The sequence below is a fragment of the Coloeus monedula genome (assembly GCF_965178545.1).
Source record: "Coloeus monedula genome assembly, chromosome: Z".
In the NCBI taxonomy this organism is placed as follows: Eukaryota; Metazoa; Chordata; class Aves; order Passeriformes; family Corvidae; genus Coloeus; species Coloeus monedula.
Window position 1 is genome coordinate 741,565 of NC_138822.1, and position 102,351 is coordinate 843,915.

Below are 102,351 nucleotides of genomic sequence, written 5' to 3' on the forward strand. Positions count from 1 at the left end.
GGAAAATCAGTTTTCCTGTGTATATGTATGATACATTTAGCCTTTCTTTTACTTAAATCTACAGGAAACTACATGGTAGCAGCCTTCCTATTTAGCAGAGATCTTTCTTTTGTGGTTCAGGAAATTTTCGCATTGGACTTCTGCCAAATTTTGTTATATGCCTTAAATATATGAAATATTTGGAATGGCCACCTGTAATAGAAGTAAGCAAGTATATACTGGCAATGAATGACTTCCCAGGCAGTTAGTCACACAAAGTCCAGTGATTTTTTGACTGCATTGCTACCTGAGCTAGAATTACAGAACTCAGGAAAAGGGCTTGAGGTCACCTGGAGGCTGAGGATGGTGTCCATGGGAATAGGGCACTGGTTATGGGAAGTAGGGAACAGCTTTTGGGACTGCACAGGAGCAGGGTTGACTACAGGAGGAACCTAAGGCAGGCAAAGAGATGAGCACACACGGAAAAATAATCGAACAAGCTAATTAAGGGAACCAGTCTGGCCTGTACATCTGCCTGCCCCTTTATGTGATCACCACAGTGTGTCCTGTTGTTGCCCTGAGCTCCAAGGTCCAGGACATTGATCAGCCCTGAGCAGCACAACATTGAGGTATTGATCAGAAACCAAAAGGTGCTTCATTATGATAGCTTGTAGTGAGCCCTCAAACTGGTGGCAATGGCCGCTGGGGACTGCTGAAGCTGGTATGTGGGGATGCAAAAAAAAGCATTTGGCAAGGTCTGAGGAGGAAAACGGCTATGAATATCTCTTTCAAAGCGTATCTGAATTGCACAAATCACGGGAAAACTCTTTCCTGTGTCACTGCAGTGCTGAACCCCACGTTGAGCTGTGGCGTGGGGGTGATGCTGTGCCACAAAGAGTTCCTGCCCTCGGTGCTGTGTGCCCAGTCCTGCTCTGACAATGGCATCACATCGCGGCAGCAGCGCGAGCCCAGCCCTCAGGTCTCACTCGTGCATCTCAGCACAGGGGCAGCAAAGCCCTTTTCTGAGGGGAGTAACGAGAAACCTGGGCAGTGTGGAGCCATGGTGGTTGAAAGTGTAAGATACTTTAGTAGCCTTCTCAGGACCAGATTGTTTTTGTTGTTGTTTCAATTACTTGCTGTAAGAAGTTTATGCTCTGCTCACCCGAAATGAGCTCTTTTCCACCCTGCCTTTGGTGTGAGGGTGGAGAGAGAAGGTTTTGCCCCATCAGCATTACACACTGTGCCTGTGGCCCATAAACAGTTTTTGTGTTCTTGAATTGTGGGAAGTTCCCACATTATATTAAAAATAAATTCCTAATACTTTTTGTGTCTACAAAAATCTTAAAAAATAGATACTAATTTTTTTTCCGACCCTTTGATATTTTTTATGAGTCTGCCTAATAGATAGCATTTAGTATTTATTTCCTTTAATATTCAAGGATGGAAAAGAATTAGGATAGCAGAGAGGAGATACATTTCTATTCTTTAAGGTACCTGCATCATAATGGTAACATGTTTGTTGATCTGTGTTTGCATCTGGTTTATGCTTTGTGTTTTTTTTTTTTTTTCCCCAGAGGTGATAGATAAAAACTTTAGTACATTGTAATAATGTGTTTTCTCTTCTTTGCACTGAATAAATAATGGCTGGTAAGTTTTGGTTGTCTATTTTGAGTTTTTGCAAGTGAGCAGATAATGTGGACTGCTGCTCCTCACACCTGCACGCAGGAGATTGTCAACTCTGTGAGGTGTGGGCAGTGAACAGTGTGGGTGGAACACAGGAGGGGCTGAGCAGAAAGAACCACTATTTTGTGTGTCAGGACCTTCAGCATGTGGTGTATTTTTAATGTCTAAAAACTTGTTTGGGAGATGGTGCAGGAGGGAAGAGTGCTGAGGATAGTGGTTGATGCAGATTGGAATTGCACCATTTTAACCTCAGTGAAATGAGTGTCAGACATGAAGGCCCCAGAGTCCTCTGCATTTGGGTGAAGCTTTGCCATTTATTTCAGTGATTATAAATTTTCAGCATGGTGGTCCTAATTCAGCCATCTAAATAAGAGGACACACTGCTGGGAGTTCCACACCCACTATCCTTAATTATTGTAGTGCTGTCAGATGAGTGGTTTACAGAGGCACATTGAAAATCTTCATCCCAACTCTCCATCCAGCAGTTTAAATAGCTGTATTTGGATTACTGACCTTCTTAGCATGGTGTTTTTCCTGTACAGAAGCCCCAAATTATACTGGGACATCTGTCACTTTGTTATGCTGCAGGATCGCCTGCAGCTGGTTTTATTAGGACTCTGCTTTGTAACTCCTTTAGCTGAATGACATTATCACTGCACTGCTGTGTACTTCAGAAGAATTGTGTGTAAGTTGCTCTTCAGTGTTTCACATTTAAATGGTAGTTATTTAGCTGGAGCAATGGCATAGATAAGCACTTGTGGAAATTTAAGGAATTACCTGATATAAATATTTACAAGAGATGGGTTTCCCTGGTAACTTGAAATATCTAAAAGGCAAACCTTAAAAAATGTAGAGAGCTGTGACACGTCTCTTAGTGTTAAGGTTTGTTCAACTTTTCAAGCTGCTGTTGTACTAGAAAACCATTATGTTTTAAATGACTGAGAAGTAAACTTGGTTAGTTGTACTGCAAGGAAAAATTAGGTTCGTATCTCTTAAGAAAAGAATAATCTCCTTGCAGCACTGGTAGTGCAAGTAAAGCATTTGCCTACTGTGTTTTGTGATAGCACATGCCTTCATTTAAAAATTACTAGAGAGTAACTCCAGCATCTCAATCAAAGAGTAGCCACAGAAAGCAGCCACTAGAAGTTGTGTTTTCATGATTTTGTGGCCCGTTTTTGGGAACACTCTGCTCTTCCCCCATTCTCTGGATCATTTGAAGACTATCAAGTAGCTGTGGCCACAGAGAGGATGACAGGTGGCTAATTTGAGCCAGGATAGCAAGACTTGTAACCACAGCTTGTGGCTACCTGTCACGCCCATGTGCTGTATTCTGTTTGTACACAAATTATTTTATGACACTGTTATCTATGTGGTTTTACTCAGAGTTCTTGAGAGACAACTGTAAGCTTGTGTTCATAGAGCCAACAACGTTCTGTTGTAAAGAAAAGGTGTGGGAGGAGAAAAAGAAAACGATCCCATGGGTCTTGTCAACTGAGTTTAAAGTGGTTTTCATGCTTTTTGATTGCATTCGGAGTTCCTTTGAGGTGGAGGATCAGAAAGAAGCCCTCACACGTCGCAGTTACACTGGAGCTGTTTGCTTAGAGCACCTCATTCCCAGGGTCGCACAAGACTTGGGGCCACTGTGCCTGCACCCAGAGTTTGGGTTGAAGATTGCGTTTGATCATTTTGTAGGTCTCTTCCAGCCCTGCTGGTTCTGTGGTTCTCTGTGCATCCCCCTGCCTCCTCCACAGCAGCCACAAACTGATGCATAACTAAAGGTTTAATTCCCAAAATCAGAGCAGCACCTTTACTTTGGGTCTGTTCTTTGTGGCTGGATCCCACAGAACCTCCCCACAAACTTCATGATGGGAATTTGTCTGCATGTGATGATAGTGATGGGAATGTCACTTTGCAGCTAGAACTTAGTTGAACAGTATTCTCCCTCTTCTCATTTTTCTCCCTTATTGTATCTGGCTGCATCAGTTGTGTTTTTACAGCAGGCAGGTCAATTCTTGTGCTTTCTACGCCTTTCTTTTCTACATGGGAATACAAAACTGGGATGTTACAAGACAGTGTGTTTCCCTAGCTGTGTTCAAAATGTCAACTTTGAAACTTCTTTCTTTAGTTATCAAAAGCACTTTTGCATTGTTTTGTTTTGGAAAAGATGATTTTAAGGGCTTGACAGAGATTGCTTTGTGAGTTTCTTTTTCCTCTCTAAGAAACCTGAACAAGGTTATCTTTCTGACACCATGTCAGGCAGTAGGATGGCAATCTCCATAATTACTACAACTCCTGCAGTAGTAGTAGTATCCCATTTTATGCAACTGATAGAACAAAGAGGTTTATTAATGTTTTACATTACAAAAGTTAGAGAGGAGGTGTCAGAAGTCTAAGAATGAAGGCAAGAAGGGGGGGAATCCAGGGAGTGTATCCTTGCTTGCTGCTCTTCACTTTTTTGTTAGAATTATTCTGCCTGGAAAAAGTACTTTAAAAAGACCTGAAAAAAAAAGTCATTGAATCCACGACATTTTTTTCCATGTGTGGTTGAGTACTAGGTGTGACGTAGTAAATCAAATTATCTACTGCCTGAGTCTGGCTTTGAACTGGACTGCATTATGAGTCACTGGTCTGTGTGCTGTGGGGGCTCAGAGAACTCAGATGTGCTGCTTCTCACCTCCTCTTGCATGTCTTGGCTGCTTGGTGCTCCTGCCCGTCACAGAGCCTTACCTGGGGTGAGGACACCTGGTGAGGGCAGGAGCTGCATCAGAGTCACTCCGAGGCATATACGGGTCCTTGTTGGACAGGTTGATCCATCACAATTGGTTCAATAACACAAAGTGTTTTTTTTTTTTTTTTTCTTTGATTTTATGTTTCTAAGCAATTCTTGATATGAAGAAGTACTTAAATTTCCTTTAGGAAAGAAAGGTGTAGGGTTTTTAACCTGTTACCACCCCCCGCCCCTCCCTTGCTCAACACTGGTGTAAATCAAAGCAGAAGATTTCAGTAGTATTTGCCTCTTGTTATAAATATTCCTCAAGAAAAGATGACTTATCGAATATTTTATCTGTTGCTGCAGAAAAAAATACGTTTTCAGCAAGAAAGTGATCAAGGCTTTTAACTGACCTGAAAGCTGTAGCTGAATTCCTACTGCATTTTTTACATTATGCCCTGTATGCCTGCTAATGCAGAAAATGATATTCTTTATGGTTTCCTTTTTTTGTTATCAGCAGCAAAACTGGATGGCTTTTCCATCCTTGCACACTGCTGTGTGTTTCTCTGCCTTTGAAAAGGGTAATATTCATGTGGGCTACAAAGCTCTGAAAAATGAGAGGATTTTGAGAAGAGAAATTGAATTTCTGACATAGTCTTCCCACAGTACATTCCAGTGAGTTAAGAACAAAAAACAACAGAAACTGTTTGTATTTAGATGCAGCTCTGAGTGATAAAGTGCTTCTTAGACATTTTGATGGAAACTGATAGCTTAAAGATGGGGTGTTTTTCTGTATTTAAGGGGGAAAAAAAGATCAGTTTTGGTTAAAATTAAAAGAAAAAAGAGGCAATGTACTTTGCTTGACAGGAAGAGGGATTTCAGTTAATACCAAGACTTTTATGTGCAAATGGAAGAAAGAAATGTGAAGCAAATTGAATTTCGACGTTTGCTGTGTGAATACTTCTTTGATCATTCATGCTTTGCTATTACATGACATAAAATATGTGAATCTTTAATACAGTTCATCAAAACTCCGGTAGAAGGGCAGAAATCACAACTCCTGAAACTTGGTATTGGCAGCACTAAAAGAAAGTGCAGTAACATCCCCCAAAATAATTGTGTTTGTATCCGAACTGAACCTGATTTTGCCACTCTGCTTCATTTCCTGTTCTAGATTTTTCAGCAATTTGTTACAAAAAGCACTGTGAAACAAACACTGTGCAAAGCAGAGCTTGACTTAAAAGTTTCCTTGATTGATTGGCAAGTTCAAGACTTAATGAACTGCAGCTATCAAACTCAACTGTCAAACTGGCAAGAAATAGTAAATTTGGCCTTTTTCCTGCCACAAAGGAGAGATGAGGATGCTGTTGTGCACTTCTCAAGCCAGGGCTTCACGGGATTTATTGTGGAAGAGCAACAATGGGAAGGCTTTCCTGCTCAAAGATGATGTCCCTCGGGAGCCCAAAATCTCTGTATTTATTCAGGTTAGCTTGAGAAGGCTCTTGCTGCTGGGAATGTGTATTGACATAGAAAGCAAAATTTGCGGTTGCATAAGAAGGAGGAACATAAAATATTCTCTTTGTGGAAAATGAACAGAAAACCCCATTGTTCTGCATACAATTTACTCTCTTCTGGGAGAGTGAAAGTGATGCCTGTGCTTCTCTGCCCCCACTTCCTCAACCCTCCTGTAACTCTGTCCTCTCCAGAGTGGTGCTGCCTGCTTAGGATTGCTGTTGGTTGCCACTGTCACCTGTTCCTTGCAGGGAGGTGACCTCTGACCAGTGTGGGCATGCTTAGAGAGTCTCTTGTCCGCTGTGTGTGCACAGCAGGGTCAGGCTCTGCTCTGCCCAGGACAGCCTGACAGGAGAGTGGCCGGTGAGGAGCACGATCACCAAGCCTGGGGACACCCAGGCCCCTTGGACAAAGAGCTCTGCTTTGCTCTGGTCAGCTTGGTAGTGGATTTGCACTGGATGTGGCTGACACATTGCAGAAAGCGATTCAGAGAATCTGTGAAAGCAAATGGCATTAAATAATACCAATCAAACAGCATTATTTAAATGCATGTAATACGAAGTGTGCCAGTGAGCTGCACTGTTGAGAGAGTCAAACAATGCTGCACTCACCTGGTCCTCAGTGACAGAGCACAGCATGACCTCAGAAGAACTGGGAATGATGAGTGCTGGGAGCTCAAATACTGTCACACAGGAGCTGTGGAACATCTGGAAACCTCTGTTATCAGAAAGGTGCTTCCAGAGATCAGGATTAATTAACAGTGCCAGAATATGCTTGTCTGATGGAAAGGAAGCTCATGCCTAACATCAATAGAGAGGTTCCTCAACTTTTCTATCATAAATCCTTCTGTAAATTGTGTGCAAAAAAAGAGCACCTCTTTGCTCAACACCCAGAATTGCCATAGCTCTGGGGGGAAAGAGCTGATGGAAGTGTCTCCTCAGTTACTGGGTGTTTGAATGTAGCTCAGCAATGGAGCTGGGAAGGGGCTGGAGCCCCAGGAGCTGGGAAAGGGGCTCAGCCTGGAGCAAAGGAGGCTCAGGGGGGACCTTGTGGCTCTGCACAAGTCCCTGGCAGGAGGGGACACCCGGGGGTCGGGCTCTGCTCCCAGGGAACAGGGACAGGAGGAGAGGGAACGGCCTCAGGCTGAGCCAGGGCAGGCTCAGGGTGGATATTGGGGAAATTCCTTCACAGAAAGGGCTCTCCAGCCCTGGCACAGCTGCCCAGGGCAGCGGTGGAGTTCCCATCCCTGGAGGGGTTTCAGAGCTGTGTGGATGTGGCACCTGGGGACACGGGGCAGTGCTGGCCTTGGCCGTGCTGGGCAAGGGTTGGACTCTGAGGGCTTTTCCGACCTAAACAGTTCCATGATTCTGTGACTGTGATTCTGTAACTCCGTCTGGTCTATTTGGTTTAAACCCCTTTGCCTCAACACTCGGGGGTTCAGTGAAGGTATTTGGATGGGTGGGAGGTTCCGCCACTGTGTGTGAACAGTGTTCCAGCAAAATGTGTGCAATGAGTGAGAAAAGGATTCTATTTTCTACCCCGAGTAAATGACTTCTTGTACAAACTTTGCTGTTTGATTAAGAGTGTTGGGATGACAAGTGTGGTTAAAACCAGAGCATTCACAACCACTTCATAGGGGAACAGAAATCCAGGCGTTTTCTAAAAGATGTGCAATGTTTCTATCCTGTTATCAGAGTATATGAGTAATTGTTGAATTGCTTAAAAAGGAAACTTCAACATGTCCTTTGCTATATCATGACACTAATTTGGGTGAATATTAGGTATGTTGTCTCTGTGTTTAAAGTACTTCACACTGAAAAAACTTCAAACTGAATAAACTCCAAAATCTCTTGGATTTGGAGGAATTAATCTGTTGAGTAACTAATCTATTGAGTGTAGCACAGTTAACATGATTTGGGATATATTAGTAAAAATGTGAAAAGAAAACATGTGCTGTAGTTCCAGTTGGGTAAATTGTTGAAACCTAAATGTATGCTTAAGTGGGTCTTTGATAGTAAATATTATAAAATGTGGATTCTGTCTCTAATGCTATTGGTTTTACAGCCTGAAGATAATTTTATTTGATATAAAGCCTGAACTCATTTCAGCAATCTCCAGCCAATTTTTGAAAATTTAATTTTCAGCTCACAATTAGTGTAGTGCAATTCAGTTCTTACCCTTCGTAAAAATGTTGGTGGCTGTGACCCTTGTCAGTGTGAGATTTTTTTTTATATTTGCAAGGTAGAGTTATTGGAGTATCTTCAGTCACTGTTACAGCATGTTCAACAGTTCAGGAAATTTCAGAGAATCCTTGTAGAAACCCAGGGTTTGAAAGTGGACAGTCAGAAGTCCTGGGGCTTGGGGAAGGCTTGTCATATGATGGAATCATTGTAATTGTTGCTTGGCTAAGGTGAGGTGCATTGGTTTCTGTTTGTTTGGGGTTTTTTGGTTTTGGTTTTTGGTTTTGGTTTTTGGTTGGTTTTTCTGTTTGGTTGGTTTGGGTTTTTTGTGTGTGTCTGTTAGTTTTTGTTGTTTGTTTTTTAATTGAAAACTTGGAGAATTCAAAGGACAGTAGATTCAAGAATGTGTGCAGGGATGTAATGGAAATTTCATCCAAATTTCTTGGTGGGTGAGACAGGACAGGACTCAGTCACTGGGTGTTTGATGTCCTGAGGCGAGGTCAGTGCTTTATCCCCCTGTGCATCTGAGTGAACCCCATCTACCCGGGGTTTGGTACAGCAGTCCTGACCATGGCCTGGGGCTCTGGAATGTCCAAATGTGCTGAGAGAGGCAGTTACAGGTTCCCTTAATGGGAACTTTTCTATCACCGTCCTTAAGGGCGGGGTTGGGAAATGTGATTTTAATGAAGAACCTGTTTCTCTGTGAGTTATGGGTAGAGCAGCTCTGTGTTCAGCTCCGTGTTCCTGGAATGTCATTCCCTGCCCTCCTGAGCGTGGTGCAGGTGGGCAGAGCAGCCAGTGCTCCTTTGGTGGACTGTGAGTAAATGGAAGGTGGAGGTCAAGGCTTCTGGTGTTGCAATAACCTTCTCTTGTTATAAACCAGAGTCTGTCACTTTTCCTGCCAATTTTTTTACAAGGTTATAATGAGGCTCCCACCCCTCAGGGCTACTTAACCACAGACTGTGGCTGTCAGAGAGGATGGTGCCAAGAAAAGGATGTTTTCCCATGCCATAAAATCATTCAGGTTTCATAAAAATGTTGTATTTGGCTCTTTGCAGTGGTCTTTGACTTTCCATCAGAGCCCTGCCAGTCTCTGGTGCTGGTGTGTGACTGTACCAGTCTTGTCCCTCATCTCACAGAAAACTGCAGTTGGTTGAAATTTCAAGTGTTTGGATTTTTTCTGAAAATGTTTATAGATAGAAATTATTATATATAACAGGGATGTAACAAGGTCTAAGATGTGCTGACTTCTTATTCTTGCCTCCCTATCGTGTATTGGCTCACTTCAGGCAGAGAAGCTCTGTTTATAGCAATCTTGAGTTGAACTCTTTTACAGCAGATCTATATTTGGGCATCTTTGCACATATCCTTGTGTCTAAAATGGGCACCATAATTCTTACCTTGTAGAGGAATTCGAAGATTAGTTACTGTCTTTTAAGTGCTTTGAAAATGTCAAATCCTGTGTTTGCATATTTTCAGAATATAATTAGAAGGCAGTCAATTAATCAGCTTCCTGTAAATTAATACTTCAAAATTACTTGCTCTATAGAAATTGTTTGTGTCAATGCTTTGAGGTAGATTTATCTTTTTCCCTTTTTATTTTTGGTGCATATGAGATGGTGTTTGCTGAGGATCCCAGGCTTCACTCCCGCAGTGCACAGTGTCGGGATGCAATCGCCAAAAACCAGGCTCTTCATATAATTTCTTTATTTACCTGCCTGCTCATTCTTTAAAATGAAGCTGCATGTTTTTTCAGCAGCGAGGGTAATTTATTACCTAGAAGAATTTAACTTGGGCTCAGGAGGGTTTTTCATTACTTTCCAGGTTAGGATTGATGAAAGAGGGTCTGTGTCTCATCTTGATCCTGTATGTTTGATGCAGGAGCTCTCTAGAGAGATTTTTCTGGTCCATATTACATAAGTAATCAGAATAGAAGGTTATAAATGGTCCTTCTGGCCTTTAAAGTCTGATCTTTTAATTAAAATACAGGGATGTCTTCTGCAGGGCAAACCAAATGCTGAGGTTTATGTCAGAATTGGTGTGGAGGAGCTGTGAAGCACAGTTAGGTTTCAGACGAGAAGGCTGGAGAGCTCTGGCTGCTGTTTGGACAAGGAGGGGAAGGCTGTCAGTACATGGAGAAAGGCTAAGGTTGTGACAACTGTGAACAAATGAGACAGGGTAAAAAAAGAGAGCAAAACACAGAAAGTTTTCAGTCCTGAAAAATGTTTTAACGCTGCTGCTGATTCCACTACTCCCTTTGATCTCTTTCTGTCTGTTTCCCCATCTGTCCTTTCTGTGTCAGTTTGAACATCACATTTTTCTACTGGTACAGCTGTGCTCCTATTGATATAGCTGTACTTCTACTAATTGTGGTACTTCTACTAATTTAGTTGTATCGTGCTTAGTTATGTGGGAGGGCTGTGGTCTTGGCTCACTTCAGCTGTGCCATGCTCGAGGAGGGACCAAACGTTGGACTGCCTTGACTGTTCATTCTGTCCAGTGTGGCCCAAATGGAGGCTTCTGAAATGGGGACAGGGACAAGGAGTGAAGGGCTGTGCCCCCAGCCTGCCTGCTGGGTTAGGTCATCAGTAGGGAAAAATGGGATTTCTGTGCTCCTTTCCCATCGTTTGCACTGCAAACATTTCACTGCCATGGTCCCCACACGTACCTGCCCACTTGTTGAGCTCTCCACATGAATGGCTGTGTCCTGAAAGTGTCTCAAATTGCCACTAAAACCAGCCCTTTCCAAGGAAGTAATTTTTCTTTTGCCAGCATAAGGAATACTGAAAACTGGGAGGGATCAGCAGCAACAAGTGGTAGCTAAAATTCAGGTGTTTTATTGTTAAGTGTGCACTGCAGCTCTGAGTGTTATGTCCTTTTTCCAGTGCTTGGGAAGTCAGAATCCTGGGAATGGGGCTGAGGGCGTGTCTGGTGAGCACAGGGGTAGCTGTGTACACCATCAGGTCCTTGGAGCAGTTCTGTCTGTCTCTGGGCTTGGGCAGGTTGGATTTGGCTGTGGTTTGTAGGAATTACTCTTCAGGAATTCAGTCTGTAGAAGTATCCTGAGGGCACAGCTACTGCATCAGTCACCTGGGGAAATGAGATGCAGAGATGTATCAGTGCCAGTCCCAGGAGCCCTGGTTCACGTGGGAGGAGAGGCTGAGGGTGTGCGGGGAGGCACACAGCAGTGCTGGCAGTGCTGTGAATGTTTACTAGTGACTGTGCTATCATTGCAAGGCAACTCTCAGGTCCCTAGGAAGCAAGGGGCTTGTGGTTTCTGGCAGGAAATTCCCACTGGACTGTGTCAAATGCACTTTTAGATGAAGGTACCCGTGTTCAGTTTATTATTAGTGAATAATTTAGCTGCACTTATTTGTTGTATCCATTCCTGGAGGTTTGACTTGTCAAAATTTCCTTTTATGTGGCAGAATTTTTCCCTGTTGATAAACTGCTGCTGAAGTACAAATGGTCTGCATTGAAAATAGAGCAGATGGGGCCATATTAGCCTCATTCTCTCATCCATGAAAACAAATGCTATAACCATTGTAATTTGGTGTAATTTCGATGCAAGTCAACAGAGTTGCAGGAGAATAGAGGTCCTCAGTGACCTTTGTGTGTTCCTTGACTTGTGTTTTGCATGCAAGTTGGGTACGGTATTTTTCAATTGACAGAGTAAGAGTTTATAACACAGGGTGGTGCATTTATGTGTAATCTCCTTAATCTGAAAACTGTTGATTGCATAATTAAATACAATTACCTCAGTTGTTCTTGGCCAGGCAATATTTGCAGGGTGGCTCAGGAAGGCAGTTCACTGTCAGATGTCAGAATACATTTTATGGAGCAGGTTGGCACTCTATTAATTCAGTATTGGCTGAACAAAGGAGACATCAAGCCATCTCACCCCCCACCCAGTACAAGGTAGTTTGTATTCATCCAGTGTGAAGCTAAACCCAGAGCAGATACTACAGCCCATCTCTGAATGTCCTCAGTGTGGGAGATCCAAATCAGTATCTTCTAACATGCTCTTGGCAGATAAAAGCCCTATTCTCATTCACCCCTAGAATTTTTTTCTCTGTAGTTGTGTTCAATATCAGATTTCTACCTATCAGGGATGATGAAGTAACACTAAAATGCTAAAGAAACCCCTTAATCCCTAGGTGTCATCAGAAGGAAACACAGAACCTGGAATACTTCAGTGTCTCTCTACCAGGTTTGCAAAGTACTTCTTTATTTTTTTAGAGAATCAAAATCAAACCCAAAATCTGCAAGAAAAACCCCAGAAAATTTTTAAGAGCCAGCACTTCATGAAGGTACCAGTGCCTCTTGTTTATAATCAGGTGCAAAGCAATCTGAAGGCTTTAGAGGACTCACATGCCACCATGGGAAGTTTTAATTAGCTCCTGTACAACTATGAGAAAGGCTTAATTTGGGTGGACCAAAGATCCAACTGCTCTAATTACCTGTCCCACATGGTGGCCATGAGGACATGCTGGGGAAGGCATCTATTTAATACTTATTTTACTTTCCCCTTCCCTCTTCTCTAAAAGGACTTTCCAGTCACTTTCAGCTTCAGGACTGTTTGCATTTGAAACATGTGAATTCTGTGTGTTTGCTAGCCCAGAAATTCTGTACAGTGAGCTCTTTGCTCTCCCTGCACATCCCTGCCACTGCATTTACCACTTCCTTTGTCACAGAGCAACCCCAGACTATCACCAGTTCTGTGAAGAGCCACTTTCTTCTGTTTGTTTTGAAGCTGTTTTCTCTGACCTTCGTTTAATAGATTTTTTTACTTTTTAATTGGAAAAGAAATAGACCTGTGTAGCCCTATTCATCCACTTCATACACCTCCCAGTTCTGCAGACTCCTGTTGAATCCCCAGAGTTGTTCCTTCCATAGAATTACAGAACAGTTTGGTTGAAAGGGACCTTTTAAGGGTTTCCTGGTCCAACCCTCCCTGCAAAGATCTGTGGCATCTTCGCCTTGATCAGGTGGGTCAGAGCCCTGTCCAGCCTGACCTTGAATGTCTCCAGGGATGAGGCATGCACCTCCTCCTGGGCAGCCTGTGCCTCACCATCCTCATGATAAAATACTCCTTCCTGATATCCAGTCTGAATTGGCTCCTTTGGTTTAAAACCATCACCCCTTGTCCTTTCTTTGTGCTGAAGAGTCCCAGACTGAGTTTTTGCTTATCCAGTTGGGACATACTCAAGCCTTTCCACACCACTTCTACCTTTTTCTGAACCTTTCCCAATTTATGTTGCCCTTTCTGTGTGAGAAGTCCAAAAGTACCCACAGTATTCAGGATGTGTAACAGCCTTGTTCACTTTGTTCTGTTTCTTTCCCAGTCATTCCAGTGCTCTGATTTGCTTCTTCTGGCATTGCTGAGCATTGGGATGGTGTTTTCATGGAACTTTTCCTAGGATCTTGTCCCTGAGTGGTGGTACCAAGCACAAAGCCCATCTTTCCACATGTGAAGCTTGGAATGTTTTTCCTCATGTGTCACTTTGCATTTGTGCACAGTTAATTACGTCTGCCATCTTGCTGTCCCGTGACTCAGGCCTGTTGAAGTTCTTAATAATAGATTCTCATCATTACTATCCTAAATAATTTACAAACTTTGCCATCCGTTGTAATGCCTGTCGCAGTCCTCAACAGAGTTCCCTGAGGAAGTACTTTGATGACTTTTTTCCATTGTAAGAACTGACAGATGGTCCAATATTACAGCTCTCTTTCCTAGCTTTTGATCAGATTTTTTGTTTCCTTTTTATTTTTTTTTCATCTGCGGAGTGACGTTTTTCTTTTAAGTCCTAGATGCTTAAGCATTTCCCCAAATATCTCTCAGAATCATTTTGAAAACCTTTTTGTTGCAATCCAAACACTCGTTGACCCTTCTGAGAGCTCCCCTGGGTTTACAGGAGATGCCATCCTTGTACAAAAACCATCTGACTTTTCCTGAGTACATCGTATTAATTCTGATGTCCACTAATCCTGTTCTCATTATAGCTTCTACTAATTGGTGTGATACAAGCATGAAATGCGTTGGCTCAGTCGATCTCCCTGGAAACTTTAAAATGAATTCTCAGTCCTGTCATTATTCCATTCTCATGCTAATTTAACAACAGTGGGCTGCGGATTTCCTGCCAGTAGTGGTGGCACAGCAAGTCCCAAGATGGGGGAATCTTCCCTGGCAGAAGGGGAGCACTCCCTTCCCACCAGCATGCTGGTGACAGAACTATGGAATAACAGAACAGTTTGGGTGGGAAGGACCTTGAATCCCACCCAGTGCCACCCCTGCCATGGCCAGGGACACCTCCCACTGTCCCAGGCTGCTCCAAGCCCCAGTGTCCAGCCTGGCCTTGGGCACTGCCAGGGATCCAGGGGCAGCCCCAGCTGCTCTGGGCACCCTGTGCCAGGGCCTGCCCACCCTGCCAGGGAACAATTCCTTCCCAAGATCTCATCTAAACTTCCTCTCGTTGAAACCATTCCCCCCTATCCTGACACTTCACATTGTTGTGATTAGTCTCTGTGAGGGATTGCTGCCTTCTCCCCCAGACATTTCCCTCACCTCGATACCTTCATCCTTGTCCACTTGTTCCCTTCTAGAGATGCTGCCTTCCTCCCAACATTTTCCCTTCTTTTCCTTCCCTTTCCCCAGGATCTAAGAAATACAGAATACACATTTTGTTTTTGAGAAGCTGTGCAAAATACTATCAGTAAAACACATCTGAAAACTTCATGAATTAATGTGTCCTTGAATAGCATAAGCTGCTTTGATTTAGACTGCAGTTTGCTGCTTTTCCTTCTGGGATTACTGAGTTTTCATTTGCTGCAGTGATTGTTCTCTTTTGCTCAGTCATTTACTTGCATTTCAGGTTGCACACAGGCTCCCAGATTCTGAAACGAAAATGTCTTTAGAAGTCAAGAACAAGAAATATTTTTAGCTTGTCATGTTAGATTTTAATTAATCACCTCTGCTACCTTTTTCAGCATCAAAGGTTTGCTACATGCTCTTGCTAACATCAGGTAGTGAATATAAGCCTTAAATACACAACAAATGATTAAGCTTCCTCCTGCCTCACATTGAACACAGGCTTTTGTTAAGGCTCTTAGTGTTTTGGTAGCAATCTTGGTACAGAGACAAATTTTTCACTGTTTTTCATCTCTGGTTTCCATTCTGATCAATATTGACCCCTGGAATTTTCTTTTTAACTTACTCTCATTGTCCTGGCTTGAATAGTTAAACCAAGACTGCAATAAATTGGTGAAAAATAGGAGATAGCGCCTAGCAAGATCATGGCAAAACTAAGTTTTAAAATTATAATTTTACAGTATATTATTATAAATTAGTTTTATGTTTAGTAAGGAAAGCTTAGGGAAGAGCAGATCACGGGCAGGTTATCCGCTGCCACCACACACACCATTTGCAAGCCCGCAGTACAACACAATTTGGTGTCACCCTGGTGTCCCTTGGAGCATAATTTACATGTTAACTCGCCCTGCTGATGGGAGGGTGGGATATCAAAAGCACTGTTGACACTTGCGTCATTATCCCAGTGTGAGCTTTGTCTCCTGGACAAAGCTGACCAAATTTACGAGGAGCTGAAGGCAGGAGCTCGCAGTGGAATTGCCAAGTGACATTCCCTGGAGTAGCAGTTCCTCTGTCTGTGACAGGTACCAGCCCATCTGTGGGAATCCTTGTTCCTCTGGGTCCCTCAGTCACGGGGCTGTTTGAGCCATCACCACTAACTGACCTAAAAGTAGTGTTAGTTAGGTGGTCCTAAAAGTAGTGTTTCTGTTACAGGGCATGTATCATTTGGGTTGATTTTTTTTGGTATGGGGTCTTTTGGGGTTGGTTTTTGGATTTTGGTTTCTGTGGGGTTGTTTTGTGTATGTGGTTTTTGTTTGTTTGTTTGGTTGATTTTTTTTGTGATCAGAACAATGTCTTTTTCCCCTCTGAAGGGGAAATGTTGGCAACTGTGGAGGTTTTGCTGCCTTGTTTTGAGCACTGCCATCCCTTGGGCAGTTTTATAAGGGTAGAGTTGTGTTGTGAGCTGCTGTGAGCTCTGGTGCAGGGCTTCTTCACCCAGAACCTGAGTCTGGCTTCAGTCTCGTCTCTGCAGCAGCTCCTTGTCTCCTTCTGATTCCTCTTTTCACTGCAGGGAGAAACTATGGTTAGCCCCAGGTACGAGTCAGAGCAGTGACACACAACAGTGCTTTTGATACACTTGAATTCTTTCCTTGGCTGTCAGTCATGCCTTCATACCTGGGCAAGGTACCTGAAGCTTTCCCTCCTCTTTTTTCTCAAGCTTTACCTTGAAGAACTCTGCCAAAGGTGTTTTTATTCAAATAAATCCTTGCCATTTCACTTGTGTGCACCTGAATACTGAAAAGACACCTTGAAATGAAATTACTGAATTTGTTTTATGTCAAAATACAGATTGTTCGTATTACCTCCTGTGAGTCCAGGGATTTTCAGAGTAAGGATAAACAACAAAATTGTCCAGTCGAACTTGAAACACAAATGCCTTCCTGCTGTCCAACAGACATGATGATGAAGGTGATAAGGGTAGTTGATGTAAATATGTGCTACAGTGCTTAAATATTTACTGTTTTCCCTTCAGGAAGCTGATAGTGTGTATGCAGAAGGGTGGTTTTTACCTGTACTGTGCTGCAGTGATGTAGGAGCTGAACTGTTTAGCATTGAATGGCAGTGTTAAAATTATATTGTCTCTGTGTAATTATATATACAGGCCCACTCACATACAGCATTTACTGGAGAATGTAATAGTGCATCACAGATACCATCTTATTTTCTTGTAGGAAATTAGTTTTTTTAAGTAAGCAACATTTATTTTGAAAAGAGAATTCAAAGATTACTTCGAGATTCTTTTTAGAGGCATGTTATGATATTTTTCTTGCACTTTTCTTGCTTTAGAGTTGACTATTTCTGGATAAATGAAGTGAGAGTTGATACTGATGCTTGAGTGCAACATGCCTGTTTGAGGGGGTGACAGATGTAGGTGATTTCAAAACAAATGTCTTCTATAATTTAGCTTTATTTGCCATTGGGTCCAGACCTACTGTTGTTGCCTCCTAAGTTAGTTTAAATGTATGCATTTTCTGGGTCTAACTGTGTGTTTCCAGCGTGCCTGTCACCATGGTAACTGCACACCTCTGAGTTTAAATTCTGCGACATGAGATCACTGGAAGTCTTGCTCTGAAGAGGTCTGAGTTGCTGCACTTCAAAAGTAGGGAGGACTGTGATATTGTCTCTCCCTTTAACTTGAATCCCCACACAATGGGATTAAATCCAGTGCTTGTCTGCACTTGTGTCTTTATTCTAATTTTATATGTAACAGCTTTATGAAACACAAATAACTTGTTACATAATATGCAGTGCTGAACAGTGTGATTTATCTTTAAATATGCTTTTTAAAATAGACTATTCCACTCTATAAACAGAGCACATTTGTGTGTAATCTTGCTACACTTTTCACTGTGCTGTAGGTTATTTTCAACTGCACTGTATTGTTCTAAAAGTTTTTATCTTTCACTGCTGTGGAGAATCCTATGGACCTGAGTAAATGTTTTTTTCTATTCATGGCATTCAGGTTTAAATTATATGCTCTGTTGATGCCCCTCAGGTTATAAGATTGTTCTTCTACTCATATATTAATCTTCCTTTGGGCTCTGGAGCTGTTTTATTTCTGAAACTTAACAGATCTGAGCCTGAACTTCCCTTAGTTAAAGCCTGTTAAATGTGAATGCTGCTTCTGATTTGGCCTCATTTCTGTTGTGTTTGTCTGCAATCCTGCAGTTCTGGTGGTCTTCTGCATGAGAAGTGTTTTGTATATGTGTAATGATGTTTAGCAAATTAATACAGTGCACAAGTGAATAATTTCTCCTTTGGAATTCCTTTTTTGTACTCATGTTACCCAAAAGGAGGTCAAATGTATGAGTGCTCAAGTTTGTCTGTTAGATCCCAGATGGGAATTTCTGTTCCCTGTGCACAGGTTTGGAGGTGAAGAGGGGTAGGGTAGTTCTGGGCAATGAAGTGATCCAGAGAAGTTCAGGTAGAAGTACTCCTGGATGACCTCAGACCCAAACCCAGATGTTTTTATGTTTGGCCAGGCCCCTCACTGGTCCTGCTGCCTGTGAAACGTCTGGATTTCTAAAGGGTGCATTTAAGGCAACTGTGGAAATTAAAGGTGTGTGTTTAGGTAGAATATTTTCTGACCTGTTTTCCTCTGAGGTGGAAGAATTCTGTGGGCTCCCTGGCTGTAAGTTAGTACACAAACTATTCAAAACAGGGTTGTAAATAACCGTCCCTGTGAAATGGGAGCTAACGTAGATAACTGGTGGCTGTCCCCTCCCCACTAGATAATACTGAGAGTAGCAAATAATTCTGAGAGTAGCAAAAACTTCCCTGAAAGTTCTGTGGAACACACCTGGGCAATGCCCTTCATGCAAGAAATGCCAACGAGAATATGACAGTTTTTGTGTGAATAGCATTTTCTTGTGAAAAAAAAGGTTGCTGCCATACAGTTATGGCTGAGGCTTCTTGAGAGAGGGGCAAAAATGTTTTGGGAGTGTGATGAATGAGAAGAGTCCCTGTTCTTTGGGGAAGGTGGGGAATAAGCTGGAGCCAGTGCTCAGTCTGCATTTTCTGGAGGAGGAGGTGGTGGTTCCAGGCTTGGTGCCCCATGCTGGCTTGTGAGGACAGTTTTAGTTGAAAAAATGCAAGAGAGAAGATCTACAGACACCCCACTGCATTTCTGTTATTGTACTTGGCTGTAGGAGCTCTTTAGGGAATTGTATTTTGTAGTCTTGTTTGTGGAAGTTTAAGAACAATAACTTAACAGTAACTACATGAAAGCTATTACCTTGATTCACAGGGGAATATTTTCAGGGTAGTTTCAACTCCAATCCATGTTTCAAGACTAAAACTTAAAACACATCTTCCTTGGGCTGACAGCACTTTGGGCTGAGTATAGAAAGTCTTTTAGTGGTTTTTTTTTTGCTGGGTGGGATGTTTTTTCTGTTTTGTATTATTTGTTTGGTTGGTTTTTTGTTTGTTTTTTAATTTTATATATCTTTTTCATTTAGGAGTTTCTGAACCTTTTTTTCTTTGTTCTGATTTGCAGCATTACTTTACTGTTCTCTTTGGCCATGAGGGGCAGAAGCCACTGGAGCTGCGTTGTGAGGATGAGGTTGATGGAGATGAGTGGGTAGAAGCTATTCACCAAGCGAGGTATGGAACTCGATTTGTGACCCTCTGATCTGTTTTGTTACAGATAAATGGATAATACATCAAAACCCACCTTCCAAACAGAAATGTTAACATGTATTAGTTGTGTGTTGTTTGCAATTCATGAGTATGTTTTGGGAAAAAAACCACGTTTAACATTCAGTGCTTATTTTCCTGTCTTTTGTCTTTCATAAGCAATTGTGCTGCAGTTGAAATTACTTCAGGAAGAACATGATTTTTATTAGAAACAAGCTCTAGGATTAATCCTCTGTTAGAGACAAGTGTGTCATAAGAATGAGGAAATTAATGATATGACAGATGAATAAATGAGTTTTTCCTTAAAAACTCATACAGAGAAGTAAATGTAAGAAAGAGGAGGTCAAACCATTAAGATGATAAAGTGTGACAAATAAAATTTTGACTTTGAAACTGAAGTTCTGAATCACCTGAACCCCAGTTTTGCGAAAAGAGATGTGGTAGGACCTTCAGCCACGCAGCAGTCTTTGCCTGAGGGGAGGTCTGTGTGGCGAGTGGACACGGTTTAGGTGTAATCTAATGAAAATTGTCTCCCTGAAGGCTCATGGAATGGTGTGCGGAGGCAAAGCCGCTGCTGAAATGCACTTTCTGCAGCCTCCTCCCATCCACACTCACCTCAGCTAATCTGCAGTGCCATGGTAACGCACAAGGAGCCAGGCAGCTCCCAAATTGCTTAGGACATGAGCCATGTAAACACAAGTGATTCTGCTTTAGAACTAAAATTGAACACGAGCAGCTAGTAGTTTTTAATTTCAAGCTTGTGAAATGAGGCCCTGGGACTGCAGGTTTTGTGCTGCCTGGACATCCAGCCTTGGGATCTGCATCCTCTTCTTGCTGCTGGTATGTGCTGAGCCGGGCCCTGTCCTCTCCCAGGAGAGCCCCTTCTGGGTGGGCAGTTGTGAAGCACTTTTTGCCTGGTACCCTCTGGGTGAGCACATTATTCCGTGCCTTGGGGGTCCCTGGGGCTCGGAGCTCAGCCTGTGCCCCGTGTGTGACAGCCACAGCTCTGTGCTGCTGCGGGGCAGCAGAGCAGGGACAGCCTCCTTGTCAGTGGCCTGGCACAGCTTCTTCTGTGGAGTACGACCGACAGGGAGTGAAGGAAGGAGCCGGGCTTTTGCCTCGTGGTAATGGCATTCAGGGACAGCAGCATCCTGGGGTTCCCTCTTTGCAGCATGAGTTCAGTTTTGCCACAACCTTTCCCTGGCAGGAGGGGGCAGCCGGGGGGGAAATCAGGCTCTGCTCGCAGGGAACAGGGACAGGAGGAGAGGGAACGGCCTCAGGCTGGGCCAGGGCAGGCTCAGGGTGGACAGCAGCAGGAATTTCCCCATGGAAAGGGCACTCAGGCCTTGGCAGGGGCTGCCCAGGAAGCTTTGGAGTGCCCATCCCTGGAGGTGTCCCAGGAAGGGCTGGAGGTGGCACTCTGGGCTGGGGGCAAGGTGGGCATCAGGCACAGCTTGGACTTGATGGTCTGGGAGGGCTTTTCCAACCTCAGTGATTGTGGGATTCTGGTCCACTGTCTGGTGTAAAAGGCATGTAAGCAAGAAGAGGTTCGTAACACAAGCTAAACCACTTCTGTTAGTTCATTCTGTAAATGTGTCACACGTGAATTTTCAGGGTAGAAACTGACACAAAATGAAGCCAGTGATAGACAATACACAGCTGAAAATACTGAGAACTTGCAAAGAAGTTGGTTGTGACATTCAGGGTCGGGGTGGTTGACTTTTACCTCCACCAGGAAGTTGTCACTGTGGCCTTTAGAGGACAGCTGGGTCTCTGAGGTAACTGAGACCAGGTTTTTTTATCTCCATCCCTTTTGCTATTCGACTGTTTCCCCTTTATTTGGGCCTACCTCCTGGTGATGTTGAAGTGTGGACACCTTTGTGAGGGACGGTCTCATAGTCCTATGTCATTTGGGGGATTTTCTATTCACCTTCTCTGCACACGTATCTAAATTTCTTGGGGAAGTTTTCCAGGGATATGGACATGGCTTTCTTGTGTTTTCTTGAACAGAATTCCAACAAATGACCAAAAAAAAAAAAAAAAAATCTAGAATTTAGTTGGTAAGCATGGAGTTCTCTTCCTTTTTGTGCTTACCTTCTTGTTCTAATGGTTTTCTACTTCACTGGAAGCTGCTTTTGTTTGTTTTACATTGTGTTGAGCAGAACAACTTGAAGTTTCTAATTTGTTACTAAACCACTGGGTCTTTTGCTGAAGATATAAAAAGAAGCTAAAGTAGTAGTATTAGACTATTGTGTAAGATTTTTCTTGCCAACTTAATTAAACAAAATAGCACAGATTTTCTTTAGGGATTGAATTTTGCCTGTGTCATGATCTAGACCTTCTCCTTTGAGTTCATCTGTACTTTTGACAAATGGGAGAAATTTTGGCAACTTCTTCAGTGTCACTGTTCATTTGAGTCTAACTTAAGACATCTCTGACCCTTCTCTCAGGTTTCTGTTATGCATTGCTGAATGACATTTTATCTAGCACTTTAAACATACTGTTTTGTACTATCTCAGGTGTCTTATTTACAAATTTCAGGAGACACTGAGAAGATTTCTACTACTCTTAAACTGAAAACAGACCTGGGAACATCTTGTTCTGTGTGAATATACTGGCATTTGAGAAAGGGAATTATTGAATTGCTTTCCAGAGGGTTTTATCCTCACGAGAAGCTGTGGTAATCCATGTGTTAGCTGAGGCAATGCAATCGAGCTAGCTGAGGTTTTATGTTTTCTTAGAGTGGCATATAGAAAATCTAATTAATCTGATTTTGGACTGCTTTTCATGTTTTTGTTTTTTTTTTTTTTTTTTGCCACGTACATGTTTGTAGCTGTCAAAATTTCTTCCATGTTTATTTACTTTGTAAGTTGTAAACAAAGTATTGAAAAAAGGATGCTCCAATCTCAGTGCATCCCATGGCCCACTCTGAGTAAATAAGTAATTTATTTGAATGCCAGTACATAAATAAAGGATTTTTTCTGCTGTGACATTGTCCTTTGTTTCTGTCCGTAGTGCCCTCTCCTCATGTGGGGGTTTATTTGGCTTTTGAGCTGGAACTGGGATGTTTAATCCAGTATATTTTAATAGGACCTCATTATCAGTTCCACATCTGTACTTACTCTTCTTCTCCTTCCATTTTACTTGAATTTTCAGTATTTTGGTTTCTCAGTAATATCCAGGGTGGCAGAGTGTGGTGTGCTTCTTCTGAGCTACATTTTTGAGCAGGAGGATTTATTCCTGGCAAATCCTAATTCTTCTGTCAGTGACTGCATCTGGAAGTCCTGTTTTTGGCTTTGTTCCAGAACTTGTTCTCTTTTGAAAAAATCTGTTTCAACCTCAATACACTGAGGTATATTTATCACCTTCTCTTACAAATTCTTCTGTATTTCAAGGGTTTTACTTGCCTTTTGCTCAAAAACTTCTATGCTTTTTTTTTTTCTTTCATATGGATGCAGTATTAATAAAATTTACTGGACTTCTCTACTTTAACTTAATCCAAAGTCTTAAATTTACCAGGTGTGGGAATGAAAACCCTTCTTTCATGCAGGCACAAGTGTGAACTTATTTGGTAAACTGATTTGAAAAGGAATTATACTATCTTTATTTATTGCCAGCTTAGTTTTAATCCATCTCATTCCTCCAGTCTGTTCACTGCACAGGTGATGTGGGAGAGCAGCAGGGAGGAAAATGGGAATGCTTCTTTTATCTGGGTCACTGTTTAAGGTGTACGAGGAACTACTGCCCTCTAACTGGCAATTTAAAATTAAAAACAAACAAGCAAAAAGGCTTTCTCTCAGATTCGTAGCCACGCCTTGCTGTGTATTCTACACAGTATTTTGCAGAGCGTTGTAAGCTCGGTGTGGCAGCTCAGAGCTGCCTTGTACTAATGCCTTGCTCGGTGAAGCTTTATTAGCTGAGGCCTGGTGCTTTAATAACCATGATTTTGTGTTTTCTGGTGGGCTGGCAGCGAGGCAGAGAGGTACACTCGGTACACGCACACAGGATGGGCCCCCCAGGAAATAACTGAGCTGTGCAGCTGCCCAGGAGCTGCTCCTGGACCCTCCATCTGCAGCTGCTGCAGGTGCCCGTGCTGCTCTCGGCTTTCGCTGGGCACACACAGGTCTGCAAAGTCATTTCTCAGCCAGCTGCCCAACCTCGTGGTGTTCCCAGAAGCTGGGTTGTGTCTCTGGTGCCCTCCAGCAGCCAAATTGGGGTCTCTGTTGATCCAGCCTGGCCTTGGTGCATCCCCAGCGCTTGGCTCGCCTGGCTTGGCCATGGCTGGTGGTCACACACCCGGGCCAGGCCCACACCTCCCACCTCTCCAGTTTGGTGCTGGCACTGCAGGGACCTGTGGCTTCTTGGTCCCAGCTGCACAAAGTGGCACTGAGAGCTCCATGGATGCACAAGGAAAGGAGTGAGAAGTGGGGTTTGATGGGAAGGCAGGATGGGTAGTGGTGGTGATGTGTGGATCATGGCCAGACAAGTGTATTGATCAGTCTGGTTACATGTGATCATTTATCCCCTTGTATCTATCCCCTTACCTCTGTGTTTCCAAAAGCTACTCCTCAAACCTCTTCCATGCCCTGTTTCCCTGCCTTTGGTTCCTGCACTTCATTAACAAGCCTTGTACAATCCCCAAATGCTCTTGCCTGTATCTCATAAATACTTTCACACCCCTGTGGTTGGTGGCTCTTCTCAGCCTGAGAGGAGATGTGGAGAGCCTTTCCACAGACTCTGGGCAGACCTCATGGCTGCCTTTTGTGAGCTTTTAAAGGGGGCTTAAGAAAAAGAGGGAGAATGATGTTTTTACATAGACAGATAGCAAGAGGATGAGAGGCAATGGTATTAAACTAAAAGAGGGAGTTAAAATTTATACAAGAAAGGAATTGTTCCCTGGGAGGGTGGGCAGGCCCTGGCACAGGGTGCCCAGAGCAGCTGGGGCTGCCCCTGGATCCCTGGCAGTGCCCAAGGCCAGGCTGGACATTGGGGCTGGGAGCAGCCTGGGACAGTGGGAGGTGTCCCTGCCATGGCAGGGGTGGGGCTGGGTGATCTTTAATGTCCCTTCAACCCAGCCCATGAAGTGATTCTGTAATTCATGGCTGGTTATGCTTTGAGTTCTGTCTCAGTTTTGCACAGTGGTGTGAGGTGTCATTCTCCTCCAGTTTGTTTGCGGATAAATTCCTATGCTCAGATTTTCCTGGCTGAAGTGCCAGGACCATGGGAACAACTGGTTTTGGTGTGAGCTGTGAGTCTGATGGGTGACACACTGGCTGATGAGAGGCGCTTTCAGCACCATCTCCATCCTACATGAGAGGGTAGTGTTCCCTCCCCGCACACCCATGCTCCTGTCATGGTTTAGCATAGTTTGGGTTTTTAGTTCAAGAGGCCTCCATCAGCCACGGAAGTGATTCTTTGCAAAGAGGTGCTTACAGCTTCCTCTAGACCCAACAGAACCAATCACCTGGCTGCTTTGAATATTGGCAGCTCTCTTTGAAGCCACTTAAGAAGCTTGGCACGCCTCTGTGATCCACATTTAGGGGAGAACAAACCCTGGGAAGGCTCTCCTGCCTCTGGCTTTCGGGCAGGTGATGGGGGCTGCAGGCGGCCCAGCGGGGCCGGGCCCTGCTCGGCGGGGCTGGGCTGGGAGCTCAGCTGCTTCTGCTCGCTGGACCCCGGCAGGAGCTGGGTGACCAACATCGAGAGCCGAATTCCAGCCGAATTCCAGCTGCTGGCCGGGTGAGATTAACCCTTTCAGTGCCGTAAGGTTCTCCAGAACACATGAAGCCTGCAGACATCAATCTTCTCCCCGGTCACAGGAAAGGGAAAGGTGAAGGCAAGTGATGAAAACACCATAAAGACACCAAAGTCAGTGAAGAAGGAAGAGCGGAAACCCTGAGGGAGGAGAAAGAGGAGATGCTTCAAGCTTAGAAGCTGAAATTCTGTTGTAAAGCCATGGTGATGGACTATGAGACATCAGAGTACCTGTTGTAATTTCATGAAGCATGGGGGGGGGGGGGGTAGAGCTTTCAAATTGCAATCGTGAGCAAAAGGACCTGTGCTGAAATGAGCAAATGTTGAAGTAGCTGTGATTTGATGAGAATCTTGAACAGAGAGAAATGAAAGTGATGAGGACCCTTGCTCCCAGGGAAGAAGACCTCTGTTCCTAGAGGTGAAGATGCTCCCAGAGATATGTGAAGAGAACCTTTCCTTCTGAACAGCTCGTCCTTAAAATGGTACCCCAGTAGCTCAAGATTGGACCCTTGAAAACAGTTTTGGGGAAAGCTGTAAGACGAGGGAAGGGACTTTCACATGTGACACATGCCAACCCAGGCAGCTGTCTTGCTGTGACACTGAAGCCATGACAGAACTGTTTCTTGTGGAGATGTCTCCCTAGCATGAGCAAGAGAGACTCCTCTCCCTAAGTGAACTGAAAAAGATTATTATAGAGGTGGTAAACAGACTGAAAATCTCAAGGGTTGTCTTTTTACATTGTCAGTGGGAGAAGGGAGAAAGGTGGGGGGAGGAAAGTGTTCTGAAGGTTTAGTCTGACTTTTTTCCTTTCTTTTAGGTCTGTTAATAAACTTCTTTATATTCTTTTAAGTTTTGTGCCTGCTTTGCTTTTCTCCTGATTCTTATCTCACAGAAGGAAAATAAGTAAGTAATGGATATTTTGAACCAAACCACTACACTTAATTGGTGTTTCTGCCCCGTTTACCAACTGAACCTGCTACAGCTGCTGAGTGAGCCATTCCCCACAGACATGGTTTGGGTGCTCTGGTTGTTGGGTCCACCCTTCCAAAGGCTTTCATGCCGGTTGGTATTTCCCCCTCTCAGTTAAAAGGGTCGTGTAGTAAAACCTGTTTGGGGTGTGGAGTTCTCATGGTGCCCTGTGGTTCTGGCAGCCATCCGATCCCTTGGAACCCTGGATCTCACAGGAGGTCATTAAAGGCAGTGGTTTCTGTGCACTCGTGTTCTCCCGAGGCACCTTGCTTAGAGTCGCAGGGAAGGATTGGTTACATTCTACTGCAGCTTTTCCTGTTCCCACCCCTGCTGTGGCTGTGACTGTGCCATCAGGCTTTAAAACCTGTCTGGAGGCTGTTCCTCCTCTATTAAGAAGTCCTACAGCTGCTCAAGGTGGGTGTGGAGACAGATGCAGGCAATTTCTTCTGCCTTCCAGACGGCCAGAGCCTGGTTTTCATAATGAGTGAATTAGGTTGTGCCTTCTCCTTTTCAAGAAGGTGATTTGATGTGGCCAGACCCAGTGCCTGGTTCTTCCAGCAGCCTGAGCAGCTTTAGTGCAATTAGCATGGAGTGCTCCAATGAACCATAACTCTGCTCTCAGTTCAGGATAAAACTCAAATAATTGGCTGGTAGCACTAGCGGAACTTCTATCCTGGCTTGTTGCCAGAGCAAGGAGGCTTTAATAATAAGGCTATGGTTAAACTTTCTCCAGTTTTCCTACATTTTCTGAGCATGTCAGCCTAAATGGTGCAACAGTTTTTCTCAGGACTTGATTAATTTCCTCCTCTCTCCATGTGGTAGGTGGTGGTCCATCAGAGCTGCTTGAAATACCTGGTCTGAGCCCTGTCTCTACAGATGGTGGTAGTAGATGGGTTCAGCCTCAGCTTTCAGGATGTTTTATCTATACTACACATTACAGAATTGCTTCTCTCAATAAAGTATTAATGCAAATTCATGTAAGCTGTGGCTTGTAGCAGTTGTTTCTTTGTGTTAAATGAGACCCGAGAACCAGATCGAGGCTGGCTGCTTGCATGTTGTTTTATGTATTTTGGTACAATTTTCTTTGAGAAGGATTTTTTATACATGTGTGTGTCAGTATGGAACTCCTGTCCTCTTGTAAGGCTCCTGGGATTACTCTGGATATGCAGGTTAACACATTTGGACATTGTGATCTCTACTCAGGCATGCAGAGAGATGGATGGAAAGGGCTGTTGGAAGTACGTGAAGTTTATGCCAAAAGCCTCTGATTTTTCCTTTCCCAGCAGTAGTTTTGAGAAGAAAAATGGATTTTGCCTATTCTAAGTTAGTGTAGGTGTACACAGACTTTTAAAATTAACTCTTTATACTGCTAATTATGGGAGTGAAGGACATGTTTGGTTTCAGGGTGAGCCTGACATTTTAGACAGCGAAAGCCACCCTGGTGAATTGCTCTAAGGACATCTCAAAGGAACAAAGCTTCAGTCCTCCAGAGCAAAGTTTCTTGTTCCCCAGTAAAACAAAGCTGTGGAAGTCCAGCTTAATGCCTTTAAAGGAACTGAAAAATATATATTAAGTTTCTTCCCTTAAAGGAGGAAACAAAGAAGTGAAAGAAAAGCACGGTAGGTAACAATATCTTGGGTCCCGTGTCAGCAGTTCATCCTTTGTGAGACTGTGTCCTGCTGTTTTCCTACTATTTTCTTCAGTTTGAATAAAACCAAGGTGAAACCCGTCAAATTCTGTATTGGAAACAATCGGTAGCAAAACTTTAAGAACATTTTGAAAAGGATAAATAGAAAAAGAGGGCATTTCACCTGTCTGGATTTGGTTTTAGGTAGGAAAGACTATTTATATTAACTTGAAATCAAATAAAGATTTTTGTTACATGTGTTACAAATATTTTTATCTTCATAAAATTGTATAACAATTAGTGCTAACTGTATTTTTAACTCAGACACTTCTTAGAATGTACAAATGCCTTTTTAGGGTGCAAAGAGATGAAGTACTCTGGTCTCTGGAAAAAACCCCAGAATTCTTGCAACACAAAACAAATTATTATTGAAAACTTTCAAAGAACAAATCTCATACTTCACTGCTGTTACTGCACAGCTAAGTGACAAGTGGAGTGCTTCATGACAAATTTATCTATGTATGTTTTTTACTTCTTGGAAGAGGTGCCCTGACCTTTCTTTTTCCAATGTATTGTTTACTTCTGCAGTAGTCAAAATATAACAGCAAATGTAATAGAATTGAATTTACTTCTTATTGTTTTTATAATCTGTACAAGGAGGAGAAACTTTTACTTTATGATAGCTGTGGGAACTTACTCTAATTATTTTAAATCTAAGCTTGTTTTCCAGGTTAGGTGTTGAATTCAATAGCTGTGCTTAATATTGGCCCCCTCCAGTGCATAAGTGCACTAACACTGATTGAAATACAAGTAAATATTTACAGAAAAACCACACTATGGAGGATGCACATTACTGCAATTTTAAAAGCCTCACAGTATTTAATAGCAAATGTTCATTGTTTTATGAGTGCTATAACAAGTGGGAAGAAATTTAGAAGGAAGAGATTTGCAGTCCAAAAATTCCTTCTGTTCAATCCGTTGCTCAAACTCCACAGTGAAAAAAGATGTGATATAAAATAGTGTGGGATCCCTTGTCAAAGATTTAGGGCCTCCATTCTGCTGTGTTTTGTTTGGTCTTTGCCTTGTAAAGTTACGCAACTCTCAGAGGAAGAACCTTCCTGAAACCTGGGGTAAGAGGCAGAAAAGTATTTTGATTTTGTTGCTTCAGGGTCAGACTGGTGAAGAGACTGCATAGGGAGAAACTGATTTCTCCTATTCCTGAAGCTGAGAAGCATTTCTGACATGGTGCTCTGACTGTGGCATCTAGTTGCACTAGGGATATTGTCCCTTTTCAGGAAAGAGCTGCCCAAGAGCTAAAAGAGACACTGATACCATAGTTCCTGATACTGACTGGATTAAAGGCATTTCCATCAGTAATCCTAAAATGGCCTAAACAATAAAATGTGTTAGCACGCTAGAATGACAGTTTTGATGGGAATTCTTTCATAAAGAGATCTGGCAGATGGAGAGCATTAGTTCTGATGAAGTGCTACATGCTCCCCCAAGTCCTCCCAAAAGATGGGAAAAAGACCTTAAAATGCATACACCAAATTGGATTTATAGAATTCTTGGGCTTAGCATGAGAATTAGAAGCTCATAAAAAGTGCAGTTGCGTTGCTCTCAGTAATTGGACACTGTGAAACTGGGCACTGTAGCACCTGTGTCTAAAAAGGATATTAAACTCTCTCAGTTTGGGTGATTTGGTGGTTATGATTTGGGTGGCTTATGGTTTACATTACAGCTTAAGCCAAACAAACACGGCTTTGCAGCCTTCTTGTCGTTGGGGCCGTGTTTATCTGTCCATGTCTCATAAGGGGGGATGAAGACTGATATCTGGCTGTTTTTACTGACCTAAGCTTTCCCTGCCAGCTACTCAGACATCCTGATTGAGCGGGAGGTGCTGATGCAGAAGTACATCCACCTGGTGCAGATTGTGGAGACCGAGAAGGTTGCAGCCAACCAGCTCCGGCACCAGCTGGAGGACCAGGACACGGAGATCGAGAGGCTGAAGTCGGAGGTGTGTTCCAGACCCACCAGGCAATCACTGGATTGTAGCATTTGGCTGTGTGCATTGCAGTGGTATTCAGTATTTCTGTAGTACTTTGTGAAAATGGCAGAACCCAGTGAGGTTAATAGGTAATGGTCTCCCAGTGACTCCGTGGATAAATAATTTTCTTAGAAATATTGGGGCCTGTTAAGCTGATTGGATTACTTTTCTTGTCAGAGGGTTTAGGATAACACATTGCTTTGCAGAATGGCTGCCACTGATGGCATAATTTCCTCCCTGCCTTCAGGTTTGAGTTTGATCCCAGCACGGGGCCTTTGGTTGTGATGGTGTTAAGAACTGTTCCAGACTGCTCTGATTCACAGGGTGTTGTTAAAAACCTTGTTGCAGTCCTGAGCTGATGAAGCACAAAGGGCATAGTTGTTTTTGGGGGGAGAACCTGCTCATTCCTGGTCCCCCTTCCAGCTGGACAGAGATCTGTAATGGCCTGAGGAGAAGTGCTCCAGTCCCTGTCACCAAACGTGTGCTTGTCATTCTGTGCCCCTTCCACAGGCTGGGGGAAGGGGAAATTACTGTTCCATTAGTTCTCCAGATAAGGCTTTCATTAACTCGAGGAAGACTTTCATAAATGTTTGCTTTTGTCAGATTGTAGCGCTGAATAAAACAAAGGAAAAAATGCGACCTTATCAAGGCAACCAGGAAGATGAAGATCCAGATATTAAAAAAATTAAGAAGGTAAACATGAAGGAATTCTTTTGTGCTTAAAGGGAGAAGGGTGGCATAAGGGGTGTACTTCTCTATTTTACTCTGTCTAGTTCTATTTATTTTTTTAAAGTACAGTCAAATAGCAAGTCTTGCTTTCCCCAGCCCCTACTTAAACCTCTTTAATTATATATATATATTAGTGCCACATTTTATCCCATTATGTATTTGCCTAAAATCCATTATGGAATGTGCCTAGTTTCTCTCTTTTTCTGGGGTGTGCAGTCTGAGCCAGGGTCAGCACTGAGCTGGTAGCTTGGTGTGAGTTTTCCTTTAATCATTGTCACAGAAGCTGGAAATGCCCCTTTTAGGAGCAAGAGAGCTTTAGATCTGTGTGTAAATCACTGCATTCTTCACCTTGGTCATTTTGGCAGTTGAGGCCCTTTTTTTTCCAAGGTGTTTTTTCAGAGTAAACTGATACCAGTGAAATTTTGCACTTCCCTTTCAAGATGAATGATCTTCCCATCAAGATCAGGACGCAGACACAATGAAATTTCCTGTGACCAGATGTAGACCTCTTCTGTAATCTTTAATCCACTTGCAAGTTTAATAGATATTGTGCTTATTTAGATATTCCCATGACATAGAGGTGCTTTTTAAGAATGCCAAAAATCTGTCATTTTGAATAACGTGTTTGTTGCCTTGGTGTCTGATACCAAGCATTATATTGATACATAGCTTTAAATACACATGCCAAGTGTTATCTGTTCAAAATGGAAAGCAAACTGAGTTTAAGAAATTATTTAGGAATTCTGCCAATAATGGTATTGAATCTGTGTTGGAAGGTGTTACCTGGAAGTATTGCAGGATACGTTTGCAGTGTAAGAGAAATGTGTAAGGGGAGGAAGAAGGACCTGCACGCCCTTGTTGTGCTGATGGGAAGGGGACAACACTCGAGCTTGCAGGGAAAGATTCCGTTATATGTATGCCATGTCTTTACAGTCTGTTTCCTGGCAACAATTATGACCCTTAACAAATAGAAATGTAAAAAAAAAATTAATTACAGAACAATTATATATCAATAAGTGAACATTTTTATTCTTAAGCACAGACTTTTAATTTTGAGGGTTATTTCTACAGTGAAGAGCTTATGATAAGTCATGTAATTTGGTTTTTTTTCTTATTTTCTTTTTCTGCTTGCTCCCTTTATAGGTTCAGAGCTTTATGCGGGGCTGGTTATGCAGGAGAAAATGGAAAACTATTGTCCAAGATTACATTTGTTCTCCTCATGCAGAGAGCATGAGGAAGAGGAACCAGATAGTTTTCAACATGGTGGAGGCTGAGTCTGAGTACGTGCACCAACTTTATGTCCTGGTGAACTGTTTTCTGCGGCCCCTGAGGATGGCAGCAAGCTCCAAGAAGCCGCCCATCAGTCACGACGACGTCAGTAGCATTTTCCTCAACAGGTATGGGGGTTTAATTTGGGGTTTCTTTTTTGGTTTGAGACTTCGTTGTGGCTTTTTATTTGGGTTTTTTTTGTGGATTTCCCTGACTGCTCCTCCCCATTCTGGTTCAGCTGACAGTAGAGAGGCCTGGCCCTTGTTTTGGCTGTGGTGCAGGTGGTGTCACTGAGCCAGACCACGTTTCCAGGGGTGAAAGGCAAAGGTGCTGCAGGTGATGCTGTTTGAAACCAGCATGACTTCTTTACCTTCCTACATTCTGTGTCTTCCTCTGCCAGAGGAAAAAAAGGACAGATGGTGCCTCGTGTGGCAGTTCTCTTAATTTTCTCTCACCTTTCCTGTTTCTTTTTTCTCTTAAGAGAGCAAAACTGGACTTAGTGGCATCATATCCTGATAAGATCCTGATAAGACCCTGAGGATGAGTGTGTCAAAGCTTCTGTTTTCTGTTGTCCTGCCTAAGGAGTCTCCTTCCCTCTCACTTGTCTTTTCATATCCTGCAAAAAAAGAATTGTTCTTCAATTAGGCATCCAAGTGCTGTTGTAATGAGCTTGTTCAAGTAACCCAGGAGGCATTTAACTTCAGATACAGGATTGGGATTGCATCCAAGTCTGCTCCAAACTTCTAAGAAATAGAATATGTTCTTTAGTCATGAGACAGGTTTCCTTTTCCTTGTTAGAATATGAATACAATGTTAGAATCTTTCTACACCAAATATTATGGTTTTTTTAGAAGCACTGAGCCAGTATTTTTAAACAATGCAATGAAAGGAAGCACTTATTTACATAACAATAACTGTCTTCTGGTTTTTTTTCTAGCAAAGTGCAAAAGAGATATTTCTCTGTGAATTATTAATCAGAAAATAAAACCAGAATTGTCTTGTTGTTTGTTTAAATACTTGTTTTTCAGTGAAACAATCATGTTTCTTCATGAGATATTTCACCAGGGCTTAAAAGCAAGAATAGCTAACTGGCCTACCTTAATTCTAGGTAAGTTACTTTATTTTCTATAGGGGTATAAGTTTCATATTTGTTTTTGAAAATTCAGTAGAGATTTTTTTTTTTTTTTGTTAAAGACACGACTTCTTAAAAGTCCTTTTTGAAGGGAATGAGTTTGCAGAGTTAAAACCACAAGATCAGGTATAGTGGGAATCCCATGTGAGCAGTAATGGTCTGTATATGAGAATTGCTCTGTCCTAAGCATTGATTGGACTTACATTTTTGGTAATACTGTCTGACTATAAGATAATCAGAACAACCATCACTGGGGAGGTGAACGAGCTATGTTTAATGTTTCTAAATTGTCAGTATATTGGAAACAGAACTGATTACAGCAATTCACTTCCAGAGAAAACACTACTTTCTTTAAAAATGTATTTCAGTAGATGGGTAGCTGGGGAAAAAACAGTAATTTCTCTGCCTTTTCTAGCTGACTTATTTGACATTCTGTTGCCAATGCTGAACATATACCAAGAATTTGTTCGGAATCATCAGTATAGCCTACAAGTACTGGCAAACTGTAAGCAAAACAGAGATTTTGACAAACTCTTGAAGCAATATGAAGCCAACCCAGCATGTGAAGGCCGAATGCTGGAAACTTTCCTTACCTACCCCATGTTTCAGGTAGTCCCTGTGTATTTCTTGTGTATATTTGGTTTTAATTTTCATTTTATGTTACTGATATTATAATCAATTGAAGGCTCTTCTTGCTTAACTGGAAATACTCTCCTGCAAATTAGTTTAGTTTAATTTATTTTGTTGTTACACCAAAACTCTGCCTGTGGAGATCTCTTCCCCAGCTATGCTGGCTCATTTTTGTTCAGAGTCTTACAGATGTTGAAGGGGAGTGTGGGATGAGGATAGCACCAAGGAAAATTGCCAAGGACCAATTCCTTGACTTAGGACCTCTGATTATAAAGTCCAGGGAGAGGTGACATACAGCAACTTGGAGCAGCCATAAGCATCTCACTAGGAATACATTTTGTATCTTTCTCCCCTCTTCGTTCCCAAGTGACTTACTCTTTAGAAAATGAAAAGTGAACTGCGAAAGTTTTGAAAACTGTACTTACCCTCCTGGTATTTTACTGTCATCTGCCTGGATTAGACATTTGGAGCTGTTTTAAGATGTCTGTGAAGCAGTGGCCTGATAATTTTGTGTCTTTTTCGTTTAACCTGACATTTTACTCAACAGAGGAATACTGGAACCCCTCAGTTTGCTCAGTTATTGGCAACCCAGATAGAGAAAAAAAACTTTAAAAGGGGCATCAGTGACACCTATGTTACTGCTAGTTATTCATATTAGCCCAAGGAGCCATTAGCACCTGCAACAATACTTTTTTAATTTTTGAGGTGCTATATTTTAAAGTTTTTATGTATGTGGGGGGTTTTTGGGTTGAGTTGAAACCAGGTCAAGGGAAGAGATGCTCCTGTTCCTGTGTGATGAGGAGTGTTATTATGCCATTGCTGATGACTTTCCACTTGAGCATAATGTTGCCTCTCCTCCTACATAATTCTTGTTGTGTCAGACAAGTTGTGCTGCACCATCACTTGGTTCTGGTTAAAAGCTCTGAAGGGTCCTTCTTACTGTGGTTAAAAGCTCTGAAGGGTCCTTGTTACCCTGTAGCCAAATCCTGGACATTCTTCTACCTCCTTTTGTGCAATGTGAATTTTAGCTGAATGCGGACAGGTCACCTGGTATTTTCAATGTCAAAAGAAATTTGCATGCTCATAATCTATTAAAATTGAGGGAGGATATATATGGATTTACTGATATTATACCGTATTGGTTTCAAGATTCCCAGATACATTATAACACTTCATGAACTTTTGGCTCACACACCACATGAACACGTTGAGAGAAAAAGCCTTGAATTTGCTAAATCTAAACTAGAAGAACTTTCAAGGTAAGATTTTTCTATGTTATGATCTGATAATTTTGAATTAAAAGTTTTGAAAAGAAAAACCTGTTTTTCTTTATTTGGTTTTGCTCCTTTAAAAAAGATACATATTTTAAAGAAAAGGATGAAACCTAAAACAGAAGATAATGAAAAATAACAAAAATATCCCAGTGTAGTATTTTGTCTCTTCTATTTATTCTTTTTTTTTGCAAACCTAAATCTACAAGTGTCTTCTTGTATTGTGGTTAGGTGAGAATTGAAATCACTATAGAAACTAGTTACTCCTGGGTTATGGACAGAGCAGTTTTCTTTACATAGAGAAATATGTTTTTTGTTCTTAGCTTAAAGAGAGAAGGGCATTTTAAATAATCAGGGTCTTGAAAAGTACTTAGTTCTCTATCTGTGTTATAGTTTTTGCATGCTGATGTGAAAACCGACTTTCATATATGCTTCAAATAGTAAGATAAGCAGGAACTTAAGATATATTCTGAGAACTGATGCTCCCTGTGGAAACCTGTAGAATGAAGCTCTTCCCTGAACCCCCAGACCTTTCTCAGATGTTCCTCTCATCAGCCCAGTGGGAAATGTGGTTCTCCTCTCTGGGAAACTGAGTTTTCTGCTGTGAACAAAGGGACCATGAGTGAACTCCAGGATATAAATATTCAGTGTCTGGAGTATTCACTAAAGATGGGCTTGGAAAATAGTTAGTTGTAAAAGATCTGCACAAGTAGATAAATCAGCTTTGGATTGGCTTCATCTCGTAAGTCGGAGTTCATTGCTGATCCAACTGATTCATCACTGAACATTCAGAATTGGAGTCTGAGACTGATCCTCTCTGCTCATAAAGTCAGTATAGAGCATAAATATAGAATAAAGTGACTCATTTCCATCCCTTTAATGTAGTTCTGAGGGAGGAGGAGATTCCAGAAAGTGTAGTCCAGTTCCAATTTAGGAAAATATCACTACAAGATCATGTAAACTCCTGGGTTCGTTTCAGCATTGAAAAAAGCAATCTCTATTTTTCTCTGTAACGGGAGGGATGCGTATAAAAAAACCCCAAACAATCAGAGAAAGTAAATGTTGAAGTATCAAGGATGTGGTTGTTGAGGGAGAGAAAAAAAAAGGAAAGGGAAAAAGGGAGGGGGGAAGGGAAGGAAAGGGAAGGGAAGAGAACCCAAAAATAGAGGAAGAAATAAGAGAGAGAAAGCAATAAGAGGAAGGGAGGAAGGGATTGATACATTGAGATGTAAAGATGAAGCAGGAACAGAGTGGGACCCTATAAAGCCATGGAGAGAAAATCTACAGTGTGCCCTACACAATTCTAGGCAAGACTTCCCTGTTTGTGGCAGCCCAGTCCATTAAGGATCAAGTTCTCTTCTATCAGCTGTGAAGTGTTTGTAGCTCGGTGGCATCTGTCACATGTGTTCAGGAATAGTCCCTAAACAAGTCTGGCAAAATTGGCTCCACTGCTGAAAAATCGAAATGATCACAAGAATTGTTTGAGAAGAAGAGAAAAAAGGCAAGAGACTTGCTCTGGAGTGATGAGGCACTGGGTGGGTAGATCTGTTCTGCAGCAGGTGGTGAAGGGCATGCACTGTGTCTGCGCTCTGTAAGTGAAAACAGACACAGCAGGTGTGAGGCACGTTTTGGGGAGATAAAGTGCATTTTGCTTTGTCTCCAACAGAGTGATGCACGACGAGGTGAGTGACACAGAAAACATCCGTAAGAACCTGGCCATAGAAAGGACCATAGTGGAGGGCTGTGACATACTGCTAGATACCAGCCAAACCTTTATACGTCAAGGTAAGACATTGCTCTGCAAAACTGCCCGTGTAATTATGCAAAACTGCACTAAAGGCAGCAGGGGTCACACTGCCATCGCCAGGCTGGGCACTGTCAGCATCCTGAGCCTGCCCCAGGTCCCTGCAGGGTGAGTCACAGAATCCCCCGAAAACAGGTAATTTTGGGCTGCGGTTGGTCCTCAGTTCTGAACGGTTCTCTTCAGGAACCATGAAAATCAGCAGCAGTGAGTGGCAAAGCCCCCATGGGACAGTCATTCACATTCTGCCTGGACTGTGGTCCCAAGGGGATGGAGCAGGGGAAGAGCAGTACTCTTTCCCTTTCTGTCTTTTGATGGTAGCTTTGGAAACTTTTTCTGCTGAAAATCAGTTATAGCAGGGGTGGAATTTGTTGTTAAGTTCCAAAAAAACTGTGCTAGAATAACTTTTCCATTTTAAATAAGGGACAGTTTTTGCCAGGAACTGCAATTTGGTTACAATTCCTACTTGGTGGTGTTTGCTTTAAGTGCTTATTTTTCCCCCATTTATATAATATTTTAATTCTGGATCTCGTAAAGCAAGTTATTGGGTTTGTACACGGTAACTACAGATCTGTAGTGTAGGATTTTGACTGATTTTGCTTCTTTGTGCTGAAAAGCATTAAATATACTCAGGAAATGGTAGGAGTATAATTTAGCTGCATCCCTTCATGAAACCTTTTCCAGATAACCTCAGCAGAACATCTGGTATTTAATAGGGCCATATCACAGCTGGTAATTAATACACTTTCTATACATTTTGAAATGCATTTTGTGCTGTTTCTGTATTAACTATTAAATTTTCTTTAATAACTTCCAATACTGTTTTTACAATAGCTGCTATTAAATTACCTGATTCTTCATTAAATATATGCATTTGTTATCTCTGAGGTGTTCTAAGAGTTATTAATATGGCTTTAACAAAAAAACCAAGTTGTTTTGCATGCACAGCCAAACAATTATAAGGCTGTGATTATCCTAGGTTGACTTGTACCATGAAATTTAATTAAATTTTAGAATTTTTTCCCCAGATTATTACAATATGTAATAAAAATATGTGTTTATATATATATGGGGGTTTTTCCCTTAAGACTGGCTGGTAATATTTTGTCTGTGTACCCAGTGTTTCTTCAGTAAAACTTAGAATTTTTTCTGTGGGAATCAGTCTGAACAATTGCTGTTGGAGTGTTAGACCCAGGCCAAACGCTGTAAATAAATTCCATTCCGATTTACTTCTAGGCGCACAGTCAGAAGGTGGTGGACAAGAGTGTGTGTTACAGAAGGTTGTATCAGTTTACCTGGTGGAACATCCACTGGCTGTGATTCTGTGCAAGGGCAGAAATCTGAATAACGCAGATGAAGTAATGGAGCCCATTTCCCTTTTACATCTGACCGTGGGGTCACGTCGGCAGTGATGTCCATCTCCTCTAATTTCAGCTGGGCTTCTGTTTGTTGTGTTGATTAGTGTAGATGGGTACAGGAACCTCTTTTTCAGCTTAAAGCAGGAGAGAAGGTGCCATTACCTTTGTTTGGGCTTTTCCTGTGGTTGTTAATTACAACTTTGTGTTATAGACTTTACTTTTTAAAGAAGAGATTGATTCTGTTAAGTTGCACATGTTGAGACCACAGGAACTGTCCCTGGCAGTGTTTTGCAATGCAGATTGTGAATTCTTCAAGTTTCTTGGGGTCTGATTTTCCCTGGCTCTTACTTAGGGACAGTTTTTATAGTCAGGCACACAAACAAATGAGGAGCATTTTCTTTGTGAGGCTAAAGGACATGCAGGGAGTCTCAAATCTGTTGATATCCAAACAAGTGGGCGTCTCGAGCCCCTCGAGTGCCTTCACACACTCTGATGTTTCTGCCATCAGCTGCTGTGAGTTTACCTCTGCTGATAAAGATATCATAACCACAGAATCATGCAATGGCTGAAACTGGAAGGGACTTGTGGAAATGATCCATTCCAGTCTCAAAGCAGCACCAGCTGGAGGAGGTTGCTTTCTGCCATTTCTAGTCAGGATTTGGTTGTTTCTAAGGACAGAGACTCCACAACCCCCCTGAATGAGTGACCTCTTCCAGTGTTTAACCCTCTGCACAGTAAAAAAAAACAAGAAAAGGGTAACAAGCCCCAAAACCTTCAGCATAGGGAAAGCCAGACTGAGTTGGTAAATCAGAACAGTTCAGTGTAGAGTTTTAAATGTTTGGGTTTGTTTATAAACACAGCCTTTTATATTCCTTAGTTTGAACAAAGGCTGAGAGAGTGACTGTTGAAGCACTGAAGTGCTGAAAGTGCTTAGGTCTGTGGCTGGATAAAAATTCCTGGGATTACACTATTGTCCAAACTATACTGTTAGTGAATGTTCTAAAATTAGCTTCACTTGCTCATTGCATCTGTACATTGGCCAGTTGTGACCATTTTTTTCCTTAAGAGGAAATCTGTGGTAGAGCCAATGCCCAGTTTTGTTAACCACTAAAGCCTGCTGAGAATGCCCAAGGTCCTTGCTTGGTGTCAGCCATGCAGTTTGTGTAGGAGATGTGTTCCTCTCTATAAATGTGGCAGAGAGAAAATGCAGACTCTGTTTTCTGCTCTTAAAAAGAGGTTTGCTCTGTTTTACCTTATTAAACAGTATTTCAGCTCCATGCAACAACATTGTTTAAGCTTCAGCCCATTATGGCAGAACAGAGTATGTTCATCCTGTAAGCTTGCTAATGAAAATAAAACTAACTAACTAACTAAAGTTACCTGTAAACTTACATCTGTAAGCATATAATATATATAGACACTATTACTCTAATAAGCAAAGCAGAAACAAAGTGTACAGATTGAATATTGCTACCCTAAATGTGTGGATGGAATTTTAGGACTAAGAGTACCCTGGGAATTTTGTCTGGGAATTGTTTTGAACATGCTGGCCTTGCAACGTGGCTTGAGGGACAGTCAGTGTAACGTGGAAAAGTCACTGTTCCAACACATGGAAATGATGTCCTCCCTGTCTCTCACAGCTGAGGCAGGTTGGCTGTTTGTCATGGGGAAATGCACAACAGCCTATAAATATTTATGTGTTTGGGTCAGAATGTAAGTGAACTTGAAATGTTCCAAATTCCTTTGCAAAATTCTAGAGCACAACTTCACTCCACTGTTCTGTTTAGGTGGCACAAGTCATGTTACACACATTCCTCTAAATGTGAAATGTCTGTCAGAGAACACTGTTCTCTGGCAAATTTTTCTGCTGTGTATTTTCCCCTGTCAGTAGAAGTTTACATATTAATAACTTAAGGCTAATTAAACATATAGAGAGAGCTAAGTGTAGAAAAAATGAAGATAAATATCAGCTTTCTCAGTTACTATAATTTCTCTGATACTTTAAGTCTGCATATGCAACCTTGTAATTCTTTTGACGACATAGAGTAAGAATTGCTAATTTAATATTTAATGGATAATTCTGTCAGGCTGGCATTGTGTCAGGATGCTGCCACTACTTTGAGTTTTGATGCAGCTGTGCTAGTTGGTATCTGGAAGAGACAGGTCAAAGCCTTCTCCTCCTGCTTGTTCTGCTATGTAGCTCCCTTTGCATCATCAGTTTTTTGGTGCTTTTTGGACCTTGCTCCTATCAGGGAGCTAAGTCAGCTGCCTCTTCCTAGAATTAGTTTCCTGCTGGTTAGGCTGTATTAGTACCTGGTGCTGGAACCAGACATGAGCCAGTGTAGAGGTAATAGTGAGGAGCGATGTGTGGGAATGAGACGAGGAGGTCTCCTGGCTGCCCTGTCTGCTAACAGAAGTTGTATGGTAGAAGTCTTTCTGTTTAATATACAGAGGAGTTGCACTTCACCACCAAATTTAACTCCTGCTCCTAATTTGGAGGTGATACACATGGTGGTATCAATGTGGAAAAGTTGGCCAGAGACTAAGACGTGAAACAGCAGAGAAGTAGAGCTGTCCCCAGCCTGGAGCTCTGCAAAGCACAAATTCAGGCTTATGTAAGCAGGTTCAATTTAGTTCGGGAGTGTTTTACTGGTAACACATTTCAGATGAGCTGTGGAGCACTGACAGTTATGCAGTACAAGATAAGAAGAAGAAATGTGCTTCATTTCCATCTCTCTTGCACACAGGCACACACACATACACAAACTTTTTTCCTTCAAAACATGTTCCCATTCTCTGTCTCTGTGGCTTGGAAGTGCCTTGTCTTTTGCAAGTGTCATGGCTGTTGAAGTGTTGTTTGCTGTTCAGCTACATTTTCTGATCAGTGTCCTCTTAGTGTGTTTAATTGTCTAATCAGCCCTAGATCTAATCCTGCCATGTACACAAGTGTTAGTCTAGACTGTACTTGTTTGAGTCTATTTATGATAAGAAACAAAGGGAACTTGTGCAATGCAAGAGTGATTAACTTGTGCCTAAAAGAGACACTGATAATACACTGATACTGGAATGAAGGGTTGCATTAATTAATGTAATAGTATTCAATGAATTAACAACCTGAGCACTGCCTACTAAATATTACTCTAACATAATAAACTTTGCACCTTCCTTACCAGGTTCCCTTATCCAGGTCCCCTCAGTTGAGAGGGGAAAGCTTAGTAAAGTTCGCCTAGGCTCGTTGTCTTTGAAGAAAGAAGGAGAAAGACAATGCTTCTTGTTTACAAAACACTTTTTAATTTGTACAAGAAGCTCAGGAGGAAAACTCCATCTTCTTAAGGTATGGACTTTTATATTATGATTTAATTTGCAAAATGAAAGCACGTCTTTGGTGGACTTTCAACCCTTTACTGTTTTATGGCTTTAACATGAGCTTTGTGTTAGTGGTTATAAACAAAAAGTGGAGTGGTGCACAGTATTTAACTGCTTTGTCTTTTCATTGCAAATAACAGAATTCAGCCAATTTTCATTTTTTAGACCAGTTACTTCTAGTAAACTGGGGATTAGAAACAAGGCATTGATGTATCTATTTGCTTGGAGTAGTGAATAAATTCAGTGTATGTAGCACTGAATTTAAGTCAGTTTTCAGTGCATAAATCAGCCAGTACAACCCTGCAGAATTGCCAAAGAACATTTTCCAGAGCTCTAATAAAATTAATTTTCAAAGTCAATTCTGTTTTCCTGAACAGCATGTTCTCTTAAACTAAAATGTCATCTAAGAACAATCTTGTTATATTTGTTGAGAATCAGACGTTCGTAGTGCTGGCTTGTGGATAAAGAGATGTTGGTAGTTCACAGAGTGGATTATGTTGAATAGAATTTTAGTTTGACATACCAAGAGCTTATTAAGGTTCATATGCTTTCTCACTTTACACCTCTTAAATAGTTCAAGTACTTCTGCAAAATAAATAGAGAATTTTAAAAATCCTGTGCATATTTCACTTAAATTCAGAAGATGAAATTCCTGTTAACTTTTTGGGAACTTGTGAACAAGTCTGTGTGTGACATAAGTTAGAGTGTGGTAAAAGTGAAAGAAGTTTTGTACATTGTACTATTCATCTGTTGGATTAAGAAAAATTATATTTAATCTGTCTGGGTTTAGTTCTTTAAGGAAAAAATGTTTATCATGGAATTGATATATCTTCGTTAGAGCTCTGAGTAATGTAAATGTTAGAGTAAGGTGTGTCAGCGTTTAAAAAACCTTGTGACAAATGGGAATAAATAACATTTGTGTGAATTGTGCTCTGTTTCCACAGACAGGAGGTGTTCTGTCTCTAATGGAGTGCACACTGGTCGAGGAGACAGAAGCGAGTGATGATGATTGTAAGTTAAATTCAGCTGTCAGTAGTAAGTACAGTTTCTAGTTTCCTATAATTAGTACCCTTTTTTTTTTTAATAAGAGCAAATAGATATGTTTTTAAGAAACGAGTAGAATACAGTGTAAAACTGATTTGGTGGAATGGGGGATTGTTACACTGTATTTTTTCTTGCTGTTGACATCCTTTATTGGATTTTCAAGAGGGCTGGCTGGAGAAATGTGACAAATTCTTTGCTGACTTTTCTATACAAGTTTGAGCAGAGCATCTTGTAAAATAAAATTTCAAAAAAACCAGCCAAAAAAAAAAACCCCAAGCCCCCCAAAAAACCAACTTAAAAGCAGCAGATAATCAGCTTTCTGAAATACACGGGGGTTGAGCGAGTCGGTTTTGTCTTGGGCTCCCCACAAATTTGGACTGTGAACTTCTTCAAATGGAATAACAAAACATGGTCTCAAGCTGATTTTTTTGTTAACCCTTTTGTCTTCCATCCTGCACTTTGTCAAGTTTTACACTTGATTTGTGAAAGTAGTTTCATTAATTTGAGTGATACTTCTGGTATGGTGATGGTATATTAGCATGCAAGTGTTAGAAGAAACTGTAAGAGCAAATCCCAGTATTTTTGTACTTGGCATATGTGAACAGCAAAATGACTTGTTGGATACCTAATTGGATTTGCTCTTTATACAGAAGATGTTTTAAAGCAATTTTCATTTTAAATGAAACCACTGTTTTCTTTGTCTTACACTCTGAAGTTTCACGTGGTGACTTTTTCTCTCCCGCTCTGGCTGTAAAGCAAAAGGTTCTGGGCAGGTGTTTGGACACCTGGATTTCAAGCTCGTAGTGGAGCCTACAGATGCTCCTCCTTTCACGGTTGTCCTTTTAGCTCCGTCACGGCAGGAGAAAGCTGCATGGACAAGTGACATCAGTCAGGTACCTCGGTGCTTTCCTCACCTGGTTTGTGTTGAGGTCTTCGTTCACTCTGTGCTTCTGAAAACCAGCCTGAGACAGGGGTGCTGAATGTCTTTGATTTGCTGTGCTCTGCATGAGAAGCCCTTAGTGCTGCCTGTGCTCCCCAAAATTCTGTCATTGCATTTGAGTCACCAGGGAAGTGTGTTTCTCAATAACAGTATAAATTTCAAAATTGTCCGTGGACAAACATGAAGCTAATGGTAATAATTTCTATGTCTAAGGATAGCTCATCCAGATACATATTTTGGTTTAAGAAGGAGGATAGTACTGTTTTTCTCATGATTTGCATACAGATCAAAAATCACCTGAAAGTCCTAGTGTGAAACTGATACCATACCTTATCAATAATGAAGTAAGAAAACGGGATAAACTTTTTTTTCCACCAAAAAGTACTAGCAAACCATTATAAATAATTGCTGAGTGGTCTGACAGTGAGCAGGAGCTATCTGTGTTGTGAATGAAGGAAAAGGGTATTTAAAATTTTTAAATTGTCAGGGATAAGTTGTTGTTTTGTTTTTTTTAAATAGCTTTTAGTTAAAAACATAATAGACAAACCTCATAATAATGTATTTGTGGAAAGAAGTTGAATGCATTCAAAAAAATCTGAACTTCCAGCTCACCAGAGCTAAATCAAGGCTATTTGTGTTTTGTTTATGTACACAAACAAGAACATATTTCTCTTATAGTTCTGAATTCAGGTCCTATCCTCTATTAATTTAGAGAGAAATAGCTGATTAGAGAAATATCATCATGGAATGTCATGCATTTCCAAAGTTGCTATCATTGCCGGCAACATCTCCAGATGAATCATCATCATAATGAGTAGAAATTGCTTAAAAAGAAGTATTTTGAGTTACTTTGTGCTGGATTAACATTTTTGAAAGAACAAAAATAGGAAATTAAAAATCTCAAAAAACAGCATGAGCTGCAACTTGCTGTCCTACAGACAGACCTGGTTGAAGAATTTTTTTACAAAACCAATTTTCAGTGAATTACGTTGTTCCACTGACATATAAAATTACTGGAGTTATTTGCTGGTGTGGAAAGAGTGTTTAAGAACACGAGTAAGTCCATTCTTAGCCTAAATTATAATATGTTAAAAAGTCATCTGATACCATGATTGGTGCTAAGGGCTTCTTTGAAACATTTCAAGTTCAAATAGGGAAAATACATGTATTTCTATTAGATGTGTTTGTCACTGCTTATAAGTAATGATTTGAGAAAATCATACTGTGAATTATTGCAGCTGCACTTTCCAAATAATTTAAAAAACCTGAACTGAAAACCATATACAGCTACATAGATGATACTTTAAATTTATAGCTATAGATGTAATCTAAACCTGAAGAGGCCTCTGATTATCAGGTTTGAGCAATCCAATATCAATCATTGCTCTGCTATGAAATGTTTCAAAGCCTGAATCCTATATGTATTCTTGAAGTCAAGATAAATGTATGTGATAATTTTTGAAACTCCTTTTTACTGATGTAAGGAGATTGTATTTATATATATACATACACACACACACATACATATATATATATATATATATGTATGTATGTATGATATTTAATGAATAGAAGTAGAAAGTATTATAAAGACAAGAGCCCTGTAGGGTTTGGTAGCAGGTTCTTGTTGCAGACCATATAAATCTGATGCTCTGTGAGATTTGTTGAGTTTCAGGGGCAAGGCTTGTAGTGCTGAGTTTTCTCAGAACCCCAGGATCACTGAGGCTGGAAAATCCCTCCCAGACCATCAAGTCCAAGCTGTGCCTGATCCCCACCCTGTCCCCAGCCCAGAGTGCCACCTCCAGCCCTTCCTGGGACACCTCCAGGGATGGGCACTCCAAACCTCCCTGGGCAGCCCCTGCCAAGGCCTGAGCTCCCTTTCCATGGGGAAATTCCTGCTGCTGTCCACCCTGAGCCTGCCCTGGCCCAGCCTGAGGCCGTTCCCTCTCCTCCTGTCCCTGTTCCCTGCGAGCAGAGCCCGACCCCCCCGGCTGCCCCCTCCTGTCAGGGACTTGTGCAGAGCCACAAGGTCCCCCCTGAGCCTCCTTTGCTCCAGGCTGAGCCCCTTTCCAGCTCCCTCAGCCGCTCCTGGGACTCCAGAGCCTTCCCAGCTCTGTTCCCTGCCCTGGACACATCTGAACTACATAAAACTGCATATGAAAGTCCCTCCTAATTCCCAGCCCAAAACAAGAGTTTGCAGGGAACAGTTGGATAGCTTCCTCACAGCTGTGTTTCACAAGGAGCACGACTTGAATTTGTTTTTACAAGTGTGTTTCTGGAAGCTTTTTATATTCCCTTCTGGTTTTTTGCACAGAGTAAAGGTTAAGGTATTACCGTACCCCTTGGAGTATAAAGCATTGTGACTTTCTTGTGGTCTTGATGTTTCAAGCTTACACTCATTCAGAAAATACTACAAGTAATGAGTTCTGTTCCCTTTCAAAGGAGCTTCAAAGGAAATATCACTTGCAACTCAAAATACTTAATCATGTGGAAAGAAAAGGTTGCTGAACTGAATACCCTGAGAGGCAAAGGCTAGAGAAGCATGTCGACTCTAATTCTTGCATCACTGCTTTTCATCTGAGAAAATACCTTGTCTTAATCAGCCCATGACCTGCAAAAGCTATGCTTCAAGCTTCTAGGGATATGACAAGTGTGGGAATAAGTCCCCTTACCCTGTGTTTTGATTTTAACAGTTTTCAATGTTTATTTTCACAGTGCATTGATAATATAAGGTGCAATGGATTAATGACAATAGTGTTTGAAGAAAACTCCAAAGTCACAGTGCCACATATGATCAAGTAAGTGCAACAGTGAACAAAATAGATTGTTGTGTTTCTTCAACAAAATTTTAACAAAATGTGTTTAGAAAACGCAAACTTCTATTTTTCTTCTATTTTGGTTAAATGGAATTGATCCTATATCCCAAAACATATCTTTTCAAATCCCTTTCTTGGTATTGTAGGGACCACTCAGAGTGGTGAACTCTTAATTCACAGTGTTGGATCACAGCTCAGGTTTTTCTGGGTTTTGACTAGTTGGCTGCAGTTATGCCTCAGATGAATGATTTTGTCCTTGGGTGGCTCCTCCCTGTAATCTCATAATTTTATTGGAGATCTTCTAAAATGTCCTCAGAATTTATGTGACTGCAGACAAGTACCATTTTTAAAGGTATTTTGTTATATTACCCAAAGTTTCTGTTCTCTATATTTACTTCTGTTAAAAAATTATTTTCTCTCATAATTTTAACTGATCACATCAAAGTAGCATCATTGTTTATAAGCCTGCTTCCCTTACCTTTGGAGTCTCCCAGTTATTTATTATAGTAAGTAGTTTTTTTTTCTAGTGAGACATTTTCAGTATGTGGTTCCAAATTTTCAACACAACTTGGATCTTCTACATACCTCAATTTACATGAGTTTTACTTACTACTATCCAATATAAATATAAGTGAATGAAACATAGGGATAGACATAAAACTATTTCCTTTCTTAGTGTTACCTGTCACATCTCTTCGTTTCTCCAATGCCTCTTTTGTAGTTGTTCCCTCTCCTCTTTTTGCACTTTAAAATGGGAGAGAGAAAACATCTGGGAATGCACTGTTAGGGCACATACCCTGGAAATAAGGCATTTATTGTCTTCAGCATTATTCCAGGAACACTCTGTCACCTGCTGAGTGTTAAAAGTACATTTGTCCCCTTTCAAAGTATAGCAGGACCTTAGTCCCAGTGTCAACAGAAAGGAATATTAATTCTAAAGAACATACAGGATCTTAACAACAGACACAAATTTGGTGTACTCTTTCTTAAATTTTACTCGTCTAATTTGCAGCACACTTTGACTTTCAGAGTCAGATGTCATTGGATGATATAAACAAAAAATTGCCACTTTTCCAAGGGCCCAGCTGAAGAAACAAGAATTTTTTTGTTGTTTCTTTTATGTAATACAGTGTAGAAGTGTGTGGAATATCCTAATCTTTATTCTGAGAGAATCCAGTAATTTTTAATGAAAGGATTGGGTTATTGAAAGATGCTTTACTTAGTATTCATCCTGTTTATTTACAAACTAAGCCTTCAACTAGATAAAATTAAGCAAAACAGAATTTGATGGGAAAAAAAATCATTATGGGTAGAGTTACATAAATGACTTTTATTTTGATGTCCAAGCAAAAACTGGTCGGGTTTTGTTTTTTTCATTGAAACAAAAATTCTCCTTAGTTTCTGCTTTGAAATTTGAGATGTTTTGTGCTGTTTCCTCTTTCCTTTTTTAAAACAAAAAGTAATTCTTGGAGCCTGAAGGCAGATGTGAATTTGCAGGTGAGCCTTAAACTTAGCTGGGGGGCCAATTTTGCTGGGTTTTGTTAGGGTCCATTACTCTATTTTAGATAAAACTTGATCCCAGCAGAAAAAATTGCAATCAATTATTCTATACTGAGATTTTAGTAATGTTGAACTACAGTCCACAGCAGCCTGAAAGAGACAACAGGAGACAATTCTGCCTCCTGTTCCATTTCAGAAATTTAAGCATCATTAACAGTTTCTTAGGCTTTGAAGTGTAAAACATTTGCCAAACATAAAATTTAGGTTCCCTTAGTTATGGAAGCAGGTATCACCACAGATTAAGAGTTTTCTTGCATTGATGAAACACAATAGTGCATAAATATTTGCTGCTATTATGTTGCCAGGAACAGCTAAAGGGATACCACTCCTGAGCCATAATCACTCATTGGTAAAGTGTTTTAAATTTGTCTTTTGTGTAGATCTGACGCCCGTCTTCACAGAGATGACATTGATATTTGCTTCAGCAAAACGCTGAACTCCTGCAAAGTCCCCCAAATCCGCTACGCTAGCGTCGAACGCCTCTTGGAGCGGCTCACGGACCTGCGGTTCCTGAGCATCGACTTCCTGAACACCTTCCTGCACACCTACCGCATCTTCACCACCGCGGCCGTGGTGCTGGAGAAGCTGTCCGACATCTACAGGCGGCCCTTCACCTCCATTCCTGTCAGGTGCGTGTGCGGCTCTTCGCTTCCTGTCACGGATTTCTCAGAGAGGTACCGTGGCCTCATGCGCTGTTCATTTTGTGGGCGTTTTGCCCGCTATTTGCTGCTTATAAATAATCTAAGAAGAAGGTTCTTAGTGTGTAGGATGTCACTTTTTAAGGAGAGTCTGTCTCAGCTATCTGCCCAAGCTTTGAGGACTAAGTGTCACACAGATTTTGCAGTGCCGTGCAGACTTGCACAAAATTTAAGCGTTTTCACTTAAACCTGTTCAGTGTTTGCTACTGTGTTGCTCTTTTTGTGTTTCTTACTCTCAGGTCTTTGGAGTTGTTCTTCGCCACCAGTCAGAACAACAGAGGGGAGTACCTAGCTGACGGGAAGTCGCCACATCTCTGCCGCAAGTTCTCCTCTCCTCCTCCCCTGTCACTCTCCAGGACCTCCTCACCCGCCAGGACACGGAAACTGTCACTGACGTCCCCTCTGAACTCCAGGATCGGTGCCCTCGACCTCTCTGCCTCGTCTGTGGCCAGCAGTCCTACCTCAAACTACAGCCCAGCCACATCCCCGCCGCCCACGGGCAGCAAGGCGCCGCTGGACCTGAGCCGGGGGCTGTCATCCCCCGAGCAGAGCCCGGGCTCAGCTGAGGACAGCCTGGAGAACCCACGCCTGGACCTCTGCAACAAGCTGAGGAGGAGCATCCGCAGAGGTATTCCATACCCACAGAACATGGAAACCGGGCATGCTGCTCCCTGCTGCTCCTCTGGTCGAGGCTGTGATATGCTCTGTGTTCCCACCGCTTTGCTGCTTCTTCCTAGCAACAGCAGCATGGCAAAGTCATAGAATCACAGAATGGTCTGGGTAGGAAGGGAGCTTAAAGCTCATCTTGTTCCAACCCACACCACCTTGTCTGTTTTCACTTCAGTGCTGTGTTAAGGAGAAAGGCATAAGAGAATATTTGATGCCAGCTGTGTTTGCTGAGGTGAGAGATTTTTGAGTTGTACCATTTTCTACAGGAAGTAAAATATTAAGTTAAAAAGAAAGACCTAACAGCTTTAAGATGTTTGCTTAGAGGGCTGGTTTTCCGAGAAGATTCCATCACTAATCCAAATAAATAATGCATGTGATGTCCTCAGCACACTGGTGACATTCGTAGCAGGTGGTGTGAATGTCACCTGGTTATCCCTCCGGAAGGTACAAGTCTAAAACAGATTAATTGCTCCTGAGCAAATACCTGTTTACTCTGTGGATTCTGTAAGGCACCTTGGAATAGGTTTTACTTCCACAGGGCTGAAGTTGGTTGATGTAAACCTCAGGGAGGGCATCTAGGGTGGGGTCATTGTAATTATAGATGGCAAAGTAAGGAAGTAGCTCCAGTCTCGCAGGAAAAAGACGTGGGCATTATTTCTCCTTTGGGGACAGAGGAGTGGTCCCCAAAGGGTCTTCTTAATTGGAACAGAAGTTTGCAGTTATTTTTTTCTATTGCTGTTACACTAAACAGAAAATGATGCAATTTAAAAATGCTTTTTGTATTCCTAAAATGAATATTTTAAAATGGTTTTACATGGCCTGGCTGACAGTCTCAGGAACTTGATCTATAAATCTGAGCAAAATGTAGCTCAATTTTCGTTGGTAGTACTGTAATAACAAAAACTAATGAGAGGAAAGAAGAAAAGGATTACGCAATACAAAGTAAGACAAATAGGTTTGAGAAGTCATGTCTGCTCCCTACTGATGAATTACCACTGCCCTGCTAATAAATTAGATGTTTCATTATGCAGAGGGATTGTTTTTACAGAATGTAGCCTATTGTTTAACAAAAACGCCTTTTTAACAGGCAAGTTAGCCACTGTAGCATTCCAGGAGTCTGTCTATCAAGGGCAGAGGCTGGTTTTGTCAGAATAATGTTGGTTTTTTGACCATAGGATGTCTGTTCAACACGTGGTCTTCTGACACCTGATGGGATGCACCTTCAGAGGGGAAAAAGGTTTCTAGCATAGGAACTAGGAGGACTTGTTGATAGAGCTTTAAACTAGTTTGGAAGGGGGAAAGGGACAAAACTGGGCTGGGTAGTGAGAGGCAGTGCGGTGATGCACCTAAACTTGAGGAACTGAGTGCTGGTGGGAGGTGTTGGCTACAACAAACCACACCTGAAGTGTTTCTCTTCCAACACACACAGCATGAGGAAGAAACAAGAGGAGCTTGGATCCTTGGCCCAGTCCAGGTGATTTGACATCACTGGCATAAGTAAAACCTTACTGGGATGAGTCCTGTGATTGAAGTGCCCTATTGAACAATTACAGACTCTTTAAGAAGAACAGGCAGGGCAGATGAGGCTGAGGGAGGCATTGTATGTAAGAGAAGGGTTAGAATGTAGGGAGGCCTCAACTGGCAGTGGCACAGTTGAGAGCCTCTGGGTAAGAATCAAGGGGCAGTCAAATGATTCAGATGTCTCTAAGGGAGTCTACTGTAGATCTCCCGGCCCAGACAATTACACCAATGGAACTGAGGGATGCATCCCTTTTTTGAGGAACTAAGGGATGCGTCCAAGTGAACTGTCCTTGTACTTCAATCTGTCAGAAATCAACTGGGAGCATCACACAGCTGGTACAATCCAGGCCAGAAGATTACTAAAACACCTGGATGACAACTTCATATACAAGTACTAGGAGAGCTGACTAGGAAAGATGCCCTCCTTGATCTGTTGCTTGTTTACAGAGAGGGTTGCATGAATGACATGATTGGTGGCCATCTTTGCTACAGCAGCCACAAAGTGATTGAGTTTAAAATCTCTGTTGCTAGGAGGAAAAGCGCCAGAAAAATTTCACCCTTGGACATGAGGAGAGCAGACTTTAGGCTGCTCAGGGAAATAGTGAGCAAGATCCCTGGGAAAATTCTTCCAAAGGTGCTGGGGTCCATTACTATGGGTCACATTTTAGGCATCACCTCCTAACAGCACAGGAAGAGGCAATTCCAGAATGCTGAAAGTCAAGCAGATGAGACAGAAGGCTGGCTTGGCTGAGCAGGGATCTTCTTTTGGAGATAAAGCAGAAAAGGAAGGTGTATGCCCAGCAGGAGAAGGTTGGGTGATGTGGCAGGAACACGGAGATGCTGCTCTGCAGGGAGAAAATTTTTGCAGCCAAAGCTTAACTGGAGTTGCAACTTGCCAGAACTGTGGGGGATGATAAAAAGAGGGTTTTTAAATACATCAGCAAAAAGCAGTGCAGAAATTACATTGGCCCATTCCAGAATGAGGATGGTCACCTCACAGACAGGGAGTTTGACAAGACAGGGATATTTAATGTTTTCCTTACATCTCTTCAGCATGGGCTAAGGGAGTCCCAGTGCCCTGAGCTGAATGACCATGATTTGAGAATGATAAACTCACAGTTGATCCTGAAGTCGTAGGGATCTGCTGCACCAGCTGGATCCCTATAAATCTATGGGGCCTGATGGGGTTCATCTGAGAATACTCAAAGAGCTGGCTGATGTCATTGTGAGGCTTCTCTCAATATTTGAACAATCTTGGAAGTCTGGGGAGGTCCCAGTTGAGTGGAAGCTGGTTAACATTGTCCCAGTTTTCAAAAAGTGCAGGAAGGGTGATCCTGGAAACTGCAGGCCCATCAGTCTCACTTCAGTACCTGGTAAGGTGATGGAAAAGATTATTCTGTGAGGTATTGAAAAACACCTGGAGGACACCACAGGCATTGTGTTACTGAAAAATGGACAAAACCTCCCTAGCAGCAGTGCAGCATTAAGAAGCAGCCGTTCTTCATTCAGCTGCAGGAGTCAGGGGATGTCTCCTCTGCAATACCGTGTGTGCTGAGCACACAGAAGCTCCTGTTCATAGGCTGTACATCACATGCATGCTCACAGCTCTTCCCAGAAGAAACACGCATGTGGGAACCATTCCCCCAAAGTCATCAACGTATGTTCCTTCCCTTTTCACTTGAGTTTGTCTGTCTCAGGGGTCTCTGCAGTGGTCTCTGGTGGTTGTCAGCCCTGAAGTTACACTTGACCACCCCATGAATTTGGTGTTACTTTCTCAAACCCGGAGCTAAGTTGGCACAACTAATGTAATTAATTATTTTGCAGATGAAAACATATTCTCCTGCTCCTCTTTTTGGTTGATGTTTAACATGGTCCCCATTATGCAGTCCCACAGGCCAGTGATTTTACAAAATAATCATTGTCTTTTCCCTACCAGCTGAGCAAACAGGTATTCATCTGGCAACAATAGGTCAGCACAGCTTCATGAAGGGAAGGTCCTGCTTGTCGCACCTGGGCTCCTTCTGTGACAGGGTGACACACCTGGTTGACCCAGGAGAGGCAGTCATGCGATCTTTTTGGACTCCATCAAAGCTTTTGATACAGTCTCTCCCAGGATCCATCTGGACAAGCTGTCCAGCCCGCAGGTGGATATAAACACTGTGGGCAACGGGCTCACGAGTCAGGCACAGAGGGTGGCAGTGACTGGGGTGACACCAGGCTGGCACTGGTCACTGCTGGGATTCCAGGGTTCCATCCTCAGCCCTGTGCTCTTCAACATCTTCATTAGCAACCTGGACACAGGACTGTAAGGAATACTAAGTAAGTGTGCTGATGACACTAAATTGGGAGGAGCTGTTGACTCCCTTGAGGGCAGAGAGGCCCTGCAGAGACAGCTCAGAAAATGAGAGGTGGGAAATCACCAACTCTGTGGGGTTTAACAAGGGGTTCTGCACCTGGGATGGGCACCCCTGGCTGTGTGGATGGACAGGGGAACGAGGGGCTGGAGAGCAGATACGGGACAGGACCTGGGCGTCCTGGTCCATGTCCAGTTTGACCTGAGTCAGCAGTGCCCTGGAGCCAGCAGGGACATCCTGTCCTGGGGGACACCAGGCCCAGCAGCACCTGGTGCAGCCTCACCTCGAGACATGGGGACAGTTTTGGGCACCATAATATCAGAAAGAGCTAAAACGCTTGGACAGTGTCCAAAAGAGGGACATGGGGATGGTAAAGGGCCTGGAGAGCTGGAGCTGTGCCAGGGCAGGCTCAGGCTGAGATCAGGAAAGGCTCTTCCCCCAGAGGGTGCTGGCACTGCCCAGGCTCCCCAGGGAATGGGCACGGCCCCGAGGCTGCCAGAGCTCCAGGAGCGTTTGGACAGCGCTGCCAGGGATGCCCAGGGTGGGGTTGTTGGGGGGTCTGGGCAGAGCCAGGAGCTGGGCTGGGTGATCCCTGTGGGTCCCTTCCTGCTCAGGATATTCTGTGATCTTTGCTCATGCTTTATGCTTTCAAAAAGTACTGGTTAGCTGTTGTGCATAATCATGGATATTATATATCCAGTATGCTGGATGTTTTTACATTAATTGCATAACAGACTATTTATATATATATAAAATAGAGTTATTCCTATGCAAAGTCGAGCAAATTCTTCTCGTGCACTACTGTAGCCACATTCTAACTAATGTGATGATAGCACAGCATGTCCCAAAATACAGACTGTCTGTTAAAAGTAATCACAGACAGGTAGCTGTTGTCTTAGGTGTAGCATATTTTCTACATATTTTAAGGTGAACTGGTAAAGAGCAGGTTGTTCTGCCCTTGTGTAAGCACTGGGCATTGTTGGAGGGTTATTCACATTTCACACTGTGGTCTGTCAAAGCTGGAAGTGTTACCTGGACAGTACAGGGAACACTTGGAAATGGCCAGAAACCCATAAAAATGCTAAATTTCTGTCAGTGCAGTGTCCCCCACCCCTTTGGGGAGGTTCTCCTGCTGAACAGCTTGCACTCAGTCTGGAGGAATTTGCAGGTAGAGAGCTCTGTGCTGCAGTAGAGGGTCCTTTTGCCACTCAGCTGCATGCAGCATGTTGAGGAAGATGACTAAGTTTAAAAAGAAATCTCATAAAGGGGATAGAAATGGGTGGTACTGTTGCTCTGGTACTGCCAGAGTTCCAAAAAACCAGCTCTGGCTTACTCTAAATCCAATACAACTGCACGAAATCTGTTCTGGTGATTGTTGTTCTCTATGACTGTTCATTTACATTCTGGAATTTTCACCTTCTTTGCCTACTTTCAAGGTTGTTTGCTTTCAGAGTTTTTATTTCCCAAACTTTTTGTTTATATTTATCTTTATAGATATAATGCTTATGCTGCAGGCAGAGCTCTTACTCACATCAAATGCAGGATGTATTTTATCAGTTTATTTTCCCTCATTTTAGAAGTAGTATTTCTCCCATTCCTTTTTTTTTATTCTTCTGATAGAAGAACTCTACAGTGTACTAGTTTGCTCTCCAGTGCTGTTGGCAATTTTATTGGACAGATTTTGACTACGCTTTGTTATTCAACAAGGATTACTTTCCCTAGCTCATAGAAAACCTATGAGTTCAAGTACCCTTACTATGCGTGCATGTCACTGCATATTCTCCTGATTGAAAGTGCAGTTTTATCCAACATACTTTAAAACTGACAACTTGCTGGTTTTCACCAAGCTCTTTATTTATGAGCTTTTGTGTCACTGGTACAAGACTTTCCCACTCCTTTAACTCCTTCCAGAGGATAATTATTGCTGAGTTAATGGCAAAATCTCATGGCAAGTTCCAGAGGTGGTACTGTTCGAAAGAACTATTAACCAAATTATGCATGGTCATCAGTATTGACATTTATTCTCTTTTAAAGCAGCAGTTCTCGAATCTGTGTCAGTGGACAGGACTATTCCTGAAAGCACCTCAGTGGTGGACACCACAGAGCTGTCCCCGTGCAGGTCCCCTTCGACACCGCGTCACCTCCGCTATTGGCAGCCAGGAGGTGAGAGACTGACACGGCCTGGCTCTGCCAGCCACTCTGAAGAGAGTTTAATCACTGTACCTGTCGTCTGTGCTGGGCAGTAGAAAGCAGTAAATAATGTTTGAAGCATCTGGTTTGCTTGTGTTTTTCATATTTCTCAGGTGTTAAAAATAAAAAAGCGATTAAAATGTGAAGTGTGCCTGTTAAATTTGAGTAGCAATAATGAGACGTGGAAGCATGTTGAGACTTCAGTATGATTCAGTGTTCTGAAATAGCTCGAGCAGGATGTGCCCAAGTTCAAGACTAATATTGAATCAGTCCTGTTCTCACAGAACTCTCAAGACTTTGACATATTTTTTTCAGCTGATGAGGGGACATATTTTGGGCACCATCTGTAATCATGAAATACACAACACCCATTGTTGTCAATGGGGAGTGACTGTGTCTGTTTCTTTGTGTAACACTGAACATTTACAGATGGTGTCACATTATTCATTCCAAAATTTGAATAAGCTGCTCAATTGAAGAAGAAAAAGAGAGCTTGAGCTCCTCAAATAGCTCTCACGTGTCTCTTTGAAGTCATTAGCAGGGCTGTGAGCTGTGTCCATGAACACCTAAAATGCTGCCAGCTCCTGCAGACCAGATTTCTGGGCAGGTGTTTCATACCTGGAACTAAAACAGAAGCAGAGCAGAGTCTTCTCACCTGGATAATATGTTGCTAGGACACTTTAGATTTAAACCAATAGTAATTTTCTATGACTGGGCACATTTGTGGCAAGAAGGCAAGATTTGGGAGCTGGAAACTGTGGGCAGTGTCATATTATCTGAGTCCTAGTCAGAGAAAATGTTCACAGCAGTCCCTGAAGAGAAAGTTTGATAAAATCTGCATAACTGTGCTCATCCTGGGCAGTGACCAGGGAAAACATGTAAATCCAGTTATGGTGAATATGCTTAATTCTCTGACAGAATTTTTTGTTTAGGTTGATTTTCTATGCCATTGTTTTTCACTTTGTCTCTCTTTTTTTTTTCCCCATCCTGTTTGGTTAATATCTTGTTCCTCACCTTGGCAGTGTCTTAGATGTTTTTTCTGTTGCAACATTAATTATACTGACCTGGAAATACAAAACACAAATATGATGATGATACTTTCATTGTCTTCAACAGAAAATCATCTGACAGTGTTAATAAATAAAATACTCACAAAGTTACAAACATTACTGAAGATTCTAAATCCTGTTGTTGGTTAATGAAAAGTTTGTTGAAGCTAATTTTTTTCCTGTCTCTTCCCTTTACAGTGCAGACTGCTGACAACAGCCACTGCTCGGTGTCTCCTGCTTCTGCTTTTGCCATTGCCACAGCTGCAGCCGGGCACGGCAGCCCGCCAGGTGAGGGGCTGTGCTGTGCAGGGAGGGGTGGCAGTGGCACACGCAGGTTCTCAAGAGATAAACATTTCTCAGAACAGACCTCTGTGTTCTTACGAGCACATGCTCAGCTCAGATGGCACTTGGAGCAGCCTGGTCTAGTGGAAAGTGTCCCTGCCCATGGCAGGGTTGGAACTGGGTATTTTTAAGGCCTTTTCCAACCCTGTTAGTTGATTCTTAATATTTCTAATCCAGCCTATTACTGAAAGATTAATCTTTGACAAGTATGTGATCTGCTAAGCATCCAGATAATATCTTGTTTGGTTTTTACTCACAATTTAAGATCTTATTTTTTTAAATGAAGTTCTCTATGTCCAAAGGTGGCATACAGTTTTACTTATTGCAAGTGTGTACTGTATATTCCTTGGAAAGCAGCTACTGACTCAAGATATTTAGTGCAACATAAAATACTTGATTTAAGTTTTGAATGCGCTGCTCATCTTGCTATGTACCCTTTGACATATTAGTATCTTCCACTAACAGAGTCCTCTCATAGGTCATGTTGCAAATAAACCCCATTTTTTTTAAAGTCTACAAAATCAACTACCCTTTGGCTTGACATGCTCAATCCCATGGTTCATTTTGATGATGTGTAACAAAGCACAATCCAGCTGTAAACCCACACTTACCTCTTTCCCATTGGAATGTCAAGAAACTAGTAGGAAGACCCCAGTCTCAAAATCATCCATGAAATTCTGTGTAAGACAGTAAATCATCTCCGTGAATCTCTGGATTTTGTATCCACTTTGTCTAAAGCTGTGGTCATTGATTGATGGGTGAGAAGACATCAGAAGAAAATAATTTCTGCCTGAGCATGGATCAGTGCTCCTCTTAGTCTTGTGTGCTTCCTATGATCTTTAGATTACAAGACAGTGATGTTCAGTGTTAGGAACTTTATCAGAGAACCATTTGCGTTGGAAAATCCCTCTCAAACCATCAGGTCCGGCCTGTGCCTGATCCCCACCCTGTCCCCAGCCCAGAGTGCCACCTCCAGCCCTTCCTGGGACACCTCCAGGGATGGGCACTCCAAAGCTCCCTGGGCAGCCCCTGCCAAGGCCTGAGCTCCCTTTCCATGGGGAAATTCCTGCTGATGTCCACCCTGAGCCTGCCCTGGCCCAGCCTGAGGCCGTTCCCTCTCCTCCTGTCCCTGTTCCCTGGCAGCAGAGCCCGACCCCCCTGGCTGCCCCCTCCTGTCAGGGACTTGTGCAGAGCCACAAGGTCCCCCCTGAGCCTCCTTTGCTCCAGGCTGAGCCCCTTTCCAGCTCCCTCAGCCGCTCCTGGGGCTCCAGCCCCTTCCCAGCTCTGTTCCCTGCCCTTCCCTGGACACGCTGCAGCCCCTCAGGGTCCTGCCTGGATTGAGGGGCCCAGAACTGGGCACAGCCCTCGAGATGGAGCCTCACCAGTGCCCAGCACAGAGGGACAATCACTGCCCTGCTCCTGCTGGCCACACTATTCCTGACACAGCCCAGGTGCCACTGGCCTCTTGCCCACTTCAGCACCCCTGGGCTGATGTCCAGCTGCTGTCACCAGCACCCCATGGCCTTTCCCAGGTTTCCAACCCCTCTGCCCCAGCCAGGATTGCAGGGGGTTGTTGAGGGCAAACTGCAGGACCCAGCACTTGCCCTTGTTGACCCTCACACTCCTTGGTCCATGGATCCAGCCTGTCCATATCCCCCTGCAGAGCCCTCTGGCAGATCCACAGTCCCACCCAGCTGAGTGTCATCCACTGCCAGGCCATCACGAAAGGTGTTGAACAGGGCTGGCCCAGCGCTGCTCTCTGCGACACTGCCGGTGACCGGGCACTGCTGGGTGCAGCCACCGGCCAGTCCTTATCCCAGGGAGATGCTCCTCTCTGAGCCCTGGCATGCAGCTTTTCCCAGGGGAGATGCTTGGGAGTCCAGGTGACACATCCTCACCTTCCCCTCATCGGCCAGGTGTGTCACCTGGTCACAGGAGGAGACCAGGCTGGACCTGCCTTTCCTACACCCCTGCTGGCTGGGTCTGGCTCCCTGCTTGTCCTGTATGTGCTGTGTGATCACACTGTGTGATGAGCCTGTCACAAACTTCTATTTAGCAATTTTTGTTTGAATGATGAATAGTCTCTGCCTTTGGAATCAGACACTGCATGAAATCACTGACGCAATTTGCTTTATGAATTAATTTCAGTTTGCTTTATGAGTTAATCCAGTATGTTTACAAATTGTTTAGAAAGCAAAGGAAGAATAAAAAATACTGGGTTTTCCCACTAGGAACTAATTAAATTTAAAAATACTGCTTTCGTATTGCTAAAATCACTGGTTTTCAACATTCATAGTACTGAAGTATGAGAGAAAATACAATCTTCAATTATGCAGTCTTTTGAAGGAGCATCAAAGCTTGGAAATGTTGAAAGGGAAAAACAACATTCCTAAAATTTATAAGTTCTCTTTTGTGTTGCTGTTTAAGCTAGCTCTTCATTAAAGGTCATTCTCCTGAGTGATGTAAAAAACCAGAAGGTTGTGCAGTAGATTTGACAAGAAAATGTGTGGTTTTGAGTCTCAGGAGACTAAGTTAAAGTAATCCAGTGTAATACCTGTAATGAGAATAAAAACTGAAGGTTACAAACCAGACCTTACACCATGGAATCACCTGTTTTGTAACTTGGTGCAATTATTCATGGTAGAGATAGTAACGAAGTTGCAGAGTAATGAAGTTAAAATTTGGCTAAATCAAATAATTTTATTTCCCGTGTGCGATTGTGAGATTTTTTTAAAGTAATGCCTTTGTTTCTCCCAGCAGTCTCCTGTCTCGTTCATTTTGTAGGATGGGCATGACCAACCAGTGAATCAGTTCTGGGCTGGAATGAGATTGGTGGGGATTTTTGTTTTTGTTCAGTCTTTGCTTGGCTTCCCTGCTGCAGACACTGTGACGTGTGTCATTTACAATACTCCTACGTGGAACATGAGCAGAGTGGCAGATGAAATCCAGTGTTGATTAATACCAAGTGGTGTACACGAAGCAAAAACAGTCTGAGCTCTGCACCTGCAAGGATTGGCTCAGGACTGAGGATGAGAAAAGGTCATTTCCTGAAATGATCGTGGTGCTCAGCAGGAGCCAGAAAGGTAAAGGAAGCATCAGGAATTATATGGAAAGGAACAGGGAAGACTATGATGGTACCACAGTACAAATGCAGAATTTGCACACATATTGAAGGGTATGTACACTCCTGATGGAGGTGAGAGAGTGAGAGCTGGAAAGGGTTGAAAGTTTGCAATCAAGGATGAGGTGAGGTATGAAATGGCTTCTGTGCATGTGACGTTTAGGGAAGAGAGGGCTGGAGGGTTGATGAGAACATTCCGTAAAAGGATGGATGCCAGGGAGGGGTAACAGCAGTGGTGAACACAGTGGTGTGGGTAAAGGCTTGGACTCAGTGCACTGAGAGGTCCTTTCCTACCCTAACAATTCTATAATTCTATGATTTCCTGCCTTTTCTAATGCAAGGTGTAGGGCATGTCAGATGGTTTTCATGGAGCCAAGTCTCAAAATGAGCAGGAGTTTGTGACTGTGCAATCAGTAGAAGTTCAGTGAGGTTCTGCTGAGGGACACTCTGAAGGGAGCAGACTTACCTGGGTTGCAGAGTGGAAAGTCACCTGGAAGCAGGGCTCGTTTGAGGTTACTAGGCAGGCAAAGTAGAACAGGACCAGCAGCTGAAATCAGCTGGAGGTTGTGGGGGAATATTAGGAGGCACAAGTCACCTGTGTGTCTTACGTCCTCACTGTTCCCTGAAGCCTTCTGGCCGTCTTGTGTTTTGGTCTTGTTTTTAAAATTTTATTTATTAATTTATTTAGTTATTTATTTTATTTTGGGGATCTTCTGGGTGTTTACTGCTGGTTGTTTTCTTTTGTTTTCCCGTGGTACAATGCCTTAGCTCTTCTCCACTTCCCACCTCCCAGTTCTGACTGGGATGCACTGAGACAGGCTGGGTATCAGACTCACAGCAAGGGTCTGTGCTCACACACTCTCTCAGAACCATCCATGAAGGACGTGCAATTATCTTCTGCAGAGAGTTCTGGCCATAGCATTTTAGCATTGCTGTCCCCATGCAATGGTAACTTTATCAACTGATAAGCATGCAAAGCCCTGGATGGCTCTCACGTGGTGTACATTGGCTTTGCCTCTCTTTAGATAAGCACCCCAGGGAAGCACTGCCTGTGGTGGTCCTGCACTGTGAATGAAACCTTTCTCTAAATCAGGATGGTTCAGGTTCTCATGCACTTCATGAGGCATTTTTTAACTTACCGATTTTATTGCTGTTATTTCCACTTAATTTACAGTTAGCTGCTTTGCTGATGCCAAGCTGTTTCACTTTTCCTATTGCTTAATTAATCTGCTTGGTTAAATATTAATCTCTACCTATCTTAAACATATTTTTTCTGTTCTCTTCCAGAAAATTTGCATATTAGTTGTTTATTTTAACAGCATGATAAAAAGAAACATGAAGTGAAAGTACAGAAGGTTAAATAAGGCACCCCAGGTGCACAGCTTGGAGCCTGTATGGATGATAATACTCACAGTAGGGATGAATAGAGCAGGTTCTGTCTTTTACATGTCACTTTTCTTGTGAGGGATGTGAGGGATGGCTCATGGCTTGCTGCAGCTGAAGTGCTCTGTCACCATTAACTGGCTGTTGCACACCTTATTCCTTTCCCAATTTATAAAAATAGTATAACAATACTAACAGATTCTAACATAGGAATGGACCTCAGCAGTTTCTTCTCCCTCTCTTTATACACCTTCATAAAACTGGTTCTTGATTTTTTCCTTAATCAGTGACTAAATCCACACAGAAGTTCTTTAGATCTGCTCCCATGTCTGCCTTATAATATGGAAAAGTCCCTACAACAATTTGAATGTGAATGGTCTCATCCTACCAGGTATCCTGCTAATCCCTTGTTTTAGCTTTGCCATGAATAGTCCTGGGGTGGAGCTGCAGCTGCAGCAAGCCCCATCTCCTTAGGAGTGAATTCCTCCTCTCTCCAAGTCTGTCACACAGCCAGTGTCAAAACAAGCAGTGAGACTGGAAACGTGGGAGAGGAACCTCCTGCCAAAATACTCACCAATCATCTGTAGTCTTGCTGCAGAAATCCTACAGATGTTACAGGAGTTAAGCAACAGCAGTGTAATCTATGCAGCACCCACACAAAGCCTGGCAGTAGATAAAAACAATTTACATGGAGAATTATTTCTTCCACCTGTGGCTTCTAGAACTTGCGAATTTCCCTCATTTATTTTTGTACAATTCTTTGAAACGTGCTGTTGCTTTTTTTTTTTCCTTCTTAACTTATTATTTACATCTGTTCTGCGCAGAATCAGTGCACAGAGCCAGGATTAGTAAGATATCATGCACTGATCTTTAAAGCAAAAACACCTTTTGGTGTTCACTTACCGAAACTGCTCTCTCTGCAGGCCCTTATACTTGTTAACACTCACAGGTATGAAGGTGCTCTCTGTGACTTCAAGAGATCCGAGTTTTACTTGAAATCTCTTAATACTTGTATGGATGAAGCCAACTTAGCAAAATAATGCCATTTCTGTTAAGAATTAATAAAGTAGAAAGTACTTACATAAGCATAGCAAACACAGATTTCTTCTCTCCTAAGAATGTCTAACGCAACTTGAAGAAAAGTAGTTGATTCTAAAATCAGTCATTTTATTTTGACACTGTTCTACTGAACATGGGCTTTCAAGGAGATTGCTTTGACAAAAACTTGAATTCAAGATCTAAACTGATCTTGGGTATTTTTTCTTTAATATTTGTACCAGATAGGTTAAAAGAACTTTGAGAAGCTTATGTCTTCCTCAGCTGAAGCAGGAGAGTAAAGATCTCCCAACACAGACAATTAATATTAGACAAGAAGCGAATGCTTCCACCCAAACAAACGAGCTGTTCCCTAATGAACACAGCAGCTTTGTTTCAACAGCTCTGTCATCCAATTTTAGCTGGTACATTGTATTTCCAGCATGCTTCAAAGCTGCCTTCCTCTTCCTCCTCCTCCTCATCCTCCTCCTCCTCCTCCATCCTGCCGACCATGCTGCGGAGAGTGTCCCATTTCTCACCAGAACAAGGTGACATTATGGGAGAGGATGGGAGTGGGATGGGAGCTGTGGTTGGCAGGAGGGCCTGGCTTCCTTAGTACAAGCATTTGTTTTTTAAAGCACATGTGAGAGGGAGAGGAGAGGGTGAGAAAGAAGCAGGGAAAAAAAAGAGTCTTTGGGGGAGTATCTCTGACAAATAATGATCTACACATAGGAAAATCTGCCCTGTGCTAGCAAGAAGGACAGATAGGTTTAATCTGTCTAATTTTAGTGATTTAAAGGAGCGATTAAAATGACAGCTTGAAGCTGCTACACAAAAATGTATTGCATATATATGATCCCTTTCCATTAACTGACTGCACACAGCTCTGGTGCTAAATTACCTTTGGCTTGAGTTACTTACCTCCTTCTCTTTTCACAGAGAAGAAATCTTAATCTAAACTGCCCTCAGTTTTAGGCTAGCAAAACTAATCTGGCTGTTGACCAGACCATTTTTGGCATCCTCTGCTTTTGCATAACTCCCACAGTCTGCTTGCAGAAGCGACCAGACCTTTGTAGCTGCAGCAGATTCTCACTGAAGTCAGTGCAGAACCTGCTCTGTTCATTTGCTGCCGGTGCTAAATGCAAGTGGTATCATCCTTCAGAGCAATTCAATATGCCTGGACACTCAAAAGTACCTCCTGGTGCTGCTGCCAGGGGCTCCCACTGCCTGTTTTGCCCTTTTGACAAGGCCTTTATTGCAGCCTGTGGGTTCTGGATTGATGGACCTGCCTTCATGTCACTGTCTATGGAGGAATCGAGTTCCTTTCTGAATCTAAAACTTCATAAAAAAGTCAGGTACACGCTACATTCCACTGATTTTTAGTGCATTAGCTACGTGCATAACCTGTGCATTAGTGAAAGAAGAGATGTACAAAGGGAAGTGTGTAATCCTTTTGCACTGTAAATGTCTGATTTTTTGAGCTGGCTATTACTGTATTCTTGATCACTGCCTGGGGTGAAGTGTTGTAGCCCCTTTCAATACTTTCTGGGATGTGGAGCTGCCAAACCTCAATCTGAGAGCAGCCAAATGCGGTTGAAGATAATCAGTGTGGAAATAATTTTGTGAAAGGGTCAACTTCGGTAGCCACTGGAATGAGTATGGAAAGTTCTCATCTCCTCAGAGGTGCTGTAGGAGTTGATCAGCTGTAACATAACCCAACTCTAACAGCAACAGCAAGTAGAAATGGACCTTGTGAATTACAGCTGTGGTTTCCAGAATGACAAATCTCTAGAAAGCTCTACGAGCACTGAAGTTGAGCCAGATGAGTCCGGTGAGCTCTCAGCCTGACACACTTTAGCCCTGCTTGATTACTCGCACGATGTTAGAGGGATGAAAATTAGCTGAAAGTAGTAATTCATGTTTCATAGAGATCCACAGTGGGTCTTGGTGTCGGTCTTTCCATACTGATAAACCAGGCACAGCCTGATTAAGGTTGTTTAATTTTAATCAAAATTACCATGAGAAAGTTTCACAAAAGTTTTCAGGGAGAGCTGCTTGGCTTATATTGGGTTGTGACCAGTGGAGCTGTTCTGCAGTCATTTGAACAACTTGCCAGCTCCCAGTGCGACAATATTTTTGTTTTGTTTGTTCTGGCAGAAGCACTAATTGGAGTAATGGAACGACAGAGCTGGTGCCAAGTGATGGCAGGGAGCTCAGGCCCTGTGTGTGTTGGAGGGTCTGTGTGCGGCGCTTCTGGGAGGGGACTTCTGGCTGCTCCTGCTGCTGCCAGGTGCACTCAGCCTTCAGCTCAGTGATGTGACTTGGAGGGGCACCACGCAGAGCAATGCAGGCAGACACTCCCAGCGGGATCCTGCTGGGCCCTGAGATGGAAAACTGTGTACAAACACACATTATGCTTTAAACAGATGCGGAATTTCCTTGGCTGTCGCTGTCTTGCACACAGAGACATATACATAGTTCTGCTTTCAAGGGTGTCAGCTGTCCTGCTCAGGGAGAATTGCCCTGATTCTGAACACAGGAATAATAAAGTGGCATTACACCATTATATTTCCTGAGATGGAGATTCTGGTGTAGGCAGCTGAGTTGGTAGGGGATTTGGCAAAGATTAGAATTAAGTGAGACTTGTAAGGGAAATATTTGCTTTCTTTTTTCCATTGTGAGAGGACAAGGCAGAGAGAGATTTCCTTGCTGTGTTACATGAAAGGCAAGCAAACAATATATGATGTGATTTTGATCTGGATTCTGCATTATGTGGCTGGCTGGGTAATCCACTCCTGCGCTGTGCTAAATGCCTCAAATTGCATCAGTGGCTACACGCTGACCTTTGGAAAGGTGTATATTTCTTCCTGAATTTGTATGAAAGGTTCAATGTCTGAAGCAAAACCAGAAAATGTGTAGGTGATTTTCAGCGTGATGCCATAAACATTGCAGTTTATAATAGTAATTCTGCACTCTAGTAATTTCCTGGGCTATAACATCTCATTCCTGTACTGGGAAAGATTTGTGGAACCTCCTCCTTCTGACACCAGACATGAAAGAAAAAAATTTGATGGTGATATCCCAATTAAAGATTAACATGAGACTTTATCTAAGCAGTTGGTAGAAGATGGTAATTTTATCTGTTCTTGCCCAGGTCATGGATTTCCATGTGAAACTCCAGCTCTGAGTTTGGGGGCACCTAATCTGCTGTCAGAGAGACAGGACGCCATCAAATTGTGTCCTGCTTATCAGTCCTGCTCGAATTCTGAGTCTGCCAGTGCCCTCTTTCTGTCGGGGATTTAAGATGTTTACTTCCAAGAAAAGAAAGATATAGGATTTGTTAACCTCCCCATGTCCTTTACACAGGACAGCCAAGTTTTTTTCCTTGTCATTTTTGTGTAACTAATGGCTCTAGCCAGGAACTGGGGAGGGGAGCACTTGTTCCCTCTTGGGGACACATTTTAATGAGATTCCCAGACCCATTTCTGCAGGTTCATGGAGGTTTGAGAAGCACTGAGGCCTGCACATTGTACTTTCTTGAAGTTCCCATCTCAGTTAAAAAACTCCGTGTGGGAAATGTTCACTGAGTTACTCCACAGCTGACACTGTTCTCCACCGAAAATGGTTATGTGACAAAAAAATGACGGTGTAGACCCCAGCAGTGTCCCTTTCTGAGGCTGCAGGGTTGTCAAAACCTGCTCAGGGGTTGTCACCAAAGCAGAGTCACCAGGGCTGTGCCTGGCATAGGGTCTCTGAGGGCTGGGGTCATCGGGGGCTGATGGCCATGGCCTGGCAGGGGGCAAATGGGATTCCTGTTCCAGGCTGCTCATTCACAAATTTTAACAAAAATTGTTGCTTGTCAATTTCAGATACTTGGCTAAACAGTTGAATCTTATTTGCAATTTTCTTAGACAATGGCTTGAAAATGGAAGTTTTGCTTTCAAGTGATCCCTGCTCTGGGAGTTAAGAAATGGGAGAAAATGATGATTTTTTTTCCTCCAGTTTAACAGACATTTAGGATCTCCTGCTTTTACTTCTATATTCCCTTATTTTTAATTAATACCTTATTCTAGTTTGCTGGAGGAGCTGGCTACTCAGGAAAAAAGTATTTTCACTGGACGTTTCCTGAGTTACAGAGCTGTGAAGCATTTGTGTCCCGAGCTATTGAAGTAAGTCCTGAGCAGCTGCAGTGGTGTGGGGAGAGAAATTTGGGGAGCACTTTTATGCCTTTTTTCTTTCATTTTATTCCCCCTGCGCCCAAGTGTTGTTTGCATAATGAATATTTGTTTAAGCTTCCATTATGACCCAGTCCTAAACGGTCTGGAAACTGCTTGTGAGATGGACATTTTGTTCAGAGATTTTTTGGTGATGGGTGTGCATCCTGCCAGTTTTTGTTTTTCATGACAGTCAACTCTCCGTTCACAGATGGTCTGAAAAATGATACATTTGGCTCCTTGCAATTGTCGCCTCCTTTCCATTTAACCTTTGTTCCTATTGACATTATAAAAAGATGAATAATCTCACAAACTCCTTCCTTTAAGTTTAATGAACTGAAGGTAAAAATTCCAAAAGCCATTTAATGTGATTTTCTCTTTTTATCTGTACATTGTCACAGACTGTATTTTAACTTTGTGATAGGGCACACTGAGCATTTTAAGTGTCTGAAAGCTTTCTTTGAATAGGTCTTGAAAAGACTGTGAACATTATGCAATAAATATCTGCTATACTCCTCTTCATATTGATGATAGAGCAAGTTATGAGTGTAGATGAAGTGTCATTAAGGAAATGAAGAGCTAGGGATCATTTGGAATGCAGGAAAACATCAATAGGTAAAAGTTGCTTATCTCCTCCCTGAAAGATAAGAGACATAGCAGGAGCACAGGCAAATGTATAAATGCAAAGATATATCAGCTGCAGTATTGCCATTCTTGTCACTGTTCATAGCAGACAATTCAAGCATTATTGCAGTGAAAAAAAAGAAGTCTAAGGTGTACTAAAGATTTGCCAATATAATTGCTAAGGATTGTTCAGAAAGGCTTTTCTTCTTCGTCAGTTGTTCCCTATAGTTTTTTATGTAAGTCATAGGAAAAAAAAGCTGCTGTCACACTGCACATTTGTCATGGTATTCTGAAATCTGAGAACACAATTGGCAGCAACAGCCTATGAAATTCGGGATCTGTTCCTTCCTAGAGTTACATATATAAACAAAGGCACAAGGTTTAGATGGTTTTGTCTAAGACTTCACCAGAAGAAGTGGACTTGTGAGTTTATCCATGGATGCACACACAAACACTTCTTGTGTGCAAACAGATGCGATTTTGAAGATGTATATAGCTGTACCAAAATTCAGAACTGGGTTTTGGTTATGACATTGACCCCTTGTTGTCTCTCTTTGCTGGTGCTGAAAGAAGACAAGGACAGGATGTTCTTGCATTGCTGCTGAATTTTAGCTTTAAAAATGCACACTATGTGGTTATTTTACTCTAAGATGAGTTATTGATTTTTAGTAGTAAGTTGTGTAACTTGTAACTGCAAGTATGTTCTCAGTGTTTAGCCATTTTTAAAGATTTCCTTTTCAACAGTGAGACTGATGTGCTCTCCTGAGACAATATTTCTATTAACAACCCCAGAAATCTCAAGAGTGTGTGCTAATTATAGGTTTAGCAGCAGCCCTGTTTTTAAGGACTTTTGAAGGACAAATCTTAAAATTTGAATATTTCTTTGATCTGAAGTGAATATTTTCATTCTTTGTGGTATACATGTTTTAAGCATATAATCTCATAGATTATGATAATTCTCAGAGCAACCTTAGTGTTGTTGAGAGGAGATAAAATAGTATCTTGATCTTGATGGTATTCTTTAGCCACTTACCTTTCTATCCCATCCATTAAACTAAAATTATTTTGCTGGACTGATGTATTTTTAGACTTTTGGATTTAGTCCAAGTTTACTGCATAATCTTGACACAACTGCTTTATCTCTATGCTGTGTTCTTTAAATTTCTCTGATTAGAAAAAGCTTTTCTAAATCAAGGGTCATTTAAAAATAGTTTACCAACCTTTCCCTTAAATATTTTGCAGAAATTAAATGCAGTCACTAGGTCTCTATCTGTGTTACACTATTGTACATCAGCTGGTCCATGTGAATCCCTGGGATTTACCTTACTAAGACCATAATCCCTTGACTTGATTTGATAGTTAGATTGTATGTATGGCAGAGGCTTTAGGCAGAAGAATCAGATACATACTTGGAATTATTTCTGACGTGGGTGGTTACAACAGGGATTTTCAGTGGCATATTTCTTAGAACAAAATGATTTCATATGTCCCAAAGACCAGTGAAAGTGAAATTAAATGCCTGAAATGTGTTAGGCTCTGGATTGCTCCTGGCTTTTAACAGTCAGTTTTGATGCTGAATTAGTTTGTAGCCCTTTCTGAAACAAACTCAAAGCCTGGCATAGTGAATGATTAAATATTCCTCTCACATAAACTGAGGTAGCCTAAAGACTGTGGCTAAATGTTACAGCTACTGCTCTGAGGCATCACACTGCTCATGGAGAAACCCACATAATGGTTTTAAGATCATTCGATAGTAACTGAAAAAAAAAGGAAGGACTGTATTATTGAGCAAATATGCTGTACTTTGCACAGTGAATGGGATCTCATCATCTTCATCCTTCTTTTCATCACAGTTCGTTTTCTTTTCCAGCTCTGCCGTTCTTCAGCTGGCTAATGTATGACAGCCCAATATCATAAAAAAAGAAATGGAGGAGGCCAGAATCACTGGCAGTTTAGATTTCTTACCACACTAAAATACTCACCCTCTGACACATTTCTGTGAAAATGTGTGAGACCCAATTACTGGCTTGAGAATGTATGACCAGTAAGGATGGGAATCTATAAACACTCATCCAAACTTTTGTAGGTAGGTTCAGGTAAAAAAAAAATATAATCCCTTTTTTGGGGCTTCTTGTTTATTGGGAAGGCTTTTCTTTTGTGCTGCATATATTGGAGAGGCTTTTCCAGTTTTAATCTGTGGATGAAAACTGCTGTGCCCCACGCCTGGGGTTTGTATCTGTTCTTTATCCAGGTCAGAAAGCAGCACTGGTGTTTGCTAAGCCAAAGCTGTCAGGATTCAAGCCAGCCTGAGTGGTGAAGCTGGCCTACAACTCTCGGGTGTATCCATCAGTTTTGGTTATTTGTCATCTACCTGGTGGGCCCTGAATGTTCTCCTTCCACCTCTGGGACTCTGTGGGACTCGCTGGGATTTCCCCAAAGGCTGGAGTGCAATTTTCTCCCATTGCTGGGTGCTAACACACCTTCAGTGTGTGATTCCAGGGTAGTTCATTGAAACTGGCACATCAAGTCAGCTTCTGATTGGAAGATTTTTGCTGAGAAAGACACCAGAAACTTCATGACTCTGAACAACTTACACTAGTTCTTGTGAACGGATTTCTCTTTGTGTAGATAAACCCTTAAAAGTGGATATTATTATTATACCATCAAAACTTCAGACAAGTTAATTGCTATGGTCAAGAATCATGTGCTGTTGTATTAATCTCAGACTAATCTTAGAATAGTTTGGCTTGGAAGGAACCCCAAAGACATCTTGTTCCAGCCCCCTGCCATGGGCAGGGACACCTTCTATTGGATGCAGAAATACAAAATGCAGAGAATACAGCTGCTGTAGCTGGAGTGAGAGTTTTTGACATCTCAACTGAAATAGAAAAGAAAATAAAATGTTTAATTTCTTTAAAGTACAGGGTGCAGACTTTGCCATGATACAAATGTTCCTCTGGGGTGAGGTGGATTTTAAAGGTGCAATGCTGTAAATTGCTGATAGAGTCAGTTTAGCCCTGAAGAACCAGGTAAAGCAGGACAGGATTTTGCTAAAGGCAGCTGTTATTAGCTTTTGAGGAGAGGGTCTGCTCTGTGTCTCACACTGACATGGATGGGATCTGGCCCTGAGTGCAGCACTTGCAGAGGTGAATCACTGACACCTTCCAGCTGCAGCCATCGATTTCCTGGGGATTTATGAATAGAATAGGCAATGATACCTCCCTCTGAGACCTGCTCTGGCCTTCCACGTAACAAGAGCTATGTACAAAGTACTGTTATAATTTAATCTGCAGATTTATCTGTCTATCCAGCACATACTTTTTTAAATCTTTAGTGATAGTGCAAGCTATACAAATATTAACTTTTTATTAAAGTGTTTAATGTGGAGATTTATGTCTATTAAGCACCTGTATTTTTCATCTTTGGTGATAAAGGAAGCTACAAAAATATCAGGTTTTTATTGAAGTGCACAAAAGAAAACATGTGAAGGTGAGACTGGATTTTTTGCATAACAATCTGAAGACAAGTACCTGAACAGAGTGATTAAACAGTATTGAAAGAAGTAACTCAGTGAAACTAGCAATGCTGTCAGGTTAACTTTGTGTTTGACAGCCTGTGGTAAAAGTTCTGCATCACCATTATGTGAAGATACTATTTGTGGAATCAGTACATATTCATTTCAACAGATAATGGTGAAAAACATTACTTGAAAGTAGCACTCACTGAGGCACCTGCCCACTGAGATGATTACTGATTAGAAATACTGCTGGTATTTCTAAAGTGGAAAGATTGCTTCCTTCAGGAGAGGAGAGGATATTTACCATGCAGTGTTTCAGGTTATTTCACCATCGGGTCTGGACGTGGGCAGGTCCATCCAGAGTCCTAATTAAATTACTTGTTATTGTCAGTGTGCACATTCAGATTTATAAAGGTGTGGAGGGCGCTGGGTGGGGCTCAGCCTGGAGAAAAGGAGGCCTGGGGGGCCTTCTGGCTCTGCACAGCTCCCTGACATTTGGGGCCATCTGTGTTCATCTCAGTTCTTCTCTTACACAACTGGAGCTCTCCATTTATTGCTTCAACACATCGACATTAAGTACGGAGAACATGGATCTGGGTGAACAAGTGTTGCTCATTCTTGGCAACAAGCTAATTACTGCTTAAAAATTGATGAAATTCTGAGGGCCATACCGGTTTGCTGAAGTGATCTCTGGAGGCTTTAATTTTTTCGTTCCCTCTTTTTATTCTTCTATTGTAGTTCACTCAAAACTGTCTCTGTAGGCTTCTCTCTCTTTTCCTTACAGCTTACTGAAACTTGTTTTCCTTAATGTTACCCTGGTAAAGACGTTGCTGCTTAAATATATAATTTTCATTGTGACTTTCATTGCTGCAATTAAGTGGCTAATTGAACAGTTTATAATGTGTATTCCTAATTGCTTCTGCAATAGGTTAACTGTGAAAGGCATAGAAGATTAACACACAAAATGTTGCCTGTGTTACCTTTTGCTGAGAAAAGCCTCAGAGATTTTCTTTATTTTTCTCTTTATGGGGAATGAAACTGCTTAAAATGCTTCAGTATTAAACTTCCTTTGATATTGAATCTTAGATGCCATCTACAGTGTAACTTGCCATAGTTTAAAAATGCCCATGAAATGTAAGTGTGGATAAAAAATACATTTGGGGGTTGGGGTCTAACATGCAGTAAAAGATGTGAGTCTGCAGTTCAATGCTTCCTGACTTGCTTATCTTGCCAAAAATACAGAGCAGCAATTTGGACTTTCTGGATTGCCTGTTAAAAGAATAGAAAAAAATAATACAAGCCTCTAGAATACCTCCAATGGGTTTATCACAGAATAAATAGAAGTTTAATCTGCCTGTGCTATTTATAATAAAACATGGGATTTCGAGCAGCTTTTATACCAAAAAAATGGTAAAGTACTGGTCATGTGGGAGGGTGTTCACAGCTGTTCCTGGGCTCTGCACCGAGTGGAAGGGAGAGCAGCACAGTGCAAGAGCAAATCAAATCTAACAGAAACATAGAAAAATGCACTCTTCTCAAGTATATCTTCAGAGTTACCATTTTTTAAAAGACATTCAGGGGTTTAGTGTAACAGTTTCATTATTATTAAAATAATGTAATCATCATTTTAGTGCACAGATTTTATTTTTGATAAAGCTACAGCAGAATGAAAAGAGAAGCAATAATACTAATGTAGGAAGACAGTTGCTTGCTAATAAAACTATTTATTTATAAGTAAATATTGCTGACCAAAAAAAACCCAAACCTGTCCATAAAAGATGGATGGGATCTGGCCCTGAGTGCAGCACTTGCAGAGGTGAATCACTGACACCTTCCAGCTGCAGCCATCGATTTCCTGGGGATTTATGAATAGAATAGGCAATGATACCTCCCTCTGAGACCTGCTCTGGCCTTCCACGTAACAAGAGCTATGTACAAAGTACTGTTATAATTTAATCTGCAGATTTATCTGTCTATCCAGCACATACTTTTTTAAATCTTTAGTGATAGTGCAAGCTATACAAATATTAACTTTTTATTAAAGTGTTTAATGTGGAGATTTATGTCTATTAAGCACCTGGAAATTGCATCTGGAAAATTGTAGTTTTCAGGCAGCTGGGTCTGTAAATGTGTTTTCCATATATCTTCCCATTTTTGTCATCCCAGTGGTAAAAAACCCAAACAACTTACTTGAACAGTGTTGATTAGTAGAGTCTGTACAATACTGCCCTTGTGAAGGAAGATTTCTCATGCTGACCTTGTCCTCCTCTGTGTTTAAACTACTCCCCTCCCCTTGTTCTTTACTAGTTCTGAAATTTACCTGTTCCCCTTTTCTAAACCATTTTGACTTTTCAAATCTGCTTGATTACAGGCCTAGCTCTGGTCTGGTCCTTTTCCTTGCTGTAAATTTCTTCCATACTGGAAAAAAAAAAAAAAGAAAAAAAAAAGAAAAAAAAAAAAATCTTTGTCTTCAGTTTGCTTTGATTCACTTTATTTCTTTATACACCTAATTTTATTTCTTCCATGCTGAAGGGAGGCCTTGAAATTTAATTACACAGGCAATTATTCTTCACCTTTCTAAAGCTGAGTGCTGACCCCAGGAGCTGTCTGTGTTATGATGGGCAAGGCTGTGTTCCAGAGGTGCTGCAGAATTTCTTTGGTCCAGACATTCACATTTCACCACCTGTCCGGCGCCTTTCCTTTTATTGCACAGAAATATTCTACAGACCTTCCATTTCCCGAAATCTCTCCTATTGTATTTTCATTTTCCCCAGCCCCATTCACCCCAGTGTGGGTTTGTTTCTGTGCAGGGTTCAACAACTCGGAGCGCACGTGTGACAAGGAGTTCATCATCCGCAGGGCCGCCACCAACCGCGTCCTCAACGTCCTGCGGCACTGGGTCTCCAAACACTCACAGGTATCCCCTCCTCAAACACACAGGGATCAACAGTTCACACTGCTCGTGCTACAGGCAGCCTGCCTCAACTGCTCTGGCTGTGTTAAAATACTCGTGTTGTCATGCAGAAATTTATTCATTTATTTGTGGTGAATTGCGCACGGAAAGCACGTGCCAGTCCCTCCACAGGCCTGGCAGGACTGTGATTGTAAAGTGGTGTTGGCAGAGAAGGGAGGGGAAGAAATCCGACTGGTTTGTGGAATATCATAGATAGAAGTATCCTGTAAGCTGACAGGTGGGAAAAATGCTGGGAGATTCTGACATGGATGTAGAAGACTTTTGAAAAGGGTGGATGGATGGATGGATGGATGGACAGGGGGAGGAGGGAGGGAGGAAAGAAGGAAGGAAGAAAAAAAAGAGGGCTCTTTGGAAGCAAATGAGAGATTTTTGTACACCTTGTGCAGCTGGTGCTTCACGGCACTTACAGACTGCTTTGTCACTACGTGCTGCTAATAAAGGATACTTCATCTCCAAAGCTAATTCCAGCAATGTCAAACTCTCTAATGCAAAATCAATTCCCTTTTTCCCATGTAAAGGGTTTAATTTTCATTGAGGTTAAGTTTGCTAGAGAATTAACTCAGTAAGAGATGTGTTAGTGGAAAAATCAGTTATGTTTGGAAAGCTGAGCAGCCCAGAAGAGATTACTAAAACCTCTCTTGGTATCATGGGAGTGATTAATCATTTCAAGTTACTGGAAGCAGCCTATGAACTTCAGGTTTTGACTCCCTGTTAAATTAAAGTCAGAATCAAGCAAATCTTGAGCTGTAACAGAAGTGGCAGCAGACTTATTACAGTTTTGTGTTACTCTAGGTGCTTATTTCATTCCAGTTCATATCTTCTATGACATGAGTTGATCCTCTTTGCTAATTAAAATTTATGTGATCATGGAAATGTGGAAACTTTTATCTACATTAAGCAAATCTACAAGTAGTTTCACTGATTACTTTTGCATTTGCTTTTGCATCATGTTTAAAATTGGAATTCTTTTAAAAATATGAAGAGGACAAAGATAATGAGTAACACATTGTGCATTTTCTAAGTGTAAGCTGTTACCTGCACTCCCTGGTCTCTCACTGCCTTTTATTTTTTCCATGGCAAAGGTGTCAGATTTTAGTTCTTTAGCTCTCCTTGTCCATTATTATTCCAATATAGCACATATTTTAAAATGCAAGGGCTTTGGCATGAGAAATAAGAAATGCTACATCAGCAGAGCATGTAATCAGCTTTTTGTGTTGTTTACTTGTGAGACTAGGGAGAGAGAAAGGACAGACATAAGCAAACTAGTCAGAAAAGACTGACCAGTTGCTGGCAAAAAATATGGGACAGGACTAGTTTAAGGAGGACAAGTGAAGAATTACTGTCTGGCCAAACAATGTGAAATGTTGGCAGTAAAGATGTAGAGTCCTGGGAGAGCAGTAGCTCCAAGCTTATTTTACAGTAACAACACAAACTGCAGATCCTGAGCCACCAATGTCTGGTGAGGAAATGCTTACTCAATTTCCAAAATGACACAACAATATAAGCATTGAAATTTTTTAAGAACAACAGACCTGCCAAAAACTTTTATATGTTTTAAGGTATTTGTGTTGTTCTCTGGATACTCATCAACCTTGGCTGAGACATCCTTCATCCTCATGAGCAACCAAGAGCAGGTTTGATTCTCAAAAAAAAGGGCAGGTTTTATTCTAAAAAAACCTGAACAAACAAAAACCCCCAACTTACAACATAACTGAAAATAAGTGGATGTTTGCAAAGATAAACATGCAATTTTGATATTGTTTTCCCTCTTACCTGCCTTTGAATTTGCTTTTACTGCAAAAACTCCCAGCACCAAATGGGCAATTTCTCTCTGTCCAGAGACTGTTCTTTTGCAATGTCCCAAGATCTTCATGGTCATCAACAGCCCCACACCACTACTAAAGGTGACCAACCATGCAGAGTTTTTTCTGGCAAAACACCATTTCCTCATCACTGGATGCAAAGAGAATCAAACACAGTAGAGGTGTAACGAGTGTCTTTATTTCTCTGCCAGGTGTGAGATGGTGTTACAGACATGCTTTAGTGCTGCAGCTCGTGAATAATTCTGCAGCATAACCAAGTCTGTCTTGGTGCTCTCTGATTCACCAGTGGTAGGTCTGCCTAAGTTGTTGTCCTGATGTCTTGTGCACTGGTGCAAGACTCACACACAGCCATCTGTTCGAGGGCTCTGACATGCATCATCCCACTTCACTATTCCCTACCCTCCATGCCTCCCTCTGGAACCCTTTGGCTCGCTCAGCCTCTGCTCTCTTGCGTGTAAGAACATGGGTAAGGGTTAGTACATGAATTGAGGGATGCAGGAATTATCCAAACAGATGGTTCAGAGCCTTGTGTTTGCTCACTTTGCTCTAGAAAATCCTTGACTGGGGTTTGGAACATCTGTGCTGGGGTGTGGAATCAATTAGCTTCCACTGTCTTGCAGCTGTGTCAAAACCACACTTAGGGATGGTTTAGCTTTGCTCTGTTTTTACTTTTTTTTAAATCTATATGACCATGGACAGCATTTAATACGTAAAATTGTCTGTGACCAGAAAAGAGAATCATTAAAATTAATGAATCAGCCTATTCAGTGAGGACGGGCTTTCATAAAGTGGTTTTGTTTTCTTGAAATCATGCTAAACAATGCTTTAAAGAAATTGATTGTTCTTAAAACTTGAGTCATACACTGTAGAAGCCTCACTTAAATTTCAAGTAAATGTACACATGGTACTGCCAGATCTGCAGCCCTTTGTGGAGGGCACAAGGAACTAATGAATGTCCCTAGGACCTCTCAAGGCACAGATAAAAGTGTGGGAACAAACCATCCCCAGGGGAAGTGACACATACATCCCTGTTTTTACCACCCTGAGCAAGAGTAGTCAAACCTGTTCTGCTCATCAGCCAAAACCAGCACAGTATGAAAGGCAGCTTTAGATATTCCAGATTGTTTTGTTTACATTTTTCTTCTTTCTATTCCATGTCCCTCCTCTTTTTTTGATTCAGACACCTGCAAGCCAGCAAAGCTTTCTTCTTGCCCTAAGTAACAGCAGAATGTTTGTTTACATTTTGTTTTTGAAATGTGGTTGAGAGGAGCAGAGCAGGATTCTCCTGTTGTAAACAATGAGCACACAAATGACAGGGCAGAGGATCACTGGGAGCAGGAGCCTTGGAGCATAACCACTGGCTCCTGCAGAGGTAGAAAAATAGGAAGGCAAAAGGGGGCCAGGGCAGAAAGTCTCAGTATGACTTTCATTATCTGAGTGAGGTCCTGTAGCCTTGTTTTATTTAAAAATACTTCCTTGCCTTTTATCTATCTTCACTTGTGCTGCAAGTGAAGCTTTTTCTGCTCCAAAATGGCAAGCAGATTGCAGTGGAACTTGTCCAAGGCTTTCACATCTGGCCTCTCTGAGTGACAATTGAGGGCTTGTTCCCACTGGCTTCTTTGAAGATCTCAGCTGGAACGGTTCTCTCACAAACTCTCTGGCTGCCAGATGGTGTCAGTGACTTACAGAGTTACCACAAGGCCTGGGGAGAGGACCATGGCTTTGATTTTGAAAATACAGGTCATGATCTGTGCCCAATGCCTGCCTGGCTCCAGCTGTGACATTATGTAATGCAGCTCATGCTCGTGGTCATACCCACAGAGCTGTGGTGGGTTTTCAACAGGAGGATTGCTAGAGGGAGTTACTGATAGCACTTGGGGACTGGGGAGAACACCTGGATACATAGGATTGTCCAGGAAAAGATGATTGCAGTTAGTTAAAAACAGTGTTAGCTCACATGAATTGGCCAATTTCATTTCTTTCTATTTCATTGGAATAAAAGTAGAGAGAAAATCCTTTATATGAACCCCACTAAGCTCATATTAAATGGCATAAAGTAATGAATAAGGTATCTGGTGAGTTTATAGTAAGTATATTGTAGAAATATGAATGAATTACACTGAAGCCACACTTAGCAAGATACACTGTATTTTAACTACATTGCAAATTGACCTCTAGGACCTGCGGCCCCTGCCTTGAAACAGCAAAGACATTTCTGGTGTTCTTTGTGAAATGAGCAGCCGTCGTGATCCAGATGGCGAGGAGCCAGGGGGGCTGCCCAGAGACAGCCTCGAGCGTGCTCTTGGCCACTTGGTGAGGAGACCCAGCCCTGGATAACAATGCCCTGAGCTGCTGCTGTGCCGCGTCCCAGGCTGGCAGGAGCCAGGTGTTATAAACGGAGCCTGGACTTTTTGGGTGAGATAAAAGTCTGCTCGTTTATTTAAAAAGAAAAACCAGGAGCGGAGACTCGAGGTAAGCCCGAGTCCCACTTGGCAACCCAGAAAAGAACAACAGTGCGACACACAGGGCGTTCCTTCGGACTCGGGTTCCTCAGGAAAACCCTGTGAGGGGCTGAGCCCCGGGGCAGTTTTATAGTCCCTCTGATGTTATGATTGGTGGAGCTCCGATCCTCCCTCTGGTGGCTCGTTGCCAGGGTCCTCATTGGCACCCAGCTCCATCAATCTCTGGGGCGTCGAGTGATTGGTTTGCCCTCTAACCAATAATTCCTCAAGATGTTCACGTCATAAACCATTAAGTCATCTTAAGAACATTCCAGAACGTTCCCCTCTTTTCTATAGACCCACCACTCTTCCCCCATTGGTGTCACCATCTAGCGATCACATAGCAGCAACTATTAACTTATTAACTGTATATAACAACTAACTACTAACTTCTTTTTAACCAAAAAAACCCTTTTAACCATTTATTACACAGGGGTTTGCTAGGCATGGCCCTGCAGGGCACAGGAGTCAGCCAGAGGGGAGCCAGGCCTGCGGGCAGCCACAGGGCCAGCGGGGCTCTGCGCCCGCTGCTGCTGGAGCCCGACGGCTCCGTGCTCCCCAGGCCCTTGGTGAGCGTGTGGCACCCAGCACGCAGGGCAGGGCTGTCACATCCCCTGCGTGGCCCCTGCCCCTGTTCCTCGGGTCTGTGTTCTGTGCTGGGAGCTGCTGCTCGTGCTGCTGGCGGCTCTGGCCCGAGGGAGCCCAGCAGCAGTGACAGCAGACACCGATTCTGTGCAGTCAGGCCTGACACTCCTCACAAACCCCCCATCTCTGCTCTTGAAACCGACTGGAGGACGATGCTGTTGTCCTTTGCTTGTTTCTTGAAGTAAACCAGCCTTAGTTCAAGCTCAGGGATGAGTTTTCCTGAAAGCCAGTTACAATTTCATTCATCTCTGCCTTCTACCTGTGTCAATGTTTTGTTGCATATGAATTTGTACAGATTTTGCTCAACACAACTGTGTGTGGTAGGTGAAGTGTGGTTTTTTGCTTCAAAATTGAATACTGTAGTAGAGGACTGCAGCAGTGGAGTAACTTCACTTAATTATGAGTGTTTGATCTGCTGTGCACAAGATTAAGACTCACTAATCTGCTGCCACTGAAATAACTGCCTGTTTTCTTTTTGGCATGTGAACAAATACATGAAAATAAGACAATCTCCATCTACTTAAAAATATTCCAAATTCCTTGCAAACAGTCTTCAAGCAGATCTCTCTCCCCTCCTGCCTCTTTCTTCCCTTCCTCCTGTCCTTTTGTAGCCCTTCTCACTGGCCTACTCAAACATAAATCAGGTCCCCATGTTTTAGCTCGATTTCACTTGTCTGGATTATTCATTGCTCCCTACATTTTTTAGAGGCAGAATGTTTCCTCTCACTGAGGAGCATTTAAAGAAAGGGGAGAGGAAACGCTTCTGGGGTTTCACTGAGCTCATGTCAAATCTTGAAAATATATTCTCTGTATAAGCCACTGACAGTAGATCTACTTTTTCTAGTGTAAAAAGGCACCTTAGCACAGCTAAGTTTTTTTCCTTGCTTTCTGCTGCCTCTGCTACACTCTCGTTTCTTCTAGCCAGTGATTCTGAATCTGAGTAATACCCACACTTCATTAGGCTACTGTAGACTCTGAAATATATTAGAGGTATGTGACCCTCTCATGAAGAACTAAACCACTGTCAGATTGAAATGTGCCTGCTGGAAAATTGTATGACTCTTGTCTGACCAACTGTATTCCTTCTCTGATATGTAAATTTCAACTAGAAGTCAAAAATTGGTGTAAAATTATGTAGAGAGATGTGATACACATGTATCTAGAGCCATAAATAGCTACCTGTGGATCTAAGTGTTCTGTAATATAAACAGATAAATATTCATCTATGACACCCGTAATATGCATAGATATAATCTGCATGTATTTAGAGTTATTTAGTTACTTTTAAATTATACATAGAATTGGTTGCTAAGTATTTTGGTGTTTGTATCATTCTTTCGTTAACCTTTCTCCACAAAAGTTAAGTACATGTACATGTTTAAATGCAGTATTATTATTTCCCTATTTTTTTAATATATCGGTCATCATGCTGGAATCTCAGTACCACTCAGATAATGACCTTCACTACAAAAAGAGATTAGTTCTTAATTTTTCTTCTGATTCTCACCTTTTTTCATAGGTTTTTTTTTTTTTTTTACTCATCACACTATAAGAAACAGATAACATTGCTTTAAAAAAGAAACCTGTAAATTTGAGTTTCTCCAGCAATTCCAGCACTACTATCTTGTGGAGATTACTCAGTAAAACAAGTTTTACTGGTAATGACCCATGTATTAATTCTCATTATTATAAGAATTAGCGTGTAAGCATGCAAAAACTGGAAATGCTTTGGTTTGGCCGGATCTGATAAATTATAGGTGAAGCTTCCCCATCCTATTTGCAAATGAAAGAACTTTTAAAATTCTAGACTTTTTTGGCCATAGGTTTGGTTTCAACAAAGGAAAACATCTTGAGAGAAAATACTTTGTGATGAAAAGAATCAACCAGTTGTGGTTTGAAAGCTGTGCTTGGAAATAAAATCGTGACCACAATGATGTGATCTGCCCAAGGATTTTACCCAGCAGTGCTGAATGAGGATGATGGATGTGTCACCTCCTGGACACCTGCTCTGCTCATTTGGGATATTTTTGTAGCCCAGGTTGCAGAGATACCCATCCTCTTTTATACAGTGTCTGCCATTGAGCTACAGGACAAGCACTGACATTAATTACACTGATCGCTTAGGCTTGTGCAGACTCAAGGTTTCTCCTTTAACTAAATTTTGATAGTTTTATATTTCACATTATTTTCTTCTTGAAGTCACTGGAGTGAACAGTACTGTCATGTAGTTTAGTTGCATTCCTCATGTTTTCAGTAATTAGCCCCATTTCCATACCCTAAATATATGAAAAGATTCTCCTGTCTTCTCTTGCAAACAGGCTAAAACAGCTCCTAAGGGAGGCATTTCAGAGCATGGCTATACAAAATGTGTTTTAGAAAACAAACACAGTGCAGTGCCCAGAAATAATTTTTGCTTGGCTTTGAGCTGAATGTTCGATACCCCCTCCAAAGCTTAATGTTGCAGCTTCCTATTCTTCTACACCCTCAAATATGGGTAAACATTTCCAAAAAAATAAAACACAGATATTAATTGGTTCCAGACTATTAATTAGCTGAGGCCCAGGTGAGGACACTCTTGAAGAGTGAAGAGGGGATGCTGTAGCAGGAGGGAAATGCCCAGGGCGGGTGATTTCTGAGCGCTGACATTGGAGCAATAACCCCTCTCAAAAGTGCTGTGAGGCTGGCTGTGGCTGCTCCTGTCACGAGCACCCATTCCCCTCCTGGTCTGAGCTGTTCCCTCCCATTTCCAGTGAGGCTCCACTGGCCTCTGTGGCTGTGGCAGTGCTCTGATGCCCACCACAGCTGGCTCTGCTGCTCCCAGAGGCACACATCTACAGAGCCCTTCACCACGGGAGGGGCTGTGGGGGTTCTTTGGAAATGAAATACAATGCTCCTGTGCCGAGATGCCAAATATTCCCCATTTTCAGTAACTTCGTGCCTGCTGTTCCCATGGAAACAAGAGGGAGCTCTGCACACACATGGTCCTGCTTGCAAGTAGCTGTGGATTGTCAAGGAAGATCTGTGGTGCACCAGGCAGCTGAAGGGTTTGGGTTTAATTTTCCTATGAAAATGCTAGCTTTGAGCTGAATACAAGAATTTTTGGACTGTACCCCAAGTCTTGCCTGTAACTTCCCACCTTAAAGCTTGTACATTCTATAATTTGCGAATGTCTAATACTCTGTTCTCATGATTTTTCCAAATTCAGAGATCACCATAAATAGCTGTTGCATGTCCCTGAATCACAGTCCTGTGTCAGGTATCAGTCTGCCCTAGAGGTAATGAAAATCCTGAAGCTCTTCAGTGCAGGGCTGGCTCATTTAGTTTAGAACTCACTTGTTTGAGTATTCCACAAAAAGCAGACCTTTCCGACAGAGTGGGTATGAGATAAGAAATAGCAGAGCAGGATGAACAGAGAAACTCAAGAAAGCAGTGAGAGGAAGCCCAGTGTCCTGCCTTGCTGGGCAGTGGTGCCAGAACTGCAGGTAAACACAGAGGAGAAGAGAGGATGTGGGTCGTGGTCAGATGCAGGTGATAATTCAGAAAAGAAAGGTAAACTGATCAGCCCATCTCCACACAGAAGACAGAGGTCAGAAAGGAGAAAAATTACAGGCTTTGGAAGATCCTACTTTTGTGGCCAGTTGGCTATTGCATCTTTCTCTAAATATTTTCAAACATAGTAAAAAACAGAAAGCAAACAAACCAACAAACTGCAAATCTAATTGGAAAAAGAAGGCAAACCCATTAAAGTATACCCTTTTGGTTGTTTGATCAATACTGTTAAGACTAAAGGAAGTAAAAGTTCTTTCCTTTTTAGGATTTTGAGCTGAACAACGAGCTGAAAATGAATGTGTTAAATTTGCTGGAGGAAGTTTTGAGAGACCCTGACCTTCTCCCCCAAGAAAGGAAAGCTACTGCAAACATACTGAGGTAAATGCATTTCTAATTATTTCCCATGTTAACTGCAGCACAGAGTGAGATAGCTGGGGGACTGGCTATCCTAGAATTCACAGGGTTGGGTTTTCCTCCAGAGTATTGAGTTTTGAATGATTGCTCGGTGTTTTGTGAGCCATAAAACAGAGCCTGTTTTAAGTTTCATTCATAAAAAATACCTGTATTGGAAAACTTTGCTGCAGAACAGCTGACAGCCATGAGTTCAGCCTTCAAGTATGAGTGAAAACAGCCGTGTCTACAAAGTGTGAATATTTTATAGCCACTGATTTTCATGTAAATCATTCTACATTACTGAGGAGCAGTAAAAATTTAAAGACTAAGGACTGATTAAATGAATTAGTTGAAACGTTTGAAGACTGAAGAGTGATTAAAGTAAAACATCAGGAAAACATAGATAAATCTATGGTGTGCTTTGTTAACATTTCAGTAAGTATTCTGCAGGTAAGCCAATAAGGGTGCAATAGTGTATGCCTGCATTTTCTAAGACCATTTGACAGATTTACCAACAGATATGTGGAAAAAAAAGTGGCTGAAAAGTTGTTCACTTGTGAGGACAAGCATCAAACATAAGAAACACAGATAAGTTCTGATTAAAAGCACCTTTCTTTTTACATAAATAAAAATAGTTCTCCTTTTAATAATACTGTGTGTGTTGCTATTGCAAGTGAAAATATTAAGTTTGTTTTATGTGTTTCTTTGGAAGAAACAGCAAGTCAAGAGAGCAAGAAGGATGAGGATGATATGGGTGTTGATAATATGTGTGACAGCAAAGGTTCTACTCACAGTGGGAAAAATTACCTTAAAACTTTCAGCTTCTTAAGAAAATGTTTGAAAACAAGCCTGGGTTGGCTGTTCCTGGCAGAGTACAGGGATGGATTTATAGGCCTTTACCATACAAGTTGGTCAACAATTTCCTGTACCCAGTTGCAAAATAGCCAATTTCCACTAGCAGTTGCATCAAAAAATGGACCTTTGTATTTATGTGTAGACTATGAATTGTCTCTGTTTGTATCCTTTCACTGCTGTTCTAGGAAATGGTTGTTATTGTTTATCCTCTCTTCCCTCCTAGAACTGATTACTGAGTACCTGAGCACACTGTCTGATACACCAGTGAATACAGTTCATCACATACTTCCATTTTTCCGAATTTTTTCAAAAATTCAGACTGCATTTTTGACCATTCTCTGAAATTTCATGCTCTATTTCTTTTGCAAAGAAAAAAATGGAAAAAAAGCTTTTTCTTTTAGCCTTGGCTAAAAAATACTTTATTGCTTTTCAAACTGGCAGTGCTGCTAAATATACATGGATGCTGGACAACTTGATGTGAAATATTTCAATCCTACTTCAATGTGAATTAAATTTCAATACCATTATTCCCCTTTCACTTGGAAGGGGGAGGTGTTCAGATCACCTCAGGGAAATGTCTGGTAATTAAGAGTGATTTCCAGAGTTTAACAAAGCACTGTGATTACTCCTGGAGACACAGGCTCTCAGCAAGGCTATATGGTCAACTGGGTGAAGGGAATTACAGGATCTAAGGAATAATCCGCTGTTGTTGGTGTGTAACTTTATCTGTGATAGTGACACAGGAGTGCCCGTTCCTTTATTCTTCCACAGTCCTTAAGTTTTAGTGCACATTAATTAAAATAGAAATATTTGTAAGCTTTAAAAAACTCTGATGGACTTCCTGGTCTAAGTAGGGACCTGCTCTCCTGTGGAGACTGTGAGCACTCGGTCCTGGCACCATCTCAGGTCCTGGGGCATCCAGGGGTCCCTCTGCTCCTCCAGCTCCTCAGTATGGTGGTGGGTTCATAGGCAGAACTACCTGTTCTTTGGCAACTTAACTTTGCAATATTCAGAATATAAATGGGGGAGTAGTTTCTGTCAGGGGGTTTAGCTGTTCTGGCAGGTTGAAAACATCCTTGTACAGTTCTGGAACTGATTTCATGGAGGATGAGAAACGAGCATTGTCGGGAGAGATGACATTGACCTGCCTGAATCCTGTCTGATGGCACAACTGCACGAACCCAGAGGGCAAACAGGTTTCCAGTGCCAGAGGGAAAAAGGCTTTTTCTACATTACCGCTAAAAACGAAAGTGCTGCACGTGGTGCAAGAGGAGGATGTGATGGCACGGGGTTTGTTCTGTGCCCCCACGCTGCCGTGGCTGGTTCAGTAGGTCAGGCCAAGCACTGAACCTGTTCTGCCCCAGACTGGGAGAGCTCTCGCTGTTTCTTGTCTTCAGAGATGTTTACTGCAGGGGGGAACCACGTTGCTGCTGACCCAGAAGTGCTCAGCTTCGGGCCAAGGTTGCACTGAGCCACCCTGAGGATGCTCCATGTCCTGCAGGGTCCTCCCTGCAGCATCGCTCCCTTTTCTGCATCACAGTGGGGATTCTCTGTCGTGTCAGGTTACAGTCAATGTTCCGAGTGTTGAGAGAGGGCCTGCACTGTAAAAATAGTTTCCTGAGCTCCTTCAGCCATCCATAGGCTCTGACGGCCATTATGAAGGGTTTGCATTACTAAAGAACCCTGTGGTGGGACCCTGTGTTTGCCTGAAGCACCAAACCACAAAACAAAGTGCAGTCAGGGAATGCAGCATTCCTGCCACAGCTGATCCCTGCCATGGAGGAGATCCTCTCCACCAAAATTCTCTGAATTTAGGTATCCTGGCTCTTCCTCCATGGACGATGACAGAACACAGGCAGGGACTTGCTGTGAATCCCCCCAGATGTCCTAAAGGCACTCTTGCAGAATGTGCAGAGGTGCTCCCAGGCTTTGTGTTCCTCTCTTGGTTCCTGTTCAGTGTCTGGCTTGGAGAAAAGGTGCTCAGCCTGTGCCCTGCTCCTTGGAGAGATGTCGTCTTTCTAGTTTTCTTCTGAATTGAGACCTTTCATCTAATACTGCATACAGGGGAAATATAAATTACCTGGAACTGAAAGGCTTTTTTTGCTGTTGTTAGAAACCAATTTGTTTGAAGATTTCTGACAGCATGCTTTTTGTAAGAAAGCACAGATCTGTCATAACTAGAAGTTTTGACGCAACTTCATTCAAAAGGTTTCTCTGGGACAGGTTGAAAATGGGAAGAAGGAATAATCCAGCTGATGTGCCCTTCATAAAAATAGTCACTCACCCACTTGCTAAGTGAGCGCTATAAAGTAGGCTTTTTTTGTTGTTCTGCAGAGGTGCTTGCTGCAGGCATTTTATCTAAAACATGTATTCTATCAGAATTCTGGGCTGCCTGTCAGCTGTCACTGTGGGCCTTGGCTTCCCCACATCTCAGTTTTTGTAGTGTACTCTTGAGTCTGAAAGGTTGACAAATGCAGAATGGGCTTAGGACAAGCAGTTCTTGTCAAAAATTCAATTTTAAACATTTGTGAAAGAAAATTCATGCTTTCTGAGGCTTAACATTGGTATTTTTTATGTCTCCTTGAAGGGTATTGCGTAAAAATATGTCTTTTTATAAGCTGCCCCAGCCTTTGCATGCATGTCCATGTATGTGCATAGACTTTCCTTGGAAAATCCATCCCCTTGTCAGCAGAGATCAGAGGAGCAGGAAAGGTTGGTTTGTGTTCCAAAGATACATCATGGTCAGTTCTGGGAAAGGCTCTGTTTAGAATATGAATGACAAGGAAAATGTTGATGGGAGATGCTGAGCTGCTTCATGCCTTGAGTCATCAAACAAAGCAGCTGGTACTTCTTGCATGATGGGATTTCTGTTGTGTGGACTGACAGGGTTTCTCTTCAGGGTAAAAAAGCTTTTTATAATTCAGTATCTGTTCTGAAAGCTAGGCAAACCTATCAATGTATGTTTTGCTTGAATTTTTATCAGCCTTATTGACTAACCCCTGAAATCTAGATAAAATTAAATTGATAATGAAGCAGGAAGGTATAAATTCAGACTGAACAGCAGTGAATAAATTTGATAGATAATCCTATATGGGGAAAAAAAGGTTCTTTCAAGAAACAGCTCTTCTTCAGACTAAACATAGATGAAATCCAGGGATATGCAGATGTCAAAATGTGATGGATGAACAATTTTTCTGCCTTGTATGATCTCACCAAACAACACATTTCAGGCTCTCTACCTTGTACTAGCTTTTAAGTATTTTTTATATGCCTTATGTACCACAGAGGAAGGAGGAGACACATGTAGAAATTTTCAAGTAGAAAATTATTTTAATATTTGGGCTGGTCAAGCATGAAGAAGAGAGAGAGAGAGAGAGAGAATCTTGGTGATTCTAAGAATTAGAAAGATAATTCTGTTATATTTTCTTCATTTCGGAAGGTGCCCGTTGAGTCCTCCCTGAGGGTGACACTGCCCAGGAGAGCCCCTCTGTGCCTTTGCTTTCTCTTGTGACTCTTTTCACAAGGATCTGCTTCTTTCCAGCTCACAGGAGCTCTCCAGGGAGTGCAGTGGGAGCTGTCCAAGCAGGACTGGTCAGCCCAGTGAGTGTCCCCAGTCCTCTGTTGAACCTGGGTGTCCCAAAAATGTCAACAGCACAGACTGAAGTGGAAGATGCTATTGATGCTATTGAAAAAAATAACATTATCCAGGCTAGAGATCTGTCCTCTGCACACTTCATTGTAGAATATTTCTGGATACCAGAAAAGTTGGTTTTGTTTTCTTTCATGAGATCACTGTGCTAGAGAAAAAGCATCCGTTTAGAAGGAGGGATTGAATGGGGCGGGGGGACAGGGCCTGTGTGGTTTTCATTGCTAGAGGTTCTTGTCACAGGATGAACAACACCTTCCTGAGGCACCCAGGCATGAGGTACAGCACAAAATAAGCTGCTCTGCAGGACAGATTGCCAGGCTATTTAAGGGACTGAGGCTGCACTCTGTTATTATCTGGCCAAGAAGCTTAGGGATCTCCTGGAGAGGTAGACATGCCTTGCCTGTCAGACACAAGGTGTTTCAAGCCCTCATGAATTAAAAAGAAAGGTGTTTTGTGTGGATGTGGAAGGCTGCAAATGAAGGAGGTTTCTGAGATCCTGTCTGTGTGTATCTGCATTTGATTTTAGCCTAGCCCTCAGTTTGGCAAACCAAGAGGAAACAGCAGCAGCCCCCAGCAGAAGAACCTGGTGTGCTGGGCATAAAACCCTTCTGCACACCCACCTGGTACAAACTCATGTCTCATGCCAGAGCTGAGGTCTCCAGGCAAAGTGATGCTTTCCCCTTATCCCTTTCCCTGGTGCATGCAGAGTCTGCCCTGCAGAGTGCACTGGCAGGGAACTGGAGGGACCTGTTGCTGTGGGTGTCCTTCTGAAGTCATCAGCAGGACCTTGGGAAGGGTCACCTGAACTGTCCTGGGGAATTCAGCTGAGCAGGAGCCTCTGCAGAGAGCCTGACCCAGGGCCCACCTGTACCTGCACCTTCATCCCGATGTTAAACTAAACCTCCCCGGAGGGGAATCTGCCTTCTGGGCACATTGTTGTGTCCTTTCAGATGGCCTTTTACATTCTGACTTGGCTACTCCTCCCTAAATCTTCTCACTCCTGTATTACATAAATACGGTGTTTTCACGGTTTCTTTGAGTCTGTGTTTTCCAAATGAAGGGGTAAGATCTTGTAATTATGTTCAAGTATGCTGCATCACGGTAGATGGTGTTCAATCAATACTTACTTTCGCCTGGTTAATTTTTGACCCATTACTCTAAAATAACTACAATAATCACAGGTTTTCTGTAGCAGAATTGGAAACACTCATTAACACTTTTATTACTGAAAGGAAATCATGTCCTTGCTACAAGTAAAAGCTGCAGTTCGCTGTCCATTTCCACACTCTGAGCTCAGTGTGGGACACTGAACAGGACAGTTTCCAGAATTCATTAGCTGAGAGATATTAAACCTCCATGGAAATATGTTACCTTACATGTCTCTGATGCTGTAACGGTTTATACACTTTTACTTAAAGAAAGACATGAGTTTTTAGGTAACAGATTTTTTTTATCTCCTCAATTGCAGTTTTAGGATTTATTTGAGATAAACCATTTTGCTGATCTATGATAAGGTTTTCCCATAACCATGGACAATTTTTTTTATATAGGATGTTTTGTTATTTTATTTTTCAGGACTCTTTCTCAGGATGATCAAGATGATAACCATTTGAAAATAGAGGATATCATTCAGATGGTAAGTTCATCTTGAGAGTTAAACATCAATACTCCTATAGAAATGTTGTGGGTTTTCATCAATAAAATGTAACACAACTGCAACGTGTTAAGTATTTCTGACAGATACACTGTTCTTTTATACCAAGAATGTCCATTTCAGTTTAGAGATTGTAAGAATTTGAAGGCCATATAAAAAATGAACTTGTCAAAACTTCATTATTTGGACATAAATCTCAAGATTTTAAAAAGGGGAAAGATACTAATATATGTGAAATTACAAGTGCAAAATATGCGGAGTTTAATTAACCTACATTCATACTCCTGAGCTGGTGTGTGCTTATGCCTCTGTGAGTTTCCAGCCTGGTGTTTGTGTTGTTTGCAGTTAATTCTTATTTCTCCTGATCCTGAAGTTAATTACAGCCCCGTGTTGAAGGTTGCCAGGCAGCTGCTCACGCCCTGTGGCACACAGAGAGACCCCTCAGTGTCCTCCTTGCTTTTGCAGCCAGACTGCCCCAAGCCCGAGTGCTTTGAGACGCTGTCGGCCATGGAGCTGGCGGAGCAGATCACCCTGCTGGACCACGTCGTGTTCCGCAGCATCCCCTACGAGTGAGTGTCCCCTGGGGGGACGGGCCACCGGCCAGCCCCGGGCTCTGCTCCTCAGTAAAGGGCGTCGCACATAAAAGCATCGTGTGGTGTAAATAGGGTCACGGTGCGGGAAATTAGGATGGGGTGATGGGGCACAGGGGATTAAGAGGAAAATAAGCCTTCTGTACAATATTTACCATTTCAGACAGCATTAAAAATGGTATAGTGAGATGCTGGAATTAGTGTAAAGCTGTGTTATTAGCTTCCAGCAAATTGAGGTATCCTTGAAATCTGCTTAGGCTGTGGTTACAGACAGACTCTCTGCTGTGTTTATGAAGATCTTGTTGGCTTTTTTCTCTCCCATCAATGTCTAGAGAGTTCCTTGGGCAGGGCTGGATGAAAGTGGATAAAAATGAGAGAACGCCCTATATTATGAAAACTAGTCAACATTTTAATGATGTAAGTACTCTCAAATACAGATTTGCTTTCTAGGAACCCCATGGACTGTCTCTGACCTCTGGAACAAAAATACTGGGTTTTGTTGCAGTGTGATGTAATGTGTTATCTAGTAGTGACTTTATGTTGCAGCCTTTTTGTAATTAACCATTTAAATCAAAGCAGATGAAGATTCTTGTTTCCAGTAATTGGTACTCAGCATTTCAGTGGCAATTTAAGAGAAGAACATTTTAAACTGTAGCACACTGCCTTTCAGCCTGCTGAAGAAACTGCATTTTCTCCAGACAAATATAACACCAGTTCTGTGTAACGAATGCCCTTTGGATCCCTAAACATGTCTCTGCTCTCTATTATTTTCCTTGATTTGTACTGAGAGACTTCCCAATCAGGGAGTCTCTGATGGCTTTATCATTAGTTTATCACTGATGGCTTCGAGACCTTCCCATTGCATCCCCAACCCTTCACTGCTGTCACCATCCCCTCCACCTGCCTCAAGCTCTGTTTTCAGTGTTCCCTGGGTTTATCAAGAGCCATCATTTCCGTCCTGCGCTGGTTGGGGGTTGTTCTGCCTTGTCCCTTAATTAGTGACATGTTAGAAGGGATCGTGCTTCGCTTCCCTGAGCCCCTGCCTCTCCCCGTGGCCAGATGAGCAACCTGGTGGCCTCGCAGATCATGAGCTACGCCGATGTCCCCTCGCGGGCCAGCGCCATCGAGAAGTGGGTGGCGGTGGCCGACATCTGCCGCTGCCTGCACAACTACAACGGCGTGCTGGAGATCACCTCGGCCCTCAACAGGAGTGCCATCTACAGGCTCAAGAAAACCTGGGCAAAGGTGTCCAAACAGGTGAGAAGGACACGGCCACGGGCGGGGGGTCCCGGTTCCATCTGTAACCGTGTCCAGGGGTTGAGATGGGATCCCTCCTGTAAATATTTCTGCTTTTCCACCGCGTGGAACTGGCATCTCCTGTCCAGGTCTTTTGTAGTTAATTTTTTTATCTGTGGGAACAAACTGTTTTCAACATAATTGGCAAGTGTCAAAGACTATTGGGCCTGACGTGCTGAAATGTTCAAGTAAACTAAATTTAGGCATTTTTTGATAGACGCATCTGGGTGGTTACAAGCTATGGTTAAAGTCTGGCCAGCTGCCTAAAATAGGAACTGCCTGTGCAGAAAGCCTGAAAGAAGGTCAGAACCTCTCAAATTCATGAGTTTTTCCTCCCCAGTAGGGGATGGTTGATAAAAAGTCTTCTTTCTCATTAAGGAGCTCAAGTTCAGGTGCAGTGAACACCTCTCTTTAACCCTTACCTGGCTGCTGAGAATGTCAGCAGAAGCTGTGAGAATGACTGCCAGCCTCAAAAGAAAAACACTCACATGAAAAAAAGGCCTGTTGGGATGAAGATAATCCAGTCTTTTATGTTCTGTGTTCTAAATGTTTCAGAGAAATACAATTAAAATACATTCTGACTGTACACCTTCTCCAGTCAGCTTTTTCTCAGCTGCTTCGTAGCTGCTGCTATGTTATTTTATTTAAAAATCTGTTAAAAATCCTTTAAATACAAACTGTTGTGAGTTTACCTCCAAAAAGTGTTATGGATAGAATTATTTTGATTTTTAAACTTCTCAATTAAAAAAGAAAAAACCAAACCCACAGCAGATTGATGTTGTGGCACAGTCCTGTGGCACCTATTGGGAATGCAATCTGGGTTTTTCATCAGCCTGCTTCTTAGAAGAAAGTGACTCTGTCTGCCTACAGCTCTCTCTTAATTGGAAATTCAGTTTCAAATACGATGAATTTCTTATCATTCTCTACACCTAAGTCTCAAGTCAGTAGCAAAAACAGTCTGAAAATCAAATTTATTTCACTTAAGAAGGAACCGGGGTCTGATGATGGCCACTGAAAGTGATCTGTGTAAGACATGAATGTATTCTCATTTACATACTCAGCTTTTACCTGGAACTTGGAGGCAAAATCAGCTCGGTGCAAGCTCCAAGGCAAGGAACAGCCCTTGCTGTCACCAACTTCAGTAAATGCAGCTGAGGACCCTCAGCAACATGTAGGATCTGTTATATTCTTGTGTGCACAGCAAACTGAATTTCTGACCATTAATTTAATAAACCTGTGGGTTTTCCTCCATTTGCAGGGTAATAATATTAGCATAAATACAGGTTCTGTGTATCACTCATAGGAAAATCTTTAAAGCTGCCTAATCTCCATTTTCAGAAAGACAGGAGGAACTGCAGTAAAGCTTAATTCTTAATGCCTGTTTTGCTACTCCTGAAAATGGGGTGGGGATGATAAGTGAATGACACCTTTGCTACAGTCTAATTCCAGTCATTTACATGAACCAGCAATGACATTTGTAATGCATTTTCTTTCTAGACAAAAGCTCTCATGGACAAGCTTCAGAAGACTGTGTCATCTGAAGGAAGGTTTAAAAACCTGAGAGAAATGCTCAAAAAGTATGCCTCCCTACAGTATACAACTGTGTTTTGTTATAAGAAGAGGATAGTTCATGTTAAAGATTAAGTGCATTTGATTAAGCTTTAATAATTAATATTTTTCTTGCCTAATAACCTTTTAAAATCTAGGTTGGTTCTATTTGGCATTATTGTTTTGCTGAATATGCTGTGATTTAATAGCCCTGGTGGATAAAGATAGTAGCTCCAGAGAATTACTGAAACAAATGAAAGTATTTTTCTGTGTGAACATTCCCTGTTGGGGTTTTATGTACACTGATAAACTTTTTCAATAACTGTAAAGTCAGCTTTATAAATTAAAGATTTATGGGAAACAGTATTGTTCTAGTTAAGTTTAGGGCTTGGGACTAAGCCTGTGTCAGGTCACAGACCCGTTCATATGACAATAAACTATGTTTCTGACAATAAATTATGAGAGGAACATAGGGACAGGACAAAGGCTCAGGGACATTTCTTCTCCTCTGGCCTCCCAGCCTGCTGGAAAACAGCCTGTTTCTTTTATGCAGCAGTCCTTGAATATTGTTTTCTTTAATTGATTTGCCAGATTGCATTTGACATTCTGTAATTTTGGTATCCAGGATATTCCGTGTCAAGTGTTCTGCAATTTATGTGCTGATTCCAGCTGTATAAAAACCTGGATTTTTCTGAGTTTTGTAATTGGAAGCAGGCTTTTCAGAATCGAATGACACAACTACTTCAAGTGATCTTGAGAGAACCTGACAACTGAACAGCCAGAATAATTAATGGTATATTTTAAAATTGCCATTAATATTAGATATTGGGCTGAATGCATTCAATTTGTCACAGGCAGAGCAAACACAACTCTAGCAGAGGCAGAGGAGCTGTTTGTCCTGGAAAGGAATGCAACCCATTGCTTAGAAGTGGGCAAAGTAATAAAGAGTTTGTGTGAGTTAGAAAAAAATGCATTTGCAAATGTAGCTACAGGAAAATAATCTGATTTGTTGATTTACAGCTGTAACCCACCTGCTGTTCCCTACCTTGGGATGTACCTGACTGACCTGGCATTTATTGAGGAAGGAACACCCAACTTCACTGAGGAAGGCCTTGTCAATTTTTCCAAAATGAGAATGGTAATTTTCAGTTTCTTACATGCTTCACCAACAGGTGTTTAATTGCATGTGTTAATTATTGATTTCATTGTAACTCCTCTGAATGTAACTTCGGGGAAGGTGTTTTGGTGGTGTGCAAGAGAGGCAGTGCTTGGAGAGCAATTCCTTGAGGCAGTCTTCTATCACCACCTTCTGGCAGGCTGGGTATTTTCACAGGCTGAATTTGTCCCCAGTTTACTTTCTGAGAAATGACAGCAAAAGCAGCTGCCTGAAGCTCATGAAGGAGCAACAAAAAGCCTTCCTAAATAACCAGAATTACAGGAATGCAGTGATTCAGCAGGAAGCAGTAATCACAATGTTCTTTTCAAAGTGTGCCCTGGTCTATCTGAAGAGCACTTTTAAGTTGATGCTTCTCTCACTGCCATGTAATGCTGTTTTGTAACAGCTCCTCAGAGGGAGGCATGGAAATTTCTCCTCTCATTTCAGCTTAATGCCCATCTTAGGGCTACACTCTGCAGCAGCCACTCGAGGGAAAGAGCAGGGAGGTTTCATTATGGGAAGGGGAGAGCCAGGGTGGTTCACTTGGGGCTGACTGAGGAATAAATGTTTGACTTGGGAAAGTGAAGTCCTTGGGAGCTGTTGGAAGATGACCTCTACCCTTCCCTTCCATCCTCCCAAGCTAAATGGAATAATTTGGTGCAAAATTCTTGCTTTGTGTGGCTTAGCTGGCGTCAAACTGGTTGCACTTACATACCCGTGTTCTTTTGAAAGATTTCACATATTATCAGGGAAATACGGCAGTTCCAGCAGTCCTCCTACCGCATCGAGCACCAGCAGAAGGTAAGGCTCCTGCCTGCTACTGAAATCAGCACTGTGGCAGCAATTACCTGTGAGGTACAGCTGTCATTGAAAGCTAAAATTGGTGTTTTCTGCTCCCACGCATGGAGGAGAGGACAGACAGACACACAGACGGCTCTTTGGGGCGGTGAGACCCTCACCCTGCAGGGGCTCTTTGTTTGATGCCTTCTGAAGAAGCTTTTTGCTCCTTTGGAAGGTCCCTGGGGATTTGCAGCCCACGAGAGTGTGAGGGGTTCAGAGGGAGCTGTGTTCTCCCTGCCCTGAGACCCTGCACTGAGGGTCAGGAGATGCCCTGAGCACCTGCTGAGGCATCCTGCAATTCCTTTCCCCTTTGTCCTCGGGAGTGATGCAACTGTGACCAAAGCCGCTCTGTGCCTTCAGAGAAGGTTCATCTCAGACTCCAGATGAGCAGCTTGGGTTGAGGTAACCTGGCAAAGGATTTGCCCTTTCCTAAGAGGAGTTAATCCTAATGAATTCCCAGAGTGCTGCAGCTCCATCTTTATGCCAGCAGCGTTCCAAGGAGCTGTGTGGTTTCTCAAGAAAACAACACGAGGGGATCTCAAGATCCAAAATGTGCTGAAAGGGAAGGGAAGGCTGGGAGGTTCCTATGGCAGTTCCGTGCAGTCTGTCCATCTGTGTTTCCCCGTCCAGGTCACTCACTACCTGCTGGACAAGACCCTGATCATCGATGAGGACACCTTGTATGAGCTGTCCCTGAAGATCGAGCCCCGGCTCCCCGCCTGACGTGCCCACCCCGCTGCAGACAGCTCTGGGACAGTGAACAGAACCATGCATGCCACCTCCTATAGACAGCAAGATGAATTCTGAGAAGAATGCCAGCTCTCTTGTCCAGCAAGAGATACAGAGTCTCACAGCCTTTCCCTCTCAGGAAACACAAATGAGTGTTGGAGGTGAAAGACAAAGACTCTTCCTACCCAGCTTAAGCAATTTCTGCTTTGCAAAGATCATGTTTGGCATTAGGGATCATGATTTAATGGGAAACAGGAGACTTTTCCTGTGAACAGGCACTCATTGCAGCCATCTCACATGAGAAATTAAGGGTACAGATTTAAATGGTGGTAATATATTCAGGTGTATTAGGATAAATAAGCAAAGTGAGGTGGCTGGGTTGATGGCTAACTATGTGTTCACTGAGGCAGTAATGGCTGTGGTGTTCTCATATTGTGGTAATTTCATTCAAAAATCAGGATTTTAGCAGTCATCTACTACTTTGGAGTGATACTAAGACAGCATCTAGTAACTTCATATCTGCAGTTGTTTGAAACACCCGCTGTACGTTTAATGCTACTCTTTATAAAACATTATCTTCTTTCAATGTCCCGTCAGCCTTTTCTAAGGTGACTGATTGTATCTGTAAAAATGATTTGTAAACATATTTTTCATCAGTGAGAGTATTTACAGCATGGAGAGCAAATGGACTGGTGGAATAGTTGTAAATAGTTGCCAGCTGGGAATGTGAGGGATCAGGAGGGGTGGTGCAGAGGAGGGTGAGTCACGTTGCACACAGCCCTGGAAGAGGCACTTTATTTTCCTGCGCCTCCTGCAGCTTCTCTGACAAGTCAGGCTACAGAGCACTTTCTGGACACACTGTGGAGAGAAATACATGTCTGCCTGGCAGCAGGTGGTGATCAGCAGTGAACACTCGGAGCTGGAGTGACAGTTTCATTCTGCGTGGAATCGGTGGTTTGAAAAATGTGTATCTTTTTGTTGTTGTTCAGCCATTTGGCACTGACTTAGCTCTAAAACTGAACCTGTCAGTGGCAAACATTGAATGCCAGCAAACACAAAATTTGTATTTTTATCTGAGCTAGTAATTATCATGTGCATATGTTTGAGAAAACGTGCTATTTGTAAATGTTTTCAGAGCCTCTGCTTTTGTGATGTACCAGGTAGATAGATGTCATTTCTACAGTAGTTGGTACTTCTTGTATTTTCCTCATCAAGAGTGGCCTGTCGTAGCTGCATGGGAAGTTAGCTCAAATGCTATAAAGGACATCATAGCATAAAACACAGGTGTTATCACTGTTGAAAACAAAAATTGGCTGGAAAAGTGTCCTTACTTTTCCAATGATATTCAGCCAGTTGAAGAAATAGGGCTATATCACCGTATACCTCCCTTAAATCCTCTCAGGGAGAAAGGTGTTTAAAACAGATTGTGACTGAGGCCTATTTGATCTGACATATCTTACACAGTCATGATGCTTCTTAACGCTGGCGATGAAAAATGGACCTGCCTGGCTTGTGGTTTTTGTCTTTATTTGCACTTTAATTACACTGCTGGCCCAGCCCAGAGCTGCACAATGAGTTCCATTCGTTCTGTCTGAGTGTGACTGCCAGCACTTACAAATGTACCTTAGCAGCTGTAAGTTTCATTAAGGTCCTTCTCCACAAGGACCATCTCCTTGTAAATAACTGCATGGGGAAGTGTCCCCGATACTGGAAAATTCCTCCATTAGAAAAGCAGACAGCAAGGGAGATGGAAATGCTAGGAACACTTTAAATAGTTCTGGCTAATGATTGCTGTAGAAATGTTACTTATAGAAGCTTTTTATTGTAAAAAATGTGTTTATTTCTTTTGACTAATGATTGACAAGAAGCTGATTGCATCCCAGTGCATGATATGAGGAGAAAAAAAAGAGCATGGTTTATTTGGACCACAAAACCAACTGTGTGTTTACTGTAAAGCAGTTACCAGGCAGTAGTTTCATAAAACACTTCGAAGTCATGGAGCAACAGGGAAAATGTGGTCCAAAAAGTGATTTCTTAAGTTGGTTTTATTGTTTCTTTGTTAACAAAAAAAATGTCTAACAGCTGTCAGTGTCAATGGGCATCTGTGTTAAACGCTATAAAGTGCTGCTTTATCTGCCTGTACCCCATTTAACCAAATCTCCTCCATGTTCTTAGGGTTACAGGGTACAAATCCTCATCGTGCTCCTGTCACAGTTCATTGTTCTGTGCTCCACACGTGTGTGTTGGTCAGAGCACTCGATGCATTTCAGCGCTGGCTCACAGGGCTGTGCTGTGCTCATGTGATGAGAGGAGGGGGGCAGATGGGCCTTTCCAAAGGGGCTGAGCACCCAGAGCTTGAAATCAGTGGGAATGTGGTAGTTCAGCCCCTTTGGGGAAGCACATCCTGCTCGTATGCCAAAGGTTGCCTCTTGTCCCAGTGGCCAGTTTAGGTCAGAATCAGGAGAGTTGCATGCTTGATCTGTGTTTGTAGCAACAGCAGCAGCAGCAACAAAATTTGTTAAAAATTACTATGGTCACAGTGATGTTTGACTTGCTGATGGCTAACGTTGATGTTTTTGCTTGGGGATACAATGCTTTTGTTAAAGCACAGGAAGAAGTGAGGATGCACCTTGTCGCCCACAACCCTGGCCAGGGCTGCAGCCCCGTGACGGCAGCTGGCAGCAGCTGTTGTGCAGCACACACAGCCAGTGCTGGGCTGTGGGCTGAGTGCTTCTGAGTGCCTCTGCTACAGCCCTGCTGCATGTTTGGGCTGTGGCAATAGTCAGTAGGCAGCAGCAACCTGCTTTGTGTGAGGCTTTGCCTAGTTCCAGTATGACCAGCTTAGCCCAGTGGTGTCCCTGTGTGGCACAGGGGTCTGGAGCTCCTCGCTCCCTGTGCCACCCCACCACAGCCGCATCACGTAGAGATAGAGATACCATCATCACACACCCACTCTTGGCCTCTGGTGTTTCAGGGAGCACGGCTCCCAGTGAGGACTCTGTCACTGGGGTCTTGCTGTCTTTTAGGATCTTGTCCCTCGCTGCTTTCACGCCGCGGGAGCATCGCAGACTCACTTTCCTGCAAAGGGAGCCGGAGGAGCCCCGCGAGGGAGGATTCCCTGGACAGAGAAGGGCCGAAGCGCCTGTCCACTTGCCTTCTGAGCCCCCAGGCTGCCTGCAGCGAGGGCTGCTCCGTGCGCGGGCGGCCGGGCCGCTGGCGGCGATGGGGATAAAGCGTTTCACCCGCTGCTCTGCGGCGGGCGCGCTGCCAGCCACGCCCGCGGGCTCCGCAGGACCTTGTACTGCAAAAGTAGCAGCCCAGCTGTGACCGTGGTGACCCGGGACCCTGGGCAGCAGCACAGACACGGCCCCTTCAGCGACGGAGAGCGCTCGTCACACGCTGACACAGGGTTAGAGTTGCCTTCACCCCAGCCTTCACCCCCAGCCCTCCCCCTGAACCCAGCAGTTGATGTTAGTGACCGAGCCCTGAGTACTCATCCTCTAGATGAAAACCTAGACCTGTAGAATTCACAGTGGCAGTGTGTGTTCGTTCTGTCTCTTTCCTCTGGCTAGTCCTGTGACACACAGACACGTAGCTTCATGGTGAGAGGTGATACCTGGCGCTGATCACCCTGATTTTGGAGTAAGCAGGAGGTCCCCGTCCTCTTTCTGCTTTCCTAGCTTTTAATACTGATTATTGTTCTGTAGGATAAAAAGGAACTTAATTATTTTAATTATTTATTAACTTAAACCATGTTGATTTTTATTTCAGGACATGTTAATTATCCCAAATTTTCCTTCATGTTTATAATTTATTTTAAGGGTTTTCAAAAGCACTGTTTTATTTGTATCAACAGTCTTTCCTCCTTTCACTCTTAGCAACAATATTAAACCTTGATGATTTAAAACTCCCACCCATAGAGACATTTTTACCCACTCATAATTTTACTCACCAAGGGCAAAACCCTTCAGACCTCATTCTTGACAGTACCTTAGGCTTCACCGAGAGCTTTTCATAAGTCTTTGGGGATCTGGCTCTCAGCTATTTGCCTGTTACAGTTTTTGCCTCCAAAGGTCAAATGTCTCTGTCTAGGATGCTTTATGTCCAAAATGCTGCTCAGTGATGGTTGTTCTGTTGTACCTTTACTCCTGAGGTAGTGTCTGAAGTTCTGTTACCTAGGGCAGTAGATGTGTGTTTATTTGACAGATGTACCTATATCAAACGTGTTACTTAGTGCACAATCCAGTTGTTTTTGCATGTATTGCAACTTCTCTTTTGACCTGAGGTTATTGCTTTGTATTGTTAGTAAGGCATACCAGGCAAGGTGTTGTGCCTGTGTGCTAATAAACATTCTTTTCTTTCCCGAGTTTCAAGAGTCCTCACTGGAATTTGTTTATTCTTTTAGCCCTGTCATGAAGAATTAAATCTACTCTCTCTGAATTACCGAGTCTCTTAGAAAAGCAAGTCATGAAAGAGGAAAAAAAATCGGGGAAAATTTTGGGTCCGTAGTGGGAAAGAATGGTTTAAATTCCAGTGTTTTACTCTTCTTTTCCACTCATGATGCATTGCAGCTGCCATGGGCATCACTGGTCATAACTGACATAGCGTTTGGACTTCTGTCTACACATCCCTTGCTTTCTCTGGGCTGGTGGTCCTGCCCTGGGTTTAAAAAACCAATAAAAGCACATTATAAACACAGGAAAAGACAGAAACTGTCATACATGAAATCCCTATTTGTGCTTGGTCTTTGCATATTAAGTGCTTTAATTAATTAATATTGAGTTAAATATTTTTAAATAGAATCTTAAAATTAGCCCATCAGCCCAGGTACAAAAATCAAGTTCCATTATCAGTGTTTTCCATTGTTCAAAGTGGTTTATTAAGAGAGTTGCACCCTTCCCAGTTAAAAATTCCCCACTTAAAAATCCCCAACTTATGCTCCCTTTTCAAACTTCAAACCACTTTTACACCATAAGAGTTATCTTTCCTGTGTTTACGGTATACTTTTGCAAGTGTTTTGAGATGTGTTGGATGTATTTTAATACTTTTTTTAGGTGTTTTTACTTGCACTTTGGTTCCAAGGCTAACTCCAAAAACCCCAGTTCTAACAGCCAGCAGCTATTTTTAGCCCCATAGCCGTTACCCTGCAGGCAAGCTCCAAGACAACCTGAATTTTAATGAAGGCACTTTAGCACCCTTATCTCAACTAATACCACCCCTCTGACAACGATGAGCCATTGGTGGACAGAGATGATCTGTCAAAGGGAAAGCACCAATCGCCTTGGACCGAAGGGGCGGGCTGTGGGCGGATTGGGGGCGGAGCAAAGGCACTATAAAACAACGCGACAGCGAGGTGGTCCCTCTCTCTCTCTGCAGGCTAGTTGTGGTAGGTGTTGGTGCTGGGCATTAAAAGCTTTACTTCTATTAAGGAGCCTTTAGTAATTTTTTACTTTTGGACCAGCCAAAAGCCAGCCCAGCACTGCAAGTCCTTTTCTCTACCTGAGGTCTAGTGCTGTCTCAGCCAGAAGATCTCATATCCCTGCGCTCCTGGGGCATACCATCTATTGAGCCATAGGATCCCAATTTTTTATATTTTTCTAATTTCTGTAATTTTTCAATTTTTCTGTTTTCAATAAATTAATCTTTTTAAGAGTTGTCTCTTCTCTCACAGAAACCACAGTGGTTTGTAAGTAGGTTGTGTCCCTCCCCTTGTTATAGGATAACAGCTCATGTGGAGGTAAAGTGACTTGCAAAATGAAGAGAAGTAACAGAGGTTGGGACTACAAAAGCAGGTCTCCAGCTTGTGTTACATGCTTTAATCACTGCTTACAGCTTTTCTGTGTTGAACTCAGTGATTTCATGAAAACTGAAAGATTCCTCTTAAATTTGTTTCAAGAATTAACATTTTAAACAAGTAAACAGCAATGGCACAGCAGGTCTGTGTAAGAAGGCGATACAGCAAGTGACAGAATGAAATCAGCTTCTTTTCAGTATTTTGTGATCTTGTGATCACATCTTCTCCATTCGTTTACATTTCTGGTGTTTCACATAAAAACTGAAATTAACTGGGAGAGCAACTTACCCTTGAAGTTGTCAGATACTGTCAATAGAAGAAAAAAAATTACAATACTTCCTAAGCAGCTCTGTTTAAAAGTGCTGCAGGGTAATTTAAAGTTGTTTTCCCCAACACTTTAAGCCATTCATTTTCCTTATGCCAAACAGTTAGCTGATTTACGTCTTTATTCTAAGGCCATCGTTGTAGGACGAGAGAATGACAGAATGGTTTGGGTTGGAAGGGACAATTATGGCCCATCCAGTGCCACCCCTGCCATGGGCAGGGACACCTCCCACTGTCCCAGGCTGCTCCCAGCCCCAATGTCCAGCCTGGCCTTGGACACTGCCAGGGATCCAGGGGCAGCCCCAGCTGCTCTGGGCACCCTGTGCCAGGGCCTGCCCACCCTGCCAGGGAACAATTCCTTCCCAAGATCCCATCCAGCCCTGCCCTCTGGCACTGGGAAGCCATGCTGGAATCTCCAAATAAATCTGAGAGCACCCAACCCTCTTTAATGTTGACCATGAAGGAAGCAGAGGAAGCTCGTGGTTACAGGCTGTTCAAAATCCTCAGTTCTGTGAAGAAATTGGTCCTGACTGATAATGCAAACATAATGAATAAGAATTGTGAAGACTGAATTACGCCTTGGAAGTTACATTCCAGTGTTCTGCCCCTATTTCTGTATAACCTTAAAAGAAGTAAAATTTGAGAAGACCAGATTTTGGCTTTAAATTTCCAGTTTAAAAGAGGACTGCAACAATGACTGGTATTGGTTCTAGTTCCTGGCTCCTGGATATGACTCCGTACATGGGAGTTGGTGGCAGCAGAAATCACCTCAAGTTTGCTTTCTCAGAGGTGGCACCTCCCCTGTGTGACACTCTTTGGGTCAGGTGGATGGGCCAGAAATACTGACAGAATTGTTGCTAAAAGCTTCTCTTGTCTCACTCTACCCTGCCTGTAAGGTCTGTGTTTGTAGGATTGGGGACAATATATACAAATCACATCTAGATCCTTGATATGTTTCATGTAGACCAAACCCAGCAACTTTTCCAGACAGAGAAGACACAAAGTCATACTGATGCTTCATATTCCATTTGAAATAGTAATATTTGTTTCTTCCATTTTGTTGGTTGTGAAAATTTCATATCCAATGGAAAAACCATCTGCAACAAGAGCACCTTTTTCGTTCTCTAACCGTTCCTCCCGGGGTTTCCATGACAAGGAAATGCTGGGTCACCATGGTGGAAAGAGAGAAGGTATCCAGAGGTCAAGATACCTGAATGTTTGTGAGCTGTGGTTCTCTGGTCATTACTGGTTTGAGCTCCCTGACAATCACCATCGCAGAATTGATTTGTGTCTGCAATGCAGCTGGCAAAAAATGAGGAAAAAAAAAAAAAGGACCACTTTTTGAATTTTGGAGATTCCTGCTTCTCCAAAGGGCCAGTTCCATCTTTAGGAAAACCTTTTCTCCTCCCTTCAGCCAGAAAACACATTGCTAATTATAGACAGCCTTTCCTCTACTCCGTAGTGGATGCCCTGTGAAGAGCAACTTCAATTACTTAAAATAGCTGGGTTATTTTTAAAACCTTGTTTCGGCCTTGTTGAGCTCCGTATTTAGTGGACTTGTAGTAGCACCTTGAGAAGCCTTTCTCTGGAGGAATTGCAGGTGTAGGATGGCTGCTCTGTGCCTGCTTGTCCCTTTGGCCATGGCCAGTGTGT

The 102,351-nt window shown here is 42.4% G+C and overlaps 1 protein-coding gene across 1 annotated transcript; it reads left to right on the top strand.

Annotated features, from left to right (window-relative positions):
* Window positions 1-754: 754 nt before the first annotated feature.
* On the top strand, window positions 755-96,064 carry RASGRF2 (Ras protein specific guanine nucleotide releasing factor 2; the record flags this gene model as incomplete). The annotated part of the gene is made up of 27 exons (XM_082301129.1): window positions 755-1,054; window positions 19,209-19,315; window positions 29,568-29,715; window positions 30,349-30,438; window positions 31,618-31,871; window positions 32,772-32,851; window positions 33,291-33,484; window positions 34,655-34,764; window positions 36,443-36,561; window positions 41,109-41,269; window positions 42,246-42,312; window positions 43,102-43,238; window positions 46,001-46,083; window positions 48,042-48,290; window positions 48,599-48,987; window positions 54,938-55,066; window positions 56,341-56,430; window positions 73,189-73,295; window positions 82,136-82,248; window positions 88,343-88,403; window positions 88,887-88,990; window positions 89,344-89,428; window positions 90,071-90,268; window positions 91,805-91,884; window positions 92,876-92,993; window positions 93,744-93,812; window positions 94,482-96,064. The coding sequence occupies 27 exons, from the start codon at window positions 755-757 to the stop codon at window positions 94,572-94,574; spliced, it is 3,735 nt and encodes a 1,244-aa protein (XP_082157255.1). The 3' UTR covers window positions 94,575-96,064.
* Window positions 96,065-102,351: the final 6,287 nt, after the last annotated feature.